The sequence below is a fragment of the Indicator indicator genome, chromosome 3 (genome assembly GCF_027791375.1).
Source record: "Indicator indicator isolate 239-I01 chromosome 3, UM_Iind_1.1, whole genome shotgun sequence".
Taxonomy (NCBI): domain Eukaryota; kingdom Metazoa; phylum Chordata; class Aves; order Piciformes; family Indicatoridae; genus Indicator; species Indicator indicator.
The window spans coordinates 27,743,243-27,887,421 of NC_072012.1; the positions used below are offsets into that span (position 1 = coordinate 27,743,243).

The following is a 144,179-nucleotide window of genomic DNA, read 5'->3' on the forward strand; positions in this document are numbered from 1 at the left end:
AAATAATAGTAGCTCTGTGAACACTATTTTCACGTTTAGTATCTGAAAAATTACCATTAGCAAAAAACGTGTCTTCTCTGGGAAAGTCATCTGACAAGGTTAACTAAGATATCCTACCACAAAACTCACATGAAATGTAATTAAAACTTCAAGAAGTACAAGACAGTTATGTCATCCTTAAATTGTAACTTAAAAGTTTTAGCAGTTCTGAGTCAACCACGACATCTGACTTGAGTTGGTTCGCAAGTGTGAGCACCACACTCACTATAGAAGAAGTTCTCCGGCTAGAGCCTCCTGTTTGGGTTTCCTTATCACCTTCCTCCTTACCCCTTGCTTACTCATGAAGACTGCCTTCCTGGATATTGTGACTGCTGCACTTCTGCTGGGTTAACTATAATTTTAAATATTTTGTGTTGACATTGGAAAAAGTTTGGTTATTTCATTAAGTCTGTTTTTATTTCAACCTGTGAGTCTCCTTTTCCTGATTCCACTTCTCTGCCAGGGAAGGGTGATTGGGTGAAAGAGCATCTGGTATTGTTTAACCCCAGATACAGACTAAACATAGACAGTTGTGTAAAAAAAGTCATTTAAATAAAGAAAATGTGCAGGTGAGTCAGAGGACAGGCAATACTCCCAACATGTAAGGTAAATGTAGATACCACCTATATGAGTAAATAGAATTGTTTCCCCTTAAAATACATCAGGGAATGGTACAATGGTACTTTTCAGAAGTCAAGTGGAAATGCTTTCTATTAACAGAGACCCAAGGTTATTGCGCAATAGTAAATACAAACAAGGGTAAAAAACACCTGTTTAATAAATACCTAGGTTCTGTAGCACTAAGCAGAAAAGTAGGGAGGTTCCACTCCTCTGGACTATATACAGCTTGCAGTAAGTCGCAACTGTACAATGCTGTGAGAACGGTCCTACTCCTAGACCACTAAGTGGTAGAGATCTACCACAGATATGCAAATATAGTCCCTTCTATGATGAAAAGGGACTGAAAATTTGATGTTTCTAATTTTTAATATGTGATGAGTTTTATTCCACCCAATAAGTTCCACCCAACCAGTGAGCAAAGCAGATTAAATACAATTTGTCAAGTTCTATGAAATATGCTAAATAAATTGTACAGTGATATTTTTCCTACTTTTGCCAAATGTATAGAGATAGTAGAAAATCAGTAAATTATTCAGAGATAGATGATTCTCTCTTCTAGTCCATTGGCACTAAAACATTCTAGATTGTATGCAAAATATTGAAAGTTATTTGTAAATTGAATTAAAGCTGAAATTTTTAATGAATCATGTATGTTTGTTTAAATTAACAAGTGCTATAAAGATGCCTGCAACTCAGAATGTCAAGACCATCAAAAAAGTCCCTCTGAAAAATTAATTCTGTCATTAAATCTTAAATAATTAATTGTCCCGCAAAGAACAGAAGACAATCTCAGTAGGAATATCTGCCTTGAATAGTCTGCTGGCTGACCTTGACTTGGACACCTAATTTTTAAATATCTAATAGTGGCTGAAACAAGTTTCATCAGATACTTTGGAACCACTAAGCTACACAAACTTATGTTAACTCTACAGCTGTCGTTATTAATAATCCAACGATACCTTTAAAATCCATATAGAGTGAAATTTTCAAAAGCCTACAGTATTGGTTTAACTCTGCCCCTATTAAATTCAGTGTAAGTTTTATTACTTACTTACAGGAGCATTAAAGAAACAGAAGGAGGGTAAGTTGAAAGCATCTGATGTGGCAAACTTGGAAATGTCTTTAAAGTGTACTGTTAAAAAAATTATTCTAAGCTTAAATATGTCCTTGGTTATTTCCATGTGTTTACAAAATATGAAAGTGACTTGCTTTGCTAAAGCTACTTGGGATCCCTCAACATTATATTTCACTATTTTAGCTGATATTAGAGCTTAAATATGTGTTGTTAAACAGCTAATGATTCCTCCTCAGGCATTTTGAAAAGTGCTATGCCATTATCTCCATTGGTAGGAAAAAGAAAACCTGCTGAAATAGGAAACGAACAAAAATCCACTTGCATTTATAAAATGTGTACTTTCTTCTTGAGTCTTCATAGCTTTCTTTAAATTAGTCACTTAAAAGAAAGTCTTAGCAGCGTAGAAAGCCATGGACAACTGTGGTAACATTTATCACAATTCAAATGCTCTAATGGAAAGGAGTCTATTTTATGGGGTGTTCTGTCCAAGTATCTCAAATCAACACTTTCTTAGGACTCTCCAGAGTTGTCAGGCATTGGAATGGGCTGCCCAGGGAGGTGGTTGAGTCACCAGCCCTGGATATGTTTAAAGGTAATTTAGATACAGTGCTTGGGGATATGGTTTTGAGGTGAACTTTGCAGAGTAGGGTTTTCAATTGGACTTGATGATCCTGATGGTCTTTTCCAACCTGAATGTTTCTGTGATTTGGTCATCCCCTATGATTCTGTAACTCTTGTGTGCTGTCTGAATTTAGTCTACATGTGCTTTAATGGTAGTTTAAGACACCTGTGAGCCTATATGCATAGCAAAAAGGACTATACCAATTGCCTCTTCTGCAGATTACTCCTAGCAGGGCAAGACTAAAGCACCTGAGATGAAGGACAATAGGGTCATAGAAAATATTGTTAGATACATTTCGATCATAAACATTTTCTGCTACGGTGGGAAATGTTCATGAATTCTATCATATTCTTTGTCATTTCTAATGTTCTATGACATGTGCTGTTGTAATGAGCACAAATTCTGTTATCTTTGGAGAAACCAGAACATGGGCATTAAAACCCTACCCTTACAACTACTATATTCAAATTTAACATAGGAGGCATGTATCTGGCTACAATATATAACCAGAAACAGACATTCTTGTGTTAGCCTGTGTTCAGAAAAAAATCTGCAGCAGCAACTGATTAAAAAGGGGCTCTTAAATTGTTGAAATGAAAAATTCCTCTGCAAATGCAAATATGCAGCAACTACAGCACACTGTACCAGTCTCCTGTTTATAACTCAACACATTGATATTCAATAAACAGTATTGCATAAAATTTCATTTCCCTGTGGGGAAAATTTAAACTTACTTTATTATTCCTTTGGAATATTTTAAAAGAGAAAAAAAATGAAGATAAACTACAATTGACCCTAGGCATCATAAATGCCATTAAGGCTCTCGCTCTGTTAGGCCCATCTGTTGCTTTTCAGGCCAACTATTCATTAACCTTATTAGCACCAGCCCCTATAGCCTTGGGTTGACATTTCCCTGGTTAATATGGAAAGCCCATTTCCTAGCACACACAAAGAGGCTGATTAAAGAATTTGTATGAATTGTCTAATAGATGCAGTAGAATAAAGAAATAATTGATCTGTGTATTCCAAATTCAACACACAGTTCCTTTCTGTGGACTGCTACAGGACTGCAGTGTTCCTATATATTAATATGTAGCTTTGCACAGCTACTGTTCTAATCAAATCAGCAGAAAGTCTTCATGGTATCAGTAATAATCTCTATCTGTTGCAGCAACATAAATCCAACTGGTACACTATCAGATTTTGTACTACGTTTATTGATGAGCCAAAACAAATGTGTTAATTTAACTGATACACCCAGCAGTTGAAAATTATGTGAATACATAAACTATTTATTATGTTTAACCACAGATATGAAGTCACAGTAAGGTGAAATGTTTGGTGCTTCTTCATGCTGGCCATTCATGCAATTTTTAACTCCCACCAAGAATATTGTGAACAATTTAATTTGCAGAATTAGTTTAGAGGAAGTGTTTTTCTCTCTCCTAGGGGTATTTTGCTAGGTATTGCAAGCATAGACATAATTTCTTAGATTTCTAAACTTGCACACACTAAACCAAACATTTCAGAAAACAAAAAATGTGAATTCATTCCATGTGATTGCTTTGGTGGCAACAGCCACAATTATTTCACACACTAAAAAGAAATGATGAACTCTTTTTTTCCAATGGTTTATTTTCAAAATTTTTTTCTGAAAAGCCCAAGAATGAAACTAAATGGGAACAAATTCATTAAACTAGAGGGGCACAGTTCATCGGCATTTCTCAGCATTCCTATCCATTTGACACTTCTGATTCTTCCTGTATCTGTGGCAATACAAGGTAATTTCCAGATAATTTTTCCCATAAGTGAAATGTCAGGATAGTTTGTAGAGGGGCCTTATTCTTCCTGAATAGATTATTTAGCTAGGAGCAAGCCTTTTAGGATTTTAAGGCTAAAATTAAGACTACCCTTCATAAAAACACCCAATTCAGCAATGCAATTAATTAAAAATAAGTTCTGACCTACAGAAACTACAATGACTGCAGGTAGAATGTCCTGGAAAACATACTGTTAATCATTGTGGATCTTTCCTTGTGAAGTTATCTGTCTCAGACATACCTGACCTAAGCCTATATAAGACACAGCCTCTCTTTTTACAACCGAGTCTTTTGCAACGCCCAACAGCCCAGCACTAACTCACTTGGAGAGTAAACAAACAAAGCCAAACCAACAATGTTTTTCAGTGGAAAAACATGGAGAAACTTTGAGTGGTTTTGGAGCACATGGAGTCCACTGAGTGTCTTGCATAAGAGTGTTTCACTGATAATGTTACCTGTGTACATCTCTTCCCACTGTCGTCACAGGGATAATCCCTCTCAGATCAGCATCTTGACTTCTCCACACCTGAATACTGAACATGCACCTTTATGCCCGTAAAGAAATGATGACATTTACAAGAGTTAAGTAACCAAAATGTTATAGCAGTTATTTTTAAATGGTGTTTTAATATAAGTAAGGAAAAGCAGTTCCTATTGGAATTTCTACCAGTAATTGATAAATCTAAAAGATGTGGTTCGAGGCTGATAAACACTTCAAAGTGCCTATCTGAATGCTTTTTACTAAAAACTTAATGATTTGAATCTGATCAGTTTAGCTTGGAAGTTTAGGAAAATAATCTGGTTTTTAAGGTGTGGCTAGTAGATACAGCTGGGGATGCTCAAAGATAATCAGTAACTATGAGGCCTGAAAAAAGGAAAAAAAAAAAAAACTAGATTCATTCAGACCTCAGAAACACTTCTGATTTGATCTAGGAAATAAGAAATTCATTGACTCATATGTCATAACTTTTAATTGTTAATAGTAATTTATTTGTTAATAGTGAAATAAAAATCACAGCATGTTAAAAAATCTTCCTTAGTATTTCAGTGAGACAGAGGGAGATGAAAAGAACAGTTTCTGTCTGCTTCTCTGCCTTCATTACTCTACAGTGTACTGAGCTGCAAGCAGGAGTTCTGTAATAGAAAAACTTCCCCAGTTCTGGTGCAACAGATGTTTTCATAAGTGCTTTGACTCCCAGAAAAGCAAGGCTGGAGATAACCATATAAGCTCCCTCATCCTAATGGAACAGGACATTACCCAGCAATCATGAAGCAAGCTTCATGTGAGATTTCATATAAAAATATAAGGTACCAGAAAAAGAACATTCACACCTAGGAGGCTATTGTCTTTTTTTTCTTTTTTCTCTGATGTAATTGTTTCCTTTTTTTCCTGGCAGCTCTTCCCAATTATGTCACTGTGACAGTGCATTTATCAATTTGCTAGCATGAAGTTTGTGCTTTCCCATAACTTGCATAATGCTACTTCACAATCCAGGTCCTAATTTAAAACAAGATTTCTGTTAGAAAGCCTTGTGCATACAGAAGAAAAGGCTCTGTGCCTTAGCCTTTGTAAGTGAACAAAGATAATATGTAGAAAGTAAGAGAAAAATAAACATTCTTATCCCTGTTTTCAAATGAAATTTTCTTGCTCTGCAGTTCTTTGTTCTCTACCAGATTCTTCAAGCAGAAAATGCCACTCAAGCAATTCTTGTTAGTGCTGTTAAAAATTACCTAGCTAAGAATATTGCATCATTTATTTTTTCCCTAAACAACTAGAAAAATAGTCTGTTAATTTCTTCCAAAAAATAAAAGGAAAAGCACAGCAATCATGGGGCTATTTCAAAATATTTATTCACAGAGTTCTCTGTGAATAAATCACACTGCACTGGAGTGCAGATATTTTCTTGGGGATTTTGGAAGTTCATCTCATATCCAGCACAATTTAATACACATTTCTTAAATAATCTATTTGAATGTGTGTTACTCAAATACTAAAAAAGCTCATTCCATCTGGAAAAAGGGGAGGGCATGTCTCTCAATCATATAGAAACTAAAGAGATGGACTGCCAAGGTTTTAAACGTACAGGGAGAGAGCAGGGGAGTTTGTATTCTTGATAGCAAAAAAGCAACCCAGTAACAACCATAAAGCCCTTCTTGTGAGCTTATGTAAATTGAAGAATGCCCTCAGTGTCAGCAAGTATATTATTTTGAAGAAGACAGACAACTGTGTTAATCTCCCTTCTGCTTAATCCCTCTCTCTCCACAAATCATCATGTCGACAGTTTAAACAGATTTAGATGTGACTGAAATCAAGAAAAGGAGATAGTCTCAGGATGCTGAGGCTGATGTAGGCCTCCAAGAGGTAATTTTGTTTGTGGTAGAGAGAGTGAGGGAGAGAGTAAATCTAACAAATCTAACAAAGCAACCCTCTGGCCCAGCCCTAAGGATCAAATCCAATTCTACCAAGATACACATTAAGCCTTGTCTATCACAGCTTTGCCCTTGAAAAGAGAAATAATGATGAAATTCACCTCGTTGTGTTTGTCTCTAGAGAGCGGAGACAGAAGACATTTAAGGAACCCACACTATTGCTCATTTTTTAATATCTTTTATTATTTAATTCTTATTATCTTAGAGTATTTTATCCAACTACTTGCTGTCCCTTAAATAAGGAGTAATAACCACCAGAGTAACAGAAGCAGTCAATAATAAAGCAAGCATTGGTCAGAGGAACAGCAGCTCATACATTATGTATCTCAACCAAATTATTTGTTGCAAACTTCAGCTTTTGTACTTCTTTTAGGTGCAAAGGACCAATTTCTGCTCACTGCTCTACTGAAAAATCATTGCGGAAAATGTTCTCAAAAGACTGCTGTGAACTGAGAAAAAAAAACAGTACAACACTGAATATTTAATTTAATCATTTTCTGATTGTATAAAAGTTAGATTCATTCATATTCTTTCTGTACCTGGACCAATACTTTAGCACTATTTTCAGCATTAAGTCAAGTTTTAGATGAAAGAAGTCCTTTCCCAATAAGGATTACTAGCATGCCACTCAAGTTTCTGAAGCAGAAATTCTATTATTTAATCGCTTTAGCTTTAACTCTTATCTGATCAAATTAGCATTTGCAAGACTACAACTAAAAGTAACAAAAATAGACTTCAGAATAATCTTCAATGCAATGAAAATTATAATTACCTAGGTGTTCTGCATGATCACAGCTTGCAATTCTGTGTATTAGAAGAAAACACTGAAAATTAATTAGTTAATGTTAGTGATACTCTGAAGATGAATAGCTATTATGAAAGCACTGAGAATCATTACAGTTATTAGACAGCACAATTAACAACTACAGGGGGTACCACTGTTTGCAGTAACTTGGGCCAGATCCCCAGAGTCCAGTTGATGGGATGAGGGGAAAAAGAAAGTAAAACTGGGCAGATTATCTGAACACAAGACTGCAGGGCTCTTTGGAAGTGACCAAAAGGGTGCAGGCTTCTGCATCCAGCAGTGACCAGGAGCCATTCGCCTACCTAAGGAGAAGTACAGAGAGAAAAGGTGGGAACACATCACAATATGGAAAACGGAGCTTGTGTTTCAAATCCTTTTGTAGCCTCCTCAGAAACCTTCCTATTCAACCTCAGTCTAAACTGTTTCTGAGAAAGGCTCCTCGGTGTGATAAATTAGGTCTTTAATGCACCCCCCTCCTCCCCCCCCCCCCCAAAAAAAAAAAAAGTCAGAATAGCTCTGACCTATTCTAGATGCAGTAGTTCACTCCCTGGACCATGACAGTGTCTCTTTTGGCAGGCACAGACGATTACCATGCTGTACTTTAGCACTTTTATCTGATTGTAGCTATCCCTTCATTGTATCCTTTAGAGTATGCTTTCATGTTATTCAAATATGGTACTATGTGGCAATGGCAACTCAGAAATTTATTTTATGTGGATTAAACTGAGTTTACAACATCTGCCGTAGATTTCTTTCCCAGCCAAGTTTTGTTTTTTTTTTTTACATTACAATTTTTTTTAATTTCTTAAGTGTTTTTATATCATAGGAATGAAAGAGCTAAGGAAGTACAGGATGTAATATTCAAATTACATACAATAATATTAGCACATAATTCAGAGAGAACAAACTGACAAATTTAAATTCCTCTTCTACATTGTGAGCCACCTTTCCTGGAACTATTCATAATTTAGACGTATTAGAAGAGTCCTTAACTGTGGTATTTTATGAACTGCTGAATATTCATAATTTAAACTATACTTTTTCTTAAGATTGCTCAAAGGAGCTACATAGTGAAATTTCTATTCACTGATTGCTTCACTGTTCATGGAAAATTGCTTGTGTTTGCAAAATCAGAAATGAGTTTTTGCTAGTACTTTCACACCACTTTTGAAATTTGCTTCATAGAAACACATTGTTCAATAAATTATTTTGCCTGAGTACATGCAACAATACTCTAACATTATGCTGCAGGTGAAAATTATTGTGCCTGGTGGCAAGTTTAAACTAAATTTTGCCATGGTCCCTTTGAGCTTTTACTGATTTTTTTTTTATCTGAACAATTAATAGCTGTTTATAGTTTAAGTGAATTTCTTTCCAAAAGCATGAAAGTTTTGGATAATTCTGCATATGTGTTTAGTAGGCCAATGTTTCAGTTGTTGTACACACAAAAAGCACTGATGCACACAAAAAGGCCAATGATGCAGACTCCATAAAAAGAGAAAAATAACTCTGGCAAGAGAAAATGGTTTAAAAAATATGTAGAAAATTTAGTGATAATTAAATACAGTAAAAGAAATAATCCCAATTACATAACTGGAAACACAGAAGAAAGCTGTGACAATCTTAGAATTCTCCGGTTGTTCACCAAAGGAATTGCCTCTGCAGAGATACACAGTGCTCTGTACTGTGCACTGGGGAACAATCAAGGGTTATGGTCACCTTGTGTTGCCCATGGTAAACACAACTTCATCAGAGAGACTAAAGAACATGGAGGTGGATGTCTGCAGTGGCTAAGCCATTGCAAGCTTTATAGAACCAGCTGCACTTCACAGTGGTAGCACTAGATGAGAACACCCTTTTGGGGCCATTAGCCATCTTATTTGCTTAGATGTTACATTTATACCTGGATACCGAGTGTGAACAGATTAATAATGCAAACAATAAAGGAGCTGCCTCTAGCTCAGGACTGAGGTGCAAAAGCACAGCAATATCGTGAAATCCGATCAGTCACTGTTCATGCTGCCTGCTCAGCCCTGAAAACTGGGCTTCATGAGAGGCAGCACAAGAGCTGTGACAAGCAGGAGCTCTGACAAGCAGAAGCTGTGCACTCAGTGTTGTCTAGTGGCACTCTCAGGGCCGTTCCAAGTGGCAATACGATTTTGAACTCTTTTGCTAACCTTTATGTTAGGCTTATAAAGTACTGTATTTACTGAAAGAGGATCAGAAGGAAATGGTCCAAAAGGTAAAATACATATTAAAGAACGTGTTGCTTAAATAAGGATACTATTCACATGTCACCCAGGTGTGATGGCAACCAAATATGTCACATATGTCACCATCTTTATTTAATGCCTTTGTATGATTTGATATTCCAGTGCAATCCTAGCCTAACAAGTAAGAACAAACAAAGGCAGTAGGCTGGATGCTGCAATATCAACCCTTCAAGTTAAATTCTTTACTACTGTCCTTGCCTGGTACTGACTTCTTCAGGGCAGTAATATTTTACATACTAAGTGTAACTGTGTGATAGCTGACATCTAACTTGTCATGCCTTGGGCCTGGATTGCTTTATATTTTATGAAAATGTCAATTGCTTAGCAGCTATCTTCTTCCATTTTTTAATTAAACATTTTCCTAGTGTGTCCCATATTGAACCTTTTTTAATGACCTCCTTGAAGTAAAAGTATATTCTTTCTAGCTTTTTCCCTTTTCTCATATTTCTAAATTTTATTCTTCTATTGTGCTATCTAGATAGTACCAATGGAAGGAAACAATCATCTTAAAGCTTTTCTGTTCAGCTCAATTTTCGGATGAACTTTTTGTGTGATTCCTAGAGTAGGACAATCCTGTCCTACTGTACTCCCTTTTCAGCGCTATAGATCCATCTCCACCTATTCCCCAGCAGTCAGGAGACTCTTTGCAGTGAGTATAACTTTAGGAAGATCTATAGATGCTGGTTTTATTTATTCTTGGTCTGGTTATGCAAATATCTTTATATAAGTAAATTTCAATGAAAGTAAGCCTGTTTCCAGTATCTCTGTGAAAACTTCATGCTTTTATTCACTAGACCATAGCACAGAAAGAACAATAAGAGAATGCTATCTAGAAAGTTAAGTGATTATGCAATGAGCATACCACAATTTACTGTGGAGGCTTTTCTGTGTTTGACAAGTGACACAACTAATTGTAGGCTACAGAAATCCCTCCACTGCCATCAAAGTCCAGGTGCACCACCTAAAATATTCATACTTCAGAGAAGTCACTGCTGCTTTCAAGCTACATGCAGAAATATTACCAAACCATACACATGTGCTCCAGGAAGACACGTTCCATTAGTATTTCCATGTCTAATCCTCCCAAGGTTACGCACACAAAGTATCATCTTGAGAAGTCAACTAATGCTACAGATGGAAAAAATTATAACAGAATGTTTCTATGCAATAACATTCCCCAGAAGAAAGAGGACCTGAGTGGAAGACAAAGAATATAACTTGCACTGAAATCAATGTTCAAGATAGGAATTGTCAGGTTTATTTTGTGTGATCCTTCCAGTAGCTCTCAAGCACTACACTGGAAACTATTCATTAGCACGTCACAGAAACAGGAAAGAAAGCTGACATCCCATTATTCCAGGTTTTCTGAGCTAACCACAGTATGTAGCAACAACAGCTCAATTCAGTTTCATAGTTAATGAGATTAAGAGAAATGGCTCCTTCCTCTTGTGCATGATAGCAAAGACCTAATTTAATATCTTCATGATCGCTTTCTAAGTCTTAATAAAGTGATAGAAGTAATTTCAGCTGATTACTATTCTTGATGCAATGTTCTTAGACTACTGAAAGACCTTTGACTTCACACATTTTGCTTACAAAATTAGAGCAACACAAAGCCAATATGAAACCTATCAAAGGATTAAAACTGGTTGATAATCTCATAAATTGGTGGAAGAAGCTCCCACCTTCAAGAATCTACCTCACCTGATAGTTATTTGGTTCTCTTGGCTCTTTTTATACGCTCCAGAGAGAAAGAAAAACTTCTCCAGAGGGCAAATATCACAGAATCACAGAATATTAGGGGCTGGAAGAGATTTCAAAAGATCATCCAGTCCAACCCCCCTGACAGAGCAGGATCACCTGTAATAGATCACACAGGAATGCATCCAGGCAGGTTTTGAATATCTCCACAGGAGACTTCACAACCTCCCTGGGCAGCCTGTTCCAGTGTTCCATCACCTTCACAGTGAAGAAAAAAAAAAATTCCTCATGTTTCCATGGAACTTTCTATGCCTCAACTTCCACCCATTGCCCCTTGTCCTTCCACCGGGCATCACTGAGAAGAGCCTGACTCCGTCCTCTTGGGACTCACCCTTTACATATTTAGAAACATTAATGAGGTCACCCCTTAGCCCCCTATTCTCCAAACTAAAGAGCCCCAGCTCCATCAGTCTTTTCTCATAAGGAAGATGTTCCACTCCCTTGATCATTTTTGTGACTCAGCACTGGACTCTTTCAAGCAGTTCCCTGTCCTTCTTGAACTGAGGGGCCCAAGACTGAATACAATATTCCAGATGTGGCCTCACCAGGGCAGAGTAGAGCAGGAGGAGAACCTATCTTGACCTACTAACCACGCTTCTTCTAATCCCCCCAGAATGGCATTGGCCTTCTTGGTCACAAGAGCACATTTCTGGCTCACGGTCAACCTTCCATCCACTAGGACCCCCCAGGTCCTTTTCCCCTTCACTGCTCTCCAACGAGTCAGTCCCCAACCTATAGCAATACATGCAGTTGATCTTTCCCAAGTGCAAGACTCTGCACTTGTCCTTGTTGAATTTCATTAAATTTCTCCATGTCCAAAAGTATAACTTGCATGCTCAGAAGCAGCCTTGGGAATAGCTCACTACCACATTTCTGTAAGGAGCTTTGGGAGACTGGTAAGTAAGATAACTGAAGTTGTAATTCCTGAGAAAGAAAAGGTAAAAGGAGTAACATCATATGCATCAAGTGTGAATAGCAGTTATTTTTGAACATGTGTTGTGTGATATACCCACCATTACACAGAAGTATTTCTAGAGAGCATAACAGTACATGAGAAAAGCAAACAGTAAGGACAGATCACTAGTACTAAGGTTGGATTACTTGCTAAAATGTGCACCATGGTAAACAGTCAATATGGCCTTGAGTATTAGCACATTTAGTAAGGTTAAATGCAGCCATACTTACAGAAGAATCTGTTTCGTATTCTTTATAAAAGACCATATTCTTTAAGAGACTGAATCTGCTAAACACAACCTCCAAATGAAACAGTGTGATGAAAATCAGTCATATAAACCCTGTTTGAATAAAAAGAGTATTTATTCAGAATAAAGGAGGTATCTGTATGGGATGTTGTACTGTCTGGCACCAAGGTCTCTGATATTAAAAGGGTGTTAGTGTAGAAAATATATATAGAAGATGTATTGATCAGAAAATATTTCTCACAATACATGCCCTTGAGTAGCTCATTCAGTCTGCCTTGCCCTAGCTCATTCTGTCTGCCTTAATAAAGGGAAGGTTAGGGGATTGCATGCCCAAAGTGTCTGTACCTACATGACAAATAGGCACTGCCTAGTAGAAGACTCATCAGTCCAGCAGGTAATTCTGTAATGAGATCAAATGATCTAGATGAAGCAAGCCAAATTCAGATTGACTACAGAGCACTAAATTTAAAGAATAATGTAACATTAAAATAATTTGCTACTGATTCTGCAGACTTATCTCTGGACACACTTTCAACAAGATTGGTATTTTTCTAAATGCAGCACTGTAGTTCATATGGGAATTAATTCAGAAATCTCCAATGGAATGTGTTATGCAGGAGGTCACAGTAAATGATCACAATGGTTCCTTCTGACTTTTATAATCTGTGAATCTCTTAACTTGGTTCAATAAAATGGGTACAGTTGCCTAGCTGCAGGCACACCAGAAAATGGACTAAGCTTTCTTCCCTTCCCACCAGTGACATATCATTTCACATTCAAAACACCTAATGAACAGTCCACTGAAATAAATATTCCTCTTGATCTAGGTGACGGGTGCATACCTCTGACAAATCTGTGTTGAATGTTTTATATTTAGGAATCTTGGTCCAGAATTAAAAGAAAACTTAAGTACACAAGAGGCAGTCTTCAGGGATAGGACACAGGTCACCAATGACTGGTAGTCTGTTCCAAACCCGAGAAATTCACTGGTTATTTAAACAGATGTTCTAGCTTTCTGCAGTTAATACATGATATTGCATTATGTTCAATCAGATAAGCAAAAGCTTTCCAAACAGATGGCTTACATGTACCAACACAAGTGCCATCATCAATCCATTCCTGCTCATCTAAAGATGTGGCTGTAGGGAAGAAATTCCTTCTAGATACAATCTATCAGCAATCACAATAGCTCTTCTGCTGAAGAGAAAGATGTCTCATTTTTGCAATACATGTGAGAATCAGGGAAGATAAACCTCAGAGAGCAATGAGAGTTGTGGTGTACCAAGCACTCTAAATTCAAAGCCATAGAACTCAAGTCTATCCAGTATGTACTAATGTGTCCCTGCAGCAATCAAACAAGAAACTGAGAATGCCTAATGAGTCTTGAAGGTTGTAAAGGACAACAGTGTATGAGTACAGGTGTGTGCTGCAGCTTTTCTGCTCAGTTCAAAGATGGTGTTCACTGGCGTGATGAAGGAAAGCAGCATCTAGGAAACTGAGGAATCCACTAAGTATTTACCATACCAACATGACAATGCCAGCTGATGCTGATGAAGATGGAACCAAGATAAACAAGAAAGCATCTAGTCATCACAAGAAAGCAAGCATAAGAGAAGATAAGGACTGTGTTAAACAGGCATCTTCCCAAAAGCAGTGTTGAGTTTTGACACTTGAGGTTCACCTTAGCAGCCAGTTGAGGAAACATTCTCTGTACTAATTCAAAACATAAATGACATACCGGTTGACCAAACCCTTTCAGTTCGGGTCACTTTTCACAGACCTCAGTGAAAAACAGAACAAAACGAGACATGATCTTGAATCACTGACATGAAAAAGTAAAAGCTGGAAATTGTGCTGTTTATTGCTTTTCTCATACTATAAGAAGCTGCTCTTAAGCTGGATGACTGGATGGATGGATAAGAAAGATAATGTATGTGTGCATAGGTAGATGCACACACAGAGCTTTCATGTGTGTAGCAGTGTGTGTGTATGCGTGTATATGCATCAAAAAGTGTAACAGACAAAGCTTAGTTCAGGCAGATCTCAGGGGAGTTCATTCAAAGAAAAAAGGAGGGGGGAGGGGGGGTAAAGTGCTCCAATGAGAAAGCTTTTGAGTATCCTGAAGTTAGCTGACAAACATCCATTTCAAATAGATTCAAACACTGCAGCGTGTAGGAATGGTAGATACTAGTGGGACAACAGACCATTTTGCAGTAGTAAGAAAATCTGATGCTGTGCAGTAGCTAAGGTAACATTTCTGAATTCAAGGATCAAAACAAAGAACTTTAAAAACACAGGAATTAAACAGATGCAGTGAAGCATACATGGCTTATTAAGTCAGTCACAACGTTTCTGCTTTATTTTAACCACAGACTTCTGATTTTTAAATGAAGCTACTGGTCTCATGCAGGGTTAGCCTAGATTTTAAATTCTGATAGAAGCAGTTTCATATGTTAGAGAAAACTCAATAGATGGAAAATAGATTGTTTTTCTTCAGTGATTATTTTATTCCACAGATCACAGAGTTGCTAAAGGCAGTGGGATGCTCCCCTGTGGTTCTTTCTGCTTGGTATTTGTCAAGTGAGTTGCAGAATTGTTCATCCGGTACTAATAAACAATCTCATTAATGCTGTCTGAGCCCTGCTGCCTGCTCCAGCAAATCTGTCCAAACCTTCATAGACTAGTCACCTTTGCTGCAACACACTCTCCCTTGTGTGCCAGGAGAACTCCTCCTCTCTGCTGCATTTCTCATCTCCATAACAATCTCTTCCTGGTCCCAGTCATCAAATTAACATTACAAGAATGATGCAGAGAAACTAACATACCAATCTAACAGGTGTGTGTGCTTTCACAAATTACAATCCACTGCGTAATAAAAACCATACGATCCAGGGGACTGATAATTTCTCATTTCCCTGTTTTCATGGACTTTTTTTAGCCATTGCAAACAGTCGATTAAAACTAGAGAGAAAGCTGATTTACAAGCAAGATTCCAAGTCCCATTTAAGGTTAGCTCATATCTCAGTCGTCTAAGAAAATCAGGTTAGTTTCCTCTGCTAGAGCTTAGCACCTGCAAAAGCAAATAGCCTCACAACTCATTTCTGTTGTCTGATTAGACACTGCTCAACCTGGCAAAACCTTGTCCACATGGACAAATTTTGTGTGCTGGATCCCCAGACATTTCTACTCCAGGTTGAAGGAAAGTGAAATAATTAATCGTTTTCTGGAGAAGGTCCCTTGACTACAGAAGCATCTAAAGATTTTTGTGTCTGAATAGAGAGGTAGGTAGGTAACCAGTTCCATTTTTCTAAGATAAACTTTTTTGCTTTGAGAGTGTAAAAAATTTAGTCTGGCTTTTTAATACTCAGTTATTGTTTTCATTGCATGTAAAGTCTGTATTTACAGAGTACTTGTGCAATAGGCTTACAGATAAAAAAAATATTTATCTGAGTTATGAGAAGAGGAATCATTAAGGACAAAATAACAAGCTAGACTACCCTTATAAAAGAAGGTCTGCAGATCTAAAAGTATTGAAATAAGTGTTCAGAGCATCTATGCAACTCAAATATAAGACTTGACTGCTTTGAAACCTCCAGAGTAAGCAAACTCAACAACAAGAAACACGAAAATAACAAGAGGTCATCACAGAGAATATTTCTGCACATCCGGAAAGCTCAGTTCCTGTTTTGAGAGCTGACCTACACACAAAACATCCAGGTGACAGATTTCTTTTGAGATCAGGGGAAGGCATTCATGTGTGTACATGTCACATGATCCCTCTGGTTAGCCTTTTTGGGTACTGAAATTTCAGGATCCTTCTCTTACAAAACTGTAATGACAGCGAGTCACTCTTCTGAGGACTGAGATAGAGTGAATTCACAAATGTGATTGTTCTTTCTAAAGGAATAGGAAAATAACTGTCTGATGCAGAGATATGTAGCACAATTTTCCCTTCAAATCTTGCTCACAGCATCTAGGGCATCTGGATTTTTGTAGTCTTGCATGGAATTATTCATGAATGTCAAGAAACCTCATTTATTTTATTCTTTGTAAAATATGCTTGTTAATTTACTAATATCAAAAGGGGAAAAGGAGGATGATTCTTTACCATTAGATTCAGATGCTTCTTTGAAACTGAAAAGCAGAGGTTTTTAAGCAGGCTGAATTCCATTAATGTCATTTCATAAACCTTCCTGCAGCACTCTCACATGAAACTCTGCATCCTGCCTGGTACAGCAACGCAAACAGCTATCATATGAGAGTGACACGTAGTCACTGCCTAGGTCAACCATGCAAGATGGCTGAAATAGAAGAGGAGAAATATCACTGGGATACCAAGACTTAAAAAAAAAATATGTGAGAGAGTCTGTATCTGCAGAAGATTCCAAAGTTATCCTGATAAATACCTAACAATCTTTAGCTGCCTATGAAAGGTTACTCACAGACAAGAAGCATGTCACATTAATACAAGCAAGAATGTTTGGCAGCAAAACCAACTAACAATTTTGACAGCATAGGTTGCCTTACCCCTGAGATGCATACACAAGACTGTAGCAAATGCTACAGAAAAGTGCAGGAAACCCTTATTTTCACAAATAAGTACGCAGAACTGATGACTGTGATGTGCAGTCCTGTACTGCTGCTTATGCTAAGTATTGCATTGTCATAAAAGGGAAACGGAAGTCTCATATTTTGGCATCCAATTTACATTTATGTTCAGTCAGTCTGATTATCTGTCCTTAAGGTTTAGTTGTCAAATCTCGGTGCAGAAGACTGATCTCTTTCTGGATAATACTTAAACTTCTATGGCTCAGCATCAAGACTCATCAAACCCACACAAGGAAGGCAGTATAATTTGCATCATCCTTCTATGTCAGGAAACTAATCTAGCACATCAAACACAGGACTTGTGCTCCACCACAGTGCTGACTATCATGTAGTGCCTACCCAAGCATGGTTTTTACACAGTATCAACACAGCAGCACCCAAAAGGTCAGGAGAATGTGCTTAATTCAGTAATAACTCACTGAACAGATGTCTCCTTATTCACATAAAGGAAACACATTCACAGAAATATTCCTCTGTGTGGCAGACAACATGCAGCCCTCATACAAGGGTGTATGTGTGAATACACTATTCTTGTGACTGCAGCACTTTCCAACATCTACGGTGATTTTGTGGTAGGTTGACCTTGGATGGATGCCTGACACTCACCCAGAAGCTCTTTCACTTCCTCTCATTAACAGGGCAAGAGGAGAAAATAAATCAGTGTTGTGGTTTAAGCTTTCCTGGAGTCCAAAAGCCCAAATTGAACAGATTTAGATTGCTTCCCCATTTAGATTGCTTCCCCTCTCCCTTTTTTTATCCCAGCAGGGTAAAAGCAAGTTAGGCAGGAGAAAAGAGAGGTAAAATCACAAAAAAAACCCAGTCTGGAATCGATTTGGAAGTAAAAAAGTAAGTTTAACAAAATATAGATGGCATTTTAGTAAAAGGAAAGTTACAAAAGTGTAAGGAAAAAGGGTAAATATACAAAACCAGGCCCAGCTGGCACAGGATTCTCTCAATGTAAATGTGAATTCTCCTTAGATGCAGTTCTTAAGAGTGGGGATGCAGCATGAGGCAGGGCTCACCACATGGTAGCCGCAGGAGCAGCAAAGGGTCTGCCAGGCAGGTGAAGAGCAGGAACAAGAGAAAAAGGCAGGAAGATAGCTTCCCTTAAATAGGCTTGCTGGACAGGGAGCGAAGTAGATCTTGACCAAGTCTCTCTGCCCACCTGGGTCATGCTTCTTTGTCCACCTGCGGGCTAGGTTCTTTTCAGCCCCTCCAGGGATGGGTGTAGCCTGATACAGACAAGAAAGCTTGTGTGACGTGATAAAGATAGGGATGTCACTTACCAAGTATAGTCCTAGGCAAAACACACTTACCTTGGAGAGAACCAGTTTAAATTATTGTAAATTAAAATAAACTTGGAAAATAAAAAACAAATAGAACTTAAAGCAACACCTTCCCACTACTCTCAAACACTTTTTCCCAGGCACATCCTTACTCCTTCATTCCTAATTCTTCTACCCAGCCACAACCTTCAGGCAGTGCAGAGGGCTTGAGGAATGAGGGTTGTGATCAGTCCAGAACAGCTCCTCTATGCTGATCCATCTTATACTGTTCTCTTGCTCCATGTGGTGGGTTGAAAATTACCCCCCAACATAAAATTGCCAGACCAGCTCAATTAGAAAGCAAATGAAGCTGTATTTACAAGCAAAACTACAATCTGGAAATGAAATGCTATTAATATGTACAAAAATATACAATATTTACATATATGTATAATTTATACATACAAGAACCCCCTGGACAAACCAGGGGGCTACTAATAGCTTCCCCCTCCCAGGTCCCCCCCTTTATACCAAACAAGAGAAATAGCAGAGAGTTGCTGTTAATACTTAACCACAACGAGAACGCATTCAAGGTCAGCAAAGCCAAGCAGAAGCGCAAGTTAGTATCTGCCAGAACAAGGAAGCTGAAAAGAGAGAAAGTTAGTGTACAAAACTGAATTTTGTGTTAAGTATCTGCCCAAAGGGAGTATTTACACCTTATTGTTATTTTCCTTTTCACATCCAATATTAATTTATTTACCATCTACTACTTCTGTTCAAGATCTGCAGAAAATTTTCTAGACACAGCCTAAAACTACCACACTCCATTGTGAGTCCTTCCATGAGCTACAGTCCTGCAGGATAACCCTGCTCTGGCATGGTCTCTTCAGGAGATGCAGGGGATCACAGGTGAATCTCTGCTCCCCACCACTGGAGCACCTCTTCCTCACTTCCTTCTCTGACTTTGGTTCTCACAGGACTGTTTTTCACATTTTGTGCACCAGTACCTGGGCAAAGACACCTGGCACAATTTTTTTTCATTTTTTTTCATTTTTTTTCATTCCTCCCTGTGTGAGGGAATGCCCAGGAATGTTTGTTAACGTCTAGATTTGAAAACAAAGACGCTGACAGGTTAAATGAGTTGCCCCAGGTCTTAACAACAGGGTGTGACAGGGCAGCTTCAGTAGATGATTCTAGCTTGTTGTCAGTCAGACATTTCTGTGGGGTCTCTCAGATGATTCTGTGAATCTGATGGGATTTGCACCAGCTACGGCTGCACGCTGTGAGCAGCATTAGTTCAGGGGTATGCACAAACACAGCTGAGTAGGATTTTCTGGACACTCATTTAAGCATTTTTAGATATTTTTGTCGTTTTCTCCATGACATGGGATATATACTTGCTACATTTTCATTCTTTTGATTTGTTTAGCTTACTACAAGGTCATTAGGATGCCTTCACTCAGACCTAGGTTTTAGATCAAAAATACACCACAGTATATTCCAACAAATGTACAACCAAAATTCTTGCAGCTTTCTTTACTGTAATATCCAAATGCTTTGCATTTGTGCATTTACACTAATTTGTATTTTAATATAGGCTATATAGCTTTAAATGCTTTTAACAGTGTTTTAGGGACTGTATTATATACATTCTGAAGGACTTTGATCTGTAGGGGTTAAGAGGTATCTGTAGTATACGCATGCATATCAATGCAGTCTTCAAGAATGTATTTACTTCAGTGCTTCAGGTGCTCCCTGTTAACATATCAGCAAAGAAAACAAACAAACAAAAAAATCCAGAAATACATTTAGATGAGTTTAAGAGGAGAGGAGACAAAAATAGAAAAGACTTGCTGACTGTGTGGGAAATTCATACAGAAGGAGAAGAGCAACGCCCACATACTCAACCAGAAAATAATTCCACACATAACAAAAAAAAATATTTTTTGTTTTAAATATCAGTATTTATATTTGGAAAATACTGTACCCTCTCTGTACAATATCATTGTACTTCACCAGATCATTTTTACCACAGCAAACTCTTAGGTACTTACATAACTGCATTTTGTGCCTTTGAACTGCTCTGAGAAAACATCTCAAACTAATCTAGACTAATCAGAAATGTATATTGGCTTGCCCTCTGAAACTAACATCAGGCACTGAAGTCATTTAGCACAGAGTTATTTGTACAGTACTAGAATAGTTTAGAAATGTATTGTGATTGAAACAAGTCATAAACTCCTTGTGATGGAACACATTCAAGAATGATTTACTATAGATTCTTCAGTGGATTGCACTGATAACAATGATCTTGAATGTGAGAACTGTAACTTTCTGCAGCTATGCAGATACATTTTCAAATATTTTAGTTTATTTTCCTCATTTAAGATTTATAAAAAAAATAGAATTCTTGAGTAGGTTTTCCACTGCTGAAGTTCTCTGACTAAATCTGAATATTGTATAAAATGCCATTCACTGCCAGAGGATTGAATAAAGGTCTTCTCTGGATATAGCAACCTTCAAATGTCTGTGTAACACTTAAACTGTCCTTAATTTAGTAGCTGGACTGAACTAATTATCACGAAGATCAAAAGATTTCCAGAAATAGAGTCATTAAATATTTTTCCTTTTCCTAGCATTAAAAAGCAACTCCTGGCTTTATTAGCATAAGTTTTCCCTTTAATTAGGTGTTAATGATGGTGTTTTTTCAAGGATTTTCAGGACTAGTACCTTGGGGTAAGTAAACATATAAATAGGTCTGGTGAGCTTTGGGCCTGAAAGCTCAGGTTAACAACATCATTATAAAGAGGGTATACAATTACAATACTGTGTATTTCCTTACATTAGCTTTGGTGCTTTACATTTCAGATTTACTCATAACATGACCAAAGCCATTAATATGTGCCTACCCATTAAAGAAAGGAAAAAAAAAGGAAAAAAAAGCTATTTTCTTACAGCTTCTGTCAACATCTAAACAACCATTTACTGAATTTTAGTGATGCATTATTTAACAGTATCCAGTCTAGCAGCAGGAAAATACTTCTTAAACTGGAATGTGAAGAAACAGGATCTCAGAACAACATTCAATACATATTTTGGTTTTCCAGATATTTAATTTAAGACCATTCTCTCACTGTAGTCACAATTGATGTTTATTGGTTCCTTGAGTGTTTCTATAATTTTTATTATGTACTACTTTGTGCCCAAAGATTTCAGGGAGGTGATCAAGCTCCTGCCCTTCTCCATGACTAAGACTCTTTCTTTTATCTTATTCTGGTAATGTAGGAGGGTGTGAAGGAGTGAGGGCTGTCACCGACGACATTTGAGGCATGACGTTTGTCAGTGATGGAACACTATCAGCACTGGTCCTACCCTTTCTCAGTCTGATGGTAACACAAGTCATTATTCTTTAGGAAACCCGTAACAGTCTGCTCTCACCAACCTCCAGTGTGCAAAAGCTTGTCTTACACCAGAGACTATCTCTATTCCCATTCTCAAAACATAATGACTTCTGCTTGGAGATTCTGGGAGAAGAACAAATCAAAAAGTTATTAATGTGCTTTATGCACTGACCTTAACAGCAGTGACTTCAGCTAAGAAAATATTACTTTTTAGTAAATACTCTTTCCTACAAAAATGAGTCATTCTATGTAGCAGAATTAAATGTTTGCCAGATCAGATGAGGAAGAAGAGAAGCTGGCATCAGGTCCAGTAATCTCTGGACTTTTCAGGTCAAATTTCCCTTTACTTGAGATTCTAAAATGCAAAGTCACTGTCACTCACAAGAACTGGAAATTCTCTGTTCTGCAGGATTCCTGTCATTTTGATCAAGATGATAAAATTATTAGCCTATGAAATGGGATTAGGGTTAAAAATAAAACAGAGAATGTAATCTTTAATAAGTTCATCTTCAAATTTTGTATCTGTTTATAGCATTTTATAGTCTACTTAAAATATTTAACATTTTCTTCGTTAAGCGAAAAACTGAGGATGATTCTTCTCTTATTTCTCATTAAAAAAAAATCACTGATACCCTGACAGCAATAAGTTCATCTGAAGCATCTAATAGAGATGAGTGGTTGTCTTTCAACACATCATTAATTGTCTGGAGGCAGTGGAATACTTGGCATGTACACAGACTGAAATAAAAGCAGCCTTCACCAGAAAAAAAGCAGAATGAGACTTTCTCTGCACTGTGGTCTTTTGGCTTTCCAAGGCCGCTGCAGAGTATTTTCAATGCTATTGGCTCACAGAAATTGTATACATTGGTATACAAATGGTATACTCATTCCCTGTTCCATCTAATCTTTTTCTTTTTTCTTTTTTTATTCCAACACCATAAGCCATATAAATTTACATTCTGAACACACTTCTTGTAGGTTATTTTTGTAACTTTGTTGTAGAACTACTACTAACAGTATTGCCTCTCAATAATGAAAACCTTTCCATTTTAAAAATTTTCTAAAGACAAAAAGAAATCACAAATTCTAATGATTTTACTAAAGAAATAAATGTTGCACTTTTTTGTTTTTGTTTAGTGTTGAAACAAAGCGACGTTTCATTGTGATTAAAAAAAATCCTACTTCAGACCCATTTACTTCTATTTTTATATAAGATGCAACTACAACAACTTGAAATGCCAGACTGAGACCTGGACATTATTTTTTACAACGGAAAAGTTTCCTCAATAGTGTTTTGGGGCATTTAGCAATACAAATTCATCACCTTCTTTAACAATGCCCTCTGGTCAGCTGGCTTTCTGCAGAAGGCATTCAAGTCCAAACAGATGTGGGGAATATTAATCATGTCAGTGTTTTACTTCCTACTGCCCTGACCTTCACTGGGGAAAGTGAAGATCTCAGAATATGTGAAAGAGCAGATTAATCTGGGATAAATCCTCTTCATTTTGGGCCAGAACCCAAGCCAGAATCAATTTAAAGTCTCTTCTGAAACCAACAGAATAATGTTATTGAAACCAGTTGAATATTCTTTGCCACAGCAGACTCTGCAACCCTCAGGATATTTTTTTTTTCCAGTTGATTCCAGGTTGCCTGAAATATTAAAAATACTAATGTAAGTATATTCATATTATATGTAAATCGTATGATTTAGATTCTTTTGGAGCCAAACGAAAACTATCATGACTGGCACATTGCTAATTATCTATAAATAATAATAAATTTAATTCTTGCAGGCTATTTCTCGGATAGCTTTTCAGATTATCTTCTTCTTATAATTACTGGATTTTTTCAGCAGCTTACAAGTACAATATTGTGACTGTACAAAAATATTCAGTCTTGATTTCCTATTTGCAAGGAAGGTTCCAGCTGTTAGAGCTAAGCAAAAAGCACAAAAATTAGTCTCTAATATTTCAATGGCATAAAAATTCTATGCAGCTGATTAAAAACAAACCAAAAAAATCCACACAAAAATGCCCACAAAAAATCCACAAATATCTAAATATTGAAAACAAGCTGGTAATATTCTGAAAAGCTGTTCACATTTCAGCCTTTGAGACTGGCAATGCAGTTGTTAATCCCATTTCACAAATTACAAAACTGAAGTAGGGATGTGGATGTATTGGGATGAGCTGGTTTTTAAAATCAGCCAACATTAGGGTTCAAAGGCAGGAGGGAGCACTAAGGTTCCCAAAAGCCCTAGGTAAAAACTCAGACTGTATTCATCTATCTGTTAGACTGTATCATCACGTAATGAGCTAGTGCCTCAGAGAAAACTAATCAATCCTTACCCTTTCAGGATGATCATTGTCACAAGCTCCATTTTGGAAAGCCTGAAACCCTAGCTCCAAACTGGCATGCAGTTCTCCAGGCTATGTAACACAGTGCAACATCATAGCAACAGCTGATTAGCCAAATTTGTATGAAAGTAATGAAATTTATTCCGGTGTAAATAATGTAACAAATCCTCCTAGGATCCTATCGCTAGGCATGATACTGGCAGTTGGCAAGAAACATTTCTGACAGGAGAAAAAAAGCCTTTTAATTGGAAAGTGTGTTAATGGCCTCTATTTTTAACAAGAAATAAGTGTTCATGTCAATATTTCCTAACTTCCTCCACAGCTGACAAGCTGCCCCACTAATGAGCCCAAGCCTGTTTTGAAGGAACAGCAGTCCTGGTGACAGGTGGTCGATAAAACTCTGATGTGCAGGATGGAAGAGAGGCTGCATGACTGACCAACCATAGTCACTTCTCAAGACAGAGGAGCACCTACCCTCTGGGGTAAACTCATGCATTGGCATGAGCTAACACTTTCCATCAGAGGTTCTGTGGTGTACCAAGAGTCCGTAGCCCAGGAGCAGCTCCTGTGCCTCTGGGGAGTAAAGGAGTACCAGCTTCTACCTTCCCTGTTTGATGAGATCCTGTCAGCAGATTCTGGCTCAGCCATGGTCCTGAAAGGGAACTGCTCCACCTTTTCCATACAGTGAACAGGTGATACCAACATTTGCAGTCTCCAGCATTTGCAGATTATTAGAAGTAAAGCATGCTAAACTTCAATAAGGTAACTGCTTCTGCAGGGACAGCTCAGCTTTGCAGGATGAGGTGAATTGTAGGAAAGGTTTGGAGCCAGAAGTACTGTAGTCCTTCAGGGTCCATGTGCTGCCATGGCTGTCATCATGGAGGGCTGGCAGCTCCCTCTTGAAAGTTGTTCCTAGGACAGCATAAGTACAGATTCTCTGTGGGCTCAACCCAAGCTCCAGTAGCCCAGGCACACACACGAGCAGCATGCCCAGGCACATAATTTTGGCAACTGTGTAACACCCATCTAGCAAACACAAGCCATACACCAGAGGTGCTTTTGGATACAGCCTACAAGAATGAATATCACTTGTCACAATTTTAAATTTATTTAGTTTTGTGAAAACAAAGGCAATAATCTTGGAGAGAAAAAAAATAGATTATTAAATATTCCTTTCTTTCCCCCCTTTCTCCTTGGTCAGTGAAACCCTACCTCATAACAGGGGGAATAGAGGTGCTGTAGCAAAGAACTGCCAAGAGATGCTTTGGAGCAGCAGTGCAGTATGAACATTCAACTACATCCATCTCTGCATCCCTCAAAGAAAAACGAAGTGATATTACAGTTTGGGTTTAGAAGACTGAATGGTTTCCATGCTGTTCTGATTCAAATCTCAAACCCCTCAAACAATGGGGGTTTTATACAGTAATTAATGTCAGAAAAGGTGGGGTTTTATTCACTTTTGAAAAATTATATTTTATATAGAAGATTTTGGGGATAACCTACACTCTGAAGAGTGAATTAGGAAGTTCATGTCCTCTGATGTGATTTCTCTTTGAATGTGCTTTTAGTTTGAGGATAATTATGCTTATGCTTATAACATGCATATGTTTTTAGTGTACTCAATGAGCAAAAATATGATATTTATCATGCATCTGTTTACTGAAGAGAAATATTCTCCCTTTAACTATTTTGTCAATAAGCAGATTTACACATAGAAATGCAGGCTAGCAGTGTACACAAGGTTATCAGAAACAGCAAGAAGAAGAAACTCAGCTCATGTCTGCACTATAATGTTTCTCCAGGCAGTCTGGCCTGAGAAAGAGCTCCTGACAGGACATTTTAAAAACGAAAGTGATTAACACAAATAACTGTTGACTGTTCACATTCTCAAAATCTGATCTCTGTCTTATTAAAAGCAATTGAAAAACTTCCCATTCAGTAACAAACTTTAAATGAAACTTCTAATTTTTCTCTTAACTTTCCACACTGTTAAGTGTGTTGTTGTTTTGGTTTGGGTTTTTTGTGCTGGCAGAAGAGATACAATTATAAAACACATGGATAGGTCTTCTTAGTGTTTAGATTATCCCTTTTTATGAGCTTTATTCACAGTTGTGAGGATCAAGTCTAACCTTCCTAGTAGTATTTCTGAGTCAGACTTCTCTTTAATAAGCTTGAGATACCAGGGGAGAATTATTGCAGACCATTCTAAATTCATTTCACAATCAACTCTGTCAGTGAAACATACTATAATTCAGCAATATTGCATTCTGGTAAGTTCCAGGAGTTTTTCCCAGAAATATTAGCTGAAATGTGCAAAATACAATTTTTCTTATACATGCATTATCCAAAAAAATATTGCAGGTGATGAACAGAGGTGAGGTAGATTTATTAAAACACTGTGTAAAGTTTCCTAAAACCTCAATATCTCCGAAATTAATTTCAATTGGAATAGCAATAACTACAATCATACAAAGTGAAAACTATCTGAGTAGTCATAAATACAGATCAATGATAAATATCAAAGTTTTGATTTGTGGCAGAAGAACAAAAGATCCAGTTTTGTGTAAAATTTCCCTGTTAGATCTGGAAAGTAGGAGTAAAACATGATGCTAATAGGCAAAGTATGAGAAATAAAACGAGGGTATCTGGACAAATTAGAAATATGATATCAAAACGTGTTACAGCTTAAGGAAACACACTCTCATAGGTCTGAACAAGATTAATGTAGATCAAGACTTGAAAGAGGGAGAAACTAGGAAAGCAATTACATCAGAGAGGATCAGGCCTAGGGCAATTTCCTGTAGCTATGTGATAGCATCAGCTCCTGAGAAGTTGCCTGCACTAGTGTTTCTGGACAAAGCTGCCCAGGTGAACTCCTGTCCATTTGCACAGAGGATGAATGCAGTTCTCAATGGCTACCTTAGCTTTTGCAGCCTTTTCTGAAGGACATGGACGAGCAAGTTGGATTTCTTCACTTTGGTCCCCACCAATCTTTATTCTTTTAATTAAGCCTGTTGAGAAAGAAGTCACAATGGTCTCTGTGTACTTTATGCTTTAAAGAAAGGTAGTAGCACCTCATTTTGATCCTCAGAAGCCTCCAGTGAGTCATAAAATATAAATAAAATCCAACACAAGGGAAAATTGTTCATTGCAATTTTGTTGGTTTTCTCCCAGATAATTTCCTTTTCATATTTACTTCTGGGATTTTGTCGTTTCCATATTCCAAACTCAAGCCTTGGCAAGTTGAGATGCCCCAAAACAGTAATGAATAGGTACAGCTTGTTCATTGGGTGAATGCAAATAAATTACAAGATTGATTTTTTTTTCCCACTAAGGCTAGCAAATGAGGGTTTGTCATAGTCCAGGTTTTCAAATCACATTTTAAACTGGGGAAAACAATTAGACAACCAAAGCTCCAGGGCTGGTACGTTGCTCTGACATTCATGCTCTGCATGGTTTCTTCCAAACACCTTTTCAGGGCTTTTGGCTGCCCATCTGTGAAATCATTTGCAGGAATTCTGGGCTACCTCTAGAAATACCCCATCAACTATAAACTTGGCATAGTGCCTTTAAATCTTTGAATGCCCCATGAGATCGATGGCACATTCCAGAGTGAAAAACTTGGTGGTTATGCTGAATTCAATGGAGCCACACAAGTTCTTAAAGTTGAAAAGTCACAACTGTGATGACTTGCTAACACTGATGTCTCAAATTAAGTTAGCTTACTGCAGACTCTTATGACTCTGTTTAGACCAAAAGTTATTCCTAAGTGAAACTTTGATGGTATTTAGGTACCTTAATCCATATGTCCTCATTCTTTAAATTGTTAAGTACCTAATAAATGAAGGCAACCATACTGCTGTTTATGCTCCAAAGCTGCAGCCAGCGCAGAGCCATTTCAGTGGTACAGCAGTCTGCAGGGTAAAAATCACCACATTTCTTGTTTGTGAAGACTGTTACGTAGCTGCAGTGGTGCTTCTGTCTACTCTGCAGAAAGCAGAGAAGACCAGGGGAAGGGCTGCCTGCCACCAGGACAGTGACATATCAGGTCCCTCACATCGTTAGAGAAGCATGGCTGGACAAGTGGATCTAGACAAGATGAAAGACTGCGAGAAACCTCCTCAGCTTTCTTGAGAAAGACCACTTCAAAAAGGTGCAGCTTCCAACTTCATAACTTGCTGACAGGATGTATGTTTTTAAAAAGATGGTAAGATTCGGTATCCTGAGCCAGCCCTTGGCAGCAGCAGCGGAAATTTCCCTTGGAGTAAGTTAAGGTGAAGCAATACCAAATGGATGATAAGTTAGGTTTATAAGATCCAATGAAAGCTCTTGGTCACTTGTACCTTAAGTATTCTTGGTTGGACCAGAGCAAAGGGAAAATGGGAAGAAGGAGATGAAAAAACAGACAGTGTGTTAAGAAGTAAGACAGAAAGAAAGATACCACCATGACTTTTATAACCTTTTGCTGGTGGGGGGTATGGGATGGGGTGGGTGTGGGGGAGTGGTCTTTCCAAATCACAGAGAGGTGGGCACCAGGTCCCTACACTGTCACCGGCCTTTCTGTGGCACTGTTGCAATGGCTTTTTCATTGTTAAACCAGTCTGCCAGGCCAACAGCTCTTCTGGAGAACTATTAAGGACCATCAAAGCCATCACCCTGTCTATTCAGATCAGGTAATACCACACATTGTTTTGAGACAATAGAGTCATCGGGCCCTCACAAATGCTTATCATAAGGTAGGGACAGAATAACTTTACATCCGCTTGTTAATGTACAGTCTATGGTTTTGTTTGAGGCTTTTGTTGGTATTAAATGTATAAGCCGTTCAGAGGTATTAGCACTACTAAACAGCCTCTACACTTCCAAACAGTTCATGCCAAAACTGTCTGGTTGAATTACAGTGAGTCTCATTGGAATCTGGCCAGAGCAATGGAGAATGGGTTTTGCATTACTTGAACTGCCAGTTTTGAGATACTGGGGTCTGTTTGAAAGTGCCTCGGGGTCGCTTGCAGTGCATCCCCGGCCGTGAGCACGGCACACCAGGCTTCAAACTTGCTCTGCAAGTTGGAAACATCAGCAAGACTGGTAACAGAATAATTTGTGGAGGCACTCACAATCCAAGACTGCCATCTTGTGGACTGCGACCGATCCATGTTGATCAGTGCTGAAGACAAATTTTCTCTCTTTTATTGCAACTCAAAAAAAAAAAAAAAATTAAAGACTCTTTAATGAATCTTTAAGAACAGAGTAAGGATGTTAAGTACTTCTGAAACAATTACAGAAATTGCAGTTTACAAAAAAAAAATTAATAATATCTAATAATAAATATTTTACAGCTGCAATGTTTTACACTTACAGGGAACAGTTTTATGTGCAAGAATTTTCATATAATTTAATGGTTTATAAATTCAGACATAAAAAGTTAATTAAATCTATTAGAGGGAAAGTCTCTTGGTAAAGAAATCTTCTCTCCTAACATACATTAGCTAGGAAAGCAGCTTTAATAAATGAGAATTGTTCTCGTACTGAGTTATCCAGGTAAGTGTGGTTTCTCTGAAGTAGTTAGTGGGAATTATGTATTTTATTTACTTGATATTTTGATCTAAAATATTTTTCAATATCTGCATCCTAGTTAAAAATATTTTAGAGAGCTGACTTTAAAAAAAAATTATCCAGTGTTGAAGAAAAGATGAGTGAAATTAGGGAAAATCTGGATCACAAAGCATATATCCAATATACATACATGATGCAGCAAGGTGTGTGTGTATTATCATTTTTACAATTTTTCAAACAGCCTGCTTTGTAAGCAGCCTGTCCTCCTGGAGTCTGATTGCTGGGTTTGGACATCTCAGGCAATCAGATGCTCCCAACGGCAGGGCACATCTGGAGAATGCAGATTCATTACAGGGAGCGATGAGCCCTACTGCCTGCTCTGTCATCTGCTATCAAGGAGACTATTTCATCCAAAGATAAAAGCAAAAAAACATTGTTTTATGTTTTCCAAGGCCTTGCAGTATCTGTGGAGCTCCTTCTTTGTGCTCTTAATAAGAAGCTTACAATGAGACCTCAAAATGCCAAATTCATTTGAGAACCCAGTGAGCAGGTGTTGAAAGGGGCCCTTGAACAATATTAACAAAATACTGGGGATGCATGATGTAAGAGGGTACCAAACTAGGGCATTATTAATGGCATAATGTATTTCTTTAAACATTTTGCATTTGGTATTTTATTTAGAGGTATAAATGACAAACAATAACAAGTTTGAAATCTGATCACCATAGTAGCAATCCAGAAAGAATCAATTACTATTGGCCTGATTTACATTTCATTTACAGGTTCCTTTTCTTAAATGGAAAGTTTCCTTTAATATTTTATACTCTCTTGTAGTAATTTTAAGTTATAAATTATATATAGTTAACTGTAAGAGTTCTGGCACAATTTTCGATAGTTTTTTATATAATAATCACTCATGCTCAGTTAACTGTCTCTGCTCTATTTACTTTACTATTTATTTTGGATAGTAATACACAGAGAAGATTCTAAGCTAACAACACACACCTTCTATCACAGAAGCTGAAAAAATGTAAATGTACTCAACCATTTGTATTCATAATAATCAGATTAATTTTAACTGTGAACATTCATTTTGCCTTTCCAAGTTGAAATTATTCATACTTGATTTTCAGAAGCACTTAGCTTCCTCCTGTCTAAATTAAATGAACAGGAATTTTGCTGCACTTTTGAAAGAAGAATTGTGAGTGTCTTGAATGGGGTATGTAAAATCCTTGTATTTGAAAATGTACAACACAGTGCCTCAATGAACATCAGTGCCTGCCTATAATAATGTGAACCTGGCACTCTCTAGAGCAAAGGATGAAGTACAATATTTCAGTCCTTTAAAACAAGAAAGACAAGCAAACAGGCCAGCTCTCTTCCACCAGACACTAAGGTATGAGTTTGGCTAACAACAGGCACTCCCATGCTGACAATAAGGTCTCAGAAGAATAAAAGTCACAGACTTCCACTCAGCTGTTGCTGAGGTTGTACACACAAAACAGATGTCATAAGCAGATATAAAACAAAGGTGACAGCCATCTCTCTGATGTTTGCTGTTGTAGTAAGCTTGTCAGTTTTATGACTTTTGTTCAAATCCTGCAACTTTGCAATTTTTCACTATTATAAAATTTCTCGTATGAAGTGAGTAGAAACAGGTATTCTGAGTCACAACAATATTTATCTCCTCATGTGATATATTTTCATATGTTTCCATTATCACTGTTCTGTTCAATTGCAGTTTTGAAGAAAACGTCAGATGTTATAGCAGACATCACAAAAAGGAAAATAAAATAATACTTATAGAGAATAATTGAATATGGGTTGCTAAAGAGTCCATCCATCTACTCTTCAACATGCCAACATATACGAGCTGACAAAACACAAAATTTTGAAAATTACTTCTAACACTAAAGGCACAAGCTATTAATCTGCTCCAGTGCTAACTGCTATGGTATCAAAATATTCTTTCCAATATGGATCATTAAGTGAAGCCTATTCTAAAGAACTTTTTAATGCAACACTGCTACATGTAGGTCAGTGTGAAAACAACATAAATAAATACAATGAGCTCCTGAAATACAGCCACTAACTTATAGCTTCTATTTTATGTTACAACCCAGAGAGACACAGAGACATAGAAAATTTCACACTAAATGAAAATGGTGGCCCTTCCACCTGGTGCTGCCAAGAAAAAAATGAAAGGCATCCTGCTGTGGACCACACCAAGTAACTCCTCAATGAAATTAATAGGAAAAAGGAGGGCAGAATTACTGTTTGTACATGTGAAAAGTAATTTGCAAATGCAAAAATTTAGGTGGGGTTTACTTCTTTGGAAAAAATTAAGCATCCATAGGATCAATTTAGACAAGTGTATCTTAGTCATCATCAGGATACACCAGTGCTATTTTACCTTTCAAGCAAGGGCTAAACTTCTTCAGGCTGAGGTCAGTAAGGTTAAAACTAAGGCTGTGAACATCAATATTAATGCAAACTGATTTGAAAATATTGTCATTATAATATTATTATATAATAATATACGATTATTATATATTATTATATTTTATTATTATAATATTATAAAATACTTTTTCACAGAATAGAGATTGATGCTTACTGGGAGTCATTGTCATCTATGAAAGCAATAGGGATTTCTTGGAAATTTCTGTATGTACATAATTAATCACCTGCTAGTCCATATGTTTGCTGCAGCAGTGTGCTGAAATTGATTTAAAATTTCCATTGATTAAAAAAGTCACATCCATTTCTCAGAAATCAACTTTTCTGGAAAGACAAACAGCCTCTGTATTTACAAGGGCACTGAACCATCACTGTGCAGAAGCCAACAGAGCAAAATATCTTCACAAACCAGCTTTAGCTTCTAATAGTTTTAGAACAGGCTTCCAAAAACATTTTTATAAGACTTGAATACAAGACATGAAGACACAAGCTTAGATGTATTCATGCCTGTCTAAGAAAGAACATATTTTCAGTCTCTTGTGGTTTGTTGACAATTAAGCCTAGACATTTTTGTACCTACATTCTCTGCCTGTGCAAGTAGATAATCTCAGTAGAAATACAATGATATTTTTAAGCAATGCCATAAAATGCACTTTGCCATTATTACCCACTGGTCAACCACATTATGGAAATTCTCTGTAACTGAAAGATGAAGAGATATTAATCCTGCATGACAATATGTATTCTTTGTACTTCATTGCTAGGCTTTTTTATGTCTCATTTGCTGAGCTCTTCTGGACAAATAAGATTCTGGGCTCCACTCAAGTGCTACAAGCTTTGTGAGGTGCTACAAGTCACCTCACAAAGGAAAGGCGTTAAAGCTGTGGGTGTCATTTTCCATCATCCTTTGAGTCCGCTAATATATGTGAACTGACTAAAGCCTAAAGGCAAGTGATATCTATTGTAGCAACGGTATCAGTGGCCTTCCCACAGAATTAACCAGCACAGGAGGCCTTGATCTGCTCTCATAGATCACATTTCTGATGGAGCAGCTGAAGGATGAGAAACTCCTGCAGTGTCCATGAAAGTCCGTATGCAACAGTAAGGTGCAACTGCATCAAGGAGTGTGTACTGTTGCCAGAGAAACATGGGTAAGACTGAGGGATTCACTGTCCCTAGGTCCCTGCTGCTGCAGAAGAGAGGCATTGTTTGTGTTCTGTTCAGGATGGCTAGATAGCCACATCATATACTGTTCTCAAACAGCACCAACTTTGCAAGAACTTTCAGGCAATGAACCAGTTGTACAAGGACCAGTGCCCTAAATGTCTCCAGAAAAAAAGCTATAAACACAGCACAAAGCAATACAATGATACTCTGTTTCCTTTGCCCTAAATAACCCCAGTTCTGTCCTGAGAACTTTGCATTGGTATTTTGTGTTTTGGTGGGCTTTTTTGTGTGTGTCTGGGGTGGGGGGTGGAGGTGTTGTGTTTTTGTTGTTTTCTTTTTCATGAAATGGAAATTAATTTCAAAGTCCCAAGAAAATGCCTTTGAAAGATGTGTAGTGGTTTTGCATTCAAAGAACCCATAGTTCCATCTTAAAATTATGTAAATATTTTAAACATATTCAAAGATCTCCGAGAAGGGCTGACCACCTGTCAGGACTAAAGAGAAATCCCTCCAGATCTTGTTTTGGGCAGGAGGCTGTGTTAACCACCTGTCTGTGCATATGTCTATAGGGACATTTGGGACCAGCTCAGTATGACCTCTGTGTTCTTTTAGATTTATTTTAACAGGCAATATGTTATGTTAAACAAAACTGTCCATGTGGCATCATCAGTCAAAGAGAGTATCCTCAGCCTAAGGAGCAGTTGGGAAAACATACAATTCTTTCCAAAATTGTCAATATTCTTGAGGTTTTATTCAAATAATAGTTGGCATTTTCTCTGGGTAAAAGTTGAGTGCAATTAGAATGAGCTTGTTCATTAAAAGGACTGAAACAGGATTTGGATGTGAAGTTAAATGAAGACATAGGAAGAAAACCACAAATTATTATATTGCTCGTTTCTGGTGCCAGACAGAGAAACCTCCTAGTTTTAAGATATGGATGTTGAGATGTAAGAACATTCCTATGAAGAAAGAGGTTTGGTAAGTTTTTGGTGACATCTAAACTAGATTTGTAGGACATTTTGTGTCTCATTTCATAAGCCTACAAATTGTTTCCTGGCACATTTTTTATCAGATTAATAATGAGAACTACAATATTGAGTTAGGATAAAAAGATTCACACCTCAACTACATATAGTTTTCCTGTTCAGAGCACTTTTATGAGAGTTCAGATGATAGCAAACTCATAATGATGAAACAATTCTCTATCAAAATTATAATAAAGTGCATTACACAATGCTGCCATAGGACAACACAGTTCTCAAAGTTTCAACTACTCAGGTTCAGCATTGTTAATTCTAATACTGATAATGTTATTTTACATGTCAGTACTGTGAACTATTTCACAATTAAAAGACTACAAATTTGATGAAACCCATTATGAGTACTTATACCAACATAATAAATATGGATAGCATCATGCACAGGCAAAACCTGCTCAAATTAAAATGCATTTGAGTTTTATAGCTCATCTGAAATATTTTGAGCATGAGTAAGAGCACTTTCAACAAACTAATTTAGCTTTGCTCTTTACATTTTTAAAATATAAACAAAAAACACCAAAAATAAGAAAATTACTTATTTGTGTAACTTTCCATTGATTAATGAAATGTAGGTTATGATTTCATCTCCTAAATTTATTATTTTTTTTAACAACAGAAATATTGGTGAACTCATAGAGATTGACATCTCATCCAGAAAATTTCAAAAACTTGGAACCATTTTTAATGTGTGCCATTTCAGTTTTCCACTTGGGAACATTTTACTTCAGAAATTGCTTACGTTTATTTTTAACTCACTGCAAGTGGGAAACAGTAAAAATTGTTTGCATCAGATGGAAAAGTTTGCAGAAAAAGAGGACTGAAATATTACTGGGGGGAGAAAAACCAACCAAACAAACAAAATAATAAAAGAAAAATCCATCCTGAAATAGTATAGTTTTCTGTTAAGAGAGAAAATTGCAAAAACCTCTTCAAAATCTATCAGCCATCTACACTTGAGCCATGAAATCACTACTTTGTGTTGCTGCAGAAACAAAGAATTCCTTTTTTCGGATACTTTTTACACATTGCAGTCTCACTTTTCCCTTCTCAGCATTAAACACCACCAGCAGTAGGTGCTACTAGACATTTCTTTCTATTGAAAATGAGATCTTTACTGTTGTCTGAAAATAGAACCAGTTTCATGCTGCATGAAACCTCCCCAGTGATGAGGATGACAGGGCTTATGCTGCTTTCTCTTTTCCTGTTACTGCTTTTAGAAGAACTAAGAGCAGGAAATGGACAGGAAAGAATAGATAAGAAGAAAATTGTTAAAAGAAAATAGCTAGACCCTTCTGGATCCAAATTTTTCTTACCCAGTTGTTAATAAAAATGTATGTGTTAAGCATGCACCTATTTTTTCTGTAAATCTTATCTATATGAGCCTGAATACTGCAGTGCAACTTGTCATGTAATTGCACTGCAAGAGTAGGACCATGACCTTGATCCAGACCAGCAGAGTCAAAAACCTGCAAAAGTTGTCAGGTGCATTCAAAACTCTTAGAAGAGCACACAAGGACAAAATTATTCCTTGGTGGCTTTTATTTGCAGCTTTATACCTTAATACACTCTTACATTGGGGAACATCAGTGATGGTTTGGCCTCCCTTAAGGGTCTTATGACATGGCTAGAGTTTGCCTGAACCAGTCGTTGGCTTTAATATGCTTCAGGTGCCTGTGCAACATAAAGAACACAACACTCAGAATGAAGGAACATTCCCTATGTGAACTGGATTACATGACAGGCTAACCTGGACACACATACAGACACACAGAAGAGTAACTGTACAGGTGGACATGACAGAAAGATTCCTGCAATTAAGATACTGCTTCTTATTCCTAGACCTCAACAAGCTGCTTTAAGTCTTCACTTCAGACTCACATCAAGAGAAGAGCTGCAAATAATTGCAAATAATTAAATTGTGTAGATTTGGTATCTTCTCTCAAGGTATCTGAAATTGTTGCTTGTTCTGTGCTCTCTGAAGAAGGAATCAATTTTACAATACCTATTTCTGCAGCCCTGTGACTCCAGCTGATTGTTCAAATGTGAAAAATAAGCTCTTTTCTGAATCTGATAAAACAATTATTGCTCAGCCTTTGAGATTTGTTGTCACTTTAAAGCCTTCATTAATATGGAAAAATCAACTGTCTTAAAGTATCTACTTTAGCATCAGACTTCTCCAAATTGTGCTATGTTGGTCTTACATACTGCAGACTGATGGATCTACAGCCATTCATCCCAGCAAATACTAATACAATGGAAAGTCACTCAACAATTTCAGTAAATTTTATAAGAAACTCTAGCTAATGCATTTTGAAATGTTGGACAGGTAGTGAAGAATCAGCATACAGAGACAGAAACTTAATGATCAGAAATCAGAAAAAGTGAGAAGTAGTTCTAGCTAGTCAGATCATAGACAGTGGGGAATGATAGCACTCTGGATTTTATTTTTTTTTTAAAAACATGGCATCCCCAAAACTGTGCTAATTCTGCAACAGGATAGATTCATCAGAGATAAAAATATATCACAGCATTTGCGTAACTGGCTGTACCTTTAAGGTGTAACAGTTTAGTATTGCACTCTAATACTTGTATAAATACCTGGATGGAACCTCTGCTTCAGGGAAAATGACCAAAAGGAACCAAGCATTAAATAAATTTAGTTGTTTCAGAAGAAGATTCAAATCTCTAATCTGAGATTAAAATTGCTTTTTAGTTATTTACTCTAGAAAACTTAAAACAAAGGAAAACAATAAAAATATCTACATTACATGTCTGCTTTAAATCCAGGCTTTTAAACTGAAGTCCTTTAACATCTATAGAGTTAATTGCTTAGCTGAGGCCACCTTCACTCTGGAAACTCTGACAATGTCTTTCCATTCTCCACGGGCATTAGACTCTCCAGTATCAGATAAAATAAGGACTGAAAGACACAGATAAGTTTAGTGTCATGCTTAACAATTTTGCCTATAGTGAGAAAGTTCTTTCTCACCACTGCTGAAGTTATCCCACTTTAAATAAGCAGTTACTTATCAGGCAGGGAATGTGAATCCAGACATCTTGTATCTCATGTTTGTTCACGGCCTACAGAGTGAGTCTTTGCAGCAATAAAGTTTGCTAGAATTAAGCAGCTACACCAGAAAACCAAACCAAAACTATCTGCTTGCACTCTAGCTACGAACACAGCAGTGAGGATATTTACATTAGATGCGGCACAGCTGCATTCAGTCTGCTCAGCAAAATCAAGCAGGGTACAGAGCTGGTCTCAGATATCTACCCTGGATAGTTATTGACAACCTAACGGGGACATGAGAGTTGCTTCCTTGATGGATGTGGTGAACTGACCTTGGCTGGATGCCAGATGCCCACCAAAGCTTGCTCTATTACTCCCCCTCCTCATCTGGACAGGGAAGAGGAAATAGAATGAAAGACTCGTGGACAAGGACAGAGGAGATCACTCAGCAATTACCATCACAAGTAAAGCAGTCTTGACTTGGGGAAAATAATTCATTACCAATCAAATTAGAGGGGAATAGTAAGAAATAAAAATAGATCTTAAAACACCTTCCACCCATACTCCTTTCTTCACAGGTTTGCCTTTCTTCCCAGTTCCTTTACCTCTTCTTCCTGATCAGTGAAGAGAGATCTGGGGAGTCAGGGTTGCATCAGTTCATCACACAGTTGTCTCTGCAACTCCTTCAGTTGTCTCTGCTACTCCTTCCTTCTCAGTCTTCCCCTGCTGAAGTGTGGGGTCCTTTCCATGGGACATAGTCCTCCAAGAACTGCTTCAGTGTGGGTCATTTCCTTTCCACATTGTCCATTTCACAGGGTGCAGTCCCTTCAGGAACAGCCTGCTCCACCATGGGTCCCCCATGGGGTCAGAAGTTCTGCCAGCAAACCTATGCCAGCATAGGCTTTCCCTACTCCCCAAGGTCACAGTTCCTTCCAGGAGCCCGCTCCAGACAAGCTTACTGTGGGGTCACAGCCTCGTTCAGGCACATCCATCTGCTCTGGCTTGGGGGTCCTCCATGGGCTGCAGAGGAACAGCCTGCCTCACCATGGTCTTCAATACAGGCAGCAGAGGAATCTCTGCTCCAGGGCCTGGAGCACCTTCTTCACTGACCTTGGCATCTGCAGAGTTGTTTTTCTCACACATCCTCTCTCTGGCAGCTATTCCACAGCAGTTTTTCCTTTTCTTAAATATGTATCACAGAGGCACTACCACCATCACTGACTAGCTTGGCTTTCCCTAGTGTCTTGGAGCTGGCAGGCATTTGCATTATTGGACATGAGGGAAGCTTCTGGCAATTCTTCACAGATGGCATCTCTGTAGCCCCTCTGCTACCAAAATCTTGTCACACAGACCTGATACAAATGAGTAAATTAAACTGTCTGTTTTGGACCCCAGAATACTGATTTACAAAACAGGTGAAGCTTGAGGTTCAGCAAACTGACCTTTTTGGATAAGACAATTTTTTTTTAAAAATTGAAAAGTTGTTTAATACTTATGCTCTAGAGATTTATCCTTTGCCAGTGTATCTTCCTTAGAGAATGAGCCAGGATTTAATTCTGTCACACCCTAGGGCTTCCTGTGATCTTCTAAATAGTTAAATTTCATAATTTAGTCTTAAAATATTATCACCTTTCTCCACCAAAGACCTATTGACCTGCTATATGATCCTTATACTTTGTTAGCAGCAAGTCCATTCCATGATTTCAGTTAAAGTCAAAGGACACTGCAAACTGCCTCACATTTCAGGATTGCATGAATTAAACCATGGCAAATAGTAATGAATTCCAATTTTACATACTATAATATTTCATGCAAGTGTTCTATAACCCAAAAGGAGGTGTTAACCTAAAAAGCTCTAATTTACTAAAACAAATTGATCATGAATCTGTTCTACTTTGCACAATACAGGCAATATTTACTAAATAATAAAATGTTTTAATTATCTTTACATTATTTGTGTATATTGTTTGAACTTCTAGTTGTAGCATTTTGTCTACAAACCAGCATCTTTCCAGACTTGTATTTGTCTGTAATATGCATCGTTTAAAAAAAGTGAATACAAGAAATCCAGACAAAGAATTACTTTAAAATTTCTTATTTGATGCGTATTTTCATGCAGCTGTAAATTCTTTAGCATTAGTCTTAAAAATTGAGACTGCTTACTTCAGCAGAGCTGTTGGGCTGCATGGAGCTAATCTTTTTGTTGTGCACCTTCTTAATCTTACATTATGCAATGGCAAGAGTCCCATGCTAGAGATTTCCTCAGTTTGGTCGCATCTTTCAGAGTTAACATTTTCATTTCTTCTCTCAAAGGAAAAGAGAAGAAAGAAAATCAACCAAGGGGAAATTGAAAATATCTCTTTAAAACAGAGACATAAGAGATATGGGAGATGAAGGAAGGTAGAGAAAACGGAAGGCACAGCCAAGTCATCTTCATCTCTGTCTGCAGGCAACCTATGACCAGACTAATCTTCATCTTTGGGCCATAAGAAGCATGAGCAGCCTGGCAGCAGATCTGTGTACCCAAGAGCAGCCCCTCCGTGTATTCTTTTTATTGACTTATAAAAGTCTACTCTGTAGGAAAAAAACAAGATATTAGAGTATCTTCATCATTTTAGTGTATCCACAATTCAGTTCATTTACGTCAAGCAAACTGGTTGAGAACAAGTTTGCTTTGCTTGTTTTTGCACAATTCCTTTAAAACAAGCAAACAACCTTTTCAGAATAAAGAGTTAGGTTTAGTCTTTTGATGTCAAAAATTTTGTCCTGTGCCTGTAATTTTTCAGTACTAATATATAAATTATAGCTTAAACCTTAAGTTTGGGTAAAATTCAGCCCCTTAAGGTATTTATATCTTACCTCTGAGGGAGAATAGTTTAACTAAGGTTGTACTCATTTACTGAAAATGAATTATGCTTGTGAAAGATGTATAAGCAGTTTATAATTTTACTTTTTACAAGGGCTTGCAGTGATAGGAGGAGACGGAACGACTTCAAGCTTGAGGAGGGTAGATTTAGAAGAAATTCATTATGGTGAGGGTGGTGAGACACTGGAACAGGTAGCCCAGGGAGGTTGTGAACGCCTCTTCTCTGGAGGTGTTCAAAGCCAGGTTGAATGAGGCCTTGAATAGCCTGGTCCCTGGCCCATGGCAGGGAGGTTGGAATTAGATGATTTTTAAGGTACAAACCATTCTGTGAATCTATGAAATGAAACCAAATTGAAAAAACAGTGACATTTTGTACTAGACCTGGTTGGAATGGAATTAACTTTCTTCACAGCAGCACATGTGGTGCTGTGTTTTGAATATGTGACTAAAATGGCATTGGTAATGAACCAGTGCCTTGGCTTTTGCTGAGCGGTGCTTGAATGGCATCAGAGCCTTCTCTGTCCCTTCATGGAGAAGGCTGGGTCTGGGCAAGACGCTGAGAGTGCACAGCCCAGACTGTTGACCTGAGCTGGCCACAGGCATATTCCATATTCACTTACTAAACTGTCTTTATCTCAACCCATGAGTTTTCTCACTTTTGCTCTTCCTATGCCCTCCTTGATCCCACTGCAGGCTGAGAGTGACTGAGCAGCTGTGTGGGTATTTCATCAATGGCTGGGGGCAGATTCCATTTCTTTTTCTAGCAAAATTCACTGAGCGGCTGTGTTAGTGGTGACATTCCAAATTCATCAGCTGATAAAAAAAAAGCCCTAATTTGGCAATTGAGGCAGAAGTGTGTTCAGTTCAATTCCTAGCTTTGTTCCATGCTTCCTCTGTGTCCTTGGACAAGTAACTGAGTTTCTGCTCCACTCCATTAGCCAGAGACAACAACACTTCCATTTATGTTCCTCTGTTGCACCTAAGCTACAGCCAAGCCCCCAGAAAGGTGTGGGGCACAGTGCAGTACCAGACCAAACACAAACAAGAGACCAGAAGACCAAGCAGCAGGGTAATCAATACCATGTAAAACTGAACATTAGCAGTAGAAGTGCATTACCTTTAATAATCATTAAAAGTACCTTCATATATACCCTCATAAGTATCTTCATAATACTATGAACACACATATCTGTCTTGCACATATCAAGTATACATGATAATATATATATTTGCATACCTGGCTCAAATATGGAGCTACCCAGGTAATGGAGTTTTTGTTTCAAATTTACATACATGATCTAAAGAGGAATTAATCTGTACTCATAGATTGTTGCACAGTTCTGTATGTGGTGTACATATGGCCATGTGATCCCAGTTGGGAGGCTTTTTTCCTAAGCTTTTTTCATACCATCCTTTGAAACACAGTTTCCCTCAATCCTTTAAAACAAGATTTTCCACCAAAAGGACGTTTTGATTTTTTCCAAAACTAACTGGCAGCAGCAGCAACACTAAATCACATATTGCTTTTGTCTTGTATTAGAATTGGTTTCCCTCCTGTTTGCATTCATATTAATCAAAGTCTGCTCATCTAAACTTATAGCTTCATTTTATAACAGATCCCATGAAGATCAAAAAAGATAGTGATAATTCGATTATGTCCACTTGAGTGGACTAACATCTATTGCAAAGATTTCACACATTCTCTTACTGCAGACATGACAGCTGAGAAGGCTCATGTTCAGCTTTGTAACTGTTTTTTGACTTTCCAAGGCTGTTTGTTCTTTAGATGGTATTTGTACAAATATGGCTAACATTAAAGAGATAGGTGGACACAAGAGATAATACGAACTTCAGACTGTCCCCAAAACTAATTTTTAGAAAGGCAGTTAATAAACCAGACTTGTCTAGTTCATTAACTACATCTAACCCTAGGACTGATTGAATACATCACTGTCAACTCTAGTAACCTTGGACATAGGAGATAGTGTCACGCTAACTAAGATTAACGAAAATACTGGAAGTTATATATGAAAAAAGACCAGAGTTTTGAAAGGCAAAACTTTTTATTGCTGAGGTGTTAAAATACTTAGAGTTTATTTTTATGAAAGTAGCTTATGTGATGCATGGGAGATTTGATAGACACTTTAAGCAATTGCAGTAATAAGACAGCAGCATGAGCAGGGTCTCTGGCATACAAGGCTCTTGAGGAGGTGTCATGCAACTGTTTGGTGCTGCTATTGTCTTTGACCTTATTTTTTAAAATTCTGACTCTAAATTGAGAAGTCTGCCCTCATTTTCTATGCAGCCTCCTTTCCCTTGCCTAGAAATTAGGAGTTTTTACAGTAACTGTTTTAATGTTGTTTGTCAAATTCAGTTTTACTTGCCTTTTACGTCTTTTCAGGTTGACAGGATCTGAAAAATCAAATAATTCAGTAACATTTCTAACTGCCAGCAGTTTTCTACTGTTTATTTTGATGAGAAAAATTTTTACTTACTTTCAGAAGATCGTCTGAGAAACACACACAAAAAAACCTGAACCCAAAAACCGAGAACACATAAACCAATACTGTACTTAAAATTCATTGAAGCTTTTATATTTCTTAATGATATGCCTTGTATAAATACTACCATGACAACCCTCAGAAGAATGCAAAATATTATGAAGTAAATAATAAACAGAATGTGAGTGTAAATAAACATAAAGGAGATAAAAAATTCCAGCATGTTTGCTTCTCTCATATTGGGAACCATTAATTCTGACGAATTTTTCTGGCTTTATTTTAAAATATGAACTGGAGGGGGAGGGAGGGAGAATAATTTAGAGTAGAATTAGATTTATAAAAACTAGCTAAAGAGCCAAAACCAAGTCATATTTACCTGCCATGAGACAGCTTAACAATTAGGAAGTAGCACCACAGTGTTGAAGAGACCTTCTGGTCCAACAAGGACAATCACCTACTTCAAACAATGGAGTCACATAGTTCCTGTCACAAAACTGTTCAGCTACATTTTTGTTGCTTTGCCCAGTTACATTTCAATGCCTATTTGCCTCTAGCCTACCGGTTCAATGGTCACATGTCAAATCCATTGTTGAAAGATTTCTTTCTTTCTTTGCCCATAGGTTAATGCACTGCATGAATCACAAAGGGGAAACAGTGCTGCACAGACCATCTTGATTTGTGATGTCCAAACCCCAGGACCTGTACTCCTGTGTAGCATCTAATGATTTTTTCCATTATCATGCTTCCTAACATGTATTGGTTTGGTGTTATAATACTGATTTTCAATGAAAGAGAACTAGCTGAAGAAGAATAGTGTTTGATTGCAGCATTAAATAGCAGAAATATTATAAAAGAAAAATTTGTAAATAAAGCTGATTATTTTTCTACAACGTAAAATTATATTATGTCTGAATTATTTTTGTTTTAAAATAACACATACAAATGTGCTAAAGAGAAAAGCTTCAGAAGCAGAACTTAAATTTGAGTCCTCAGGAAAAAGACATAATTGGTTTCTTCTCCACTTCCAACTCTACCCAAGGTGCCTGTTGATTTGAACCGTTAGAAAACCTTTGTGAACTCTGCACACTGAAAAAGCAGACAATCTTCAGGAAGAAGGTTAATGGTATCCTGAGCTGCAATAAACAAAATGTTGCCAGCAGGCTGAGGGAGGTGATCCCTTCCCTCAACTCAGTGCTGGTGAGGCCACACCTGGAGTTCTGTGTCCAGTTCCTCGCTCCCTAGTACAGAAGATACGGACAGTACTGGAGACAGTTCAGTAAAGGGCCAGAAAGATGATGAAGGGACTGGAGCAATTCTCTTTTGAGGAAATACTGAGAGCTAGGATTGTTCAATCTGGATTAAAAATTGCTCAGGGCAACCTTATCAGTGTATATGAATACCTGAAGGGAGGATGTAGAGACAGGCTCTTTTTAGTGGCACCTAGCAATAGGACCAAAGGCAGTGGGAACAAACTGAAATATAGGAGGTTCTCCTCAAACACCTAGAAACAGTTTTGCTCTGTGAGGGTGACTGAGCACTGGCACAGGTTGCTCAGGGAGACTGTGGGGTCTCCATTTTTGGAAATATTCAAAAGCTGTCTGGCCACAGTCCTGGGAAATTTGCTCTAGGTGGCCCTGCTTAGGCACAAGAATGGATTAGGTAATTTCCAGAGGCCCTTGCCAACTTTGGCCATTCTGTGATTATGTGACATCACAAGCACCTACCATGTTTTTAGCAGTTTGACACAATCCTCCAGTTATACCCAAAATCCTCACAAGTTAACAACCCTAGCTCCAAGAAACAGGACTAATCTGGTTCGAAGTAATATGCAGTATCTAGGAAATCTTTTACTGTCAGCTCTACCCTTTCCAAAGGCCAAAATTGCAACATTTTCGGTATACATACTTAGGTGCTTCAAACTTACCCTTCTTACTTTACACTCCTCACTTCTCACAGTGAGTGAAGTAAACTAAGAAGCAGTTATAAGCATTTGTAAATTTAATAGCAGAAGAATGCAAAAAAGTGTGTCTGGTGGTATATAAACTGAAAAGAGGTGAAGGCTCAATAGTATTGTCTGACATAGAATCATAGAATGGTAGGGGATGGATGTGACCTCTGAAGATCATTGAATCCAACCCTATTAATAAACTAAAGCTATGAAATATAACATTATCCTTAGGAGATTATGAGAAACCTATTCTGATACAAATTAATTTGCCAGTTGACTAAGGTTTTAGAATGCTTAAGAAGAATGTTAGGACTATTTTCTAAAGTAGTCTACAGTGCATCCAACTCCCCTATTTTTCTCATCTGGAAACACCTGCTGACAAGTACTGTATTTTAGTACCAATACAGCACTGCATCAATTTGACCGGAGGACTGTTTCCCAAGATATCTGATATCACTGGAACTGATTTTTAAAAAGTAATTAAATACATTAAAACAAACAAACAACATATAAAACCATTCCTTATGCTGACTCAACATACAGTATTAGCAGAAAAAACAGGGTGACTGCAGTCACTGTCATGTTAGATTTTTAACACAGTGGAGACAAAGATAAAGGGATCTTGAGTAACTTTCAAGTACAGCTGCTGAGATCTTGCATCTTCCTCCCTGACCAGCAGAGACTTGACAGCCATTTCTGTGCACAGGCAATGGAAGTTAATAGGTAGACAAAACCAAATTTACAGCTCCCTCCCATCAAATGCCATTTCCCAAAAAAGTTTTTTAAAAGCTTATTTATCAGTTTCCTGCTATTCCAAGAGTATTTTTAAACTTTCATTAACTCAAATGTACTCTTTCTCTACCTCAGAAGCGATGTTTCAGAAGAAATAAATCTTCCAAAGAAGAACTGATAAAATAGGTAAGTCATTAACAATTGAATATTATACCAAAATGTAAACACGCTAACCCAAAACGTGTTAAGTAGAATGTGGACAGTGAATGTACCATTTACTTTTCACTGATGTACTTGTGTTAGACTTACAGGGCAACAGTACCCTTGCCCCCCCTGAAACCCAAAACACCCAACCACCACCACAAAATCCAGTACTTTCATGAAACAGGTAACAACCTTACTCACACCACTCTGTATTAGAACTATTTATTTAATCCCCTGTGCATATCCTCAAGACCTTCCTGTGCCAGACTTTAGGACACAGCAATTATCTCACATCATCACCTCCAAACTTGAATACTTTTGTTGTTGTTGATGTGTTTCACTTATACTGCCTTGCTAGCAGCAAGCAGCTCAGAGTTCCTTTCTGAGACAGTAGAAAACATCTATTGAAGTACATCTGTGAAAAGAAAAACATTGGCTAAATAAAACTGCAAAACGTAACTCACCTGTCACTAGCAATTAGACACAAAGTAAGAGACAGAAAATCCATCTGCTTTACATACTTGCTGTGGTTAAAAATATATATTCCCAAAATTGCCCATCATCAAAGGAAGCTAATTCTGATGGACTACAAATACTAGAAGCAGAAAAGACTCTTTATCAGCAAAAAGTTTTAATAGCAGCACTTTGAAAGGAAAATACTATGTATTTATTGTGTGAATGTTGATGGTCTGTGTTTATTGCTCCCTCTAGTGTAAGACAGACAAAATCACAATCAATGCACATAAAATCAGTTTGAGAACAGGTGTTTTTTAAAAAGATTCTCTATCCACATTTCCCCCCTAAATATTTAGAACATGAAAACCTACACCCTGTATTTACTGCTGTAAATCTCCTAAGAAATTGGTAAGATATAACACAGTGTTCCTTTTTTCTTTTTCTACTATAATACTAGCTTATACAGTGAAACAAATTCTGATATGGACATACTCATCTGACTAACTGATTAGGCCCTAGAATTTGGAAACAAAGTAGCTTTGGAGCTCAGACTTCTTTTCTAAATAGGTTTGAAATCTGTATGTAAAAATACACAAGTCACACTCAAATTATTTTAGACTTGAATCCAATCTGAAGAGCCACTAAATGATACACGACTTCAGCATAAGAGAGTATGGTAAAAACTGTAGCCACTGCTGCAACTTCTGAGACACTATCTGTGAGGAATTCCTGGGACAGTTTCCATCACATATGTAGGAAGAAAACAACATAGTCTTTCCTTCCATTTTCATCAAAATACGCAGTACGGTTTGCCATCTCTAAAAACAAAGGCCAGAAACTTGGAAGTCTGAGCAAAATTCAAACTAAGGCTTTCACTGAAGTTGTGATTAAACAATTTGTTATAATGAATATAATGCTCTGCTTTTGTATTCAAAAAATAAACTTTTTTCCCCTTTTTCCTCTACTACTTTTGGAAGCCTTCTAATGAATAATTTTGCAACTGTGTGTATACTTCAACTGAGATTTATCAAAACCCTTACCACAGAAGAACTAAATCACAATCTTCAAATTCCTGTTGTAACTGCAATTTCAGCTTTCCAAGGGCTCAAAGATGAAAAAAAAAACCCACCATTTTCTTTCATTACCAGGAGTGGCCATTAATAATTATCCACTTCCATACATACCAAATTCAAGTATGTTTGACAGAACAAGTCTGAAATAAAATCTGATGCAGGATGGTCTTTTTTGAAGACTCCAAATAGGCAGTCCTAATACAGCAAGTGGTGCTACTGTCTCAATATTGGACAAATTAAGCTCCATTCCATTCGAAGATGAGCATGGTTATATGGCAGATCTGCAAAGTCATTACACAGAAGTTCTCTTTAAGACAAACAACGAAATTTTAATTTTGTTTTTTTCTATCTGATGTGGCTGCCATCACAGCAGCACACCTCAGTGAGGGTCCTTACAGCATACTTGCCACCTCTACTCCCTGTAAAGCTGTGTTTATTGTCAAGACTGAGAAAACTACTTGCTCGATCAGTTGTAAAATCTATCCAACTCATCTAATTATTAGTATCCATGATCAGCAACTGGGCTCAGCTAGTGTAGCTAACCAGAACAACTACAATGCAGAGGGCTCGTTAAGGATGATGCTGCATGCCAGAGCAAGAAAAGTCAGGTTCTTGAACTAACATCTCTGTAACAGCTCAGTTGTGGAGTAAGAAAATGGGCACTAACAGCAAGATCTCAGGGGCTAAATTCAGGACAAAATTAACAGTTGAGAAAGAAATTTTATTTCAAGCTTCTAAGGGGGTATTACAAACAATAGAGAATAAAAACATTAAAAACTATTTAAAAAGTAATTGTCCCTTTAAAATAAAGATTCAAGCAGGTTTAACAATGAAGTATGCTATTCAATGAAGTTAAAAAAAAATTAAAAAGTATTGGTTTTGCTGTACTTGCTAATCCTTTATAAAAAAGCTGGGCATAAATACTTCGTGCATTCATATGCATTATTTGGTGTTTCATATTATATAACTTGGTACAGTATTTAAGATATCACTGCAAAAGAGTTCAAACACAGTGCATTTATAAATAATGGAGTCATTATAAATCACATTGCAAACATACCTTGCTATTTTCATTGTTACAAATTCAGTATCTCAGTGAAGGTAGGAATAAAGTAGCTACAACAATCAATATCTTGACTTTATTTTTTTTCCTTTTAATATAAAAATGCAGTTCTGGAAACCCACCCTCCTTCTTCCCCCTGCCCAAACATAATGCTTTACTTCTTAAAAATAAAAATAAAGTACTAATTCTATATACATCACATGTACCATACAAAAATGTATCCAAAGTTTCTATTGCTACCAAAGTGTTCTAAATTAAAAGTTACATAAATCCCCTCATTGGAAACAAAAGATTACAAGTTACAAAAAAAACAAATTACACACAAACCATCAAGTTATTTTATACAATTTCCAATACATTTTTCTCCCAAAGCAAGTTGTCTTCTCATGTGCCTGTATAAAAATGCATATCAATATATTTGTCAATTTTATTTTTCATTATAAAGCAAATTAATACATTTTCTACAATAAATAAAACACAGGGAGGCACACATATCAACAAAATTAATCAATGGGAGATAAATGAGATATGGTTTTGAAAGAAATAATGTGCTTGCAGGCTTTAAGCCAGGTTTGTTTAAAACAAAAACAATCTTAAGTTATTTTGGGCAACAATGGAGTGTTTTTGGTGATTTGCAAGTGATGTACATAGTATATTTTTTTCTTGATGTCTTTCTCACAAAGTACCCTCCAAAATAATTCAACTTCCTTTCTTAAAATACATATTTGTAATTGTAAATTTACATCAATCTTAAATATGTGGTACTTTGTGCAAAGAGCAATGATTTACACAAACATTCAGAAGTCTTTTTCAGAAGCTACAGACCAAGGAAGAAATGATACAAGCAGCACCATATTGTATATGATTTAGGCAAACATATATTTGATGCCATTTTGATATTAAGCTTTAAAGATCCACTAAACACCTTCAGCTGGAACAAGGTGCTTAGGTAACTTAACCTCAGATAGAAGAAAAAAAAAAAAAAGAAAAAGTAAAAAGAATGGAAATAAAAAACAAGTCCCTCCCCAGCAAAATTATAAAAGGAATTAAAGAACTACTTCTAAAATCAGAATAAGTTAAGTGTTGAATATACATTTATGTACAATTATGAACACTATGAACAAGACATTTTAACAGGTTTAGTGGAAAATCCTCCAAGCTACAACACAATAAAATCAATAACCAGTATGGCAATGGTGAGTTAGAAGAATTGCTCAACTATTTCAAGTTTGCAGAACTCAGCCACTGAATCAACAATTAACGGGTTGTATCTTCAATACATTCTTTAGACAAAGAGGTTCATTAGTAAAGTTTGAGTTTGTGTGGTATTTATTTTTCATGCCTTGGTAGAATCTCTGTTAGTCAATATCACTGAAGTCACTGACTGGTTCTCCATGGACTCGACTCAGATGATTCATAGCACGATCAAAAGCAATTCTTACTGCTTTTCGTATGCTTGAGTTACGGCCTTCCATCATTTTTAACTTGTCTATGGTTTCATCTATCCCAAGGGGAACCATTTTGGATTTGGGAAGCCATTGCCTGTAAGAAAAGGTAAAATAACTATGTTAAATATAGAATAAAATACAAAATTTTCCAGAAATGTCAGGGTTGACTTTTTTTTTCCTCATGTAGCAGATGAGCTTTATAATCTGAAATAAAGTGATAAAATTCTTTTCAAGATGGTACTTGCCTTAAACACTTTAAAACCAAGAAATATTAAGAAAGCCTATTCCATACAACAAAGAAAACATTATAATTCAATAATTATTTAATAAGTATCAACTGAAAAAAAATTAGCAAGAAATACTGATGCAGTTTAGTTTAAGAATAGGCAAGTAACAATGAATGTGGCTTAAGATTCTTGACAGTTTCTCTTCGCTCTTCCACTATTAAAAAGAGTTTGCAGATGATTAATTTTTGCCCTACATTTAAGATATATAAATTTGTTCTTCAGAGGGAAGGCTAAATTGTAAAAGAAATTCTGCTTAGTATGTTTTTACTCCACAGTATGAAATCCCACTAACTCAGTATTCAGAGTAATTCTGCATTTTAAGTTTCATAAACATTATTTATTGCTGGGCATAGAGAAGCAATAACAAAAAATGCTCTACACCCCATTGTTTTAGATAAACAAAAATCATTCTAATAATTTAGTTAAAATAAAGTAAATTTATTTCATTTCCACAAATGTTTATCCTAATCCTGTTTTCTTAAGTTATACTTAAGGAAAACAAAAAATACATAAATTTAAGGAATATCTATTAAAATACGTTACTATAATCTGCAATCCCAACCCTGCAAATGGCAGGAGCCATTCTTCTGTTTGAAAACTTTGGTCAGGGAGTCCACTTGGAGCTGAACCAAATGCACACCAGACAGTGAAGTGTGATAGAAGCCACAGACTCAGCACAAGGATACAGGCAGAAGAGTAAAGAATAGTAACATCAGCACAATAAGCAGCAGCAGGCTAATCATTATTGTTTTTATACAGATCGGAGGGAAGTTTTAAGAAAGCATTTTTAACAGAAAGCTTGTTGGTCCTCCAGATGCAAGTGGTGAAGGAGAAGAAACAAATATGACTGTTTGAAAAGTTAATCATAGGTAACAGAAGCTGGTATCGTAGACCTGCAAATGAATGAAAATCATACACGTGGGTTTAGGGCTAAGCGATAAAAGTGAGTTAGGAGTGAGGAGCGCAAAATGGCCACAGTAATCAGGATAAAAGAACTACTACCAAAAACAAAGTTGTGAGAGAGAGGAGGGGGAAGGGGGCAGGAAAGGTATTTAGCTTTTCCTGTCATCTCTGCACAGTATCTATTAGAGATGGATTTGCATAGTATTTGCTGGATTTAGGACCATCTGCATACAGTGTCAAATTAGAATAGTTTGCCAGCAGCTCAAGAAATATTTCCTAACATCCAACTTAAACATGAGCAAAGGCAGAAGAATGCAATTCTCATGGAATGCTGCACAACTGAACAAAGAGTATCATAAAGAAGTATCAATTAATTACGCCAAAGCATCCATGGGGACAGAAAAGCAAACATCAGTTCTAAAATTCAAGCAAGAAGTTATTTAGGTGCTAGCGTATTGGGACAGAGATGATAAGGAGAACGGCAGCGTTTCTAGACATACATATAATCAGCTAAAGCAAAAAACAAAACCAAAAAATCTGAAAGGGTAGGCAAATTCAAGAGTTAAATTCAGATATAAAAAGATCTAAAACTGTCCTGATCTGTGTTGAAACCTGGAGAGAAGAGACATTAAGAAGAACACGGGAAAGAAATGTGTAATTTCATGAAAGGAAGAAAAAGAGGCAGAAGAAAAACTTCTATCTGTTTAGCCAAAGAATTAATTTTACCACGTCAATAAATGAAACCGTCTTGCCAATTAACTTATACCTTTTTATGGTCTGCTTGGAAGAAAATAATCTTTCAGTGATGCTATGTCTTTTCCATAGGAAAGATAACCATGGAACGATAATGTTTTAATAATATTTTAGATTAAAGGTACAGGGTTTTAAAATTTTAAGTCACTGCAGCAAGCAATACATTTCAATAACATACCAACTTCTTTTGTTGTCAAAAAACAGTACTAAGAACAGCTTCTCATCTGATTTGGTCTGCATTTGTTCTCCGATTTTCAGCACATCCAGAGGTGGTACTGGTATAGTAACACCATTGTGATGGCCAGCAACACGAGGCATCTTAGGATCAATAATCTATAAAGGAGAAGAAAAGGACAGTTACTAATTTTTAAAACTACATAATTTATTTTAAGATGGTATTACTGTGCTGGTTGATGGGAAAAAAAAATCACAAACTAAACAGCCACTGCCTATAAATTGGTTTTGTGTTACACATTTACATAACTTCTTGACATAAGCTGAAAGGACATTGTGGAGGCAAGGTGGCAGATTTAACCGAAAAATAAATCTCTAGAACATTTTTCACTGGCATCACTTCTTAATGTTTCATCTGAATTTCACTTCATATAACTTCGCAGACCTACAAGCAGGTTTCACAATGAGAAAGTTGAACCAGGATTTTTGAAAGCCGTAACTGGCCTCAAGTGATGAGAGCTGAGTATCAGATACTTTAAAGACACAACCAAGGCTAATGCATAAATATTTATTTCTGCAAAATACAAGCCCCACACACAGCATTTGGAACAAAAACCCTCTACAAAAGAAAAAAAATGAAATACACCACAAGAACAGAAAAGCAGACCAAAACATAAACAACCCCCCCCACAAAACAGCAGTCAGAATTAACTTTCAAGTATCTTGCATATCCAATTTAATCACTCAGTTTTCAGCAAAACATGCAGTTAGCAGCCACAAATTCTCCCTAAACAAAATTTAGGGGAGGGGGAAAGACTCTGCTAACTGTAAACTACTCAGGCTGATGCAAAAAACTCCTCTGCAGGTGGATTATTGCATTATCAAGTGCTCATCTTTGACCAAAGAAGGTTCATGCTACTTCATGCCTGTTTCACCTATCTTCTACCCTACAGATGCTCCTGCTGCTTTTCTAGCATCCACACTGGCACTGATCTTAAACCACAGTAAACTAATTATGCGAAATAAATCAAAAGCAAACCAACACTGTACAGAGATTTTAGAAATCACAAGAATGTTATTCTCTTAACCCAAGAGTGTTTGAGCACTGAGGGCACTTTAACTCAAGTGCTCTGAATCTCATCTCCACAAGTTTAACTTGACTCTATGTATTTCCTGATGTCCTCAGCATACATATATTAGAAGTCATGATTGTCCAGTCTATTACTATAAACTAAGCCCTAGAGCATGAACTGTTTCTATAACCCAAAACGCCTGAAGCTGAACACTTTATCAACAATATTTTATCTGAAAGCTTGAAGTAGAAGTGCATTTCTCCTAAAATAACCTGGGCAAAACAGCTTATAAGTTTCCAGAACATCATTCACAACTGGATATAGTAATTCAGTTTATTCTGACTCTACCAAGTTTTTTGTGTCTTTAATGAACTTCAACAAATCAGAGTACTTTTCTACTCATTTTGCAGGGGAAAATACTATTCCAACATTTAAAAATGCCTATCAAATGCTTATTCAGTCCATTCTTTAAAGAATAATATATATTGCAGAAAGAAATACGACTGAGATGGGTGTGCTGGTTCTGGCAGTGACACAGTTAATTTTCTTCACAGTACCTAGTATGAGGCTATGTTTTGGACTTGTACTGAAAACAGTGTTGACAATATAGGGATGTTTATGTTATTGCTGAGCAGTGCTCACAGAGAGTCAAGGACACTTCTGCTTTTCATCCCACCCCACCACTGAACGGGATAGAGGTGCATATGAAGTTGGGAGTGGACACAGCTGACCCAAACCAATCAAAGTGATATTTCACATCATATGATGTCATGATGAGCAATATAAAGCTGGGTGAAGAAGAAAGGAGGAGGACATTTGGAGCAATGGTGTTTGTCATCCTGAGTAACGATTACGCTTGATGGAGTCCTGTTTTCTTGAAGATGGCTGAACATGTGCTCGTCGAGGGAAGCAGTGAATAAATTCCATGTGTTGCTTTGCTTGTGTGCATGGCTTTTGCCTTACCTGTTAAACTGTCTTTAACCCAACCATGATTACACTTTTGATTCTCTTCCCCATCCCACTGGGAGTGAGTGAGGAGCTGTGTGGAGCTCAGCTGCCAGCTGGGGTTAAACCACAACAGGTATTGCACGTCCCAAAAGATGAGTAAGGTAGTAAAGGGTTACTGACTCAACATCTGATACTGCAATTCTTTTACAAACTGGATGCATGGTAAAGAGGATAGAACAATCCACCTTTATTCAATTTGAGTGAGAATTTATCTATTATCCTAAGTTCACACACTAGTACTACCAGACCAGAAACAGTATCACTAGTGTACTGATGGCAAGCTGTGTACTTACCAGAGCTGGGTATGAGGGATATCCACTGCATTTGGCCCATACTACTTTTAGAGGCTCCAGAACAGATGTTGCAGCGTCAGTTGAAATCCACATACTGCTATGCCCAACTTCTAAGAACAAATAATAATATAAAATTAAAATGTTAAATAAAACTTCAGACAAATCTTCTGCAGTTCTTTGTTTCCTCATCAGTATCTCATGATCATTAGAATCCAAATAATGGTTCTGAAGATGCAAGTTGCGTGATATGTTTCCACAGTGTTGGATATCTGTACCAGGATTAACATCTCATGCCTTAGAGTTGATTGTCTGGTATACTCTTCTATTCTTATGTATTAAGTTCTAATCTGCATTTTATTTTTATTTATAATCAGCCCTCTTTGCCCAACTATTTCCTGCACCAAAGCTCAAAAAGACCAACAGGCTTCAAGAAAATAGCTGCAATGGTAATGGAAAACAGAGTTTGTTACTGCTTGCTTCTACCCAAATCTTCAGTTTTCTTCTGCTGCTCACCCTGGATTGAAGCATGAGACACGTTTAAGCCTTTCAGTCAGAATCACAACTGGCCCCTTAGACATATATAGCCAAGAAACCAGGCAGAAGACCATGACTTAGCCCTTCAAGATGGAACTAGGGGTAGAAAAAAATAGGAAAAAGATAATGAAAGTTCACAAGCTGTGGGAAACATGGTGCCAAAACACAGTTCAGAGGTTGCCACTGGACTTCTTTTTAGCAGTAAGGCAATACTTGACAGAAGGAGCACTCCACTTGCCAAAAAATAATTTATTCCTCAATTCTTTCCCATGTGCTCTCTCTTTAAATCAGCAATGCTTATTGATAACAGAATGTGGCATGTGGATATATATTTTATCTCAATATCACAAAGAAAGTCCTGGAAACACCACAGTTTCAAACCTTGTAAGAGTAGAAAGAGCAAGAAAAAAGTGTTTAAGGTAACCAAACAAAAGAAGAGGTCATTATCCACAAAATAGTTTAGGTCAAATTTCAGCCTAATTAATTAAATAATTTATTTTCAATCTATAACGGCATCAATGTTTCAATAAAATACTTCACTGGACAGCCTAACTTTAGAGATTCACAACTATGTAATGTCAGTTACCACAATGCAGTAGTTTGTAACAACTTGCCATCACAGCACAGTGAAGACATTACATGTTCTTGAAGTTAGAAAATGTCCAGTGTCTTTAAGATCTCGAACGAGTCTCCTAAAGGAAACCTAGATCTTTGCCATTAAATCCCCACAGGCTTTACAGAGGAGATCTTTAATTAGTGGATTCCATTATAGAAAACTGCAAAAATAATTTGCCTTATTTACACTATTTCTTACTGAACTACATAAACTTGGAAAAAAAGTTACTAAATCTATTTACTAGTTTATTTGTTCCTCTCTCTCCAAGAACAGCGTAGAATTACCTCTCCCAAAACTGAAGTCATGATCATGTTTTTCAGATTTACAAACACAGAATACTTCTAAGAGTGCAGCTGAACATAAAAAATACGGGGCATTATGGAAAGATATGTAAAATCCAGAAGAATTTTGGTAGTATCTCAGAAGAAAAAAAGCAATTGTTAAAACACAACAGAAAAAAAAAATTAGGCAACTTATTCATGTCTCTGCTCTGCTAATACCAGTAGGTTAAGATACACCAGTTAAGAGTCATGAAGGTTTAAATTAACATATCCCTCACACCAGCTATTCTGAAATATAATATATGGTACATAAAAATGGTACAAGTTCTCTTCAGGATAGATAACAATATTGAAAAGAAACCTACGTTATTCTCAGCTGCAGAGCTGATATGAAACAAAGAAAACTGTGTTTTAATGCTGACTAGAAGGTCATACACAATCTGAGAACATGCATTCAGCCAGATTCCTTCAGAGACTTCTAAGAGGTATAGATAGTAGAGTCTTAGATTTTTGGTAGTCAGTTTATTCTGCATGGTGAAAGGGAGTTACTACACTAGCACATATGGTTTCTAGCTTTCATTTACAACATAAACCCTCATCTATTTCCTCAAGCTATAAGACAAATTTAAGTCAGCAGTAACAACAACATATACCTGAAGATTTTAAACAACAGTACTCCCAGCAGCTGAAAATCAACAGTACTGAAATATCACAAACAAAAAAAAAAGAGCAAATGTTTCATTTTTCTGCTGCACTTAATTTTCTGTTGATCAAAACATCCATTACATCAGTGATGTAAATCTCAAAACTTTTAGGCACTGCTGTCTTCAAAAACAGAGCTAAGAACTTCAAACCCAGTATCTGCATAGCTTTCAGCAAGGTATGTAAACTCTCCATAGGCCAATTTTATTTTAAATCAGAAAATTCAAACACAGACAGGAAAATCTATTTTACTGAAAGATGTCCAAATTAGTAGTGCACGGTGGTTTCTTTTCTTTTCTCTTTTTTTTTTACACAGATGTAAATTTTATTTTAACAGCTAAATTTCTAGATAAATCCACCAAAGCTGGGCATTTTTAAGCTTCAAAACTACTGCCACCTAAGAGGTAGTTGTGGTATCTGCAGCATATACAGATCATTCTTTAGCACATATAATAAGCTGAGACCTTCCTTTGACAAAGTATTTTCTGCTGTCAACGTTACCTGTTAAAATTAACACTGTGAAGAGGAGAAAGCCATTTGAGTCAAGTGCAGCAAAACGCGCCCCCTACAGCCTGCCCGCTGCTTACTCTTTCTCACCGGTCTGATGTGACTGGACAGAAACACAGAACACAGACACCACTGGAAAAGATACTGCCACTAAGATTTACTGAAGGGGCAAAAAGTAAAATCTGACCAGAAGGTGGATCAACTGGCTGGACAAAGATGGGGACAGAAGTGTGCGAAAGCTTAGGAACAGGAGAGCTAGATAAGAATGCTGAATAGAGGGAGACAAGGAATAGCCAGGCAAAAGGACTGGGCAGGGTTCAGAAGGGATGGGCAGAAGAACAGATTGCCACTTCAGCACAGGAACTTCCTAACCCTATAAAGAAATCCAAGACCTATAAACCTCAGTGTATCTCTGCATATAGCAGCTATGAAAACCACTCATAGCATGCTTATTCTAGTGTTCTTGCACACCAAGGACAAGCTATGACATACAGATAATTCTATCTGAATACCAAGAAAACCCTATAAAGCCTTCGAGTCTAAGGCCCAAAAGTTTAGACTGAGTAATTTTTGAAATTTTAATTCATCCTCTGTATCTAAATCTCAATATAATCTTCATATTTAAGTACAGAACATACTTCACCGTAATTGTCTTAACTTGCCCAGGATACTGACTGGACTTGATTCTAAAGCACACTTGTCTCACAAGTCAAAAATGCTGAACGTGGCAGCAATACCTGCACAGAAAACAGCATGTTTGCACACCTGGCTTTGTGATTTCAATAGCACTCTTGTAACATTGTTTATGTTTGGACTAACATGATTTCAGTGTGCCTCTATTACAATGATTACATCCAAAACTACATCCTACCATAAGTGCAATGTTACAACATACAGGTTCTGAGAGGGTGCCTTACAAGATACTACTTGGACCTAATGATGGCAGAATTGTAAGCACTGTGTTTGTTTCTAAAGCATATATCATATGTCAAACAGAACTGTTTGAGACATTTTGACAAGAATGAACAACCCTTTAAGTTTCTTTGTAAAGTCTGGGATTTTACTAATAAAAGTAAATCATGGTAAAATTCTAGTTATGTGCAGAATATAAGCAGGAGTTTTATCTTTACTCCTATGTATTTCATCTTCTTGATCTGCTGAGGTAACATGGTGCAGAAGGTAGCCAGGAGAGCTCAAATTGGATAGAATATACAGTATTATACAAAATAATGCTGTTAAATGTAATTTCTCCCACTTTTAGGCAGCCGTAGAATGTATCTGAAGACTGAGACAGAATTAAGGGAGACAAGGAGAGTCCTGAAAAAACAGGTACTGGAATTCAAAATGAAGTGCAAAATACAAGGACAAAATAAGAAAATACCAGTAAATAATGCTCAGGACAAAAGAAGAAAAGCAAATGGAAGAGGGTAAGTTCTGTATAAGAGGTTATCATACAGATGATAAAGATACTAAAACTGAGAGTAATGAAGCAGTAGCTGAAAACAGATTAGCTGCAAGAAAGAAAAACAAGACTGATCATATGGGGAGGAAAGAACAGACTACGATAACCAAGTCCAATAAAAGCACTAGAAAGACATGAAAAAGTCCTAGACAAGGAACATGCAGGATAAGGGGTTCTACAGCCAGAAATGAAGACAGAGCTAGATGCTGATTGCCTAAGGCTGATGGAAGCACTTCATTACACAACCACAGTTCTACTTACAAAACAGATGACCTGCTTAAACCTGCTTAAACCTTCCAATACAATTAAAATACTGACATAGGTGGAAACCATATCAAGAGAACATAGTTTTTCCCTAAGACTGGGTAACATACTATCCTCTACATTCCTAGAAAATTCCACCTCTTTCTAATTCCAAAATTTTTCCTTCATCAAAGCAAATGTGTCTTACCCATCTGTCAACACATTTATGCAGAACAGTATATGAGGAATAAATACTAAACCAGAAAGCCCAAAGAAAACTACTGACAAATCCACAAGTAACACTTCAGGCCACATTCTGTTTATAATACTAGAAAAGGTTAACCACTTAAATATCACTAATTAATAATAAAAAAACCCCAAAAACCAGGTACTATTATTGTCTCTTCAAATTTTTAGAGACAAAAAACCAGAAACCACTTTCAGAATGCTTAACGTATTTCATCATCAAAAATAAGAATGCTAGAATCTGTCAAATAAATGGACAAAATCATAGTTATACACTAGTATTAAGAACAAAATTATTAATAGTTACCAGCTGCAATTCTTGCTGCTTTGGCATAGTTTCCATTTTCAATGCATGATATCAATTCACTTCGGTCTTCGAGTGTGTGTCTTCGTATAAGTGCAGGTTTACCTTTACCACACTTTGGCAGGCTGAAACTATAAAAATATTAATATTAAAACCAATACTTGATAATTATAATTGTTCACTATAGATCAATACTTTGAAAGGGAATTTAAAATTCATCAGTAGATAATAAAACTGGAGAAGAACTCTCTAACAAATTTCATGTAACAAATACTAACAACAACATAAAAGCCAAAAAGCCCAGGTTATTTGCATGCACAGAATTGCCTCGTAGACAAACAGTAGGCAACTGCACCTGAACTGCAGTACATGTTATACATGTACAAATGAGAGGACCTGCTTTGTCTCCAGTGTTACAGTGGATACTGGAAAACATGTTCCCTTTGCTCCAATAGTTCCACTACATAGGAAACAATTATTTTCTCTTGCATTTTCCACTTCAAATTCATATCTTTCGGTACTGGAACATCTAAAGATAAAATGGGAAACTTGTTCTCTGCACACTTGAGTTTTCTTTAAGAGATCATAGAACCTGAACAGCAATTATTCTAGATCAAATCCTCAATAAATCACATCTGCAAGAGATAAAACAGTAAATTTTCTTTGCTTGACCTGGGTGCATTAATACCATATCCTCAAACAGTTTAATAGTAACATTGAACACATGACCTTCTTTTCTCTAACACATTTACCCTATACACCTGTATGCCTCATTCTCATATTCCCCCACAGCCCAGGACTGGAGACAGTTACCTTTTACCCAGACATTAGTGTGCTTTTGGAAGATGTGGACCACTGGTGACAAAAAAGTATCAGTGGTGGCAGGTGACCATTCTGACAACCCTACCTTTGACAGAGTTCACAAAAAGAAGGTCAATAGCTGGTATACAGGTACTATCATCACTACAGTAATTAGCTAGTAATCCAAATCACAGACTGATAACCTACAGTTCCACAGTTACTGAATTTACCTTCCCCATGCACAAGACTCTGCTTTGGAAATTACTTCGCTTCTCCCCTCTCCAAAATAAACACAGCCAATTTTAGTGTTCAGGATTAGTAAGGTAATTAAAACCAGGTACTATTAGCACACACATGTGTGCATCTATACAGAACAAGAGGAGCATAGTCAAGTTTAAAGTGTAACTGTCTGGACCTGCAATAACAGGAAACCAACAAAGGAATACCGGCACTACTGAAAGGTGTCTAAAGATTTGACACACAATTGAAAAAATGGAAATGTACCCTTATTTCTAAAATTTATGCAATCCTCCAATGTGGATCAGAAGTATAGAAACCTGATATATTCAGTCTAAAATTTGTATTTCAGATTTACAGTTTTACCTTGAGTTGCACAAGAGACTATTACTAGATGAAATACTAGATTCTGATGCACAGCGGCGACGAGGTTCAACTTTTCTTCCTGGAGTATCATCTAATGCTCTCTCTTTACTTCCATCTCCAAAACCATTTGACATACCTACAGCATAACACAAAATAAACTGCATCAAACTGGAAACCACACCATTTTCATTAATAACTTTTTTGTATTCACACATTGTATCATTACTTTTCTGTACTTCCAGCATTCTGATGTGATGAAAAAGAAGGAACATGGAATATTAATAAAAGATTTCATTTTAAAACACAGCATCAGAGCTTCCTGTAGTCCAGATATTAAAGATAGAATGGAAATTTAGGTAATATAAAAAAGAAAATGAAGATTATAATATGGGATATGCCAAATGGAACATCAAATTGGTCTTTATATGTAATGTTTTCAGCTACAAAAGCCAAGTAGAAAAAAAATACAAATGTTACAAACCAGGCAGACTTGCCAAGTCAATACAAGGTTCATGTGAATACAATGTTACAACCGTAAGTCAAGAAATAGTGAAAATCCTCTTCAAACACTGAAGAGTGGTAGGAATTCCTTCCTGATGCTACCTCATTCTTCTTGAACATCCTTCCATTTCAGTAAATTCAGTCTGACATTATCATATCTGTTTTCTGTGACTAACAATCAATAATATGTGCATTACTAGTTTTGATTATCCTTCCCCTGGCTCAAGTCTCTATACATTCAATTTCATAATCGCAATGAAAGCTTTAAAAAAGGCTTTTATATCAAAAGCTACTGTTTTGATGGGCTGCCATCAATCCTGCCCTGAGCTAATCCACAAACAGTATAGTTCTTATTAAGCTACTTCCTTACTTCATTAAAGAGACAAATGAAGATGTTTAAAACAGCATTCTCAAGCCTTTCCCACAGGGATGTGTGTATGTGGTGTGTGAAAATTAGGACTAAAAGGAAAAAAAAAAGAATCAACACAGGCTCAAGAGTTTTGACAGAAATTAATTGGCTAAAGATAATGGTACTAGTCTGCGATCAGTTCCTGCAAACTTTAGACTGCAAAGAGAACAAAATTTTAACACAAATTCAATTCTGAGCATACTTACTTCCTTACAATAAAGTTTTAAATTAAGGTATATGATGAGCATACTTCCCATAACCCAAGAAAGAACTATCCGTTCCAGCCATCCTACTATCAGATTATGATAGATCATTATCATGATCTTCATTCATTCAGACACAGATCAGTTTATGGAACTTCATGTGCCTCTACACAGAGCATTGTGCTATAAGACAATTATGGTGGAACTCCCTTTGTTAAGTTCTAACTCTTCCAATCTTTTTGATACGAAGACCCCCTTAAAGAGTGAAAAGTAAGGAACTCTGTAAGCTACTTTGTATGATCCAGTTGCACCTGAAGGGGGCCTACAAGAAGGCTGGAAAGGAATTGTTTACAAAGGCCTGTAGTGATAGGGACAGTCGTTTTAGAGAAGAGTAGATTTAGACTGGACGCTAGGAGGAAATTCTCTACCATTAGGGTAGTGGAACACTGGAACAGGTTTCCCAGGGAGGACCCTCCTTGGGGATATTCAGGGACAGGGCTCTGAGCAACCTGATCTAATGGAGAATGTCCCTGATCACTGCAGGTAGTTGGACTAAATGACCTCTGGAGGTCCCTTTCAACCTAAAGCATTCTGTAATTCTACCACTTAAGGGATTTCCCCTTCCTCCCCTAGGAGACCTTCAATTTGGATTATCAAGACAATTTTAAAGATATAAAGGTTAATTTATTTAATTACAGTTACAGCTAAGAATTATCTTTCATTTTCATTTAGCTGACACTCTAGAACATTCATTTAAGAGTGTCTGTTTTTAATGCCTATATTTGCCTTTGATTCCTGTACCAGGAAAAAAAAAAAAAGATAAAAAGATAAAGGGAGCACTGTCTTTAGTAATTCAAGCAGCAAACTACAGGCTATTGATTAACTTCTCATTATTAGCAAGTCAGGACAAATAGCTGGAGAGTAAGGAGGAGTTCTGACCTACGCTGAAAGAGCTGTCAAAACAGAGTATGCTTTGTAAGAAAGCTTAAATACCCCTATAAAATATCACAGCACACTTCATTCTGAAATGGAAAGTTGAAAAAATACAAAGATAAAAGGAGATCTCTTAGGACTCTGCAAATAACAATTTTTCATAGTTAAATACCCTGTCAGACCTATTTTTCAATGTTTTCATCCTGCCACAAGCCAGAGACAGATTTCTCAAGTTACCATTCAGGCATCTAGCTAATATAAATTGGCTATCAGCAGAAACACATTAGATCACAGATTTGATCTTAAATTTAAAGACAGAGCCAAATAATTATTGCTATCAGAACCAGATCACTGAGACAATGCATGTTTTGGCTCTCTCAGTACCTTTCAGTGGTTTCTTCTCACTGTCATCACGTCAGTACCAAACAATACGTGATCATGGTGATGCATGGGGCAAAGCAACCATGTGATTGCCTGATTGCTGATGTTGAGAAATAGCATTTATCCATCAGAAACAAACGGCTATATCAATGAAGACAGCTCTTTGCTGTGTTAGTCCAGTCTTATACTGAACATACCCTCTATTACAAGTTTAATGGCTTACTCGATCCACTAACATGTTTTCCGGATGATAGTAAGCAAGGTTTTTTCAATCTGTAGAATGGCAAACAAGAGTGGGACACCCCCCCCCCGGCCCCCCCCAACTTTTCTGATAAACAGGGAGTATTAAAGTTCAAAATGATTTAGAGCATCTTGGACACATTTCTCTTGCTTGTGGAAGTATGAAAAACAAAGAACATACAGGCAGGCTATAAACAGGGATTGTAATCTTCCTGAATACCAAGCCTTGAATGACATGAATTTATGCAATCCATGAGACTTCAGTTTATACAGTCCACTTTTCAGAAATTGTAAGGAATACGCATTATTTTAAGAAAGGAAGACCTCTATGTTTATTTTAAACAAAGCACACTCCTATCCAATCACAGATGCAGCAGTTCACAAGTGATGTTGTAACTTGCAAGAAAAATCCAGGCAATAAAATACAAATGCTTTATGGTATCACTGATGTGAAAAAAACAAACAACCCAGATAAGCTACATTTATATGCTATAAACGGGAATTTGTGTTTTTAATCTTTACAAAACTCTTTCTCCCGTGAATCAAGAAACACTCTCCCACAGCTACCAGAATAAGCAAGATTAAGAAGATCCTAATTTGCAATTTACTGGCTCAAAAGATATTACTGGCTCAAAAAAAAAGAAAATCCACAGCAGAAGTAATCCATTCTGCTTTTGCAGATTAGTAGCCTGGCTATACTTGCAATAAACCTCTATGAGCCATTCACATTTTCCAAAAGCTAATGATTTTTGTTAGATTAAATAAACTTTCTGTACAGTCGTAAGGAGAAACTTCATTAGGTCAAGTACTGAACTTCGTACACATACCCAACTCACCAACATCCTTAAATCCCCCTCAAAAAAAAAAAATCCCAAATATCAAAGTAAAACTTTTCATTAACAGATGTTTCTTCCCTCCACCCCACCCCTCTTCTGTTCTTCAGTTTCATCAAAAAAGCAGTCCGTGCTCTGAGGTAGAAAACACCAAAAAAAAGAAATCACAAAACATCTACTATCAATCTGAAATGCAGAGTGACTGGTATTTCCAACCTACAGCTCTAGAGTTCAGTTTACATAGAAGGCATATCACCATGTTAATCTTGGCATAACACAACCATTTTAAAAATAAAGAAATGCTACTGAACAATTGTAAATTAAGAAAAATGGAAGAGTAAGCCAAAAATTATCAGCTTGATCCTTTTTCCAAGGATTTCTTGCTGCCCTGAAAATTGTTTTTATCAGGGAATTATGCAATTATTTTCTCAATCTGCAATTTAAAACTTTTACTGACTACATACATTAAGCACGTTAAAATCTTGTTGCCCACACCAAGTTACTGAAAGCAGGAAAAGGTAACTCTTGAAAAAGGACAGCAGAAGTTCAGGACAGTGACAAAGGAACACTCAGGATAGTCCAAGAAGCAGCATGCTCCCTGAATGTACAGAATGCTGCCACAGAAAACAGAATTTTGCGTTTCAGACTGTAAATGCACCTTGCAGTTCTGCTGCAACAAAAATAAAGAAGCAAAACTGGTACAAAATTATTCAAAAACAGGAGAAGAGCTGAGAAATCATGAAAAATGTTAAATAATTTCAACCACTAAGAAAGGGGGAGCATTTAAAAAAAGGTGACCGCACACAGAGCACCTATGTCACTATGACACTATTTAGGTTCATTTTACCAAGCAAGGACTAATCAAGTCCTGACTTGAGCACTTACCAGCACCAGTGACATTAAGCCTTCATCAATATAAAGAAAAATGTGTATTTGATTTAAAACTACATTAAATGCACAAAAATCAGCAAAGTATTTTTTATGCTTTACTTCTCCAAGGGAGACTAGACTTGTCTGGGGAGAAGGGAAGAAGATGGATATTGAACATTCTTAACTGATCTGCTCTCACAGAGCATGTTCTGGGAATAAGAACGCTGGGACTGGTAAAAATCTGCGACAAATTTGTGTCACATATACTACAACATGTACAACTTTATAACTTACGGAAATGGGGCAATATATTGAATGAAGAGCATAGTTTCATATATGTCAAAGACTTCCTCCAACAGTGTTCTTTATTTTTTTGTTTGTTTGTTTTAAGGATGACTGGTGTCTCCAACATGATCCAAAATAATTACTTCAAATGCAATTGTCTTTCTGCGTTCCAAAATGATCATTTAATTGAATTCCATTCCATGTTGAGGATAACAGAAAATAATTAGGATCCAAAGAGATAAATACCCAGCATGATATTAGTTAATATGAGAACCTGGAAGACAGTGAAAAAGCCATTAAGTCTCTCTGAAAGGAAATAGAGCTTTCAAATAAATAAGCCATCCTTACAGCAGTGTTCAGAGACAGTGAGAATAATACAAGTGTTCAATGTATTCTAACTAATACTCAGCTAATGTTTCAAAAGGAGAAAAACTAGATAAAAAGTCCCACTTTGATTCAGTCCTCTTTCTTGAAAAAGAAAAAATGTGCAAGTAATTGAAAGCATAGAATACAATCTTCTAATGCATGATATGCATGAAGAATGTGGCTTTGAAACGTATCTAAAAATCCCTTCAGTAAGAAAGGGGATGACTCTAATTTAAGAGGATTTACATATACAGGTATGCAGAGAAGGGATAAAGAATATTTATCTGTAATAAATTTCTAAATACGCAAACCTTGAAAGTGGGCACACTGCAGCAATAGGATGGCATCCACAAAGTTTTTAAAAAGTGAATCTATCTAACCCTATAAATGTCTACTTCCAACAGTAAATTCTTGAGTGCAGTAAGTATATTAGACACAAACCTTTTCAGACTACAGAGATGAGTATCTGAACACATCAAAGTTTACAAGTCTTAAAATGGTCTTCAGTACACAGACAAAATGGGAGCCAGTTACTCACAAAGATGATAAAAACTTGTTCTGAAGAGTCCCCTTGGAGATAAAGCTTTTAAGGCTGGCTTAAAATCTGGTCAGGGCCAAAGACAGCAAAGAAAGCTCAGTGTGAATCCACAACATGGCATCTACACACTAAATAGCAGCAACTTTCAAAATCCTGAAGAAAAAATATCATCTTTGTTGGTTTAAGCAACAGATAAAAGTTTGGTGGTTCACCAAATAGTCAATGCTTTCTACGTTTCAAAAGAGTGCTTAAGAATTCATTCTGTAACTACTAACTTTGAAATCCAAGAATAAGAAGTGTCTCTGACTATTCAGAGGAGAGATTGCTAAAACAGCTGGATCTGAATTGCCCAACAGAAAGGAAAACTAAACCTTTACTAACGGCAGCTTCTACAAGATAAAGATTGTCTGTTGCTCTGGGTACAACACTAGGATCACTGTATTGTAGGACAACTGTCCAAGACACTTTAAAATACTCAAGTGGAAGGCAACACTAATGGAGGAGGCTGAAAACATTCCAGAAAAATCTGAAAGGAACAAAAGAGCACACAAGCAGGAACGCTTCTCAAAAAAACCCCAACACTTTATCACTTCTAGAGAGTATCAGCTGTTCCAGTAGTATCACAAAGACTGATGACAGTAGTACTGTAGTAGAAAATGCCATTATAAGTGTAAGCACAAAACTTGAAGAATGTAAAACTCACTTTACAAACTGAATTTTTACTTAGCTCTAGTTTATAGGATTGATGAGTAAAACACACAAATGACTACGAGATTTAAGTGCCTGAATCACACACCTATCATGATCCTGTCATCCAGGATCAAAGAAATACATGAGTATAGAAAGTCAGTAATATTTACAACTGTTTCCTTCTAATAATCTTGGCAAAGCCTACTCAGGAGAATTTAACATCAGAACGTTTTTTCCAAGCACTTTTTCTGTATTATGTAGGAATGCAAACAGCAAATATTCTTTAGGAAAAATACTTTCTTACACATTTTCCATTTGAATATTTCTATTTTCTCACCTAACAAATCTTGATATAAATTAAAATAACCCCCCAACACCTTAAATTTTTAAATAACTTAAATCAATAATGATTGTTTTAATTCTCAATTTATATAATGAAAAAGCATGGTAATTACCAATCAATATATTGCATCAAAACCCCAGTGGAGCTCTCTTAAATTATTATCATCAAGCTTTTATACAGAGCTTTTACCAACACTTTTCTTTCTGCTCTGAAAGCAAATGTTTCCCTGTAATTGTGAGAACACAATTGCTGGGCATGGTATCCAAAGAAAAACAGGTGAACTAGAGCACTCTCTTATATAAGCACATCCAGCAAACCTGCCTAACTAAAAGAGAAACAAATCAGCATTTATTTGCCTTCTAGATCTATTTGGAAAAAAAAAAATAGTGCCTCATTCTAGGACAGAGAAACTGAAGTTGCCACCTGAAAGAACGATAAAGGCAGAAATATTTACCAGGTATCTGCCACTCCCAAGATGATATACAGGACAACACTGTAAACTTTAAGTCCCTGAATTAGCCAGTTACTTAACTAAGTCACACAGCTGCATTTTTGCATTTTTGGACCTACGTTTCCAGGCCTTTTTTACTTTCAGAGGTATTTCACACAGGGAGATGAAAACTTCAAGTGATTCAGTATGAAAAATCCAGTGCTTACTATAGGCAGGGAACAACCTCCTCCTATGATAGCTTGCACTGTACTTGAGAAGTGCATGATCTGAATCCCTGCAGATTCTCTAACATCACAATAAAAATTCATCCTAGCCTAGCAGAAGTTAACCATGTTTGCGATCCTAAAACTGTTTTCAAGAAAAGGAGCTGCAAAGACAAAACAAGATATTTCACTGCTCAGTGCAGTCAATCCAAAAATGCCTGAAGTGTCATCAAGTGAAGATAACCAAGGGCTATTAACACCAACCCAATTTTGCTATTTTTAGGCAGCACTGACCTCAGTGTTAAAGTAAGGCTGACTTGCAAATTTACACTGTACCTAATCAGAGGAATCTATAGAATGGGTTCCCTTGCAGCCCCTCACACCTAAAACACTTTTATCTTCAACAAAAAAGTACCTTTATAGACCTCAAGACTATACAAACTTAGACATCAGCTGAAGATCAGTTGACAACATCTCTTTTGTCTCCATTTTTTCCCAATGACATTTTGGTAGGAAGTAATTTCTGAGTGACAGCTGTATTATTACTGCTTTGTAGAAGGAAATTAGTACAGCAAGAAAAAAAAAAGGAAAGGAGAAAAGAAAATGAAAGCAGGAGGTGTGTTACTATGTCAGGATTGTATGGCCTGACAAAGTCCAAGAGACAGCATGAACAATGAACAATACTTTCTTGTCACCAACAAAATAAAAGCAACTTTGTTTCAAATATTTCATCTGTTCTTGAGTAATACATGTTTCATTGTATGGGACACTCTCTTAATATGTACACTTCCTCTACCCACAACACAGAAACTATGTCTGGGTACTACAATGGGAAACAAAGAGAATTATCAATTAAAAACATTCCACAATATTGAACTGCATGTATGATACAGTAAAAGGGTACATACTACCAGATTTACTCCTTATGGAGGATGTCCTTCGATTCATGTAACAATATAATCTATTCTTAAATAGGGAAAAAAAAGAAGAAAGCTTAAACTCATACACAATCTTTTCCAAAATACATTAATCTTGCAGTCAGTCATAATATAGGAACTGTCTCCCTCTCTCTCCACTCATAGTGGTATGCACCCTAACTCACCTGTATTTTTGACTGCCAGGTTCAATGCCCAAAGTTAGTGTTGGAGGCAGCAGGTTCATTTTTATGACCATCTGTTAAATCAAACCTGTAGGCAAGTATGTGGGAACTGGACTAGATGACCTTTTAAGGTCCCTTCCAACCTCAACTATTCTATGATATTCCAAACAGGTCAAACATAATGGTCATCTGATCAACTCTGGTACCTTACATACCTGATACAAGGGACATTAAGATATCCAGACCTGGGAAATTGAAACTAGGTCATCTATACTCAGACTCAACACCATGGCAAATGTGTTCTTAATTTATAAGCATAGTGTAGGTCTCCAAATTCACTATTTTTTAAAATGTCTTCAGTAAATCCCACAGTTCTCTGTTTACCATCTGCACCACACAGAAAAATCAGTGTTAAATGTCACAGATGAAGCACATAAAGCACCATGTCATTTTGTTTTTTAAAATACCAAACCCATACCAAGAAATGAGTTAACCATTCAAAAAAAAAAAAGCCAGAATAGAGTAAAAGGCTCCACAATTTTTATATCATCAAGAAAAACAGAATGACAACTAGAAATAACTTTTTTTGTTATTACAGAAGATTCAGTTATACTGATCTTGGAAAACACAGAAATGGTAACTTGGGTGCTAGTAATGAATGTATTAAACATAACCCAAAAGATAGGGCTTTCAAAGAAACCAACAAGTTTAAGACCCAATAAAATACTCTGAAATATTAATTCATATTGTAACTTACACATGCACACACTTTACAAGCCTTGAAAAAGGAGAAACCTCCCCATTTATCTTGTTGTTCAAGCCCAACTGTTTTTGACTATGTTTCTCAAAATTCCCTCTAACAATATAAATCAAGAAATAAGCAAAGGAATTTTAATGGTGAAAAATTTAATACTATGATTCTTTAAATGAAATAAACCCAAAAGGAACACAGGTTCTCTTAAATGCTACTGAAGCTGACGACTGATATATTTCATCCCCCTCTTTCCACGTTACGCACTTACTCTTTCCCACGTGTATGAAAAGTCCTCTTTTATTTATTAATTTTTTCCCAGAACTTATATTATTCCCCCTCTACTCAGCTCTGGTGAGACCCCACCTGGAGTACTGCATCCAGTTCTGGAGCCCCTATTACAAGAGGGATATGGACTTGCTGGAAGGTGTCCAGAGAAGGGCCACCAGGATGATCAGAGGGCTGGAGCACCTCTCCTATGAGGACAGACTGAAAGAGTTGGGGCTGTTCAGTCTGGAGAAGAGAAGGCTCTGAGGTGACCTTATTGTGGCCTTACAGTATCTGAAGGGGGCCTGCAAGAAAGCTGGGGAAGGACTTTTTAGGATATCAGGTAGTGACAGGACTAGGGGGAATGGAACAAAGCTGGAAATGGGGAGGTTCAGACTGGACATGAGGAAGAAGTTGTTCACCATGAGAGTGGTGAGACCCTGGAACGGGTTGTCCAGGGAGGTGGTCCCTGGAGGTGCTTAAGGCCAGGCTCAGGATGAGGCTCTGGCCAGCCTGATCTAGTGTGAGGTGTCCCTGCCCATGGCAGGGGGATTGGAACTAGATGATGCTTGTGGTCCCTTCCAACCCTGACTGATTCTATGATATTAGCAATAATTGTAGCAGGGCTGTCAGAATTCCTATCTAAAGCTTGAGAGGTCCAAATACAAATAAAGAAATAGAATTTGTGTTGTTTGGGTTTTTTTTTAAATTTCTCTCCTTAATTTGTCTGATTTTCCTGGCAAACAGTCAAAGTTTCCCAGATGTTTTATGGTAATCAAAAACCCAATTAACACCAGAACAAAACATGCCACCCCACCCCTCCCAACATGCTAAACTCCAAACCCCAATTAAAGGTACTATCACTCCATTCTATATTAACCAGATGAGCAATTATGTTAATTTGTTTTGAGCAACTTCTAGTTTAGTTCGTTATCTACTTAGATGAAATAAGTTAGGTTCTTAAAAATGCATGTTCTACTTCATTTCCTCCATTTAGAGAATGGTCATTGAATGATGCATATGAAACTTGACTTTTAATCAAAGTGGCCTGTGCTCTAGAGAGACAAAGGATTCATTAGAAATCAAGTACTGAAGAACTAAAAAAAAACCCTCTGTATTCCATTTTATCCTAGATACAATCTCTGCTCCTACCACATCAAATAAAATTCAAGTGGTCACTGCTATTAAATTATAGCACATGCAAGTGGAGTTTCTGTTCAGGTTACTTACAAACAGTTCTTAAATATCATCAAATATTCTGTAGCCATCAGGCACAAATTAAAATTTAAGGTTACACTATACTATTCATAGTTTTTAAGCAAAGATTCACATATAAAGGGAGGTCAGAGTATTAAATTGAACTGCTAACAGGTCTATTTGAAGGTTAAGCCATAATGTCCCCAATGCTAGGGGAAAAAAAAAAAAGCAACAGTATGCCAATAATTCTTTTGCATGTGATTTCTGTATGAAAACCAACAACATACGGGACACCATACTCACTTACACAGTACTGTGCCAATAGGTCCTGTATATATCTTTCCTGAAACTAACTGGCAAGTATACCAACTTCAAAGGTAATTCAAGAGAGCATAATAAAAGTCAGTGTAAGAGAATAGTGAAACACCACACAAAGTATGTGTGGTTTTACTTAATTAGGTAAGCTTCAGAGTTTCCTTTTGAACTTCTTCATAAATGAATACATAACTGACATTAAAAGGGGGGAAACACTGAGGGGATTGAGATTGGTTGAGGAAGCAAACAAGGCATCCTTAAATTACTGCAAAAAAGCCCACATTCATTATGAATAGGTAAGGATGCAAAAAGGTGTGACAGTGCAGCTCCCAAAAACTAAAACTTTCAGTGATTTGTGTGGCAAGCAAAGTCCTTTTTAATGACTTATTCCCTATATCCACAGCAGAGAAAACTGTAAAGTAGTACATTTTCAAGTACAGTGAATCTCATGAAGTTGCTAACTCAGAAGAATGCATGTAAGAAGCCTGAAGCATGCCTTTTGTATCATGGTGTGACTTCAAGTCTACTTAGAATTATTTAGAATAAAAACATTTTTAGCAGCAGCATGAAATCAGTAGCTCAGAAACAAATAACAAAAAAAAAATCCTGTAACTGTATACATAATCTTATTATCAGAACTCAGACAACTGCATGAATTGACACCAGTCTGCATATGGAAAAATAAAATGATTCAAAAGCTTTCAAATCTTGGAAACTACTTGAGGTCTGTGCTGGTTTAGCTCAAAATAGCTGCAAACTGCAGAAGTTTGAAAACAACATGAGGAGTAAAATCTCCAACATGAAGGCAAAACATTTCGTTGGTAATGGAAGAAGAATCACAGGAATAAGATGTAGTAAAAGCTTACACATTTGTATGAACAATATATGTCTAAAAAAGCACATGCTATTGAAGAATAACTAGAACACCTTCAGGTGAATGTAACTTGGCTAAAACATTTTAATTCACATATACAATCTCTTCTTGAACAGGCAAAAAGTTTACATATAAACGCTCTTTAACTATTCATCATAAATTTAATTCCATACATATTTTCATTAGCTTCAGGAAGAAACTACAGAGTTTTATCTTAAAAAAATTTAAAAAATAAACGCCTTTGGGATTTTTTTCCCCTGTTACTAGTCTACATATCATATTAAACCCCACAAAAGTAGAAATTCTGAAATGGGAAGGGTACTAAAATCAGAAGAAACTATTCCCAACTGTTTGGGTTGTGGTTTTGTTTTGTTTCTTTTTCAGGTAATCAAAAGCATTTTTGCATTCTCTCCCTTCTTCCTTTACGAAATAATTCACAATATTCATGACAAAAATTTCAAGGAATTAGGGCTAATTCTTGGTGTGATCTAGCACAAAATTATTCACTGTGTATGTGATAAAATGCAGTCTGTATAAAGGTACATAATGAAATCAGCTAAAGACTGATAATTGGAGCATCTGGAAACAAAAGATTTTTATACCATCAGTTAATATTAACTCATTTCTGCCACCACACTACCTTCACATGATTCTTACTTTAGAAATAAGGTACCAGATCTAATCTATGTGCTACTTCCAAGTTGCTAGGAATGGAAACTGGTGCTTTCCAGAGGCAAAACAAATTTTTAAGAAAATAAAAGTATGAAAAGACTCCTCTCCCCATACCAAATCTTACCTACCATTTTCTCATGCTGTAATTCCAGCATTAGACACCCCCACACTTGATTGTTCAAACGAAACTATAATTAAAAAATCCAATAAAAACCTCAAAAAAACCCACAAAAGCAACAAAAAACCTCCTGTCCCTCCTCCTCCCAACCCCCAAAAAACAAAGACATTTGACACATCTTCACAATAATAATTCAAATTAAATTCCTACATATTTCATTCAAAGACACAAAAAACCCATGTTTTTTTCAACCCTACATATGGATTATCATCATGACAATGGAATAAAAGCATTTATTTCAAAGGTAATATAAAAGTCAAAGCAATGGCAATGAATAATGTTAAAGAAATATACTTAAATTTCCTTACGCTTATGCTTAAATTTCCTTATCCTTATGCTTTCCTTATGATCTTCCTCAAAAGACTGTTTTATTCAAACTTCTCAAATAAACAGAGCTATAGTTTGCTAAGAAAAGGCGTAATTACGCTTCAACTGTACTCATTAGAAGTGTCATTAAGAGTTTAATCTTACACTTTTAAATAAATAAAGTTGAAGAATCAAAGTGCAGAGACTCAAAAAACCCGCCCAAAAAAACCCACAGAGGAAATACCTTTGGGATTTTAACTCTGATAAAATACATGGGGTATACAAAGCACCTCATACACAGTCATCAGACTCATAACATAAAAATATGCTTGGAGTAACACTACAGCAAAATGAAGTCATACATGGAACATGTATTTTTCCGTATTTCTTGTAACAGTTCTGGTTTTGGCACTATATATGAAGGAACTTAAAGCAGCGGATTTACCCTTCCTATTCGTTATAACAAGAGGAAATATAAACAAGTTAAAAAAAATAGGAGGAAAACAAACAAACTAAAAATAACCCACCTATACAAGCAAACTTGAAGGTTCCACTGCCAAAGTAAGACCTATGAAAAATAAACTGTTTCACAGAGTCTAATTGTACGGGGTCAACACGAAAATGAGTAAGTCATCTTCTGAACTGTAACTATTTAACTATGAGTAAAGACTGTCCAAATACTAAACCTGATGATGAACATGTATGTAAAAAATGTAACAGTTATGCTAACTTTGGAGATACATCCATTCAAATAAGTTTTGTAACATTTACCTGTGTCCAAGCGCTTTACAGGGGACTCATCATCAACCTCAGAATCTCCACATGCACTCCTTGATCTTTTCCTTGGGTGCAGAAGTGTCTCCAACCTTGGAAGGACTACAGACAAAAAGGTTTTGGTCCCTAGCTGTGGAGAAGTTGGCTGGGTTTCAGTGTTCTTTGCAGACTTTTGGGGGCTTATACTTTTCGATTTGCAGAAGAGAATGGATGTACGTCTGTTTACATCAGTTGATGACTCAGCTACAGCAGAAACAGTCGACTCATTGAGATTACTGTCAAGTAAGTGTTCTGGAGTGTGTCCATTTATTTCTTTCTGAATGGAAGTGCTATATAATTCATTATCAAATTTTACTCTTTTGTAAAGCTTACTCTGCTCTGGATTGAGTTCTACTGGTTTGAGGGTTGGTGGTTCTGAATTAGTCTCCAAGTTTGAAGGAAGAGGTAATGCATCTGATGGTTCAAGTTTAGGGGGAGATTTATCTCCTGAAAAAATTATAAATAGAGTGTGATTTTTGAAAACCTGTAGTTATAAAGTCTATTATAAAACTCACTATAAATGTGCAGCCCACCAAATAAATTGTTTGGAAACAAAACATAACATTTTAAAAACAAACCTTGTTCTAGCAACAAACTGTCCTAGTTAGTAGTTCCTTCTTTTATACTGGGAATGTAACAGGGATAGAAAAGTAAGTGTTTATAATTGGTGTTAATTTACACCTGGATAAGTATTGTTTACTTCTCATGCAGTTATGTTAGTTTCATTAATTATAAGCTAAGAAATCTATTTTTTTGAATAGAAAGCTGGGCTGGTGTATGATTTTCTATTAAAAGCAATCACACTGCCATTCAAGTAAAAATTTTGATAATATACATTTTTATCTATTTCATGTTATCACTATTAACCTTAACTGCCTTAGACAAATTTTATCAGAGAAGCATAAAAAAAAGTATTTGTAACCTGATCTACTAGATATACTAAAATGTGTTATAAAATTTACAAAAAGGCAAGATGTGCAAAGTTGCTTTACAGTTGCAGCTACAAGTTTTATCTACCATAAATAAATAAATAAATGGTAACCAACCCCCCATCCTCCTCCAAAGTCTAGTGGCTTGTTCAGCTACTAGGTGGCAAATACACACTTGGCAATGTAGACTTGACGGGAGAAATCAGAAAAACCACCCTCTACCATTTCTTCTTCCCTCCCCTTTTTTTTTTAAAACAAACTCCTATGAATATGTCTTTGTCAATTCCAACTATGGAAATATATTTGTGAGAGTATAAACCCAGTTTCAGTTTTTCATCCCAAGTGATGAGAGAAAATAAACATTCTACTGTTGCAGCATTGCCAACACCGATATCCTAACCTAACCCATAATTATTAACTCAAAAATATGTTAAAAACTTCTTTCTAGCTAACAAAGGAATCTTTCAAAATATAAATTAATAAAAAAGAAAATGCTTATCTAGAGTAACTGTATGGACCAACAGAATATTTATGCTATCACCTGATGATCTTTAAGGTCTCTTCCAATCCAAATCATTCTATGAATCTATGAAATTTTTGATTTAGCTAATTCTTCTATGTCACCTGCACAAAAGGTATAAACCTCCAAAGTTTTAAGCCCTGTATCAGCAGTGTATTAAATATTATTTCTATATTGTTTTGGTTTTGTCTCAGCAATGCTTACTTGGAAATCAATAAATCTCTGCCCAATGGTTTAAGTTTTCATCAAACAATAGCATAGCTCATATTAAAATATATTGTTGGAATAAAGTGCAACTATGCTCACGTTCTTTGAAGGCAGACAAGTATCAGAATTGGTAAATAATTTGTAAGACATTTAGAATGAAATTTACAGTCAGAGAAGCATGTTTAAAGTACCACCAATTAAAAAAGCCTGTAGTTTAGAATGTCCAAGGTGACTATTCTTTGTGAACAAATTCTTATTTTCTTACAATAAAGCTGAAAATACTCACAAAAATATTTAAGCACAGAAAACCACTTGATAACTATTTAGACAATAAAATCTAAATTTCATGGGGTTGTTCTGGTACTGTATTTTCCACATGGTCAGAAACTGAAAACAGAACTGCAGGGGGCAACTCACAGCTCTCCAAAAGTCAGCTCCTAGGCACAGGATTGTACTATTTTCCTTATCTTTCTTTTTCACAGTTTATTTTTTGACTCTAATCACCTCCCATTTCAGAATCAAAATTTGAACAAATGACCATTAGTCTTCACTAGAGTTGTAACAACAATGCCAATTAAATCTGGATCATATTCCTTGTTACGCTATTTTTAGAAAAAAGGTGTACTGTAAATATAAGAAAACAGCTACTGCTCATTTTTGGACTTTCTTTTTACACAACAGCTGCAGTGAACAGGCTGTGTCATTGATATGGTAAGCTACAAATAAATAAAAGTTAGTGCATTCATTATTGGCCAGAACTACACTCCCGGAGAACTACACCAGTTGAAGATTATGGGGTCGGGGGGCGGGAAAGCAGTACCAAATATTTTAAAAATACTTAACAGCCTCAGAGGAAGAGAACTATGTTGACTCATGTACACTTTTCCTATCGTTGTTTAAATCTCAAACAAGCTATATGTTTGAAAAGCATTCTCTTAGTTGCATTATGAATTAAATATCAAGTTTCAATTTGAATGGCAGTTAAGGGCAGTCTTTTTTAATTGACTTGCACCTTCCAAAATGTTTGATATAATCAAGCTGCACCAGACAGTCAGCTTTATTTTTCACTATGCTTCCACTTTCCCTTGAGTTCCTTCCTCCTCCAATTCTGTGAATTTGCTCAAAATGAAACACATTTCTAACTCTCAAAAAAAAAACAAACCCACGTTAGGTTTTTAAAGAAGCCAATTGTGAAACAAACTCAACAGAACTTTTTTTTGGTGAGAATAGATTTTCTTTGCATCATTTAAAGATGAGAAATAACAATTTCAGCAACTGATTTAAAACCTAAAAACATACAACAGTCAACTGAAATATAAAGTTAGGTCTTTCTACTATACTGACTCGCTGAAATCAGCGGGATTTAGCTAAGAGTATATACAGTTCTGAGACCAATGTTTTGAGGAGGAAGAGAAACGCAAGGGGAAGGGCTGGTTAAGGTAGTTTTTCAAGTCCTACCAATTCTTACTTTTACTTAAAAACACAAAATAAACCAAAAAATCAACCCAAACCTACCCTCCATCCTCCCCAGTCTGGAGTAAGGAGTAAAAAAGCTACAAAGACAGCACAATGGCCAGTTTTTCAGCACTCTGAACTGAAGCTTGTGTGATTGCTAATACATGTTTTAGCATTTAAGTCAATTTCCCAAAATACAAAGATGTTTTCCACTCGAGCATTTCAGATTCCTTCTCATGAGATTGTACTTTGATTTCTTAACACCTGAATTTTTTTTAAACCTTGTATTATCAAAAACAGAGAGGTTTCATTTAAAAAGATCATTCTCATATTTTTAAACTATTTGTTGTGATTAAGTAGCTGTTTATCCATTAAAAAAATAAATACAATATTAATACCTTACACTTTCTAATTCACACAATTAAAGTACCTGACTGAAGAGGTTCAAATATGGCTTAAAATCTTACCTTCTTCTTCTCCATCTTGTTCTAATGTTGTACTTTCTTCTTCAAAACTTCCAATACCTGATTCTATTTGAGGAACTTGGTTGTGTTGCTGACTTAGTTTGTTGCGAATAACGCTGATTTCTTTCTTTAGCAGCTTTGCTCTTTTGCTCCTTGACCCACTGGATTTCATTGCACAGGTGAGATCAAGTTTCTCTAGCAACTCTCTTAGCTGTTCTTCCAAGGACATATGTGCTCTGTTTGCAGGATTCAGTAACCTATCCACTAAAGCCAAAATACATGTAATTGAAAATATTAGGATTTCCCAGAACACTTCCCAGAAGAACATTACCAATCAGAGGGAAAAAAAAAAATGTCTCTTGCCAGAACTAAAACACGTCACCACAAAGCTACTTAGAAATGCATTCACTGTTCTCCTTAACTACCAAAATCTCAGAAAACGGATGTGCATTTCAAAGGAAGCTATTTTAACTTATAGTATTACAGAAGTGCTTGATTTTTAATTCAGCAGGTTATTTAAGAATGTGTTCAATTTTATGTGTACTAGTAGCCATTTTTTGTGACTTACAAGCATATGCAATCGTGAGAGAAAGCTCAACTTAAAAACTTCTTTCGTCTATCATGCTAAATTAGGCTCTGGCATTGTCCAAATCAGAATCTGAATAACATTGTTTCCTAACAACAGATGCAGTTAATGCAGCAACATTTTTTATGGGGTGAGGGTGGGGCAATCTAGTCATAAACTGAACAGCAGCCATCTTAAACATCTTTATGGAATATTCATGCTGTGCATAATAAAAAAATTGCAACTTTAAAAAATAATCCAAAAATATCTTACCATCTTCCCAAGAGAAAGGCTGGGGTGACTCAAGTTTTGGCCGTTCAGGTAAGTGCATTCCAGTTTCATTATTATAACCGATTCCTTCAGCATCTCGCCTAGCTTGCCTGAGAACTACACCTCCTTGATCTCTCAACCGCACTGCAGCTCTATAGAATATTGTATCTTTTGCATTGTATTTCATACAGTTATCTATGATAAGATTGAAGTCTTCTTCAAACTCACTGAGGTTTTTATAGCCTTGAGCATCTAACCGTTTTCGCATGGTAGAGAAATCCATAGGATGTTTAATATGATCCAAATAGTCTGGAACCTTTGAATAAATATTTAAAATATGAATGGGTAAAATTATCTTATTACAGAGAAAGAAACATTAGCTATTACCCGATTCAATTTTTTAAACATTTTTTAACACCTTAAATCAAGAACTTCAAAATGCAGCTTACAACTGAATACCTTGATGTTGCAAACGTTAACATTTACATACCACAAAGTTCTGCACTTAGGTAACAATCTGGAGCTCTATTAACAGATGCAGAAGCTACATGTTTTTCTAATTCTGTGGTTTTATGAACATATTACATGTGTATTTATGCATATGCCATCTAATAAAGTACACATTTAGAAGCCTACCATATAAGGAAAAACTGAGATAATTTGATTTACCCAACATTAGGAAAGAAGGCTATGGGGAGACCTTATCATCACATTCCAGTATTTAAAGAGTGGCTACAAAGAAGTTGGAGACTCTCTTTTCACAAGCAGTCACATGGAAAGATGAAGGGTAATGGTACAAGTTACACCTGGGGAGATTCTGATTGGATAGACAAGGAAGATTTTTCACAATTAAAGCCATCAGCCATTGCAATAGTCCCCCCAGGGAAGTGACACATTCCCAACACTGAACACTTTTAAGATTCATCTGGACAAGATGGTGGGTCACCTTGTCTAGACTGCACTATTGCCAAGAAAGGATGGAACAAATGATCCTGGAGCACCCTCTAACTGGTATTCTCTGATATGCAGAATATATACATGTATACATAGTATATGCACACACACATATATATAATCAATACAGACATGTTTACATGTCTATATTATTTATACACACATGTAAATGTGTTATATAAGTACATACGTATACATGCACACACATATATTCTATCTAGTTTCCCAGTGAATGAAAAAGAATTTCACCTGCAAGTAAGAACATAGTATCCACACCAAAATTTAACACCTCCTTTGAGTTCGCTTTGTCAAATAACCTTATTGCAAAAGATAAGCATGTACTCATGCTATTCCATACAAACACTTACCAGAAATTTGCCCCATTATTTCAGTATTTGAGCATAAATAGACTTTCAGAGAAGTCATAACTCATAATATAAATTATAAATTACCAAAAGGTAACGCTGCTCCCAACCCTGCATGCAGTAATTTGCTTGTTTAAGTGCCACCAGGTCATATCTAAATCTAAAGAAATACATCGTAAAACATACCTCTTTAAGGTTCACTGGCTGAGCAAATATACGAGCGGAATCCTTTTCCTGCAGCTGATCCAGAACTGATCGCAGAAGTACAGTGAATGGAGTAAGCTGAAGTTCCATAGCAACCTGCTCAATCTTGACCTAAAGTAATAATTATCTAATTGAGCATTTTTTATTATGACATTATTTTAAAGTGGCTTTGCAACAGTAGTACTTTAGATATGAAACACAACAGAAATATATTTAAGTAAACGTGTTCAATACTACTTTCAGTGTAATCAGCTGGCATTTGCCTAACATGCAGATTGTAAAAACTCATGTTTCTATTTTATCTAGAAATGTGTTTTGTTCCATTTTTAAACTGTATTTATTTTACTTGAAAATATATTACATAAGAATAGCTTCATATTTTGCCAGTAAGTGAAAATAGGAATATAAACCTAAAGGTAACGTTAAAAATTAAATCTCAGTTGTAGCACCACGTCCAAAGTGTAAAAAAAATTTGATGAGCAATCACAGACTACATAAAAGAAAATGTTCTGTGTACATTCCAAGGTAATAATTATAAAACCCAGAATCAACATCTCTAAATAGTTGATCATTCTTCAGGATTTTCATTCTGAAGACAGTACTACAAACTCCTCTATAGTTTTATTTTTTGGCCATTTAAAGAGTTACAAATATTGAAACAGTCTTGTTACGGCAAATATAAATTCTTAGTAACACATTAATGGTGTGTGTATATATACGTATATGTATACATATATATAAATATGAAATATAAACAAAGGATACAAACACACACAAAATGTGTAAAAATAGTAATATATGCATATAGCAAGTGATATGTAAACCTACAGAAATGATGTATGGAATTCCAGAAAGCACTCAAGAATTACAAACTGTATGAGCTTGGAATCAGTGTTCACAGTTGGAAAAAATAAAAATGGGGTGGCGTTTTTATAAATGAGGACAATTAAAGACTCATAAGTGTAAACATTTTGCTTTCAGTTTTCATATGAAAAGTTCTCTTTCTGAATGATCACTTCCTCAAGTCTCTTCTCCCAGCAATATTAATTCTAGAATGCCACAGGACGTAGATGCAGGGTTTTTTTTTTCTTTTTTTTGTGGTGACAGAAGAATAAAAGTACTAGCCAGTGCAGGCACATGTACTGAGAAAACCCAGAGATCAAATTTTATACAGTTCTTCAAAACTAATTTTCTTTGGCTTGTTAAAGAACCTCCCTACACCAAAACATGCAGTGTAGGCAACAAAGAGGAAGGAGCTGGAGGCCACCATGTTGCTAGGAAAAAATCCCTGACTAGAGTGTGGTTATTAATGGATACAGGTTGGTCAGAAAGGACAGGTGAGGATGGAGGGCTGGAAACATTACTCTCTACATCAAGAAATGGACAGACTGTGAAGAGCTGTCCCTGAAGAATAGCCACAAGCAGGTTGAGAGCTTATAGTTAAGAATCAGAGCCCAAGACAATAAAGCAGATCTCATGGCTGGTATGTACTATAGGATGCCCAATCAAGCAGAGCCTACCGAAGAAGCCATCTTACTCCAGCTACAGTAGGCTTCACGCTTGCAAACTCTCATTCTGCTAGAGGACTTCAATTATTTCGATAACTGCTGAAAAACTAGCACAGCAAGCTACACACAAACCAGACGACTCCTGGAATGTAGAGGGTAACTTAAACCAGGTAACAGACAGCTCTACCAGAAGAGATGCGATACTGGACCTGATGGTCACCAGTGCAAGTGACGACTGCTCAATTGACATTTGGTGATGTCAAGACTAAAAGCAGCCCGGGCTGCAGTGATCACACACTGGTGGAATTCAGAATCCTGAGGAAAATTAGTCAGGCAAGGGGTAAAGTCAGAAAAAATGGCAAACTGGTAAAAATTGATGAGTAAAAGGCTGAAGATACTCAAGTTCTTTGCCTCAGTCTTCACTAGTAACCTTTCTTCCCACACCTCTCACATGTGGATCTCAAGGCCTGCCTTGGCCTTGGAAGAGCAAAGTCCCTCCCACAGTAAGGGAAGACAAGGTTTGTGACCACCCGAGGAACCTGAACATACTGTCTGCGAGACTTCCCAGAGTCTTGAGGGAATTGGCTGATATAGTTGCCAAGCCACTCTCCATGATATTTGAAAAGTCATGTCAGTCAAGTGAAATCCCTGGCGTCTGGAAGAAGGAAACCGTTATACCCATTTCAAAAAAGGATAGAAACTCAAGAACTACTGACTTGTCAGCCTTACCTCTATGCCTGGGAAGATCATGGGGCAATCCTCCTAGAAGATCTGATGAGGCACATGGAAGACCAAAGGGCAATTCAACACAGCAAGCATGGTTTTACTAAAGGCAAGTTCTGCCTGACCAATCTAGTGGCTCTCTCCAATAGAATGACTACATCAGTAGACACAGGAAGGTCGATGAATGTCATCTATTTGTACATCTGTAAGGACTTTGACTCAGTTTCCAAAAACATACATTTCTTTAAAATTGAGAGGACGATGTGATTGAGTGCACATTCAGCAAATCTGCAGACAGCATCAAGCTGAGTAGTGGGGGTAACACACCTGAGGGACTTGGACAAGCTGGAGAAGCAGGGCCATGTGAAGTTCACATGGTTAAACAAGATCAGGTGCAAGGTCCTGCATCTGGATCAGGGCAATGCCAGCTTCAATACAGGCTGAGAGATGAAAGGATTGATTAAGAGCAGCCTGGCAGAAAAGGACATGGTGGTACCAGTGAATGAAAAGCTTGACATGAGCCAGTAATGCATGCTTGCAGCCCACAATGCCAACTGTCAAAAGAAGCATGTCCACGTCAAGGGAAGCGATTCTGTCTCTCAACTCCACTCTAGGGAAAATCCACCTGGAGTACTGTCTTGTTCTGGGGAGTCCTCAGTGCAGGAAAGACATGAACCTGCTGGAACAGGTCCAGAGGAGGGCCACAATGAGAGCTAGAACACCCTCCTATGAGGAAAAGCAAAGAGCTGGGCATTTTCAGCCTGGAGAAGACAAGGCTCCAGGGAGACCTTACTGTGGCCTTTCAGTGTTTAAGAGAGGCTTGTAGCAAAGATGGGGACAGACTTTAGCAAGGACTGCTGCAAAAGGACAAAATTTAGATTTAGACAAGGACAAAAATTTTTTACGATGAGGGTGGTGAAACACAGGAACAAGTTGCCCAGAGAGGTAGGAAAAGCCTTATGCCTGGAAGCAGTCAAGATCAGGTTGAATGAGGCTCTGAGCAATCTGATCTAGTTGAAGATGTCTCTACCTACTGCAGTGGTGTTGGGCTAAATGACCATTAAAGGTTCTTCCAACTCAAGCCGTTCTATGATTTTGTGGTAATTTGTATACTTTAAACATTTTGCATATGTGCAAAGGTTAAATGACAAACACAGCAGTCTTTCTACTGCAAAAGCTTTCCTTCAGAAAGGCTTCCCCAAATATTCCGTTTACCTGTTCTCTTTTTAATTTTTCACGCTTACGTATAAGTTCAATCAACAAACGTGCTCTTTCCAGATCGTGACGCAGCCTTTGCCAGTACTTCAACTTTTCTTTTAAGGCTTGCATTTCTTCATCATCTTCTCTCTAAAAAAATAATTGAAAGGTTTTCATGAAATGAAAAATGCTAACCTCCTTCTATAAGCTCCTTTTTCTATATATAGAACATATTCACTGTCTTACATTTACAGCACTTAGTCATAAGCTTCATACCTTATGAAGCTTATAAGAAAACATCTGGTCAGGACATAATCTATAGTTTCTCAGTCATCTAGCTGAAAACAAAAATCTATGAACCGTAAAGCAATCCTATGGTGAAGACTATTTACAGCAGAAAAAGCAAGATAGCAAACAACAACTCAACAGTATAGCAAACTGTAAAATAAGATAGGGTATTTTCACATCCAAATCTAAACCAAGGGAAGATCATCAGCTTCTTCAGAAACTCAAGCCTGGTACAAACACAATCTGGGTGTGCTCAACACTGTCTATCTCCCTCACCACACCCAGCAGCATAAGACACTCTTGTAACAGAACAAAATCATCATGACTTCTGAGGACAGAAAACGAAAAGCAGTTTTTATTAAATACTACAGTAACTTCAAATGGTACTGCAAATGGGTAATGCATTAGTATAACCTTTCAGTGAATGGGTGAAAGAATTTTATTCACACATATTTTAGGAGGAAGTAGTATTTAAACACACTATTTAACTTATTTGTACATACAGGATACAGTCTTTCCTTCTAACTACTTTTTATAAAGAAAAGGTTGATATTGGGGAGAGCAGAGATTCAAAGCTTTTCCTGCTTCCCTGTAACTAACATAATGCAGTATAGACTTAAGTAACTGTGTGATGCTTTTTGTTTGTTTTGTGTTTTTTTCAAAATAAACCAAACAATAAATTCCTTAAGTTGTGAAAAACAGAAGACTGAGAAATAACGAAAATTGTCTAAGCAAATGAGCAATAACCAACATCACAAGTTGTCACATTCAAAGTAAAAATCTCCTTAACAGAAGGATAGTTTAGAAATATAGGTTCTCTAAAAGCAAGCTTCTGCAATTTTTCAGATAGAAGGTTCTAAAAATACAATTGCAAAAACTGGCAGTTAAAAAAGGCAAGTAGATTCATGAATGCTGATTCTATGATCTGCATCTTATTGCTTTATGCACTTTGTAAAAGTAAAGGCAAGCATCTGTGGTAGCTAGTTTTATTAAAATCTTTGACTTCATTAAAGGTGAAAATCTTTAGCTATTAACTGTATCGGTATTACAATATAGCAATCTGGAAATAAGTTTGCTCCTCTTTAAAAAAAACCAAAAAACACAAAAAATCCCCAACAAACAGAAAAACTCAATCAAAACACAAAGAAACAAAAATCCTGAAGAACCAACAACTTCCCTCAACTCGCAAATCAAAGCAAACAAGAAGACCAAAAATTCTAACTAGAAACTTCTAGTTTCCTTTTTAATGACTATAACTTAGTTATTTCTTTTAAGAAGTCATGCGTTAGATACATAATTTAACTGCTGAGTCAGAATAGTTCAAAGCAAATTTTTACTAAACAAATACTAATATGCACATTTCCAATTCCTTAAAATTCTGACTCACCGAATTAAAAAGCCTACACTGCCACTAATTCTGTTCTGTATCACTTCCATCTTCAAGTACTGTTCGCCTATGTGGAACAGTAAATTTACCATTAACTGACATAATTGTACAATTTTTTTCATAGTTGTACTGGTTTTCAGCTATTGCCAAAAGTGGAAGGTTTGTCTTCCCTTTACTTGCAGCCATTCAGAATCTGCCCTTTTGCCCTGTGTAACTGTATAGTTCATGCAACTGGGGAATTGAGCCTACCTGACTCATCAAAACTGTACTAGTTTTAGGGTAAGTCAGGAAAACTGAAATACAGCAAGACAAAAGGAAAAAGATTATTTTTGTTACACCAGGTCTTGGGGTATTTCATTATAGACTTAAAAATTTGGCTAAATCTGAAGGTGCAGTAGCACTTTATGGGTTTTGTTTGGTTGTTTTTTTTTTTACATTGTCCCTTTTTTTGGTGTTGTTTTTTAAAAAAATATTATTAGTTTAATCAGTCATTTGATCAAATTCATTCCATAAAACATACAGGTGTAAAATCTGCAGATATGACTCAAAGTATCAAGAGCATCTTGTTTGATTGGGGTTTTTTTGTGTGCACATATATTCCCCTTCTTGAATGTCACTCTATTTAGGGGATTAAAAGCAAGCCTCCATCTTTTTGACCCTTCTATGCAAAGCAATAGTGGCAGACACAGTGACCATAGGAAAGAAAACCCACTTTACTCCAGTGTTTTTATTATCTGACGTACAACATATATCTTAATTAGATTAGAAGATGTAGGAAAGCTGAAAAGAGCATGATGCACTGGTTTCCAATCCAGCTAGGATAAACTTGGATTACAAAAAAAAAAAAAAAGAGTTCCTTTTTAGTTTTCAAATGCTTTCTGACAGAAGTTTCTATTAACTTCTTAGTAGAGTTCTTCTTCCAAACCTTTCTTTCTGTAACAAAGCGTGTTATTTTTTTCTGGATGACAACAGGAGAAAAATTCAAAAAGAAACTCTCTGGTATTTTCTGATGGGCTTAGTTGTTGCTGAACACCAAATATTACCTACAAAAGCCCAAACTGACACAGTTATTAATGCTGAGGGAAAACACTTCTAAGTCTATATACAGAACATGCATCAAATGAGATCTGGTTTTCAGCTCCAATTATGTGTATATTACCTGTCTGCATACCAGCAGGAATATGTTCAGTGTACCAACAGATCACTCCTTATGTTACATGTACACATATGGGGACAGCCTAACAGTTATAGTTACCTACAGAAATTATAGCTTAATATGAGCCAAAAAAACCCAGAATTACAGTAACAAAACTGGATCTTGATCAATACAATTGGTTTTATTAAGACCCTCTGCTGGCACTTGTATGCCAATCAATCAAAACCATTTAGTGGTTGCAATTTGTGTTCTTACTGAAGTCTTCAGAGCAGATACGACCTTGGTCACCAGCACCTTCTACTTTGTTTCTCCTCACTACAGCAGCAAACAAATGTCACACATTATTTTTATTCAGACATTTTTAAGCACAGAATTTTTTTTTTTAAATGGGGATGTAAATCTATTAGAGTATTTCCAGTACCCTTCCTGAATTTCTAGGTGGTGAGAGAAGTGACAGTATAAACCATTCTTTTAGAGGGTTCCTTGCTCTTGCAGATGCTGAGGAAAAGCCCATCAAAACTGAGCTCTGAAACACGTTAGTTAGAAAGTAATTCTAAATTAGTAATTCTTCACTTCCTGTCAAATTCGTTCTAGTAAACAAACATTAGAGGGATCAAACCCACCTTCCACGAGGCATCTTGAAACCACTTTCACGGTTTTGGTTCCTCATCTTAGCATTTCCTTTCAGTTTTGATAACAACAACAAAATCTCCTCTTAATCTGCATTACATCTTTGTCAATGTTCCTTTGACTGAAATCCTATTTAGGTTTCTTGACATTTTGACCTCTCACATAAAATAAGGCAAAAGGAATTTTTTCATCTACACTGAAATGAACAAAACAATCATCTATACTTCAAAAATGTTGAAGCATTCTTACAACAGCTGTGTAACAGCTGTTTATTCGTCTTCATTATGGTTCGGCTTATACCTGGAGTAATGAAGATAACTAATGTATTGAATGCTTTGCAGTTATGACTACTTTCATAGCTATTTTAAATATATACTGAAGATAGCTATGGATAAGACAGTCATACATAGGACACTTACTACACATTGAAAAGCACTACCTACACATTTTTCATCAACAGAGTCATTAATACTCAACTTTACTTGAAACTTGCTTTTTCTTTTTAAAAGACAAAGTTAATTTCAATTGCAAGTATTTAAGAATAAAAATCTCAGAAGTGTCCCACTTTTTTAATAAACCAATTAATTCAGAAAATATTTTCATTATTTTCTTACTTAGAAATAGTGCACAGCTCTGAAACAAGAAAAGAAAAGATATAGTGTTTGTACAGGAGTGCAAACAGGCAAAGGAATTTTACACAGAACCTATTTAAGGCTTACTTTACTATCATCAAACGTCAGTTAAAAGAATAGTTTTATTTGGGAGTTACTCTTTAAATAGTTAGAAATGTTACAGTCTTACCATGTCATCTGAATAGGAAAAGTACTTCCCAACTACTAAGAATATTTTTCAGACACTAATTTTAGTGTAGCTCTATACTGCCACGCATTTTTTAAGGAATCATACACACTTACTTTAAAAAAACCACAAAGTTCCACTACCTGAATAATGTATTTTCAGCCGTTATTAGGTAATTGCCAGGCACCACTCATCAGAATTGAAACTTCTCATACAGAATTAAAACATTAATCAAAAGGTTGAAAATAGAACACAAAACATTTTAGGGCAAATTACAACACAAATCCCAGTATTAAAATTGAGTAGTAGAGAAGCAATGAGAAAAAGATAAAGAAGTGACCAATTTATACTCAAAGTACATTTTACTTAAAAGGAATTCACCTAAATTCCATCTAAAAGGGATATTAACATCTCAGCTCTGAGGTAAGGCAAAGAGTGTGCCATAATTGTATTAGAAAGGCAGCATGAGGTATAGTCAGAACAAAAAAATATAGGGGGGAAGGTGTTTCCTGATGTCCAGAGGGACCCTCCTGATTTTCATTTTGTGCCCACTGCCTCTGTTCCTGTCACTGGGCACCACTGAAATTATTAATTAGATTTTTTTTTTTAATGTAAGTAAGTAATTATAAAATGCATTCTTTGGATCTAAAGGCTAATTTACAGGATCAATGCAGTAATAATTTCCAAATCAACATGCTTCAATTTCAAGGCTTGCACACATGGAGATATATATATACACACATAACTGAGAAAGGATGTTTTAATTATTCTCGAAGCTACCCAATGACTTGCAACCAAAACAAAAGACTGCCAAAACATCTCATGTCACTGGTGAGCTGTTCATTTACAAAAATGGGAAGCAGAACAATACTACTTTCAAATTCTGATACACATTTGGAGTGACTGCTTTTCAGTAATTCTTGTAAATGCAAACAGCTTTAGCCAATCTAGATGTACCTTGGCTAGGATGAGCTTTACTTGAACCCAATGTCAGCATAAATATCTGCTTGTCTACAAAAGTCTTGGCAAAAGTGAAACTAGAAGTTGAAACAGGTCTTTGAACTTCACCAACAATTTGCTCTTTCTTATTTCCAAACAAGAGGGGTAACAAGGATCCGAATTTCAAAACTGTTTTTTCTCAGTTTTTGCTCAGTTTTAATTGGCACAGATGACATTTGCTTTGAAACTTATGATGAACAAAATCAAAACCAAACAAAAAAATCTAACTCACTAGCAAATTGAGGAAGGAGCTCCAGAAAACCACAATACTAGTCAATGAACAGTGCTATTAGTATAGTTTTGGTGACAGTATTTTTGTGAAACGTTTAAGCAAAACAAAATAAAAGCCTGCAATCTTTTTTTCTTGTATTCAAAAATTATGAGGATCAGATAATGCTCTATTTCCAATATTGGTCATATTACCTAAGAATAAAGTAGAGAATTTATTCAGTCCTGAATAAGAGAAAGACTTGACTTTATAGTATTTCACCTGGTTAATTTTTTACCCTATAAAATCGAGATTTTTCTGATTTTTTTTCTTATAAGTAAAAAGTGTGTCACATACCTGTTGTGTGTTTCTTTGTGACTGTAAACTGGACTGCAGCCTTCTCAACAGAGGAACACCATTCCTAGACAGCCTTTTAAGCAACCAGTAACTGTGCACTCGTTCAACAAACTGCTTCTTCCGCTGAATGGCCACCTGATTCATAATCTTATTTAATCTAAAATATGGAAAAACTGATATTGTATTTTTCATAGCAGAGCATAAAACATTATGGAAGGTGAACTTATATATATGTGCATGAGTGTATATTTATATATACACACACACGGATGAATGTATAATCTAACAGCAGTGAACACCATATTACTGTTTTCTTTCAGTGACGACCCTTTTCAATTATTACTGAGTAGTACATTACAATCAAATTTATCTGCTTGATACTGTAGTTTCTACCAAATCTATTAAGGTACTTTATAAAGCTAAAGGTTGTATTTTTTTTCATTGAAATAATCTCAAGAGCAACCCCGGAACTGAGCAGAGAATAAAGTTTTATATACTTTTATATAATTTTCCTATTGAAAGTAAAATCAGAAATAAAGTTCTAAATCCCTGTGAAAGGTTTCAGATGGTTTGTGGCCATCTCCACAGAGAATTAGCAGTTTAAAGACAATGTATACTCAAATTTTTTACCCAATATACGACAAAAAGCCTGTATTATTCATCTACCAATATTAAATTTTTGGGAAATAAAGCAAACAAAAAAAATGTAAAACAGAAGGACATATGATTTTACCGCACATATACAACAGAAATGTCATCATAGAGAAGATGCAAGAAAAGATAATACAAACAGTTAAGCAAAATATCTTGATGATATAAGCAGTATTTTCTCCAAACCTTTTTTTAAAATACGGATGCAAATACTGTTTACATATACTCTATTTACAAATACTCTGGGAAAGTGCTACATGAACATCACATGCAACAACCTTGACTCCTATTTTTTACATAATGACATTAAAACGTCCTTGCTTCACACACAGCACTAACCTCTCAAATATTAAATTAAAAACAAAGTTTATCTGAAACTGATCTTCAACTGTGTACCTACACCATCTCAAAATCACGGGAAAAACAATTAAAAGTTAATGCTTGTACAATGAAAATGCTTTAGTTCTGCATGATATTTGTCACATCATGCAGCCATTGCAAAATTAACACAAGACAGCCCAAAGCACGAAACACTTGTATTTTAGGGTGACGGTTCATTTGTTTGGGGGCATGGGTGAGTTTGAAAGAAAGAAAAGGGTTTCCCTAAGCTAGATGTAAAATAGTTACAGAAACGATAGTATCAGTGAATAGAAATATGTTAATTCTTCACTTGGTATATTACTATCCATTGCAAAATTCTACAATGGATAGTAGCAGGCTTACCAGACATTCTCTAATAAGATGTAATACCAAAATAGGCAAAATTAAAATTCCATAAGTGTCTGATTCATAAAGCACTACCACAACCCATTTAAATATAAATCCCAAACATGCACACATATTAGTATTTTGCTGCTTTTTAATTTCATGAATAAAGCAGCTTGTCAGGTAAGCACTGGAAGAAAAGCAGTGAAATACCTTAACAAAATGTAAAGCCATTAAGTAAATCTTGGCTTAAATGATTTTTAAGAATAGCTGGGAAACTTCAGTGGTATTTTTCAGACAGATATACAAGTCTACCATGAATTCACCAAAGGTCACCTATCTCTGGTTGTTTTCTCTGGGCTGTACATAAGGTAACGGGCAATAGGTTTACTCAGTGCTATGCTAGCTGTAGCTATGGTTAGCTGCCAGTTTTCAGTCATCACGGGTTTTCTTCCATATACAGTGCCACTGTGCCCTTCAATTCTTCAGTGACATTGTTTTTCAATTAATAACTAAGCCAGTTAGACATACTTGAAAAATTTTAGCTTAACTTAAAGCTGAGAAAGTCTGCAAATGGATTTAGGATTGCTTTGCAAGTCTTCAACCGAATTGCTGAGGGAGGTTCCACGACTACTTAGTCAATGCAGAACAGACCTTGATGTGACCATACTAAACTTAAAACACAACAGAATTACAATTACAGAACACAATCAAAATCAACTTATTTAACCTCTCTTGGAAACCTCTCTTGGAAACAGCAAAACGTACTGAACCGAATCAAAAATGCACAACCAAATACGTATCTACTTGAAAAGATCAGAGAATCGTAACTTATGAAAAAAAGGTGTCTTGGCTTTATGCCCATCAGATGTGGCAAGACTAAGCAAGCATTTTTAATTAAGTACATTTGCCCATTCACATAACAAACTCTTCTATTCATAGATAATTACAATAATAAAGTGCTAGATTAAGCCTAGGAAAGATGTTCACAGAAGATATTCTCCAAAATATAAATTCTTTCAAAATATAAATGAACAGATAAATTTGAGTTCAGAAGCTACCTAACAAGGGCTAGGAATTTAATCCTCTCTGCCTTCCCTCCAAAAAACAACCCAGGCTGTTGAGTACCTTCATAACCAACCTGGATGATGGGATCAAGAGTACCCTGGTGAAGTCTGTAAATACCAAACTGACTGGAAAAGTGGACCCTTTGGAAGAGTCATGCTGCAGAAGACCTAAATAGTCTGGAAAAGTGGGCTAACAAAAACTTTACAAAAGTTCAACAAGGCCAACTGTTAAGGTCTTGCACCTGGGAAAACAAAATCCAAGAGTACAACATAGTCTGGGATCTACCCAGCTGAGGAGCAGCTCTGTAGAAAGGGACCTGCTGGTCCTGATTGACAGAAAGCTCTACATGAACCAACATTTTATTGCTGCAGTAAAGAAAGCTAACAGGGTGCTGGGTTGCATCAACAAAGTCACCAGCAGCAGAGATAAAGTCATTATCCAACTCTGTGCTTGTCAGGCCACAGCTGGAATATTGTGTTCAGTCTTCGTCACTGCTATACAAAAAGATGTGGACAAGCTGGACAGGGTACAGAGAAGGGCTAAGATAATCAAAAACTGGGAAACCTGCCATACAAGGAAAGGTTGAGAGAACTGGGTTTATGTCTGATACCTTAGATTGAACTAAGTTTCTACATGTTGAAACTAAATTTTCAAATTGGAATTCTGAAATTCTGTGGGGTCTTAAATTAGATGCTGCAGAATGCATTTCGTTTTTTTCTCCAACACAGATGTATTTAAAAAAACCCAAACAACTATTGAAAATAGTAATAATAACAAAAAATAAGGCTTACAGAAATTAGCCCACTTCTTCAAACTACACAAATCACTAAAGAGTAAAAGAATTTTCTTGCTGAAGTATGTGTCCACTCTAGAACTTTCTCCAAGCAGAAAAAAACCCAGGGAAGAAGAGTTTTCTGTAGTGTTTTATTTCGAATGGCAAGTCAAGCACAGTAAGTACTGTGAGAAAAAAATAAGGAAACCAGGTATTTAGAATGCATGTTAAACATAAGTGTACTAGCCGAAGTTGAGTTTACTCTTAAAAAAACATAAAATAGACCAATCTCACTGCAATGAGAAGACAGCTCACAAAGAAGAGCATGTAAGAACACACATCTGGAAGATACTACCAGAATTAGTCTCCCCTGTCACAACTGACTTCAGACATGTCAAAGAAATAATAGCCACAACAATAGTGACTAGAGAAAATAAAGCTGGGAGACTAGCAATGTTCTCGCTGTTCAAGTTTCACATGGAACAGAATTTGTTAAGACAAAATTTATAAAGAGTATCCTGAAATGGACCATGTTAAATCCTAAACACTTTTCTCTCAAAACATTTAAACAATAAAATAAATGCAAAGCAGAAGAGTTCTTGCACTGTAACTTCTGCAGTTGAAAGCACTGTTTTGAGGCCTCATGAACAGTTGTGAGGCTTACAGTGTGCCTTCCCCCCACTCAACTTATCGGTTATTTCAAATAAAGCACCTAGAAAGAAAAGCTCAAAAATTCTTTCAAGAGTTGCTGTGTTCCCAGAAGCTGCTGTTATGTAACTGGTGCCATAAAAGAAGCATTAAGTTTCAAGGTGATGACCACTACAGCCTTTTGATGTTTAGAATCACAGAATCATAGAATCAGTCAGGGTTGGAAGGGACCACAAGGATCATCTAATTCCAACTCCCCTGCCATAGGCAGGGACACCTCACACTAGATCACGCTGGCTAGAGCCTCATCCAGCCTGACCTTAAACACTTCCAGGGATGGGGCCTCAACCACCTCCCTGGGCTACCCATTCCAGGGTCTCACCACTCTCATGGTGAAGAACTTCTTCCTTACGTCCAGCACCATCAGTCAAATTGTTTGTTTGTTTTGCTTTTTTTTTTTTTTTGGGGGGGGGGGGGGGGGTTTACATTCCAGTACTACACAAACGTCAAAACGTTTTTCAAAGCTGTTTTATTTGTGCCACATGCAACTGAGAAAGTCATTACTACTTCCCATCCCCAGCCCTACTTGTATCCAACTGTAAAACATTGTGACATGCACTACAAACCTGATACAGAAGCATTGTACAACTCCCTACTTCTCTTAAAGTAAAAATTCCTTTTTTCCCTTTTCAACTGAACAGCACCTACAGTCCCCAGCCTGAAACAATTGCTCAGGACGAAGAAGTGTAAACCAGGGTATTAAAAATATACTGCATTTACAAAAGCTATACAAGGATGAGAAAACTGGTTTGTTTTGAAAGGGCAAGAAAGACGATTTAATTTAAATGTATTATACAACAGTTTCGGTGAGAAACTAATTTATCATTTGCTCTACACTAACGCTCTCCTCACACGGAGACACATGAGGGGTAATCTATCCTGCAAAGAGTGATACTCATAAAACACCAGTCAAAGCATTCAGAGAAAGCTAAGGGTAACTCAGTTCTGTGTTTCCTCATGTTTTAGATGCAGAATAGTATACATAGCAATTTAACATCAGTAACCAGTGAGAGATAATCAGTTACTTTTCTATTAATCATCACTAACCACTCCACACACCATACATGCTTTTTAACGCCACTGATACCATTTTGGTATTACAATATATAAAGACTTCTATAGCATTTCTCCATTCCCAAGTTTTTTAAATATATAGAAAAAAATTTCCTTAAACGAGTATGTGATTTTGCTAGTATTAATACAGCAACTTAGACACAGAAGGAATTTAATATGAAAATTGGTAAGATTAAGTAAGATGACATATCCCCCCCCAAAAAAAGACATGAACTAAACCTTGTATTTTAGTTTCTACATTTGTCCTGAGATTCCAGTCTCATCAATTTGTTATTTTGCATCTTCCTTTACCCAGCACAGCTGTATTAAAGGTACATGCAAAAGACTAGAAAAATATAATTATATCCTCTAAAGTTTTATTTAGTATCACTAAAATACCAGTTTCTCAGGATATGGATATGTTAATATCCATAAACAGTCAAATGACGTTCTACTTTCCTGTCAAAACAAAACATACAAATTCTAAATACAAGGAACTATAACAAAGTAAGAGCATTTGAATTTTCAAGCCTTGGTCAGGAAATTTCCACAAAACAGTCAAAGGAAGCAGGAAACACAAAAATTTCCTATGGTCAGTTACACTAACTCAAATTACTTACTGGAGGAGAACTGGGAAAAAAAATAAACAAAACCAAACAGAATAAAAAGTTATGGAAGTGCCTATTACGGTAACTAGAATGAACTCTGGAGCCTTGCCAGCTATTCCTCCTAGCTACTTATCCAAAAGCTTCAGCTTTCGAATATGAGAAAAGCCTGCGCCTGGACAGATGAAACCCTATTCTTCCCACAGAGAACCTTTGGCAACAGTTGCTTATCAAACAGGGTTTGAAAAGTCACCTTCCAATATACCTTTTTTCTTTTTTGAGAACAGTGGAGACAGTTTTGTTGCTGTGTCTGTATTGTAACCCTCTCCCTCAGTAAAAGAATTCAACATGGTATATGATTGTTTAAATAAACAAAATTTTACCCACTTTGAAGACAACACAGGTATATGAATAACTGTGTAAAAATTGGGAGTCTGTTTGCATGTCTTTACCTCCTTTTGAAAAGGGTAAAGTTTCTTTTGTAACTAGCAAAAGTCAGCTGTGCCCAACAGAACATCATCTGTGCAATGCAGGCCTGCAGAATGCCCATGTAATGAATGCACACTTCCCTAATGATGACTCCTTTCCAGATTTTGTACTGACAATCTGAAGAAATGGCAATGTCCTGCTGCCAAGTAACTTCCCTCACTCATCTAAAATAGTGGTTTAATCACCTTCACTATTATTTCTTTTTGTCTGCATGTTTTAAAATTTTAGCTACATAAAACACATAGAAAGTACTTTTTCTAATTTCACATGACTGTGAAATCATTTTTCTCCTTGAGCGAACAGCTTGTAAAATTTTTCTTGGACAAGAAAGTAGGACTTAGAAATCAAGGAAATGCTACGTGATTTCATTCAGCTCTCTCTTAGTTTAATAGGTAAATTCTTATGACTAGGAACAAAGTAAGCTAATGATCTTCCAAACCTATGGATAAGGAAGAAACAAACAAAAATACCCCCCACCCAACAGAAAAATACCCCCCTCAAATACCAAAACCAAACAACAACAAAATCCCCGAACACTCTGTCACACTGGAAGACCTCATTAGTCTTCTCAGAAAAATCACATGCATAGATTTACTTATGACACTTCCTACTACATAATACCAAGTCATAATTTTTCCTTGAAATTATTAAAAATGTTTTTCTGTGCTTCTCTTCTCTGTAGTACTTGCAACATTGCCATATACAATTTTGAAATCTAATCTCAAAAGGCCAAATTAACATCAGCAAAATATAAAGTCCTAATCAAAGTTTCCTTATCTGCAATAAAAGAAATCTCAGTATTTACCCACTAATTTTTGTGCACTCTGTAAATTGGCCCTTGAATAAAAAACTGTCAGGAGACAGTTCTTCAGACAATAGTTTCTGAAAAACATGGGGGTTTACAGCAGCACCTTCTAATTTCCTCCAAAAATAAAAAAAGAAGAAAAAATAAAGTTCATGTAACTGATGAAACTTGGAAGTACTGAAAAATAAATACATTAATTTTGATTTTCATAACTGCATTATCACATGTATAATCATTGTGGACTGAATCCTTAGAGGACAGACAGAACACTAATTATGTACCTTACAGAAATACCTAACATATTAATTCCTATTTTAAGCTTCTTTGCTTTGTACATGAAAAACAAACTGATGACAGGGAAAAAAAAGTTTTTTTTGCTTGTTTTTTGCTCTCTGTGAAAGTACTACATTTCAAGTGCTTTCTTAATTTCAGACAATACAAATACACCATGAAGAAACCAAAATGAAAAAAGAAAACAAGTATTTCTATATTTTAAAATATCTTTGGCCACTTAATATAGCAATATTTGCAGGAATGGCATTTTAATAAAGTATATTACATCTCTGTAATTTTGAAAACATTAAAGATTAAATATTTTATATCCCATGCAATTTCCCCAAAGTTTATAGCCACAATATCCTAGTTTCACAAAATTTTTAGAGAACATGAATATGGACACTGGCTTTGCTTTCATCAAACAAATACATTTTAAATGCCTCTTTCAGCACACATCAAAAGAATTTATTTGTACTAAAGAATTGAGCACTCAGAAAGATCAGAAATCAGTTCTCACAGCTCACACTGCAACATTTCTTCTTTGTGCATCCATCCTACTCGCTGGATGTGGCAGCTGTTATAAAGGACAGGAATGAGCACCAACAGGGGGAAAAAAAAAAGGAAATGGAGCATAGAGACAGTAACAGACAATTGACATGGACAAGAAGCTTGATTTAGATTGTCAAGTCAGCCCTAAAAGTCATGAATTCCTAACCTGGAAATTCTGGAGCTGCAATCTAAATAAATATAAGAAAAAGTATAAAAGTATTTTATTAGGAAAACAAAAATAATTTATCTACTATGCCAAATTCAACCACCACACATCATCAGTGGAGTATGGACACTTGAAATCTGCCACTGTCTTCAGACAAACTAGCCAGTGGCAGCAGGCCACTTTTCTGATGAGCGTTTGCCCAATAGGTGCTGGTACTGTCTGTCTCTCCTTCCATGTAGAGGTACAGTTTGAGTGACCTTCCCCCTCCCCAACATAGCTGTTCCAGCACTTTCCTGAAACATACAACTTTTATACTAAACTCATTTCTGTCTTTTCAGACAAGCAAAAAAAGTACATCATCAGCAAAAATCTTCAACAGTTTTCTATTTCAAGAAAAATTGAATAGAATTTCCTAGAATTTCCCTAGTAAAGTAATACAGTTTTGTAGCCAGAAGGCCTGATGCAAATCAAATGCATAAGAGGCTCCCTGGTGGTCCCATAGATCATTCCAAGTGCTAAGCAAGTTACTGGAAGTCAGCACAGACAGCACTGAAGTCACGAGATTCTGATATGACCTACTGCACCTTAGAAAGTGGACTCTTAAGTACAGACTTTCTAAAATGAAAAGCCAAAAGGGAAGAGGTGGGGAATGCAACCAGTCATCTTCTATTATCAATGGTTAAACGCTTCTGATGCTACACCCTTAAAACAGTAGTTCAGAGACTATAGTTTGAGAAGCCATATAATTCGATTACAAATGACTTACAGAATGTCACTATGTAATTTAACAGCAAAAAGCTTGTGGTATGGCATCTGTGTAAGAAATTCTGGTAACTGAAAAATGTACAGCTCTTAAAATCACTCAAGACAGCAGTATAGAAACCTGACCTAGAGATAAGCTGATACAGACATTCATGAGCTACAGAAGCTGTATAGAAATGATGAAGTGTGTTGTTCTACACCAGTCTTTTTAGCATATCCTGAAGGTTAAGACAGGTGTTTCAAAAAAAGAATTATCACAAACGACACTATTAACATACCCATTTCTTTTATATATGTTCACTATCCAGGTAGGGAAACAACTTTTAAACAGTTCAAACAATGCTGAAACACTGAGTGCATGTTTCTTCTCTGATAACTTAAATATAGCTTAATTGCTCTTCCTCAAGATCTCTGAAAAGGCAAATAATGTTTCAGCTCCAAGGAAAAACAAGTGCATTAAAAACAGAATAGAGATCATTTAAATTAAGACTGCCACAAAATGATCCACACTGTTACTAGTTTATGGGTATGTATTTAACTCATGCAAGAGTTTTTCTAAAGCAAAATAAAAAAGCCAAAGAAAACTAGGCAACTGATATTTGAGTCTGCCACTCTTACTTTTAGTATGTCCATTTATGTTTTGCTTTTAATTCAGGGCTATTTTTCTAGGACTAAGCACACTGATGTAAGAAAGAGTACTTAAGCAAGAATCTCAGATGAAGACAAGCCACTGATAATAAAGTTCAACTTTAAAATAGTTTTAAATTGTGTCCAAGTTTTACATTTCTGACATATGTCTTTACATTTTTGTTCCTGCATGTAATGACTCTTAAAAAAAGTTAAAAATTTGACTATAATATTCTTTTAGGGCCTGGCTTCTGTGAAAGTTACCAACAGAAAGAATTGCCAGAGGTACAGCTGAGAACATACATTCTAATCCTCAACTCTCCTTCAGTTCATGTTCTTCATTACTTAGTCTTTAATAAAACAAAAGAAAAACATACTGTACCACCAACCAGTGGTGACAAAGCTAGATTCTTTCATAGAAACTCCCCCCTCCCTGACAACAGTACCTGTTTAAGTAATAGTCATATACTGTCAACTTAAGTTTTTCTGCAGTACCTTACTAAAGCACCATTTTGCCAAGCAAATCTGATCTGCTATCTGAGGTTTGTCAACACCACACAGGAGCTATAGGCTTTCTGTCAAAGTTAATCAGTAAGTAGCTACTTATATTAACAAAGCTATTATATTAACAAAACATGTACTTACATTAACAAAGCTTATATTAATAAAATGTGTATTTATTTAGATTAATTTAACCAGCTTTTACTGTCCACTGAGACTTAGGAGTCAGCTTTAAAAAATGCATGGCTTATCTGTATTATTTTTAAGAGCCATCACTGCCTGAGTACTCAAGAGTCTTGTCAAATACAAACAATGAACCTGTACATGAAAGTAGTGCCTCTTTTGATAAACTTTCTAAACTACTCTTCTGAAATCAGCAAGAATTTAATTCAGGGAGTAAACAAACTTAGTGATGTTGTAAACACTAGAAAAACAAACAAACAAACAAGTACTCCATATAGACTTGCTTTTAGTCCCAATAGTTCAATTTAGGAAAAACTTCATGAAAAGTTACTCTGCCCCATAAGGAAAATACTTCTTTGTGGGTTTTTTTAACTACTTACAGTGGTCTTACAATACAAGCTTCATTTAGGGGAAGTAAACAAGATTCAAGTCTTACTTATCCAAATGTAATTTTCATTTTTGGGCTCTTAATATTAGGAAAACAAGTTCAGATTCCCAAATAATGAGTACAGTAAACCCTAGGGCTTTTTTAGTATGAGGGTCAACTACATATGCTACTCTGAATTCAGTATTTAATTCTCAAAAGCACAGTGAATGACAACAACCAAACACAAAACATCATTTGATCTGACAAAAAAAAACAATTCTGACAAGGCAGACTACCTGACAACTTACAATTTCTCTGGAGAAGTTGCTGTATTTTTAATGCAACTTCACAAAATTACAATGTATGTAATTTCCCTTAATCCTCCAAGTACGGCCTTAAGGAAAGCATGTAAGAAATGCACAAAAACTTCAAGCCAGTATCTAAAAGTATTAGTTTAAAATGACCAGATAATAAAGGATTCTCTCACTTGGATGGTTTGCTTACCTCTGGGGGGGTATATAAGGAGCAGATACTGTTGGCATAACTGTACAGGGTTCAACCACTGTTTTCTTGGCTTTTTTTGTCTTTTTTCTGACTTTTGATGTTGACCTAGCAGTTCTGAGTGATCCCTCCTTTCTACAAACACCGTTTTTGATTTCAGTTTCTCCATAAATATTTAGAGGTCTCCGTGTGCAACCTGGTGGAGTATGTACATCACAATAGGCAGTCTTTTTTACAGAGAACGTCGTCCCACTGCCAGTTAGTTCTTTCACAGGTTCCATTTTCATATATAGACCAGCCTTTTGAGCACATGTCACATGGAATGCAGTATAGCAGTTTGCTTTGTGGCACTGGATGCAGGCACCAACACCTTTCTGTTTACAGAGGTAGCATGTTAACTTCCATCTGGCTGGGGGAATGTTCCTCACGCCATCAATTGGCTCAATAAAAACTGTATTGGCAAATCCAACTTCTGGAATCCACAAAGCACACACAACGTGTCCCCAACGATCATCATCAGTCTTTTTAAAGGCACCTCCCTTGTTTGGGCACAGCACACAGTCTACAGGCCGAGAACGGGACTGCAGACAGTGTCTGCAGAGCCACTGGCCCTCAGGTATATATGGCACCCCATAGCATTCCTGATGTACTGCTAAATTACACATATCACAAAATAGAATTACATTGCTGTTCTGACATTCACCATCCATGCATATACAACACACCGCATCTTCATCAATTAAAGACTGATGATCACCCTGTTTTTGGTTCTCACAATAAGACTCTTTTTCAAACCTGTCCATAAGGAATTCAAACATATTTTGTGAAACAACTGACACTCCATCACTTTTCCGCTTCTCATTTATTATTTCTAACCACGCATAATCTTCTTCATCCATGTCATACTCAACTTCATTATCAAGTTCTTCTGCTGACTTCTCAATGAACTTGTAATAAACTGGGGGTCTCCGAGGAGCTGAAGGGGGACTGTATTCAACAATCCGTACTTTTGGTTCTGGAAGAGGAGTTGTTGTAGCAGGTATACCATGTGAGCTCGGAAGAGCTTCATTTTTCTTTTTCACTTTGTTATTTTTATGCCGTTTGCTTCTCAGACAAACTGGTGGTCTTTCACTATTCTCCTTATTGCTGTTGCATTCACTCATTTCCTGGGCTGTAAGATCATCTTCTAATATAATCTCTAAAGGATCAAAGATACTGATCCTATGCAGACGACCTTCAATTTCTATTTCAACCATTCTTTGAGCTTGAGCATATGTCAATGTTTCTCGTGTGGGGGAGTGTTTAATACTGCATGGTGAAGAAGAATGCCTTGCTGCCGATACTCGATGACATCTTCCTTTTCTCCTCATTTGGTAATGTTTACCTAAAATTAGAGCAATAATTAATATTATGCATCCAAAACTTTTATTTTTAAATATTAGGTTTATTACAGCAAGAAAAAAACCCCAAACCTTAAGTTCTATAGCCCTCAATATATTTACTCCATTAAAAAAAAAGCCTGACTTAATAGGACTGCTCACACCATTCTGAATAAATTCAACCTAATGATAACTAGATCTCCTAGATAACGGCTTCTCTATGTACAGCTATACGAAATCCTCGATATAAAGATCCTAAAGAAGAGCTATTGGCAAGACCTCCACATGAGAAAAAAAAAATTCAGAAGTGCCACTGAAAAGTTGTACTTGTTACATTGTATAAACCTCTAATACACCATTTTCCAATACCTTAATGTTGTACGCAGTTTGAAATTATTTTCAACAGCAATGATTTACTTTCTACAGATCTCCCCTTGAAGAATTAACTAATTGTGAAAGGACAAGAAGTTTTCCCAGCAATTTTTTCCAGTGCAATTTGACAGTCATGTTAACAACTCAATTACTATAGCTATACTTAAAGCTGGAAAAACATGTTTAGTTATAAACTTGGCAAATATGTGGTTTGACAGCCCTTTATTTTTTTTTTACTTTTCCCTTCTCAGTTCTTAATGAGTCTATTATTTTTTACAAAATGACAAAACCACAACTGAACTTAAAGTGCCCGATATGGTACATTATTAACTGCAGTTAGGAAATGTATCACCTGTAAAAAACATTTGACTTTGAGCAAAAACACGTTCCCTGCATGTAAGCACGCATGTAGACACACCCTTCTCCCTCAACTGATTCTTCTAGAGTTTTTCTTAGAGCAACAAGATTAGACAAAAATCTCCCCATCTTTAAATCTAATTTCAAGTTCTTTACCAGAAAAAATAACGGAAAAAGATCATTCCAGACACCACACAAAAAGACAGACCTTCTTTTTCCCCACCAGAGGACAGGTGTGCATTTTGATTACAAAATTTCTGATTGAAAGCTTCCATACTTACATTTGTTAATATTTTAATAATGTTGGTGTGTTATTGTTGGGTTTTTGTTTGGGTTTCCCCCTCTCCCTCCTCCCCCATGAGGTCTGAAAATACTATAAAAACAACTGATAAGGTAAATTTGAAAAGTTCCCCTCCTTCCTTCTTCTTAACAAGTCATTAATAAATTTAACCTCAGCAACAAAATAAACTCCTTATCTTTAATCACTGGCTTAAAGTATTATTAGCGACTCACCACTTCAATTCCGCACTTCAAGTCAGTGTCATGTAATAGTTAAAATAACGCCACTAGTGTTAGCATGTAGTGCCAGAACAGCAGAGAAATAGAGAGATCAAAACGCAATGATTGTTAGAAGGCTAATATATCTATTTCAGGAAGAAAACAGCAAGGATTTGAACAATTACACAAACTACTCCATGTAGCTTGCCTTTTGCTTAGTCTAGGATGCCAATCTCTAAAGGCACCTTCAAAGTACTAAAGGAACTCCTTTTACAGGAAGACTAAATAATTGAAGCAGCTAGCATTAAAACTAGTTCTTGAGAAGGTCTGATCTGTCTGCTTTCACAAACCGACTTTGTTTTCCCAATCTAAGCTGGTTTTATTATTCATGTGAGAACTGTGCTGCTCATAGATCTGACTTTTACACAAATAATTCTTAACTCCTATTACTTTTTATAGCACAAGCACGAGCACAAAACCACGCAACAGTCAGAGCTAATTGTGACAGACCTCTGATCTGCTCTGTATAAACAACAGATAAATAAAAAAGGCTTCACCTCTTCAAACGAGCTTGGAAGAAATATGTAATAACTTAATTCTATAAAAAATGATAGGATTTAACCATACCAACTTCTTAACTGTTGACAGTTAAGAAGGTCCAACACCCAGAAACAAAGGCATATTGATAATTAACTGAAACTAGAAGTTAGTTCCCAGTTTCCCAATAGATCTCATAATTCAAAGGCCAAAGATAACACAATGATTCTGATTTCTGTTTATGATTGTGAACAAAACACGTGGGATTCTTCAGATAAAACACACAGATGTGTAAATGCACAGATCAGGATGGTTACTTCAATGATTTTTTCTTTCTGTCATTAATTAGTCATCAAGACAAATAATTTACATTATGTTTATAGCATATAATTGCACTTATTTCTGTCTAGATGTAGAAGTCTGAATTACATTTTTTAATGTCACTTTCTGTATCCTTGCTGGTTGCATATCTGTTCATAGTGAGGACAGTGACAGTTCTGAACAAAATAGAGGCAGCCTTCAGAAATAATTTTTTAAAAAGTGCCACTGGTCCACGCTTCACTATCTAATTTAACCCAGTAGCACAGAAAAAATACATTAATGCTAGGTTTCCAAGCTCTCCATTCCCCTCTGTTCCCAAGATTCTTAAGCATGGCTGCAAGCAGGCAATAGGAACAGTAAAAAAATTTCAAAAGCACAAGTATTTTTGCTTTAAGATTTAAGACTAGTATTGTAAAAGTCAAATAAATTCTACAAACAGGAACAATAAAAAACAATTCAGTCAACACTTAAGCATCTTCCCTGTAATACCCAATTGTAAATACAGCTCAACTAGGTGACAAAGCACTGTCACAGTTAAACACAGAGTGGACACCCTGCAAATACGATGCAATGAACACCCAATTGAACTACAAGTACTCTGGCCAAATTTGATAGAAACTTCGTGTGTGAATAACACAAATGCCCTGGAATTCAAAGCAGTGGTTCGTTTTGTTTCTCCAGAAATTCTTCTGTTTGCAAATGTCCTATAAACATTCCAGCAGAAGACCAGATTTCTGCATAGCAAATTCATGACTGGCAATTAGTTTGCTTTTCCTAGGTATCAGGTATCTTTTTCTCTCCCCTCGGCATTCTGTAGATCGACAGTCTGAAAGAGAGTAAACTAAGACAGTGTCCATTCAGCATCAACAAAGACACTACACTAACAGCAAAGTTAAATTATTTTAATACAATATTGTTAGCACTTTTCTGCCTCTTACAACAACTCGAACTCAAAGACTGCAGGAAATAAACCAGGAAAGCTGTGGATAGCTTTCCTCTCTTGGAATTACACCAAGCTAAGAACAACAACAGTTCATGAAGGCAACTGTTTGGGTGGCATGCACAGTATGAAGCAAAAAGTTACATCAAGGTGCAGGATAGCTAAAATCAATAGGAAAAGTACGAGAACGCGTATTTTTTTATTACTAGTTCCTTTTACAATTTCTGTCCTAGTTACCTTTCTCCTCTTCAAATAAACTGCCTGTAGTCCCTGGATCCCCTGCTCAATGGAAAAGGGAATTCCATTCTCAATGGACACTTTCATACACACCATTAAAGAAAGACACAGGAATGCTTTTTAGTCCTGGACAATGAGGGAGGGTAAGCAAACAGTGCTTACAAGCATATGGGGCAGACACCACCTACAACTTATGCTACGGAGAAGGAGCAATCCCCTGAGGCGAATGCCAAGAAACAGGGTTCACGAAGCCCAGAGACCCCTAAGCGACGTGAGATCGCCGGAGCTGCTCCCCTCGAGCCGGCGGAAGACCGCCAATGCCGCCGGCAGATCGTCCCCTCCCCCAGGCCCCCGGAATCACGCAGTTGTCCCGGTTACCGGCACGGTTCTCGCCGCCCCTTCGCCGGCACCATCGCCCTGCGCGCAGGGCCCGCCCACGCGCCCGCCCTCGCCGGTTCTGCGCGAACACTTCCTGCCCACGCCCAGGGAGCCTCCAGCGTGTGCACACCCCTTCGCGGCGATGGTTCCTGCCTGGCCACAGCATTCCCCCCTCCCGGCCCCCGGGAGGATGGTTCCTGCCTAGGCCCATCATCTCCAGCCCTTCCCAACAGTCACCTCCCTCCCCTCCGCGAAAATACTCGGCCCACAAATATGGCGGCTGACAAAACAGCTCGAGCGGCGCCCTCCCCCAGACCGCTGCGCTCGGCTTCCCCCCCGCACGGCATTCCCGCCCGCCCAGCCTCGCTCCCGGCCGCCTTTCTCTCCTGTGCCCTGCCCCGCTGCTGTGCCCAGCTCGTCTCGCCCTTCCCCCTGCCGATCTCCAGTTTCGCTGCGGTGGAACTCGCCGCGGCGGAATCCACCGGCTCCCGGCCCAGCAGCCCACCCGCCGCCCCATACCGCCCGCCTGGTTTCACTCACACTGGGGGAGCCGCCGAAGCGCGGCTGACAGACCTCCCGTTCCGCCTGTGCGGCCGACGCTGCGGCCGGTTTAATGGCGGAGGTGCCGCCGCTGCTGCCGCCTGGCCCCGCGTCCAGCAGCCGCAGGCGGGCTAGCAGTCGCTGAGCAGGCCGCGCTGCTGGCGACGGCGACCCGACGTTGGGTCCGGGGCTGCTGCTGCAGCCGGGCGCGGCGCATTCGTGAGGCGCGTCGCAGGTCGCCGTCCGGCTGCGGGCTGGGCGCTCGGCTCCCGGGGCTGAGAAACTCCCCTCCCCCCTCGGCACAAACAATGCGGCTTCACCACAGCGCTGCGCCGACAGGGGGGGTGGGGGGGTGGTGGGGGGAGGAGGAGAGGCAGGGAAGGGACGTGAGGGCGCCAGGCACCGCCCAGCCTCGCCGTTGCTGCCGCCGCGGGGCGGGGCTTTCTCTTTGCTGCTCTACCCGCCCCCGGACGACGGAGCACCGCGCGGACCTGGGCGGCACAGGATGCCCTGGCACGCAGCGGTGGAGAGGACCGGGACGCGCCGCGCCCCGGGGTCAAACCGGGAACGGCTGCTCCGGACACCGCGTTCCCGCCCTGGGCATCCGGGCCCGGACCAGCGGCAAACAGAACTCCGAGCTTCGCCAGGGCGCCCCCTCGTAGAACATTGAAACGCCCCAACGCAGAGTGAACGAAACTAGGGAGAAGGGGGAACGGGGGCGGGCCGTGGCTTCTTACAAAATCAAGGGTCGAAACTACAAGTCAGTGGTATTTATTATTTCTTTGGGGGGAGTCCAACCTAGAGCTTCGTAAGCAGCAAATTTGCTTGAAAGTTAGCTCTTGCTGGTCTCCGGGTGACGCTGCTCCTTGTACATTAACGGGGAATAGCCTTGCATTTTGACAAAGCAAAACCAAGTTACTTCTGCCTCTCCCTGTGAAGGACACCCTTTGTTATGTATTATTTTTAGACAGCCATCACAGCCTTATTGGAGAGCTAAAGGCTTTTGCTGGAATACACTTCTGCGAGGCAGCTGCACTCAGGTTTTAAAAATCAACTTTTAACTAGCCCAGCCCAGAAACACAGTTGCCTTTGCCAATCACAGAGTCCTGCATATGGTAAAAAGCAAATGGTCAAGAGGAAGTGTGATTCTCTTCACCTATCTGAAACAACCACCCACTGAGTAAAACATTCTTCAAAATGACTTACCTATTTTTTACCTTTTTCTATAGTACTGTGTTTGCTTGTCACAGACAGCAATGAATTTATGACTAAGAAATCATAAATAGATACACCTGTCATTACTTGTAGAAAGCAAATTAACATTCAAAGCGCCTAAATATCTTCACTAAGGAAACCTTATAGAATAGGCAAAGTATTTCCAACTCCTTTTTCACCCATCAAGGACCATCCAGCATGCTGATCTCTTAAGACAGAAGCCATTAAACCAACTAACATTTCTGCAGCACAGTCAGTGTAGAAATAAATCTTTAGGATAAGCTAGGCCCTGTAACTTAATTTCCAATACAAATTAAAAAAAAAAAAAAGGGGGGGTGGGGAGAGGGGAAAGATTGTATGAACTGTATAAGCCATCTGGTCATTAATGTACTTGCCTTTGAGGAGTTACTCTCTGGTCATATTGCTTAAGTGATCCTACCATCAGTCTCAGTCTTAGAACATGCTGATTTAAGTTAATGTTGCTGTGCTGGAATTCTGCTTATGATGAATATACTAAGGAGAGAACAGCATACTAAATTATATGCATCAGTGTGCAAAGCATGAAAATGACTAGAAATTATAAATTCCAAAAACAACAATAAAATCTAATTTATAAAATAAAAATATGTTGTTTTATCTAAGTGATAATCCACGCGTATCTGTCCTGTAGCTGTACAAATGCTTTAGAATCAGACACAAGTTTTCCACACAGAACTTGCTGGTGTTCATACTCTCATGTCTGATGCACAAGTCAGTCTGGCATTTTCCCAGTTTTCTTTGTTGGGTGGACTACAGTACTCCGTAGCTGGACATCCCTTCAGTAATGCAGCGTGCCTTAGTGGCATTTGCACCATTTTAACCATCTTTTTGTAGTTCAAACTCATGCTTTATTTTCTCTAGGAAGCTCTATTTACACGACTTTCTTGAGATTCATTTTCTAGCTCTATCTTGTGCATAAGGCATGTTTGATAAAAACACTCCATCCATAAGAAGTAAGGTCCTAAACTTCATGCTGATAAAACCAAGAAGTGGCAGTTCCAAAACTATTTAATTAAAAAGACAGCAGCAGCATTGATTCTCATAACCTACTGACCAGGGACTCAGCACAGTCTGAATCAATCACAACAGTGCGTAATGGTGCCAAAACGTGACATCCTGACAGATTTGAAATTAAAAGCTTCTGATCTACATTTGCCTAATGTAGAAAAGCTTCCCTGCTCCTCAGAATCTCTGCAGGATTTTAGAGAGCTGTTGAGCTTCATTTTCTCATACTCAAAACAGTGTCTCCACCTCAAACTACCAACATGCAGGCAGAGTTCATCAGTGTTCTAGATCCTCTCAATAATTCTTAATAAGAAGGTAGGAGGAATTTTCACTGTGGACTGTCCAGGCTGTCGCACAGAATGAATGTCATTTCTCAATACAGAACTTCAGAGCAACAGCACAAAGAGCAGGCTCAACACATAGGAGCCTTACACTTCTGAGTAATTTCTTGCTGACCTTGTACAGGCTACCAGACCAGGATTTTTTACCTTTCCATGTAAAATACTAGTATGTTAGCCTATATTGCTTCAAAATGCAACAGTAAGTAGTATTCTCTGGGGCAACTGACCAATCTTCAGCATACACTTTTATCATCTCAAAGATCTGTTTCCTTTGCCTTTTCCATCTCAAAAGTGAGACTTGGTGTCTCAAAACAGTATTCTATTTTTGGACAAAGAAGAAAATTCTATTGTGATACTGTACCATTTCAAGCAAGTTTGATGGCAAACAGGATCTTTGCCCCCTTTTTTGTCACTACTTCAACATGCATATGCAACTTCCCAGTCCATCAGAATCTTCACACCTCTACTTAGCAGCATTTACTCAAATTGCCACTGCTGCTTCATTCTGTGGGAAACTTCTATAGAAGGAATACCTTCTTATCTGTCTACCAGCTTTTACCTGCACTAGTTATCAAACTCTCAAGAGAAATGCTTCAAGAAGTAAGGATCATGTAAACAAAGCCAAATGATATTTATCTGCTTTGGTGTCCTCTTCCCTTTCCTTGCAGGATGAAACTTCAGAAGATACATTTCTCCTCAAACTGTATCACCTACATAGTATCATATTTGTTTTAAAGATTAATATAGATCAACTCAGGTTTGCTGCAGCACTTAATATCAACATTGGAGCTGAACTTCCCTGGATGGAATTCAGTATCTTTCTCTTGAACAGCCAGCTCATGAAGGGACAAGCAAGAGGCAGAACACATGCTACGCATTCCTGAGAAACTGCAAGAATCCTTCCATTTCACAAAAGGTTTTCTATGCATATGTGGCCTAACTGTGCTAAGTCATATGCTACCTCTGTGTGATGCCTAAAGCCAATGTATTCCTGTAATGTTTTTAAGTCTGGCTTTTGCAGTACATGATTTACAACTTCAGATTCATCTGTGCACAACTAATATCCCCCTCCAGAATACTCTCATAAGATATAGCTTTACCACGGCCCTCGCATCCTGCAAGGGGATGCTTTTTAATCGCACCTCACCAGTCATGGTATATGGGCTTGACTATGCAACACTGCTGGTTGTACTCAAAAGAAAGGTGGCTCCCAAAACTCAAAGAAGCCAGAAACAGCATGTACTGTAGAAAAGATGTTGCAAACCTACCAAAAGACATGGTTTGGCAGTGTGCTGAGAAACAAAAAATACAACTGTTTATCTTTAGTCTGTGAAATGATGTAGTGTCCCTCCACCTCTTCTGGCTGGTCTTTGCAAACTACTGTATTTAAAGACAAATGCACATATCACTGATCCATCTTCTAGTTATCATTGGTACTTTGGCAGAAAGGATGACTTGTTTTGCGTACTATACTGTGTGGAATATATGTTTCAAAGTCCTAGATGGCAGTTCCAGAAGGAGGATAAACCTTGCAGTTTCAAATATGAAAGCATTGGCTCTTTTCACCCCTATGTGTTTACTGAGTATCTGCCTTTTTCTATGGTTAGGAACAACTGACTGCATTTTCATTTTCATTCCTCTGATCCTGAAGTTTTAGCTCTATTAATACAAAAGGGCAAGTAAAGATGTAATAATGATATTCATCCATATTCATCAACGGATAGGGAATCAAAGATTTGTGCTTCTTATGGCCTTACTAGCTCTTGCTTCTTGCATGTACCATCTTTTTCATCCTCAGAATCAGGGTGGCTTGCTATTTATAAAATTGGTAAGAAAAGGCTTTAGGTCTCAAGAGCAGTTCATGTTCATCCAAATGAGTCTTCACTGAAAGACGAGTTTTAAAGACAGGGAGCTACATCAATGCCTTTTATGGTACTGATAAAGACAGAGCCTTTTTATCATCAGAGCTCCTGCAGAACTCAAGCTAAATCAATGTGCTTGCTAAGAAATACCTGTGAGTTACATTTGCTAAGCAGTCCTATGAAATGTTACCTATATATAATACTTAAGGACCATTTGACAGTGTGGTCTTTAAGCTGTACAGCTGCTATGAAAAGGCCCTCACCCCCTTTCCATTTGTGGGAACTACTGCAAGAAGAGGTAGGTACACTGTCACTTGCAGACAGAAAGATATGTTAAGCACTTTGCTAAGATAGGCAATTGACAGGGATACTTACTTCCTGCCTTACTGTTCCCCTATCTAGCTTGAATCCTTTAATATCAGGTACCCTTGGGATTTTGCAGTTATAAGACACTTTCTACCATCTGTGCTCATAACTGTTTCATGATGGAAGGTGCAGTTTAAGGACACTGCAAAGATTTTAAACAGATTAAAAATAAAATCTTTATTATTAGGATAAAAATGAAAGCATATGTTAACTACACCAAATAAAATTAAAAAATCTCCAAATTACAAAATGCTGCCACAAAACTGAAAAGCTTGTCTATCTACTCACCTGTAGGTCTTTGTGGTAGTTTTAGGCTGTGCCTAGAAAATTTTCCACAGATCTTGAACAGAAAGTGATAGAATGTAAATAAATCACCATTGGATGCAAAAGGAAAATAATGATAAAGTCTAAATAATCCCATTGACTGACTACCAACATAAGGTTAGATTTGTGAACTTTTTCCTTTCAGCTTCCTTCACTCTGGCAGATACTAGCTACTGCTTCTGCTGCCTTTCCTGACCTTGAACGCACTCTTGTTGTGGTTAAGTACTAACAGCCTACTCTCTGCTTTTTCTCTTTCTTCTCTTGTCCCGTGTACAGGGGATGGAAGAAGAGGAAGAAGCTGTTGGTAACTCCCTGTTTTTGTCCACATGGGTTCTTGTGTTGTTTATAAATTGTAAATACATATAGATATTGTATATTTTGCACATATTCATTGCATTTCATATTTCTAGATTGCAGTGTGCTTGTAAATACAGCTTCATTTGCTTTCAACTGAGCTGGTCTGGCCACTTATGCTGGGGGGTAATTTCAACCCACCACAGTCTTCTAAATAGCAAAAATACTGTCTACTGGGGACTATTTTATCAAGTAAAAGCCTTTGGAAGCTGAGTTATTTGCACTGTTATGTATATAGTCTGAAAAAAAGAAGATAGAGACATAAACGGATGAATAGCATTCTTCTTCTCTCCCAGCACTGCCTCTTTGATATTAATTATTCATTTTCTAATGTTTAGTTTGGCACCTTTATTATGCTCTGCATAGTAACTCCAACCGTAAATGTCTTATATGGGAAGTTCTTCCTGCCAAATGCCAACTGCCATCAGAATAACCCTTCATAAACAAGTCACTAATTTTCTGGTTGGCTCCCAGAACTGTCTCCCTGCAGATGAAAATGACTGCCTGTGAAAGAGAGGTACTGGAAAAGTAAATCCAGGGTTTGGGAGTGCCCCTTCAGCATCCCTAGTTATTAGGCATCATTAGCTTACCTGACAAGAGAAGCAGCATGTTTAGAATTGGACTGTCAATTCATACAACTAAGAGAAGTTACGGGCAAAGACGAAATGTCAGTAGTAATGGGTAGGAATCAAAAAGCAAAATAATAACACCTATGTGAAAAGTTTTAAAAATATCACACTTGCATAGCAAAAAATTTAAAAATGCTGTGGCTAAACAATTTACATTTTGACTTTTGCAACACATGCTGATGAAATCTCAGTAGCAGATAAAGACAATCTAGAAAAAGTTAATGCAAAAGAATAAAAGCACCTATTTGAACTGAAAATTTTTGTCAAAGGCAGCCACAATGAAGGAAAAAGGAAATTTCCTCCACAGAAATATTTGACACTATATATTTCTCAAATCATGGTATTGCTAATTTCTCTCAGTAATTATTCTCCTCATCAGGTTTGGACTGCAGAAGTTACTTTGTTTAGCATCAACTCAGGTAACTGCTTAAGTCAGCATAACCCATGTAAATAATATTGCTACAAATATATTATTACTTTCTCTGTTAACAGCTTCCTACACCAGAGTCTTTTCCACTACACTGGAAAGGATCCTCTACACAGCCTTCATCCAAGCAAAGTTACTCACTGCCTTCATAAAGTTTAATCATGTATATTTATTAAATATTTTAGAGGGACTTCCTTATTCTCAGCTCCTTTCTGGCAGTACCAAAACTTGCAGGTGTAATATGTGATGAAATATAAACTCCATGTGAAGTTGTTTTCCTAGTTAAGCCATCCACAAACATGTATCTCTAAGAAACAATCTCCAGTGTTTTCAGTGAGTTAATACTTCAGCCTTAGTATCATTAAAATTCAATCAGCAACAAGACATGAATCCATTTTTAATTACTTTACTACCTCCTCTTTGTTCATTCTAGAGGACAAACGTGGTCCAGGGATGATTAAGATGGTATGCAATGGAGGAAACTTTGCTGTTAGAATCCTTAGTCATTTACTGCAGAAGAAATCCCAAAATGGATGGGCTCATTCAGAATTAAAAACTTGTCTCATTTACATGTGGAAGGACTACAGAGTATGGTGACATCAAATTCTGAAGAGAAAAAAAATAAAGTGAAAAAAGGAACTCAGAAGCAAGACCTAAAACACAATATCCACACCCCCACCCAAAATACAAACAAAACAAAAAAACCCACACAGAAACACACACATGAAAAAACAAAACCGAAAAAACACCCACAAGCAAACAAACAACCCCCCCCAAAAAAAACCCAAACAAGACAATCACACATGGTTCATAGCTTCTTCAGAGAAACCTCTTACGTATCATTTAACAAATAAGCAATGAGTCCTACACAAATTTGCTTTGCCTTAGATATGTCTACCACCTCAGACAGTGCCTGATGCTTGCTAAGAAAGAGATCTTCTAAATTCATGCATATTTAAGTCAGTTTTGCTATATAATATGGCATCATAATGCAGACAAAAACTTGACTCAAAAAAAAAAAAATGCTAGAATAGGTCTTCAAATTGGAGCACTCCTGGAAGGCATATTCCAGCTCCACTCTCATGCTGCATCAAAGGTAAGTGTGACTAAATCCTGGGAACATGTTGTCATGTATGATCATGTAGGTTGGAAAAAGCCTTTAAGATCATCAAGTACAAGTCAAAAAATCACTGACATATACTTCTGATGTGCTATAAATTCAGGATGATAAAGGGATATGTTTGTAACAAATAAGGTAATTAATATAAAACCATAAAGCCGTCATGTTTTTGACAGAGAATGATCCTTAAAGTTGTTCACAACCACCGTGTAATTGCTCATTCTTTATTTTCTGAGCATCCGATTTGACATCTTGGATCTGATGAACAGAGCCAAGCGCCCACTGAAATTTATGGGATATGTATGCTAAATATATGTGCCCTCCAATGTTACATGTTCTTAGAAAGTGTACCCTTATGATACTAAATTGGACATCAAATTGGACAGAGGTACTTTTTTTTTTTCTATTTTAAGGTTTTGATCACTAAGTTGACACTAAGACAGGGTCCTTGAAGAGGTTACATCTATACAAATAGGAAAAGAGATAATTTTATTAAATGTATTATCTCAGTGGATATAAAAGGTAGCAATTCTTTGTGCTTGACTTAAGAACTACTATTTCTTGATATAGTTTTCATCTTCATTATTTCATATATAAAATGCATCACCAATAGAGAAGTTGCTAGAGGGGATACCAAAGGTTTGAGTGATTCAATAAAGAAAATAATCTTACCAGAGCAAGTTTGGAGACAAATATATTTAACTGCCCAATTCTGCTAAAAGAAGGTAGCGGCAACAAAATGGTTAATATTCCCAACACTGGTATTATCAATATGCCATTATAGCATTTAACATTTTCAGAGGTATACAAATTCAGAAAGACAATTTATCATTGCAGTATAAATGTTGTCTTTACTACCGAGAAAGAACTGGATGGAAGGAAGCAAAAAGCAGATTAGGACAAAGTGCTTAATGACTTGAAAGACTCTGACCACAGAATCCAAAGGTTTGTCTGCAGCTACTCAACACCTATAACTGTCTAATAACATACAAGATAATATTGACAGAGAAATAGATACATTTAAGGCATATTTTAATTTCTGTCACAGTAGGAAAGGATATAAAGATTTCATCTCATTTCCAACTGGTTTTAGGCTCTATTATAGCCTTCCTGGTAGCCATTTGAGTTTGGTATTGAGAGTAACATAGAGCTGGCTCGGTATTGAGAATAACATAGAGCTGGCTCGGTATTGAGAGTAACATAGAGCTGGCTCGGTATTGAGAGTAACATAGAGCTGGCTCGGTATTGAGAGTAACATAGAGCTGGCTCGGTATTGAGAGTAACATAGAGCTGGCTCGGTATTGAGAGTAACATAGAGCTGGCTCGGTATTGAGAGTAACATAGAGCTGGCTCGGTATTGAGAATAACATAGAGCTGGCTCGGTATTGAGAATAACATAGAGCTGGCTCGGTATTGAGAATAACATAGAGCTGGCTCGGTATTGAGAATAACATAGAGCTGGCTCGGTATTGAGAGTAACATAGAGCTGGCTCGGTATTGAGAATAACATAGAGCTGGCTACTTACCATTACTGCAGTGGTACTTCCCTCTCTGAACCTCCAACATCTATTCTTCAGACAACCCAGACACTATCTTTGGGAACATGCTCTCTTAGGTTTCTGATTTTCTAAAAAACGTAACAGGAAGCCAGGGACATGTGGTCTGGCCCAGGAACTGGAGCAAGAAATTACTTCTTAATATTCATTTATCATCAGATCACTTTTAATTCATGGCAGGTTCAGTTAAACATGCAAATAAATATTCTTATTTAAAATACCTGATACAGATAATCGGTTTATAAAGACAAACAAAGAAAAAAATTATTCTTGTGAAGTTACATAAAGAAAGTCTTTGTTTCTTCAATCAATCTGTTATTTTTAGACTATTGCTACACGAGTGCTGCTGCATTCACCACAAGCTGGCAGTCTGGAGCCTTCTCTAGGAACTGTGGTTAGTTCTCTTCCCTTTGCTTGTCACCAGACCACTACAATTTGTTTGTTTTAGTCTTCAATTTCCTTGATTGCTTGTGAGAGGACTTTCTCACCTCAGCTTTGATCAGATTTTTAAGATCTACTTTAAGTGTCATGTATATTTTTAAAAACAGAATGAAATTCCAGCTATCTCATTTGATGTGTGATATACATCTATAGATTAGATAACAAATCCTGATTGCTTCTCAAGTCACTTAGAAGATAATTTAAAGAAATAACCAACTTTCATTAATCTCAACTCTTACTAACCCTTAAGAAAATTTTCAGAATAGGATGCATGAAAAAGTGAAGAGGTACAGAAAGAGCAACATGCATGCAGTGGGAAAGCACAAAGAAAGTTTCCAATATTTTTAAGTTTACTGTAAAATTGTTAACTATAAATTGGGAAGCTCTTCAAACTCCTGTCAAATTAAAAAACCAAAACAAAACATAGTTAACAGAGGCACCTATTCTAATACTAGCAGGCTTCCTGTGGTGTGATAAGTGTAACTATGTAATTCCAAGTAAAATTCAATGTAACTGTTAGAATTTTACAGTTCTGTAAGAGATGCTTTGTGAGATGATGCATTTCTATTTATTATTACTAATACACATTAAATAATTTGTCAACAAGCTGGTGATAAAGGCTTCTTCACTAAGCTCTCACACCTCAAAGTCCAGCTGGCAGACCTGATCAAGACTCAACTTAATTTTTTAAGTTGTTGTATTCATATAAATGTACTTGTAACAGTGAAAATTGGACAAATCAAAATATCATCACCTTAAATCACTTCGGCTTCGGTTACCTGGCCTCCATCATCTACAGTAGCACTTCAACTGTATCAGTAAAAACACACTGCAAGTTAAAAAGTTACAATACAGAAAAAAGAAGAGCTGCCAGCTGTAACAGCTATTTTGTTGGAATTCTGAATGAAAAAAGTCAATATCAGACTTCCAAAGGAAGCATTAACTATAACAGATTATTTACTTTCTTGTGACTGGCACCACCCATTTAGAAGACTGCATCAGTACTACAGAAGTACAAACATACAAATACTATACAAGAATATTCAAGAGTTCAACTATTTCAAACCCAAAAGCAATCAACTGATTTCTTCATGCAGTGCCACCAAAATGTTAACTTTTACTAATTTTGTTCAATTGAAAAAAAAAAAAAAAAAATCACTTCTCTGATGAAAATCACTGAGATAAAACCCCACTATTTGCTGAAGCACTGTTTTCTCTCTAAACAATGTCTTAAACTAAAATTTACTATTATGCCAAAACCAGTGCTGTCATTTTCTCCTGCTTTCACTCCCAAAGGCAAGATATAAGTTATGACCATCAACACTAAAGTTAAAGAAGCAGGAATTCATGACTGCCACTGGGAAGGGAATTTGACAACATAGGTCAAAGTCACATCAGCTCATATTGCTGCCTAGCACTCTGTAGAAAGAGCATACATTAAAACAAAAAACAGAAAACACCCAAAGCCCCTCTATCACTCAGTCCACTTGACAGTCTTGACTTATCTTTCTCAAAGAAGTCAATCACTGACCCACAACTGAACACCAAACTGGAGAAGTTTTATCCAGAAAAAGGCCAAGGTCTCAAGCACATAGAAGGCCACAGTTTCGTTGAAACTATGCAATGTCCTTCACCTCTGAATAGCCTTTCCTAGAATAGATACACAAAGCAGACTAAACTGTCAAGGGCCCTCCCGAAGCAGACAGTGGCTGCAAGTAGAGTTCAGAACCGAATCTAACGTGTGGGAGAAAACAAAGCGTGTTTTCTTTAAAAAATACAAAAATATAGAGTTGTGGTTAAACTCCTGAAAAGGCGAGGGCTGTGTTTAGAATCGTGGTGTACCCGCGCTCCAGCGGGGCGATACCCATGAAGGCCTCTCCTCAGTTTCGGTCCCCTTCTGAAGCCGGCGCGCTGCTCTGGCCGCCAGCCCGCTGCGAGGACGCCGTACACCAGCCATCAGCTCCCCCACGGTGCTCGGTCGCCAGCCTCAGGCTGCGAGAAAAAGGAATGGCCATTCCGCCAAAGGTCGGCCTACGGGGAATTCGCGGCTCCCGCCCACGGCCTTAGGGGGAAACCGCTGCCGACCAAGTAGAGGCACCAGCGGTCCCTCGAAGCCGCGCTGCTAAAACCCCCAGACCGGTGCCGCCCTGGCACTGCTACCCTCAAAGCCGTGGCCGCTGCCCCACTCTGCCGCCCCAGAAACGAAGTGGGGAAAGACAAGCAGCCGAGCCTTTACAGAGACCGCTCGCGTCTCACCCCGGTCCCACTGCAGGGGCGGCGCTGCAGAACACCCGGCTCCCCACGACTGTCGCCGCCCCGATCCAGTTCCGGGCGCGGAGCTGCCCTACCGCCCCTGAGCGTCACAGCTCTGGTAGCGGCCATTTTACGGCCGCAGCACGGATGACATGTTGAGCGTCGTGCGTGCCACCGCTCGGCGGCGGTGCCGCCCCCTGTGCCCAGCGCCTGCGCACCGCGCCCCGTGGCGGCCGAGCCGGGGCAGCCTGCTCAGCGCCGCGGCGGCGGCAGCGGCAGCGGCCGGAGACAAAGCGCCCGGCTAATGAATGGGACGGTCCCGCCCGGCCCTTCCTTTTAACTCCTTAGGGCCCGGCCGGGCGGCGGCGACCTCTGTCTTTCCTGGCGGCGGTCGCTCCAGGAGGTGAGTGGTACTGTTCCGGCACTGAGAGGGGGCCGGGTAAGGCGGTCGCGCTCGCAGTCCCCAGGACCCTTGCAGCCCTTCCCCGCCCCCGCCAGCTTTGCCTCAGCAGTGTCTGTGTCTGCGCGGCCCCGTTTTTGAGTCCAAGGCCCGGCAGCGTCCCGTCCCGCCTGAGAGCGCCTGCAGGACAGCGCCGCCAGGCCGGGGAGGGGGCGTGTGGCGGCGGGGCGGCGCAGGAAGCTGGGGACTAGGCCCGCGGTGCTGGCTCCATTGTCTGCGAGGCCCTGGGAGGGGGGCCGGCCAGCCCGGCGAGCGAAGGTCTTTGGTCTCCAGGGGAGCTGGGTGCTGGCCCGGACCGCCTCGCAGGCTCTGTTGGTGGGTTCTCGGCTGGCCGCGCCCCGAACTCCTTTGGCGTTGTGCGCGGGCCGGGCCAGGCCAGTGGGACCCGTCAGGACTCCACGCTCGCTCCCACCTGGCGGGGCCGCGCCGCCGGAGGCTTCGGAAGCCGGGCCCGTGGAGGGAGCGGTGACCACGTGGCCGCTGCCATCCCGAGCTAAGATGGCCCGGACAGACCCGGGGGTGGAGAGCTTGCTGCCCCCAGCAGCGGGCAACTGTGACCCGCGTAGGGCACACACTGCGGGCCTGGGCTGCGTGGGGACCGGCAAGCGAGCGATCTCCCTCGGGTACAAGCTTGCTAGTCGGGTGCTGGGGCCAAAAAGTCCAGGGAATCCTCAGAAGCGTTTTCCACGGGGAACGCGGGACACGAGGGGGTCAGGCGCCTGCCAGCGGCTTTGATGTAAACCCTGCACCTCTTCCTGTGTGAGGTGAAGTTCCCATCCCTGTCACTCAAGAGAGATGCGTACGGATAAACTGCAAAATTTAACTTTCATGTACTGCTCTTCTCATTTTCTGCTCGGGACAGTAATTTTGGTTGAAAATGGCTTGTGTAATTTGTAGGTCTACACTGAGACGGCTGCTGATGGTAGAGATTGTTGGTGTTCTGATGCTTGCCGAATTTCAGAGGGTGTCTGATAGAGTTGCTTGCTGCACGTGCAGTCTACTAAAAGTGTAAGAACGTTTATTAATGCAATGAAAGGTGAAAGGCGTCTTTTGCATTAATGTTGATTCTTTGCTAAGTTTAGTAGTGTTTGGCTTTGCAGTTTAGAAAAAGGTTCTCTTCCCCAGTTCTTCCCCCTGATGATTGTGTTAGAAGCAGTCTTTGCTTGTTTCTGGTGGGTATCTTCGAAATGTTACTAATTTGATTTGAGCTGTCGTTCTACACTTATGCCAAGCAGACAAAGTCTTTCAAGCTGCCACAATGTAAACATACTTTTAAGGCTTTCTTTTTGTGTTGTCTGTATGTCTCACTGTATGTTCACGTCTTGCTTTCTAAGAGAGTAAGCACAGTTCTTCTAAAGGTTATCTTCTGTGACAAAACCTTTCATTTAAAGCACAGGTGTGCACCCTTGTGAGAGTGTTCATGGAGTACATACTGGGGGGGTGGTAAAGTCTAGAAGACTTGACCAGCTATCCCCAAGATACCACACTGCTACTAGAAAGTCTGTATTTGTGTGTATACTGGGCAACAGCATTCTAGTTATTATTTGCTATGGAAAAAAAAAGAAAAAAAAAAGTCTTACATCTCTTAATTATATATTAAAAGCAGGAGAAACTATTTTGTGAACTCTTAGACATTTGAATGCTGTCTGCAAGGTGTAAGACTAACAGGCAAGGTGCTGAAAGTTTTTGTACAGCTAGATGTCCGTCTACTTCGGTACTTAAAATGTTCTTAGTGTCTTTCATCTTTAACAGATTTTTGAGGAATTCATGCTATAGAAGTTTTCCAAAGCATCCAGAAGAATTAATTGAGAATAAGTAAAATGAAATACCTGAGCTAAGCATCTCAGAGAAAAGTTTTCAAAACATTTGTACATTTAAATGACTGTAATTCTGTTACTCTTTATAGAGCAAAATTGTGAAAGGTGCAACATCCTCAATGATAACATGAAAGGCAAAGTATATAATCATGTAAGACTAGACAGGTGGTGAGTTAAGAGTAATGCTTTTACCATCTTTCTGTTACTGTGTTTTCTGTGGCCTCTGTCTGGTGTTTCCACCTATTCTGGCACATTTTAAACCTAGACTGCAAACATTCTGAGCAAGAACTGTGTTTACGGAACAGTTAGTGTCATGTGGTCACAGGTGGTTAGTGTAGAGGGGGTCTGCTTTAGTACACATAATACATCTCTAAGGTTTATAACGGGCCCTTTGGGAAGACCTAAGCATTTCACACATTTATTTAAAATTGTCTATTTGTGTTATCAAAGATTCTTAAGAACTAGGTATTACAGAAGGAGATCCTAGCAAGTTCGTGGGCAATACTGACCAGTTTTTCTGACCTTTGAGCCCATTGTATCTTTTTCTTCACCTTTTTCTTGGAATTTGTTTTCTTCTAATTTTCCATAACCCTGAATATAAAAAATTCTTAGATTTTTTTTGTGGCACTAAGAAAGTTTGAATTAGAGAATGCAGATATTTTGGGTCATATTTTGGGTCACACCTTGCTGCATTTTGCTACCATTCACAGTGAAGACTCTGTATGAGAGGATTTTGTAAATCCTGTCTTTTGAAGCTTACTTAATTTATAGGAGTTCTCGTCTTCAGAAGGAGCATGTTGTGCTTTAGGGTCACCACTGTAATGTACAATTTAAAGTAATCATCTTTATGCGCATAGGTGTGATTAGATGGGGAAATTAGCTTATGTTTAGTTAGAAGAAAGTATTATTGATAATTTAATTGAGGATTTTACACATTGTAGACCATAGCTTGCAATCCATCATCATAACTGATTTTTTTTTTCTTGAGTAGGGATAGTCTTAGGTATTTGACTAGTATTGACACGAATTAATGTAATTAATGTTACCTGTTCTAATGCACAAAAAAGACCTCACTAAAGGTGTTCTCTGATATGTGTCAAATGTACAGAATGTACAACTTGTCAAATGTACAGAATGTACAACTTTGGCCGTTTATTTTGTGTCTACTACTGGCATCAATATCTGTCAATTCACAACCAGTTAGTGAGGAGGAGAAAAGAAGAAGGTAGTTTCTTGACCTAAAGGTAGCTTTCAAGTGAAATCTCGAGTTTAAAGCATACACATCAAGAAATGAGAGCAACTACGACTTTTGCAATTTTTTAATTAATTCCCCTTCCCCAAAAGTGGAGGAACTTCTATCCTAGATGATCTAGTGTGGCACATAGTTTAACCATAGTGGTACAGTTTGGTTTTGGTGGGCTTGGGGTGTTTTGTTGTGATAAGTCACAATGGTCTGTGAAAGCAGTAACAGGGAAATAGCTTAATTTTTACAGTCTTTATTTTAATTCAAGTATGTTAACTTAGAACAAATTGAGAATTTTTGATGTTGAACAACATACTGGAAAGTGAAGTGTTAGTCTTTCCTATAAGCTGTGTAAGTCTGGTTTTCAGTGGATGTTGACATAAGAAATATTATGATATTGCCATAATCTTTATTTAAACTTGCAACCTGTCTGCTCTGTTTAGCTATTACTGCACGCTGGCCTTCCTTCCACCTCTTAACTCTTTCTTTTCCTTCTTTGCTTCAATGTGATACATAGATTGAAAGATCCATTGGAAGGTTTGGAGTGTTACTAGTTCGCTGTTAAAGGTTTCTGAAAACTTGTTTGATTTAGGGTTGAATTCTGTTTGCTAGTTTGCATTCAGTAGAGTCACATAGATGTATTTTTGCCCTTGGTGTGCTAATTTTTACACTAAGTGCTCAGATGTTCTGTACATTTCATACAAAAGCCAGCTCCATGTTTTAGTAGTCCATAGCTTGAAAATTACATCTGAAAATAGGCTTGGTTTAACAGATGAGATGTTTTAGCAATATACTCACAATTCTTTAAAAATATGGAAAAAAGGTATTTAAAATCAATAATGTATTTGTCTCACATGACAATGATCAAAGAATATGTACTATTTTTTCCCCAAAGTTCATTTAATCAGTGCTTTAATAATAATGCTGCTTACCTGTTGCTGTAATTCTGTATGTTATTTTTCTGAATCAGTGTTTATCTTGCAGGAAAATAAGCTCATATTCAGCTAAGATAACTTTTTTGTTATAGATTTTGTCACTAAAACAATCAAGAAAAGTAAAATATTAATTTGGATTCAATGAGATTGGCCCAGCTTGAAACTATTTTATAGTCATCTCTAACATGAAAGACTGGGAAAATAGGAATGGAAAAGTTGTGGGATTTTGGTATTGTTTTTAAAGATATCAGGGAAGATGAAAATGCATTATTTGTACTCTGTCTTGCCTGTAGTTGAATGGCTCTGGCACTTGGAAGGAATGTGGGAGAGCCAGGTTTGCTTCCCTGTTTTGCCTGAGGAGCTTAATCCACGTCTCAGGAAAATTCCTGGCTGCTGCTGCCGGAGCACCTTATGTTGAGTGGGTCCCTGTCTGCTTGGCTGACACCTTCCTATCTGTATACATTATTTAAATGTTCACTGTAGTAGGGACAGATGAAGTGTCTTATCTTAACAGTCAAATTAGTCAGCTGTGCAGCTCTGGAGATGTTTTCACTTAAGAGGGAGTATGGAAGTATTTTTAAGTGAAAATGTCAATAAAAGTTACATATAATTCTGTAATGCACAGTAAGCCAGCAGTCATGCCTTCCACCTTCCGAGTGGTGGTGTTCTTCTTAAGGAAAAAACCAACCAACCAAACAAAAAAAGGTAAAAAAGTGTGTGTATGTGTATATATATGTGTACCAATTGCCATCTCACAATCTGAACAAGAGCAGTGAGCACTGATTAATGGAGAAAATGCTTTGCTGATTTAACCCCTTGCCGATGCTTAATCTATGTGAAGTTTAGAGCATAGAACAAAGCACCATCCTGGCCACTAAGGAGCGCAGACTTCAGTGTTTTCTGCATTTAGATTTTGAGTCAGAGTTTACTTTCCAGATTTTCTGTGTTGGAAAAAAAATTTCTTGGTTGGCGGTTTTTAGTATACTGAGGCAGTGAAGCAGCTCAGGTCTCTGCACACTGACACTCGTGTCTGTGTAATGGTCAGTGGAACTGAAGTTGCAAAACTCCGGAAATATGTCCTCTGATACACTATTTCAGTCTGTTTTGTTGCTAAATCAAAATATCTGACTTAATATGCTCTGCTTGTAATCATTCCTTTCTTATACATAGGGAATGACAATCTTGTGTTGATCCTACGCTATTACGTCTTGACTAATACACATGCTAAGTGCAGTGTGCTTAGCTCACAAAGAGAGGGTGTGACATGCTGCCAAATGAATTCTGTAGTGCATTGAAAGGTGCCGGCAAGCTCCTTTGCTATCTTACCTGCAGTGTGTAGGCTTGGTTTCATTCATCATGAGGTGCAGTCACCCTAAACATGAAAAAAAAATGGAGCATCATCAAGACAAATAACAAAAAAAAGAGTTTTAAAGCTTCTTAGTGTTCAGTGCGTTGGAGTTCTAGACTTTAAAATGTTTAATTTTTCTTCGCAATTGTGAAAAGAGGCAAGACCTAGTCATGTAAGTACAACTCCTGGAACTATCACCTAAAGAAGAACTCGAAACATCCCATGATTTACCACTGTGACAGTTTTCATGACTAACAAAGTATAAATGATTGAAGCAAATTACTTTCTTCTTTTCCTTAGATACCATTATCATCGTTAAGTTTGAGTATCACATATGTAACCTCAGATGAAGCTACCTGCATGCAGTGGAACAGGTATGTAAGTTGTTTTTTGGTTATTCTGTTTGTGGGGATTTTTTTTTGTTTTTCTGAATAAACTAGTGGGCAGCTTGTTTTCTTTTGGATCTTGAATCATCCTTGAATCATTGTTATTAATGTAGAGTGAGCCAATGAATAATTGTATGCCTGTGCAATGACTTGTATGGTGCTTAATAATTTAGCAGGAGGTTTGTATAAGTGTCTGAGATTTAAGAACTAAGTTTGGAAACCTGGGTATCTTTACAGTTAGCTTATGATTTGTGGAGCAACTCTTACTCTGTGGTAACAGCTGGCATATAGATACATATAGCTCTTAAAGTAGGATAACTAATTTACATGCTACATTCATCCTGTACTCAAATTACACTAGTCTTACTCAGATTTTCATGTCCTCACTGGTAAAATAAATGTTAATATCTTCTAGAGTTTGTCTAAAATTTTCCTTATATATTCAGTTTGAGCTGTTGAGTACAGATTTTTTAGAGGCTTGAAATTTTTGACTAAGATGTTGTAGGAAAAGAAATTCTTCATATATGGTCCAGCATTTGTATGTAGATGAACAATAAATGTCATTCTTGGATAGTGTTTCAGAGCTTTCTGCTTACTATTTTTTTATTCTAAGCTTACAACCCTGGACTTTAGGTGTGCAGACTTTGATCGCTTCAGGGATCTGCTAGCCAAAGTATCATGGGGGCCCAGGACAGCTGGGCCCAGGAGAGCTGGTCAGTATTCAAGGACCACCTCCTCTGTGTCCAGGAGCAATGTATACCAACTAAGACAAAAGCAGGGAAGAATGCTAGGAGGCCTGCCTGGATGAGCAAGGAGCTGCTGGACACACTATCACTTAAAAGGAAGCTCTACAAGGAGTGGAGGAAAGGACAGCTAGAATGGCGGGTATATAAGGAAGCTGCTTGAGCAGCAAGAGACCTGGTTAGGAAAGCCAAAGCACAGTTTGAATTGAACCTAGCCAGGGAGGTTAAAGGGAACACGAAGAATTTCTACAGGTATATTAATGGTAAAAAGAAGACTAGGGAAGGTGTGGGCCCCCTCAGAAAGGAAACAGGTGAAATGGTCACAAGTGACCTGGAAAAGGCTGAGGTTCTCAATGACTTCTTTACCTCAGCCTTCACTGCAAGGGCCTCCAGCCACACTCCTGGAATAATCATGGAAGCTAATGGCAAGAACCAAAAGGAAGAACTGCCCATCATAAGTGAAGATCAGGTTCGTGATCACCTGAAGAACCTGAAAGTGATCAAGTCCATGGGACTCGATGGGATACACCCACAGGTACTGAGAGAACTGGCAGATGAGGTTGCTAAACCCCTCCCTATTATATTCCTGGCAGTCTGGGGAAGTCCCCACTGACTGGAAAAGGGGAAACATTACTCCCATTTTCAAAAAGGGTAAGAAGGAAGAACCAGGGAACTACAGGCCAGTCAGTTTCACCTCTGTGCCTGGTAAGATCATGGAGCAGATTCTCCTGGAGGCACTAGTGAGACAGAAGAATAGTGAAGAGGTGATTTGGTACAGTCAGCATGGGTTTACCAAGGGCAAATCCTGCCTGACAAATGTGGTGGCTTTCTATAAACAGGTCACAACCTTAATAGATGAGGGGCGAGCAACTGTTGTCATTTACCTGGACCTGAGCAAAGCCTTTGACACTGTCCCACACCACCTCCTGGTCTCCAAACTGGTGACACATGGGTTTGATGGGTGGACCACAAGATGGATAAAGAACTGGCTTGATGGCCACACCCAAAGAGTGGCTGTCAATGGCTCCATGTCCCAGTGGAGGCCAGTGACAAGTGGAGTCTCTCAGGGATCAGTCCTGGGACCAGTCTTGTTCAACATCTTTGTTGGTTACATGGACAGTGGCATTGAGTGCACCCTCAGCAAGTTTGCTGATGACACCAAGCTGTGTGGTGCAGCAGACACGCTGGAGGGAAGGGATCCATCCAGAAGGACCTTGACAGACTGGAGAGGTGGGCACAAGCCAACCTCATGAGGTTCAACAAGACCAAATGCAAGGTCCTGTGTCTGGGTCGAGGCAGTCCCAAGCACAAATACAGGCTGGGCTGTGACTGGCTGGAAAGCAGCCCTGAGGAGAGGGACTTGGGGATGCTGGTGGATGAGAAGCTCAACATGAGCTGTCAATGTGCCCTTGCAGCCCATAAAGCCAACCAGAGCCTGGGCTGCATCAAGAGAAGTGTGGCCAGCAGCTCGAGGGAGGTGATTCTCCCCCTCTACTCAGCTCTGGTGAGACCCCACCTGGAGTACTACATCCAGTTCTGGAGCCCCTGTTACAAGAGGGATCTGCACATGCTGGAAGGTGTCCAGAGAAAGGCCACCAGGATGATCATAGGGCTGGAGCACGTCTCCTATGAGAACAGACTGAAAGAGTTGGGGCTGTTCAGTCTGGAGAAGAGAAGGCTCCGAGGTGACCTTATTGTGGCCTTCCAGTATCTGAAGGGGGCCTATAAGAAAGCTGGGGAGGGACTTTTTAGGGTATCAGGTAGTGATAAGGGGAATGGAATGAAGCTGGAAGTGGGGAGATTCAGGCTGGAAGTGAGGAAGATGTTCTTCCCCATGAGAGTGGTGAGAGCCTGGAATGGGTTGACCAGGAAGGTGGTTGAGGCCCCATCCCTGGAGGTGTTTAAGGCCAGGCTGGATGAGGCTCTGGCCAGCCTGATCTAGTGTGAGGTGTCCCTGGCCATGGCAGAGGGGTTGGAACTAGATGATCCTTGTGGTCCCTTTCAACACTGACTGATTATGATTCTATGATTTCCCCACTTCTCCTGTCCCAAATCATGTAGTTCAACTTTTAATCTATCTGTATTGTAGGTTAACATGCATGTTAGCAACAGATGGACACAATATTTAGATAGTAAGATTTTTAAACTAGGAAGTCTTGACGTGATCATAGAACAGTTTGAGTTGGAAGGGACCTTTTAAGAGTTATGAAGTCAAACCTCCCTTCACTGAGCAGGGACATCTTCAACTAGATCAAGTTGTTGAGAGCCCTGTCCAACCTGACCTTGCATGTTTCCAGGGTTGGGGCTTCTAGCATCTCTCTAGGCCGCGTGTCTCAGTGTTTTTTACAACGCTTGTTGTAGAAATTTGTTCCTTGTATCTAGTCTAAATCTACCCTCTTTATGTTTAAAGCCATTATCTCTTGTTGTGTTGCTATAGTCCCTATTACAAAGTCTGTCCCGATTTTTGTTATAAGCCCCCTTTAAGTAAAGGTCACAGTGGAGTCTCCTCCTTTTCTCCAGGCTTAACAACTCCAACTCTCTCAACCTTTCCTTGTAAGACTCTGAAAAAAAAATGAAAACATGATTCAGATTAATTTCTTGAAGGAAAATTTTCCAAGGTAAGACATACAGAAGGTGTAGGGGATTTTGTTACATACTAAATCAGCTTGTGGGTTGTTCTTCATGAAAGTCTTAAGTGAAAATGAGCTTCCTAGTGCTTTCCAAGTCCATAGCACAGCCAAAGAGCAGTCAGTTAAAGTAGCCTTTTAAGACAGTTCTAGACCATTGTAAAGAAATCTGATAAAATGCACGTTGTTTTTGCACAGTCAAGAATTTCACTGTCATGTATTTAAAGATGAATTCTAATGTACTTGTTGCATTTTATAGTTCTATCTAAAGTGCCTTTCTAATGTGTCTCTCAGGATTAAAAATTCAGTGAAAATGAGTATCTAGTCTTGCTATCTTCAAGAACTATTTCTTGAATTACAACCCCAGATGAAATAACTCACTGCAAGTTCAGTTGTTATGACAGATAATAAAGTCTGTAAGTGGTTAGTCTTAAGAAACTTAAATGTCAATATATTCTCCCGCAGAAAAGTGTATATATTTTATCACCTTTTTGTTTGTTTTGTGTTTTGTTTGTTTTGTCTTTTTTTTTTTTGGTCATATTAATGTGCTTCAATGAAATTCAGGTTCTGAAATAGAGCTCAGGTAATTTTGGTCAGCCTAAAAAATGGATTTATAGAATGTATTTTGAGTTTCTTTGGACTTTTTTTAAAGTGTAATTTTTTTTTTTTTTTATAGAACAGTAATTTCTACGTATTTATTTTGGTATATGTGAAGAATTATATCAAATACATCATCTTTTAAGTGATCTCATGCTACTTCCTGATGGGGTATTATTCTTTTGAGGCATCATAGTTGAATACTGACTTTGTTTTCCTCTGTGTTTCAATATAGCATTATGCAAAATATGATGTTTTCACCAGTACAGATTATACCATGCAGTGTATTATGACGAGATTATTTCATACTACCTCATGGAATTGAGTAGTGTGGCCCAGAGAGCTACCATATTGCTAGTGTTCCTTCTGTCGATGATGCTTTTTTCATTTATGGTTGATAAGGCACTTTTGTGTTAAAATGTGTGTGCTTATACAGAGCTGAAATCTTCTGGGAGCAAAGATCCAAATATTCTACTATACAGATAATATCATTTCTGTTAAAATCTAAAGTTTCATCAAGTGAGAAATTCTCTCTATGAATTAAAGTCTTCTAGTGCATATACTATGCAGTAGTTCTTACGTGCAGTTTAGATAATGGAAGAAGATCTAGTTCCTGATTAAAGGGAAAAGTAGTGTTAGATACGCTGTAAGGAGGTGGAAGGGGAAAGAGGAGTGTGGAAACTGCTCCCCGTTTATAACTCCTACCCAACTACAGGTTCCCAGCTCAAGAACTTACCTAATGTTTGGGGTTGCAAAGCCTTGGTAAATGTGGCATGGATAATTGCTGCATTTCATATAATATTTTATATCATATTGTATGATGTTTTCTGGTTTTACTCTGTGGTTCCCCTTCTTTTTTCTGTGTTAAAGGTGGGAACATGATATACTAATAATGGTGGGAGCATATGTATAGACAGGGTAAAAACTAAATTAAGAAAAAAAAACGGGACAACAGGGTAGCAGTCATTACATGAGATGTTTTCACTTATTGCAACTTGCATTAGTAGCCACTCAAACAGTAGAAAGAGTGGGTCAGCTTTCAGGGAGCTAAACAGCACACAGATCATTCTGTCAGCAGCACCTCTACTTTTGACACTGGGAAATGGGAGTAATTGAGGTTCTGTTCGTTCTTAGCGATTTGAAGTTGCCTTCTCTGGCAATTGTGCCGTGGAAAGTCCGTAATCTGTTTATGATGGGAAATACAATGGTCCTCATAAAGAATAGGGAGATTCCTGATCCTTCTTTCTCTAGATGTTTTTATTTTCTTTTACTATGCCTCACAAATTACTAGGTATATTAAAATAATTATTATGATTCCTGTGTAGTAATAGAAATCAAGCAAATGAGAACATCAAGTGTTACCATTTTCTTTACCTGCTCTTATACAAATAATGCTCTGCAACCTGCTCTGAAAAAAGCACCTGTATAACCTTATTCTGTAATCTTAATTAAAGGTTTCATTAGATGAGTTAAATCTTGTGAACTGCAGTGGTTCAAGAAGGTACTACAAAAAGCTTTATTCCTAATTAAAATTCTCATTGTATTTTTGGTTAGCTCCTTTATCAAAACCTTATTTGTTCAAATTAAAGTCTGTGTCTCTGGCAGTAGGATGGTTCTATAAACCATGTTTCTGGGAGAAGAAGACTGACCAATTTGTTTGCCAGGGACAGGAGTGTCTCTTTGGATTTCCTGCTAATGCTCAATGTGGTGCTAGTGGAAACAATGTTGGCTTTCCTGGCCTGGTTGTCCGTGGCAGTTGGACCCTTGCTGCAAAGTCTCACCTTGCCTTGAAGAAGGCAAAGAGAGTATGTCCCTAGAAGAGGTTGAGAGGTGAAAGACCCCTCATTATGGTGGCTAGGGACAGGCTGGTTGATAAGGGTGTGGGGAGAACTGTACACTCATTGCTCTCTCCTCCCCCTTTTTGTGAATAGGAATGTTTGTTCTGAAAGAAACAGAGCTGAGGTAGTTGTTTTTAAACTGAGACATCAAGTAGAAATGTCAGATGCTACTGATGAACATACAAGTTCCTTAGGAAATGGAGCATACAAAGTTCATCCCTGTCATGGCCATGGTAGATTATGCTTGCATGTGGCATGGAAGCTTGGCTTTAAAGTTACCTGGTTGGCTTTGTTGTAGTTTTTGTGCTCTCTGGCAAGGTGAAACTGCGTATGCATGAATTCTATAAAAATTATCTTGGATAGTATTGTGAACATTATTTTCAGTCATATTTAGTAACTAGAGAGTATTTTCCTTGCTTCAAGTAAAATCTAGCCGTATTTCTTTTAACTGTTTATGAGGAAGAAAAGATACCTGGTATAGAAAAGAAACATTTCGTTGGAGAATCATTTGTAATTGAGGGTATGTTCTGACTTGAAATAATTTCGTGACAAAAGCTCAGCTGTAAAAACAAACAAACAAACAAAACCTACAGAGTATTCAAACTACTGTATATTTTCTTGGAAAATATTTTTTGTCTTTTCAGGGACTAAGAACAATTTTCTTTCTAACCTTCCCTGATGTGCACGAGCATTCCAGGCAACAAAAATAGTGCTACGTTGTTACATGTATACAGATAGGATACATTTAAGTAGTGGGAAACCTCCTTATAGCCCAAGTGAAAACTGAGTGCACAGAAGTAACTGGCATCAATATAAACAAAGGGCTGAATTAATGGGTAACTGAAGGATCTTTAAAACAGACCTCTGGAGACTTGATCTGCTTACACAGAATGGTGGGGGGTTGGAAGGGACCTCCAAGGATCATCTAGTTCAACCCACTGCATACTAACCAGTATTTTTGATACTGGTTAGTATCAAAATAGATAATAATCTATAATAATTTTAGTAGTTCAACAGATACCATTGTTGGTTTGAAGAAAAAATATAGTTCAAACATGTTAATATGATACTACATTCTGTAAATGGCCCTGTTTGCATTTTGTGATTTTTTTTTTCACTTTGTGTATATTTTCAGCAAGAGTTCCAAGAAGACTTACTACACACAGCATATGCCATGCCCCTCCTAACTGCTTTTTCGTTCTTTATTATCCAGGTTATTCAGCTTTGTAACCATCAGCTCTAAAAGTATGTTTTCTGATGTATTACAAGCTAGGAAGGTGGACTATTCGGGAAGAATCTCTTTCCCTAATCCTATTCTGTTTGTTTTGTCAGATGTGGTACTGCACATAGAGAAGAGTGTCATGGGCTAGGCAGAGCCCCCAGTCACTTGGGGAAAAGACGTGTCAGAGGAGTCTTGCTTTGAATTTTCTGATACTTTTCTGAAAGCAGACTGCTGTTCTCTAGCAACATGGAATAATAATGTTTTGTCTTTGATTCTTTCGGAACTTACCTGTTGTAACTTTGTTGCCTTTGTGTATTGTTTCCTGTTCAGTGATAATATTGATGTGTCTTCCCTACCCTGTTCTTATTTTTGTCTTCTGCATTTTACCCTCCTGTTGTGTTACTGTGACCTTTGTTCATTTCCTCTCAGGCCCAGATTGTACAGCATGACATACTAAAAGCAGCTTTGACGTCATGCACTAAAAATGCTAAAGCCAAACAACATATGCTTCAGCTGTTTTTTAGAAAAAAAGTAAATTCTTTTTCTTAATAAAACTACCTTGTCTCTTGCAAGACTATCTTATTACCATACAATATTTGTCCAAAATTGTGAATGACAAAAGCATAAAAACAAGAATATAAACTCCTGTAGCTTTCATTTGGAGCAACATTGGAGCTAATGTGTAAGACTTAGGAAAATCCTACTGAAGTTGTAATAAGATTATTGCTTAAAATATAAGCATACTAATAAATGACAGGCAGCTCTGACATTTGGTAGGTGTAAACAGTAGCATAGAAACCCATTCTGAAAGTATTGCTTCAGTAATACAATAACAGATTATGAGAAGAAACACTTCAACACTTAAGAGACAGTTTAGATCCTAGACAAATGTTGAGATAACTTGCTTATTGTGACAGATCCAGTTTTTTTGAGTGTTAACTTAATAAAAGCTGGGGCAGAATGATTAGCCTGCCTTTTTTTTTTTGTCCTTTCTTACAGTGTGCTGCTGTGGGAAGTTAACAAAGGACATGTGAAGGAAGATAGCCCCATTGGAGATCTGATGATATTTTTAGTGCACTGAGGAAAAAAATATTGCAACAATTAAAGGCTTATTCGGTGGTTGTAGATATGAGTAGTATTACTATTTGTGGTGATACATAATATTATGTATGGTGTGGTGGTACATGCAACACAGTGATATTAAATTTTTTTTGTATGAAACTTAGAAATGGCATTGTTTTGGCTAAGGTGATTTTTTGGTTTTGTTTTTAGGTTTTGGTGGGGTTTTTTTTGGTGGGTTTTTTTTTTTTTTTTTTAGCCTTGCATTTTTCTTTTCCTGCTGGGATAAATACTGTTTGAAATCGTGTGGAAGGGAGATTTCTGTGCTTTGGGCTTTGTAATGTTCAATGTTGATTAATGTTGATTAAGCCTAGATGATGGAAGATGATGCTTGAAATAGATACATGCTTAATAAATTGTCAAATAAATTAGGAAGGCTGCCTTTCCGAGAAATAAGCTTGAGTTCCCGTATCAGCCACCTGCTTTATTCTTAAACATGCTGAGCAGTCAGCCTGTATCACAGATCTGATGAAACGTTTGAGTACTGAGCACATCTAGCTGGGCACTAAATGGGGATGCCAGAACTAGATGTTAGCCATATGTGAGTAATACGCACACTAACACAAAAATAACAAATATAGACTATGTAGTATTTAATAAGCATTATCTCAAAGTTTAAAAGAAGTTTTATTGTTGAGAGTATACTGATGTGAGAACTGAATTAAGAACCAGATGGTTTTAAAAACAAACAGCAAACACCCCAACCAAACAAACTCCACACATACACAAAACACACACCAACTCCACAATTTTTAAACCTAAATCTTGTTTTTATTTCTGCTTTGTGTTTACTTAAAAGTACTTTTAATTATGCTCATCTGGAAATCATAGCATTTCACTTAGTTTTGCCATTGTCATTGTGTTCACTTCTTTTACACATCAGTATAGGAGCCAGTGTAGTTCTGTGCAGGGGGAGCTAGTACACACTCACTTCCATACAGTGTGATCCAGGTGATTTGGGTTTGACGTGGAGACATTTTTAAAAAGCCTGGGCTTTTAGTTCTTGAATCTTTTCAGGTGTTCCTTGAAACTTCAGTAAATTATCAGTAAATCAAGTCCCATAGACTTTTTTTTTAATGTATACAGCAGCAGGAGAATAAAACAGATATACAAAACAAACTGGATTTTGAAAGACCAAGAGGCTCAGTTTGAGGAGTTCGAGTGTGTGCAATGTTAGGTGTTTCCAGTGCATTGGTAAGATTTTGACACTGTCCCTGTAGCAGTTTTAGTCTTGGACTCTTGCTACTTCTGAGCTTTTCCCGCATTATTGTTGATTTAGTGGTGGTAGGGAAAAGTGAACAGAAGAGTACAGAGACCACTAAACCAAAGAAATGTAGTCTGGCACTAGCAAGTCTGTTTTACAGCTTAATGTAAAATAGTCTGTGTTGACAGTGAAACTATTTTACATTTTGAGGGACAGGAGTCAAGAAATGTCAGAATATTTACATTTAGTTGGTAGATTTTGACTTTTCTATCTCTACTTTAGCTAAAATTCCTGTATTTGTAATTGGGTACCCAGAGTTCAATGATGACAGTTATGGCTACAATACTCAGCTCTCCCTCCCCATACTTTGGGGTTTATGTCTGGACTGACCGATTTAGGCCTCAGCTTACAGGAAACACCAAGTTTTTCAGCTATGTGAACAGGTGTGAATGATAATTATATTTGGATAAATCAGAGGTCTCTGTGTCATGTCCCAGCAAGTAGCACAAGCACACTAGGGAGCTCACATACCTTTCTTGGAGGACTCTTCTTCTTCTTGCCTTGTCTTCCAACCTCTGAACAGCTGCCTTTGTCCCATCACTTTCCAAATCACATTATTTACTTCCTTATGGATATGTGATCTTAGTAGTTTTTTCCAGCTTCTCCTCTATGCAGCCATGAGGGTGTTGAGGACATCTGCTATCCTTGCAGGATGCTGCCCATTTTCTTACAGCAGCCGAAGAAGCCCACTAGTCGAGGTATCCTTTGCAGCTGCCTGATGCCTGCCTCCCTGCCTGTTACGGCACCTGTATGTGGCATCGTCTATGGCTGGCCATGCATCTGTTAAATGGTCCAGCCTTGGACAAAATAATTCCTGTCCTTGTCTTTTGTGGTGTGTTTTTTTTTTTTTTGTTTTGTTTTTGTTTTTGTGCTTGTTTGGATTTTTTTTCCCTGTTTGTTTTGGTTTTGTTTGGGTGGGTTGGTTGGTTTGTTCCTTGTTACCAGCAGCGCTATTCTGAGAGCTGAATTGGTCTTTTCTTGTTTACACAAACATATAAAACCATTCATGAATGTTCCTTATGTGTAAACTAAGATTTTTGTAAATGTTTGTCTCACTCCAAAAGTAAACTTTAAAAATAATTGTGAAATATTTTTGACCATTCTACAAGTGTTTCTGGAGTAGTGAGGGAGCCCTAGTGAGAGTGAGACCTGGGATAAGTCACATAGTAAGATGACCCCTGTAAACTCATGATGGAATAGAGAGCATAAAAACAAAAGATGAAACATAAAATATTACAGCCCTCTTAATTTGGAGGGGGTCATGGAGGGAGAAATGTAGGCTTCTGCAAGACCAGTAGTTTGTGGCAAAACAAGATGTCCAAGTTATTTCTCAAGTCAGTATTAAAAAGTGTTGCATTTTTGTTGCTTCCATATATATATATATATATTTTTTTTTAAGATAGAAGTAAGGAAAAAACTACATCAAGTAGTTGAAATTTTAAAGAAAAATACTTTTTTTTTCTCTGTGGTAAAACAGAGTACTTATAATGTAATAGTTTCTATCTTTTTCTTCTCCTTTGTATGTCCTTCTGGTGTGGTGTTTTGGGTTTTTGGGGTTTTTTTATTTGTTTTGGGGGGTGGGGCTTTTTACTTTTTTTTTCCAATTGACTTAGACATGATTTTGGTTATGATTTTTCTCGTTCCATTAACATATGCTTCTGCAACGTATTTTGTGGTTTTTTAATATATTTTTTTTAAAACATATTTTCTGTTAATTACACAGATTCTTATATACTTCAGCTCTTTCATACCAGATTAATAAAAATATCTAATATTACTTCTCATATATGTTATATTCTGTTCCAGTATTTTGTAAGGGTGAAGATTATTCCTGTCAGCAAGGATCAATGTACAGTCTTGGTGATGCTGTTTCCACTCTTTATTCTTTTGTGTCCAAATGGAGTGTTTAGCGTTGTGGACCTGTGATTTTGCAAGTTGCAGAGAATACATTTGTAAAACCAGAACAGCTACCAGTTAATATGAAATCTGACTTCTAAGGTGTCTGGAGAAGTTATGGAACAGTAAGAGTGGCTTTACTTTCCTCAATTCTACCGCCAAAGTTCTCTGAAAAGCATACCTCCCATGAAGTCCGAACCAGCTTGTTTCTTTTATTAAGCCTAGTTTTCACAAGCCTGACTTCCATCCCAGTTACACTGTTCCATCCACTAGCTTGTGCTTGTACCTCTCTGGGGATTCCTGATGGGACCCACCTTGTTTCAGAGTGTGACTAATGCTTATTTTGCAGTCTCTTCTAATACCACATTTTAATCGTTCAGCATCTTACAAATTTACACAGTTCTTTATGGGTCAGCTAGTATTAATACTTTGTCATAGGTAATTGCTACAGAAAAAATGTGACTAATACTTTGTCATAGGTAATTGTTACAGAAAAAATGTGACTTTTTTGTGTGTGTGTGTGTGCTTTTGTTTCATTTTTACTTTTTTTTCCTTTTTGTTTGTTGGGGTTTTTTTAGGTTGGTTGTTTTTACTGTAAATATTCCTTAAATAGCACAGCACCTGCCATTGAAGGGGAAGCTAGTAATATTTTCTTAAAATGTCTACTTCTTGCTGCTAGTATTGCTTTTTTAGGGATTTTCTTTTTACTTGATGTTGTTGTCTGTACATTTCCAAAAATAAACAAGATTATCACTATTTATTTTAAAACTGACATCTGTTTGTCTTAACAAAATCTGTCACTACTTTCTTTCACTTTCTGTCTGCATTTTGCATCTTTATTGCAACAACTACTCTTGCATTGTGTGGAGTGGGTGTGTGGTTGCTTGTATTTGCCCTATGTGCACTTGTATAGTAATTTAAAGGTTTTTATTTTTAAACTAGTTTCTACAACTATTTGCACTAAAATTCTGTAATGTAATCAAGTATTACTGCCTGGCTACTTGACCTAAAATTGAAAATGGTTTAAAGTTTCCAAACATATTCTGCTCATGGTTTAGTGTAGTGTTCTTGCATAGTTTTCATACCTCGTCGCACATTAATGTATGTCCCTGCAGTCCCAAGACACCAGTGTTCCTTCAACAGTGATTTCTTCTGGTCTTGACAGTTTGTTGTGGTATTCTTTGGTTCAGTGACATTCTCCTGGCATTTCTTGTCAACCAGTCTGTGCTTTGTAATCTCATTTTGAATGGAAAAATCCTATAAAATGTTTCTGCAGGCTTATTACCACAGCAAACCACCATCCACAGCCACTCAGGAGCTAATAGTGTAGAGTAGAACATTTGAGTGTATAATGATTCTCTACTACCATCTATTTTCTTTGAAGATTTTTGTTGCAAGGTGACTCTTCCTTCCCTTTGGTTTGCTGTTTGTATAAAATTAAGGAGGTTTCAAAGGCATAAATCATTTTGAGACGACTGCTGTAGCCTTTTGTACCTTGTCCTTTTCAAGAAGGAAAACATTTTTCTTTTTGAATATCCTGTTTGTTTAGCCGTAGTCCTTAACTTCGAGTAGCTTGTGTTCAAAAGTAAATAAGTTACGTAAAGGTGGTCATAACCAAATTCATACTTTGTTCTAGGTTACTATAGAAGTTTAAAACCATGTGGAGTGTTTTGTCTGTTTGTTTTGTTTTGTTTTTAATATTGATTGTTGGCATGGGAGAGGGTGATGAAAAACGTACCTATTTTTCTAATCCTGAGCCTTTTGGAGATTGTGTCGTAAAGAAAATTTGACTTACTGTGTGATGTACTAACACTTCAAACTACAGAGATGATTCCTAGGTGGTTGAAAGAAAATGGGAGGGGGCGGAGGAAGGCAAAATCTTCTAAGGGGCATTCAACCACGGGGATTTCCCAGGAAATAATCTAGCAGCCCTAATGAGTCTCCTCCAAGAATCTAAGCTATTCTGCATTCCTAGGAGGCAGTAACAATGCGTAGAAAAAATATATACTATGTACCCAGAGAGCTGTAATAGCTATAAAGTAGACAAAATATAATTCGTTTTTTCTTGTCTTAAACTTAGTCATAAGTACAATAAAATAGTGTAACTGGGCACAGTTTATAAAGTGCTTTGCTACACTGCTATTAGCATATCCTTCCTAACAGCAAGAAAGCATTTTATATATTGGTTAAGCATAAGTATAGAAATAATCTGTACTTTCAAAGGGAGACCTATGTTTAATGTCACAAATAGGAGATAGAAAAACACTTGAATCAACCATTTGAGTAGTAAAATCTGTAAGCAAAAAATTAAGAATATAGGAAAGATCTCTCCTGGAACAAGGACAGTTTCTGGTCCTAAAGAAAAGAAGGTAAACAGTGTCAGGAGCAGGTAAGACAGCTTCCCACACCCTTTTTTGGTGTAGGAGATTGTGAGCATTTAAAACAGCCAGCAACAAAAATGAGAAAGGGGGAAGAAAAGTCTCCTACCTGTATTTCTGCTTCAGAGTTCAAATGGCTTTCTCTCCTATCACCTGAAGTTGCTGAAGATCATCAGGGACCATAGCCATCTCTATTTAACTATGTAGCATCTGCTCATTGGTATTGTGTACTCAAAGCTAATTTAGGATAAGACCATTAGGCCCTAACTGTTTGAATATGTAGTGATAATGACTGGTAATGATTAGGAACTTAACCATTGGCAATGCGAATGAATGTCAATCTAGCTAAATATTGTTAGGAAGCTTGCAACTGGTCTCATTTATCAGATTTCCAAATCTTCCCATCACAGCTACCTTACACTTAGCTGTGTTAAGCAGTAACTGCTGATCTGGACAGGGACAAATGAAACATCTCTGTGTGTGTGTGTTTGTTTTTTTTTTTTCCTCTAAGTCTGGAACTGTTCTGGCGTAATTAAGAAATATAGGCGTTTCAGGCTAGAAGTGTGATTACCTGTTTTGAGGCAAAAAAATTGCATACAGCTTCATCAGAACCCAATGCCAAAAGATGCATGCATGCATTTTACTTTGAATCTGTAATGTGCTTACTGTAATTTGGCACTTACATGCATAATTTCTGTGTTGAAAGCTCTGCATGGAGTCTGCTTCTCAGCCTTTCTGTTCTGTGATCTTAAGTCACAACATCTTATTATGTATTTTTGCTTTTTCTGTTTGCAGTACGAGCTCTGAAATCACAAATACAGATCAAAATAAAGATAAAAAAAGTCTTTGGATTGGTTTCTATTAAAAATGTTGACTGTCTTAAATTCTCTTCTCCCATCTGCATGTGCTTCTATATCAATACATTTGGGATCACTAATTTGTGTTTCATTCGGTTTCATACTCTAAGTTCAGTCTCTGATGCCAGACAAACCTGTGGAAAATACCATGTGTTATATTTTTTCTAGAAATTTTAGGATTTTTTTTCTCTCTGCCCCGTTACTAGAACTGATGTTCTTCATGCTCAACCCTCCTGTCCTTTTGTATCTCAAAATTTTTTCTGTCTCTGATCACAGAACACAAATACTAAAACTTTTACGGAAAGAAAACTGTCTTCCTCTTTGCCAGCTCTGACTGCACCATCTCCCTTTTCTTAAAATAGCTGCAATAAGCAGATTGCCCCTCCTTGCCACTTTCCCTGTACTGGAAAAGAAAGTTCTCACCTTGATAGGCTTTCCAGAAGTCTGAAACGCACAGAAAAGAAGTGTTTCTGATCTCTCTTGTAAACTGGCTTTCTAGTATAACTTGTGTACGTGAGGAACTTGAGCTGGCAGTGCTGCACTAGGCATCAGCATATGGAACTGTATGTATCTTTGTTTCTGAATGATGCTATGCTTTTGGGAGACGTGAGTGTCTATATGGCATAACAACATGCACCAGTACAGGTTAGGGGCTGCCCTGCTGGAAAGCAGCTCCACGGAGAAAGACCTTGGAGTGCTGGTGGGTGGCAAGTTCTCCGTGGGACTTGTGGGGGCAATGTGCCCTTGTAGCCAAGAGAACATCCTGGGATGCATCAAGAAGGGTATGTCCAGCAGGTCTAGGGAAGTTGTTCTACCTTTCTACTCTGCCCTGGTGACACCACACCTTTAATACTGTGTCCGGTTTTGGGCTTCCCAATTCGAGAACTGCTGGCGAGAGTCCAATGGAGAGCCATGAGGATGATTAGGGGACTTGAGCATCTCTTCTATGAAGAGACACTGAGATCCCTGGGGCTATTTAGTCTTGAGAAGACTGAGAGGGGATCTCATCAATGTGTATAAATATCTGAGGGGTGGGTGTCAAGTGGAGGGGGCCAAGCTCATTTCGGTGGTGCACAGTAATAAGACAAGGAACAACAGGTTCAAATTTGAACATAGAAGACTTCACCTCAACATGAGGAGAAACTGCTTTACAGTGAGGGTGATGAAGCACTGGAAGAGGCTGTCCAGGGGGGTTGTGGAGTCTCCTTCTCTGGAGACTTTCAAAACCCACCTGGATGCATTCCTGTGTGGACTACCCTAAGTGATCCTGCTTTGGCAGGGGGGTTGTACCCGATGATCTCTTGAGACCCCTTCCAACTTCTGATATACTGTGATATGTATGTGCATATGTATGATTATACAGTGCTTGAATTAGGATGTAGGATGAGGTGTAGGTATGTCCAAGCAGATATAAAAGTGATGCTTGGACTCTAGTTTTTGTCAAAGCTACATATGCAGACATGTATTTGCCCACAAAATATGTATTGAGAAAATGTTTGGTTTATTTTTGTGTTTTGTTTTTGTTTTCAATAGTAATCACTTAGTGCATTTTTTTAAAATTTTGCCTTTACTGTAATTGATCAAAGTGTGTTAGTCAACTTTGTTTCCTTTTTCTTTTTTTTTTTTTTTTTAATTTCTAGATGGTGCAGAAGAACCACAGTTGCCCAAGCAAGACGAACAGAATGGCTTCCTTCAACAAGAAAAGAGAACATTCATTTTTTAGGATTGCCTACAACATGAAGCGTTTAACAGTAGCTGTCTTTGAGAACATTCACCTATGACCTGAAATGTCCTGATCCTGGGAAAAAAATGAGATTCCATTAATTGAGTCTATAATTTTTAAATGCATTTTTATGACTAATCATATTTAGTTATGCACAACACAGATACAAAAATTACAAACTAGAGGTTACTTTAACATACACACGTTTGTGTTTGTGCATTCAGTGTACATCATTTAAATCAAAATTTAAATACTCTTTTAAATTATCTGTATTTATTAATAAATGAAGACTTGGCAAGAAGAATTTGCCATCCATGGACAAAAGTAGAACAGGTTCCCCCAGAGTGGATGGTAATTTTGTATTGGGTAAAATCAGTAACTTAAAAGTGGAGAAAGAGGAAGACAGCATTAACTGTACTCTAGAAAGAATGGATATAAAAACAGAACAAGATGATTTTAAACATGGGGAGAGCAGCGATGAACAGGAAGACAAAGAAAAGAACTTCATTACCAACAACCCTAGCAAATATTTATCTACTGAAAATGAAGATAATTATGGATCTCTTTTTTCTCAGTATAGTAGTACTCTGTATGATGTAGCAATGGAGGCCGTGACACAAAGCCTTCTTTCTAGCAGAAACATAAGCTCAAGAAAAAAGTCACCTGCTTGGAACCATTTTTCTATATCTCCTAGAGATAGCACTAAAGCAATATGTATGTACTGTATGAAAGAATTTAGCAGGGGTAAAAATGAAAAGGACCTGAGTACAAGTTGTCTAATGAGACATGTGAGGAGAGCCCATCCCACTGTACTAGTTCAAAGAAATCGAAGTATGCCAGCTATATCCCATCCCACTGTATTAGTTCAAAGCAATCTAAGTATGCCAGGTATATCCTCCTTTTCTTCACCTACATTGTTACTGCCACCTCAGTCAGCAGATGTTGGAGATCTGAGTTCTATGTTATCCCCCATAAAACTGGTCAAGAAAGTGACTTCTAAAATACCATCTCCAGATCGAATAATTGAGGAATCTGTTTCTATTGTTTCTTCTGAAGAAATATCAGATCTTTCAGTTTCTGAGAAGTGCATCAAAGAAGAAGTCATGGTTGAGTCATCTCCACAGCTACCCAACAACCAGTATGATGACACCGTGGAGAATGTAGCAGAAAAAACTGTTGTAATTCCAAAGAGCACATCAGGTTCCAGAAGGAGATCTGCTGTCTGGAAACACTTTTATTTGTCACCTCTAGATAATTCTAAAGCTGTCTGCATTCACTGCATGAATGAATTTAGTAGGGGAAAAAATGGAAAAGACCTGGGAACAAGTTGTTTGATAAGACACATGTGGAGAGCCCATCGTTCCATCGTCCTGCAAGAGAATGGGGGTGGCACTAGCATACCACCTCTCTACACTGCACCTCCAACTCTGTTGCCTTCTTTGCTGCCTTCAGATAGTGATCTGAATTCTATGTCATCCTCTCCTGAAAAACTAATGAAAGAATCAACTTCTGTTTCTTCTTCTCCAGAGAGAATCTCTGAGGAGATCCATACTAATCTCTCTTCTGGAGATGCTCTAGTGGAAGACACAATGCTATCATCATCCGATGATATAGGTGAAGTCTCCTTCATTTCATCTCCGGAGAAACAGTGCGAGGGATTAGGTCCACTAATATTTGAACCTACTGCTGTATTTCAGCAAAATAAAAGGATTATGAAAAGGCTTAAATCAGAAGTTTGGCACCACTTTTCACTGTCACCTGCAGACAGTCTAAAAGCAGTGTGTAGATACTGCAGTTGTACGATAAGTCGTGGTAAGAAAGGCGATGTGGGCACAAGCTGCTTGATGAGACATTTATATAGACGCCATCCCGATGTAATTGGAAACCAAAAAAGTTTTCTTGATATGAGTTTGGCAAATTCTCCTTATGCCACTTTGGCTTCTGCAGAATGTTCATCCTCAAAGTTGACTGACTTGCCTACAATGGTTACACATGATAATCCAATTATATTTCCTGTTAATAGTAAGAAGACCTCAAAACTGTGGAATCACTTTTCAATATGTTCTGCAGATTCGACAAAAGTAATATGTATGCACTGTGGTCGTACAATAAGTAGAGGGAAAAAGCCAACAAATCTAGGCACAAGTTGCCTTCTAAGACATTTGCAGCGGTTTCATAACAATGTATTGAAAACTGATGTCTCAGAGACAGTATTATCCTCATCTACGGATAATCACATGCCACTGAGCACAGAATTATTAGGATCTTCAAATTTTGATGAAACCAATGATAAGTTTTGTGACTCTCACCCAGTTGCCAAAAAAATCACAAGTCTTGTAGCCGAAATGATTGCACTTGACCTTCAGCCATATTCTTTTGTAGACAACGTTGGCTTTAACAGGCTTCTTGAATATTTGCAACCTCAATATTCTTTACCTTCTCCATCTTACTTTTCTAGGACAGCAATTCCAGATATGTATGATAATGTAAAACAAATAATTATTTCACATCTTAAAGAAGCTGAAAGTGGAGTCATCCATTTTACATCTGGAATATGGATGAGCAACCAAACACGAGAATATCTGACTCTGACAGCACATTGGGTAACATTTGAATCTTCATTTCGACCACAGTGTGAGGATTACCATTGTTCAGCGCTATTAAATGTATCACAGATTGATTGTGACTACAATGGAATCAGCATTCAAAAGCAATTAGAGTACTGGTGGGAAACATGGATTACTTCCATTGGCCTTCAGATTGGGATTACTGTTACTGATAATCAGAGCATAGAGAAAACTTTAAATGAAGGTGATCATTCAAGTGTACAATGCTTTAGTCACACTGTTAATGTCATTGTAAATGAGGCTATTAAAAGCCAGAGGATGGTTCAGAATTTACTTAGTATTGCAAGAAAGATCTGTGAACGTGTCCATCGGTCAGCAAAGGCAAAAGAGAAGTTAGCTGAGTTGCAAAAAGAGTATGAGTTGCCTCAGCATCAACTAATACAAGATATCCCATCGAAGTGGAATACGTCATTTCATATGCTTGAACGTCTTATCGAACAGAAAAGAGCAATTGATGAAATGTCAATAGAGTGCAGCTTTCGGGAGCTAATAAGTTGTGATCAGTGGGAAGTCATGCAGTCAGTGTGCCACGCTCTCAAACCTTTCGAAGCTGCAAGCAGGGAGATGAGTACACACATGTCTACTCTAAGCCAAGTGATTCCAATGATTCATATACTTAACAGGAAAATAGAGATGCTATTTGAGGAAACAATGGGCATAGATACAATGCTGAAATCTTTGAAAGAAGCCATGGTGAGTAGATTGTCCTCTACGCTTCATGATCCAAGGTACATTTTTGCTACGCTTCTGGATCCCCGGTATAAAACATCCTTATTTACAGAAGAGGAGGCTGAACAATATAAACAAGACTTAATCAGGGAGCTGGAAATCATGAGTTCTACCTCAGATGATGATAAACCTGTTTCCAATGGATGTGATATAGGTTCACCATCGACAAATTCATGTGGGGAAGATAATCTTTGGTCACTCATGGGTGACATGAAGAAAACAAAAGACCTGAAAGAAAGAGCAAAGTTACCAGAGGAAATGGTGCTTTCTTATTTGGAGGAGGAAGTGCTTGAGCATAACTGTGATCCTCTAACTTACTGGAACTTTAAGAAGTCATCTTGGCCAGTACTGTCAAAATTGGCTGTCAGGTTCTTGGGTTGTCCACCAAGCATTGTTCCTTCAGAGAGATTGTTTAATACATCCAATGAAAGCAACAACTTTAGTCAGTCAAGGGTAATGATTGAACACTTTGAAAAGCTTATCTTTTTGAAAGTGAATCTTCCTCTAATATACTTCCAGTATTGAAACTAATGAACAAACTGCTAGACTAAACCTGTTGTTGCTCAGTGGATATTAACTATCAGATTTTAAAATTGCTC

The 144,179-nt window shown here is 37.5% G+C and overlaps 2 protein-coding genes across 2 annotated transcripts; one reads left to right on the forward strand and one right to left on the reverse strand.

The window, feature by feature from the left end:
* Positions 1 to 49,492: 49,492 nt before the first annotated feature.
* BRD1 (bromodomain containing 1) lies at positions 49,493 to 105,871 on the reverse strand. Its single transcript, XM_054399934.1, has 13 exons — positions 105,840 to 105,871; positions 100,284 to 101,664; positions 89,493 to 89,649; positions 83,688 to 83,819; positions 80,224 to 80,352; positions 78,722 to 79,034; positions 77,887 to 78,147; positions 74,267 to 74,755; positions 60,591 to 60,726; positions 59,190 to 59,317; positions 54,292 to 54,401; positions 51,922 to 52,076; positions 49,493 to 49,894 (listed from the first exon to the last, which is right to left on the reverse strand). The coding sequence occupies exons 2-13, from the start codon at positions 101,648 to 101,650 to the stop codon at positions 49,711 to 49,713; spliced, it is 3,561 nt and encodes a 1,186-aa protein (XP_054255909.1). The 5' UTR covers positions 101,651 to 101,664; positions 105,840 to 105,871; the 3' UTR covers positions 49,493 to 49,710.
* Positions 105,872 to 140,538: 34,667 nt separating this feature from the next.
* Positions 140,539 to 144,105, forward strand: ZBED4 (zinc finger BED-type containing 4). The gene has a single exon (XM_054399321.1). The coding sequence runs from the start codon at positions 140,539 to 140,541 to the stop codon at positions 144,103 to 144,105; it is 3,567 nt and encodes a 1,188-aa protein (XP_054255296.1).
* The last annotated feature ends 74 nt before the right edge of the window (positions 144,106 to 144,179 follow it).

Excerpts from the sequence above, each read along its gene's own strand:
- BRD1 (XM_054399934.1), bottom strand. The coding sequence starts at position 101,650 with ATGAGGAGAAAAGGAAGATGTCATCGAGTATCGGCAGCAAGGCATTCT. Across the intron at positions 74,756-77,886 it reads ACAAGATGGAGAAGAAGAAG|GAGATAAATCTCCCCCTAAA; the intron begins GTAAGATTTTAA and ends TAATTTTTTCAG. Across the intron at positions 54,402-59,189 it reads AGCAGCAAGAATTGCAGCTG|AAGTTGGGCATAGCAGTATG; the intron begins GTAACTATTAAT and ends ATTTGTTCTTAG.
- ZBED4 (XM_054399321.1), top strand. The coding sequence starts at position 140,539 with ATGGACAAAAGTAGAACAGGTTCCCCCAGAGTGGATGGTAATTTTGTA.